This window comes from Candoia aspera, chromosome 2 (assembly GCF_035149785.1).
Source record: "Candoia aspera isolate rCanAsp1 chromosome 2, rCanAsp1.hap2, whole genome shotgun sequence".
In the NCBI taxonomy this organism is placed as follows: domain Eukaryota; kingdom Metazoa; phylum Chordata; class Lepidosauria; order Squamata; family Boidae; genus Candoia; species Candoia aspera.
This window is the reverse complement of record NC_086154.1, coordinates 88,167,651-88,311,829: the sequence shown is the minus strand read 5'-3', so window position 1 is coordinate 88,311,829 and position 144,179 is coordinate 88,167,651. Positions and strand designations below refer to the sequence as shown.

General features: G+C 40.9%; 2 protein-coding genes across 4 annotated transcripts in view; one reads left to right on the top strand and one right to left on the bottom strand.

The window, feature by feature from the left end:
- Window positions 1–25,881, bottom strand: part of ABLIM3 (actin binding LIM protein family member 3) — a 159,803-nt gene extending 133,922 nt beyond the window's left edge. For 2 of the 3 annotated variants that reach the window (XM_063292410.1, XM_063292407.1), the window contains exon 1: window positions 25,149–25,881. In XM_063292410.1, the coding sequence (XP_063148480.1) occupies window positions 25,149–25,161 (13 nt within the window). In that variant the 5' untranslated portion in view covers window positions 25,162–25,881. The remainder of the gene's footprint in view (window positions 1–25,148) is intronic. The other variant, XM_063292408.1, reaches the window with a different exon arrangement.
- A 42,607-nt stretch (window positions 25,882–68,488) lies between these two features.
- On the top strand, window positions 68,489–109,924 carry SH3TC2 (SH3 domain and tetratricopeptide repeats 2). The gene is made up of 18 exons (XM_063292406.1): window positions 68,489–68,611; window positions 71,946–72,065; window positions 75,327–75,431; window positions 76,664–76,791; window positions 78,290–78,395; window positions 79,110–79,253; window positions 80,051–80,246; window positions 80,872–80,945; window positions 82,921–83,116; window positions 90,975–91,111; window positions 91,850–91,891; window positions 91,992–93,704; window positions 93,804–93,984; window positions 98,966–99,116; window positions 100,040–100,162; window positions 101,467–101,617; window positions 102,729–102,925; window positions 106,925–109,924. Exons 1-18 carry the CDS (start codon window positions 68,557–68,559, stop codon window positions 107,114–107,116), a joined length of 4,011 nt encoding a protein of 1,336 aa, XP_063148476.1. The 5' UTR covers window positions 68,489–68,556; the 3' UTR covers window positions 107,117–109,924.
- Window positions 109,925–144,179: the final 34,255 nt, after the last annotated feature.

The following is a 144,179-nucleotide window of genomic DNA, read 5'->3' as shown; positions in this document are numbered from 1 at the left end:
CTCTCATCCCACCCTTCCCCATCAACATATGCTGAAGGAACAGCAAATCCTGGCCATAGCTTCATAAAGCAAACATTGTGGTTGCCAAGCAGAACCAATCACCATGGCAACCCTATTGCTGCTGAGGTGAACAAAGCTATTAGAAATAAGAGAGAGATGGAAGAAGTACAGTCAGCTGCTGCTACACCTATAAACATTCCATGCCAAGGCTAAACATCAACAGAAGGTAAATGATGTTATTACCTAGAGACACAATCTTAATAAAATGCTGATCTTCAAAGCCTTCTTTGAATCTAAAACCATGACCTTGTTTTTCTGATCAATGGAGGAGAAGGTGAGATCCGAAATAGAGATAATAATTGTTCTATCAAATATGGACTACTGGACAAAGCCAAATTTTTATCTGAAAAGTAGAGAAGTAAAAGAATTCAGTCATGCCAATGGAGCAGACTTGATGCTAATTGAATATGAATACCTGCATCAAATGACTTCCAACTAGCATTAAGCTTCTCCCACAAAAGTCTCAGAGGAAAAAAGTGGTTCCCTACTTAAAGTTGTGTACAAATAGTAGTAATTAAAAAAAAAGCTTAGTTTGTTTTAAAGTCTAGACCCAGAAATGTATGTGTCAAAGAATGAAAACACCATGATTTGCATTTTTAAGAGTTCTGGGCAATTTATAATAGATACCTAAATTAAAAGGCTCATGAACAGCTTTTGTGTGTTGCAGTGATAAAAGTTATGAAACTTTTACGGATTTCAAAAAGCTGATTCAGAATACGTCTCTGTGCTGCTCTAACAGTCAGTGACATGTACAGGATTTTTACAGATTCACACATCATCAGTCAGAAGGTCCCAAAAATGCTAATTTCAAAGATTCAGAATTAAAACATTGTGTTGGAGATAAATGAATTTTTGACTGTATCGTAAACTCACATTAGTGGAAGTTTATTTTTTTTTAAATGTTACCATGGTCAAAACAAATTCAAACTCTTGGGAGTTTAATGTCAGACATTATGCCTCATTATAAATCTGGGCTCACTGAGGAGGAAAGGCCATATAAAAATAAAACAAATCACAATATTTATTAGGCACTCAAAAAAGGGTTCAGCAATCACAGTGGGTGAGGTGATGCATGGTAATTGCTGGGTGAATAAATAAATAAGGCTGAGATTCTTAACAATGTTTATATGGGCGCACAGTTGGTCTTACTTCCAAGTAAATGAGTAAATATAAGATGTGGCAGATAAAATTTAAATGAAGCAAAGCAAAATGAAGCACAAATACAAGTGCAGAGCAGCCCCCTGTAGATTCAGACATGGCGTCCATCATCCCCTAATATTCTGCCACTGAATTTTGCTGAGCACTGAATACCCAACTGTCTTTTTGCTAACACTTGGATGCAGCAGCATCCTTGCATTCCTAGTTCCCACCACCTCTTGGCCTTTGTCAGCCCCTCTAGGTAGACCAGACCAGAATAGCAATTCCATAGGAAGACTAGAACTAATTTTATTGATATTGGCTATAAGAACAGTATCTTGCAAGTCTGATTGTCTGGTAACTCTTCCCCCTTCTTATACACCAGTGAATCAGGTGTCTGCCTGAGCCGTTTCTGAATATTATCTCCTTTTTCAGGGCTTAAACAACATTTTACCCCCCTTTTCCTAGGTAATGATTCTTGCATATTTCCATCACGGCCACCTTCCTTACTCTCTGTTGTTGTTGTTTATTCGTTTAGTCGCTTCCGACTCTTCGTGACTTCATGGACCAGCCCACGCCAGAGCTTCCTGTCGGTCGTCAACACCCCCAGCTCCCCCAGGGACGAGTCCGTCACCTCTAGAATATCATCCATCCATCTTGCCCTTGGTCGGCCCCTCTTCCTTTTGCCTTCCACTCTCCCTAGCATCAGCATCTTCTCCAGGGTGTCCTGTCTTCTCATTATGTGGCCAAAGTATTTCAGTTTTGCCTTTAATATCATTCCCTCAAGTGAGCAGTCTGGCTTGATTTCCTGGAGGATGGACTGGTTGGATCTTCTTGCAGTCCAAGGCACTCTCAGAATTTTCCTCCAACACCACAGTTCAAAAGCATCGATCTTCCTTCGCTCAGCCTTCCTTATGGTCCAGCTCTCGCAGCCATATGTTACTACAGGGAACACCATTGCTTTAACTATGCGGGCCTTTGTTGTCAGTGTGATGTCTCTGCTCTTAACTATTTTATCAAGATTTGTCATTGCTCTTCTTCCAAGGATTAAGCGTCTTCTGATTTCCTGACTGCAGTCAGCATCTGCAGTAATCTTTGCACCTAGGAATACAAAGTCTGTCACTGCTTCTACATTTTCTCCCTCTATTTGCCAGTTATCAATCAAGCTGGTTGCCATAATCTTGGTTTTTTTGAGGTTTAGCTGCAAACCAGCTTTTGCACTTTCTTCTTTCACCTTCATCATAAGGCTCCTCAATTCCTCTTCACTTTCAGCCATCAAAGTGGCATCATCTGCATATCTGAGATTGTTAATGTTTCTTCCAGAGATTTTAACTCCAGCCTTGGATTCCTCAAGGCCAGCTTGTTGCATGATGTGTTCTGCATACAAGTTGAATAGGTAGGGTGAGAGTATACAGCCCTGCCGTACTCCTTTCCCAATCTTAAACCAGTCTGTTGTTCCGTGGTCTGTTCTTACTGTTGCTACTTGGTCGTTATACAGATTCTTCAGGAGGCATACAAGATGACTTGGTATCCCCATACCACTAAGAACTTGCCACAATTTGTTATGGTCCACACAGTCAAAGGCTTTAGAATAGTCAATAAAACAGAAATAGATGTTTTTCTGAAACTCCCTGGCTTTTTCCATTATCCAGCGGATATTGGCAATTTGGTCTCTAGTTCCTCTGCCTTTTCTAAACCCAGCTTGTACGTCTGGCAATTCTCGCTCCATGAACTGCTGAAGTCTACCTTGCAGGATCTTGAGCATTACCTTACTGGCATGTGAAATGAGTGCCACTGTTCGATAGTTTGAACATTCTTTAGTGTTTCCCTTTTTTGGTATGGGGATATAAGTTGATTTTTTCCAGTCTGATGGCCATTCTTGTGTTTTCCAAATTTGCTGGCATATAGCATGCATTACCTTGACAGCATCATCTTGCAAGATTTTGAACAGTTCAGCTGGGATGCTGTCGTCTCCTGTTGCCTTGTTATTAGCAATGCTTCTTAAGGCCCACTCAACCTCACTCTTCAGGATGTCTGGCTCTAGCTTACCGACCACACTGTCAAAGCTATCTCCGATATTGTTATCCTTCCTATACAGGTTTTCTGTATATTCTTGCCACCTTTTCTTGATCTCTTCTTCTTCTGTTAGGTCCTTGCCACCTTTGTTTTTGATCATACCCATTTTTGCCTGGAATTTACCTCCGATGTTTCTAATTTTCTGGAAGAGGTCTCTTGTCCTTCCTATTCTATTGTCTTCTTCCACTTCCGCGCATTGCTTGTTTAAAAATAATTCCTTATCTCTTCTGGCTAACCTCTGGAATTTTGCATTTAATTGGGCATATCTCCCCCTATCACTGTTGCCTTTTGCTTTCCTTCTTTCTTGGGCTACTTCTAGTGTCTCAGCAGACAGCCATTTTGCCTTCTTGGTTTTCTCTTTCTGTGGGATGTATTTTGTTGCCGCCTCCTGAACAATGCTGCCAACTTCTGTCCAGAGTTCTTCCAGGACCCTATCTACTAAGTCCAGTCCCTTAAATCTATTCTTCACCTCCACTGCGTATTCATTAGGAACACTAGTGAGCTCATATCTAGCTGATCTGTGGGTCTTCCCTAATCTCTTTAGTCTGATCCTAAATTGTGCAAGAAGAAGTTCGTGATCTGAACTACAGTCAGCTCCAGGCCTTGTTTTTACCGACTGTATAGATGTCCGCCACCTTTGGCTGCAAAGGATGTAATCAATCTGATTTCGGTGTTGTCCATCTGGGGAAGTCCATGTATAAATCCTTACTCTCTACAGACTTTCTTTTGGCTATTCCACCTTCTCTGTTCCTCAGTCCCTGGCCACTACTTACTTTTAAAGATCTTTCCTTATGTGTCCCTGCCCCTTTTTTTAATCTGCCCCCCTTTTGCAGTGTGACCCTGTCTTCTTGTAAGTATAGCCCCAGAATATTGTTGAAAGGTTTCTTCATACTTTTCCTTGACAAAGGTATATCTCTCAACTAACTTTATGCAAAGGCATTTTTACAAGCAAGATCCTTCAGCTGTTCAGATCAGAGTTAAGGGGATTTTAAAAATGTGGTTCAGGAAGAGAATTCTGACACTGTGAGCCTGCAGGCCATCTGATTTCTTAAACCAAGGAGTCAATTTTTCAGTTTCCAAAGACATCTTTGAACTACGACCTTATCTGGAGCATTGACACCGAGCTACAGCTGATACTTGTTCCATAGTCCAAAGTTCAAGACCCATAGCAAACATCAACCCCAGTCCTGAAATCAAACAAACAGATTGGAGAATGCATCCCACATGCATTTTGCCATAAATTACTGAAACAGCACCATTTTCTATTTCTTTCTCCACAGGCAACCTCTCCAGTTGTCCTCAAGTCTACACATGGAGTTTGAGATAAAAGGTCAATTCTAGTTAGGATTGAGAGCAGCTGAAGCTGTCAGTCGAAATGGAAAATAATACCCCATTTGGATTGTTTATTCTAATGACATATCCAAGCCCAAAGGAGATATTCCCTTCCCATTGATTTGCCCTTGTGATAACTAAACGCCAAGCATGTGAACAGTACTTGCATTCAGAAGCATCAGTCTGAGTAGCCCCGCTTCTGGGCAAGGTGCTTGCCTTGGACTGAAAAATGGGAGCGAGAGCAGGAGGCAGAAAGATTGGTTGCCTGGGAGAAGGCCCAAGAGAGCTCTCAGATAGCAGAGAATAAGTCCTAGGAAAACTCCGGAGGAAAGTTATTGCTCAATAATTGCTGCTGAGTGAAATATCTGAGCCATTCTAATGAACAAAAATGAGAACATCACAAACGGAAAACTAGGAAGTAGTGATCATTTCACATTAACGGCCTTAGAACTGCCAGTGTGAAAGGGTTAGGCTGCCTTGCTAATGATGCGGAGGGTGTGCTTTTCTTTTCTTTTTTCAGAGCAGATAATGCTCTACATTTCATAACTAAATTCACAAAGTATGGGCTACTGCAGCATGCAGGAAAAGACCTTATGAGTTCCTCTTTTCTAACCTCTTGCACTGAAATAGGATAGCTGGCTCTTTTTAGAGTGCAGCTTTTTCTTGACATGCAAAAAAGTTGATCTTGCTGCCTTAGAAAGCATTAAAATAACATCATTGTACTTTCTGTAATTGGCTTAACGTGCATCTGAATGAGCATGATAGTGTCATCTGCATGATTGATTGGTAGTTCGAGGTAGAACCATTTGTGACTTCTCAGGTTATGTATGAACAAGGAATGATATATGGGCATGATACATGATACCTTCAGGCTTGAACTCAGCTCTTTGTAATGTAACTTCCATGAGTGGTTTTAGTTATGTATAAAGCAAACCTAGCAGTCCTGTGACATAGCATGTGCATGTGTTTGTGCATTCACATACTCCCCTAACTGCACAAAGCACTCAGCACAACTGCCTTTATAACAAAACACTAAGTCTCAACAAGCCTGTTAGGCTCTCTTCAAACCAAATTTAAAAAGAAAGAACCTTTAAGGTATGCTATTGTTGTGACATTAACGAGTCCATCAAGTGGCAGAGCTTGCTGGGAAAAGAGACTACTACAGGTTTTAAGCAGGCTTTAAGGAGAGGCATAATTGGCTGTCCTCCTCTCTATACATCCTTTTGCTCCTCTATTTCTTCATCCAGACATCCCCAAGTGCCAGACTTCGAAAGACAGAAATCTGTCAGTGTGCAAGGCACAGCAGGTGGGCACTTGGTGCACCCTGTGTCTTTAATCACAGTTAAGGATGGACGCTCTGTCACTTGCAGCCCCTTCATGGGTAAAGGCAACTTTAGGGTCAGATTCTCCTGTCACTCAGGAACTAGTTGACTCTTCCTCCCACATTGGCTGGCTTTTTGGAGGGAGGTGACATGTGAGTTCCCCCCTCTATTTGCCCAATGTATCTCTTCTTTCCTTATCCACTGCTTTCACAATATAGACATACATAAATCCATCTGTGCATAGTAAGCACAGGAGATCCTCTTACCACTCTCTACAATATAACTGGCACTAAGCACAGCTTAGAGAATGCCGGCTTAAGAGCAGGGCCATTCTCCAATCACAAATCCATTCATGCCGTTAAAGTAATCACTTTTGAGGTCAGGGCTGGCCCTTGCCAAGCCACCATTGAAAGCAAACTATCAGGGAGTGTTCTTTTCCAAATGAAGTGACATTCCATATCCAATGGCTTCTAAAACCAAATCTTCTACCTCCTACTCATTAGCAGCAATTAGCATGTGGTCAGTAAAAAGTTGGGCACAAGCTGACATTTTCCAAGCAAATGCTCCTTTGCAATAAAATGTGGAGACATGTGTTTCTTTTAACTTCTTAGAAAGGTAAAATAGCATTCCAGTATATACATTTCAAACCTTCAATCCTTCACAGGTGAACAAATCCTTGTGTAAACAGGTGCATTATCCTAGTGAGATTTGGGGAAAGGCGTAGCTTAACAAATACATTAAACTGCAAATATACTTCCTATGTATTCACTTGCATCCCATCCTAGGAAGTGAGCCTTACGAAATGCAGTAGAATTGTCTTCCAGGAAATGTGCATAATAATGTTATCAGCTGGGATGGGAGAAATAAAGTCTCCTTCAAACTGAGTTTGACTCCAGGTAATTCCACTAACACAACCTTCTAGTTTTCTGGTAATGGTACAAAAGTAGTTTGCCACTGTTGTCTTCTGGGATATTTTTGTTCAATTTCCCAGTCTAGCCTAGAGCCCAGGGTTCTTACATCCAAGTACTAACCAGGCCTGACTTTTCAATTCAAAGTGCTGATTTTGACCTAGAAAGCCCAATATGGTTTGGTACCTGCATTCTTGTAGGACTGTCTTCTATTACAGTTGACCCAGCCAACATGGGAGAAGTTGCTTGGTTGTATCCCACTTCCATGAAGAGAGGAGGGCGAAGACGAGGCACAACTTTTCAGTAGCGCCACATGTGTGTTCAACACTGAGCACTTTCACAAAGCATTTGTAGATTGGTGCCAGCTGAACGTAGGCATGTCTCACTGAGGTGTGTTTATTATGGTTTGATTGCATTTAATTGTTATGGTGTTTTTCTTATTATGGGTGTTTTATGTATGCTTTATTGAATGCTTACCATGGATATTTTATCTGCATATCACTGCTAACAGCTGGGAGTTGTAGAGGTTTCAGTGGTATACAAATTGAATAAATGGATTTTTTGAGATGGGCCAAGGCCAGCTTGCGGAAATTCTTAAACTATTTCATGGAGTTACATTCAGTGGTTACTGGTCATGATAGCTATAAATTATCTCCAGCATCAGAGACAGCTGCTGTAATGGTGCTCTTGTAACCATGTCTTGCTTTTGGCTTCCTGCTGGCATTTGGTTTACCTCCAGAGGAACAGTATGCTGGCCTAGACAGTTCCTCTTAAACTGACCTCCCTTCCTACAGCAGCTAATTTCATTCTGCTTCTGTATTGGTTGTGGAGAGTGAGGTGCTGGGTATATAATGAGGAAAGTTATTCTGTGCAAACAGTACAAACTCTTCCCCTTGTGAATTGTGGTGCATTATCTGTTATGAGTTCCTCAGGACATCCCCATCTGGCCTTAATTGTTTTAAAGCAACCTGCAGCAGTAAATCTTGTCAGATCAGCCATGATTGCAATATCTAGATACTTAGAAAAATAATTTATGTCTATTATGTTCTTATGACTTCTGTGCTGACAGTATCTCCTTCAATTCTTTTCCAGGGTCTGTCTGGCTTTGATGTATCCGTCAGTAGTTCTTTTTCATTCAGAAGGTGTAGTCTCATGGTGAAAATCACAGCCTGCTACAAGTGAATCACACATGGCCACTAAACAAATAGCCTTACGCTGCTATTGGGCAACTTCCTATGTTTATGGCATCTGGCAGTCTTAGTAGGACATTCTACTCTTTGGGCATGTTTCTTTCTACAGTAAGCCCTTTAGCTATGTTAATACAGATGGCTTTGATTGTGGAGCAAAACTTGTCTGACCAGACTTCCTTGCTCTTTCCCCTCTATAGGTTTGTGTGAATAGCTGGGGCCTTTCAACAGCCCCCTGCAAAGCTACTAAGGTTCTTTGCTCCTGGAGTTAGATCAGCACAAAGTTTCCCTGTACTATCTCTTCTAAGATTAAAACCATTTTCTATGAGTAATATTGGGATAATCCCACTCTCAGATGCCCACAATGCATCTATCCATGATAGTCTTGTTTCTGCTACCTTCAAGCTTATAGTCACCTGCTTTCTCATGCATTACCTTCTTCTTAGAAGATTCCTCAGGGTTTTGTGCCTTTGGTGAAAGCCAGCCCTTCCATGGATCAGGTTTCTCTCAGGCGCAAAATATTCATCAAACTTTCCCAAGAAAACTAGATAGTTATCTGTACATGCAGTAGCGGCAAAGGTGGAAGGTTTTTAAAAAATGTGTTCTACTTGTGGCTTCATGACATAAGTGGGATGTATATGGTGGTGTGTTGCTCAGTGTTTAAGAACCGACTCTGCTGGTTCCACTGCTACTGCCCCACTGCTGGTCACAGAACAGCTGATTGATGCGCTTGGTATCAAGACTCACCTTTGCTGTCAACTGGCTCACAAAATCCCAGAAATTTTAACAATTGGCTCTCGTGATTCAGGTTCCATGAATCGGGAGCTGGGCAATTATAATACAACCACATGTCGTCACTTTTAATACTAGGCATTAATCTTTTGCACAAGACTTCCATCTAGCCTCTGCTGCAAGCCATCAGTGATGGCCAAAATAGGGCTAATCACAGCAAAGGGTCATTTCTGAGTGGTCCTCTTATTCCAGATAAGCATTTTTGCAGATAACCCTTACTATGTTTCCCAGTTCTCTGACACTGAAACCCCAGGTGTTAGATTCCTGGAGTCTCAGTGCCTTAGATGAGTTTGCCTCATCCACTGAGGAGGTCTTCTAGGAGGTCTTCTTCAAGGGGGATTGGACTAGATGATCTCAAGATCCCTTCCAATTGTTATATTCTGTGCTATTATGATAACTTACGTAGAACTTAAAAAATAATATTAATACAAATAAAGAATCCTTCCTCTTCATCCAGCATTTCTTGTGTAAAAAAAACCTTCATTTTGCTTCTGTGTACATAGATTATTGTTGTTGTTATTGTTATTTTTATGGGTAAGGAAGATCTTCTATTTCAATAAGTCTTTTTCTTCAACAGCAAGTCTTCTCCTCCTGTCAATTTAATCTGTTAATTTACCTGCTAAGAAGTGTGGGATCAGGACAGTTTGATGGAGAGGGAGTGTTTCATGCTTTTCAAAAAGTTCTGAACATTCATATTTTATACCAAAGAGGCAATAGAGCCATAAGGGCACACAAACATATACACCATAACTGCTGTACACAAAATTGTAATATAATGTAAGATTCACAGCACTTTTTTTCCCCAGTTATTCAATTCTTCAATTCACTTTCCAGACATGGGGTTGGCATCCCATGGTCTGAAATAGATTTCTTCACTGCAATCTGTGTTCTGGAATGCATTATTAATAGTTTCCATATAATCCCCGAGCTGAGGTTGTTTACATTTCCAACTTCCACTTCTGTAATTCTTTTTAAGTCTATTCATAGAACATCTTCAACCCAATCTATCCAAACTGCTGCAGAAATTCTTAAATATAATTAGACTTAGATGGAACCATTGATTTTAATAAAGTTTTGTGTTTGTTGTCAGGAGGAAAAGCTTTAATCTGGAAAGCATTCAAAGGATATCACTTTTCTAGCCAGCCAAGATATCTAGCTCTCATTCTTTTCATGAAAAAGAACAGCCAACTCATTGGCACTTTTTCAGAGAAGCACTTTGAGATCTACCAATAGCAGCTATGAAACTGAATATTCCAAACCCATGGGAAATTATCAAAAGCTGGCATAACTAGGTCTAAGGCAATTAATTGCATCCAGAAATATACTATGTATTTTTCTTAAAAGAAATATATGCCAACATAAAGCAAGTGGCAGAGTTCTTTTTATCCCAGGGAATTGATTACTTTTCTTCTCAAGACTGCAATTGGGAAAAAAGTGCATTTTGTTTCAAATCTTCTTCAAAATGATGAATGAAAAAGTAAATGAAACCCTTGCTAGCAAGGTGGTTTAGCAGACATTTTGTATTGCTTATTTCAGATTAAATATAACTGAAAGTTCATAGGACATCAAAGAGCAGTGGGCAAGACAATTCATCAGAACATGCCAGAACTTGATACAAGTGTAAGACGCTGAAAACCCTACTCTGCCAGGTAGAGGGGGAGATACACCACTTCCTTTGGGTTACTACTAGGCTGTTTCTCTACCCAGCCCTTTTTAAAAATGCTTCAGAACATATTTATTGGTCCATGTTTAGGCCAGTAGGAGACTCCATTAAGAACTCATGAGACCAGTATTATAAAAGCAGACAACTTATGTTTTTATAATTTGATTTTTTATTATAGTAGCCATATATATAGAATAGTGGTAGGAAGGAAATAATTCAATGGATGTTGTTTTTAAGGGGGAGAGAAGTTGATTTAGAAATATGTGTGTGTGTGTGTGTGTGTACACTTTTTTATATAAAGGGAAGGAGCAATTGTATTAGTGATTTGTATATATGTCAATGGAAGGATTTATAGAAATAATGTGATCTTGGTTTGATAAAGAGTAAGGGTTTGACTATGGAAATTGCTGTATATTCTTGCTGTTGAAAGTTGGAAGTCACCTTTGTATGTAATTTTTTAAAAAAAAATTATTGTGTTTCACACTTTTTTTTAGTTTTTTTCTTTTTGTAGTTTTCTTTTTCTGTAGCTTTTATCTTTGTTTTAAACTTAATAAAATTCTCATCTAGAAAAAAAAAGAACTCATGAGACCAGTGAATTCCATGTATGGATATCAAAATTCTGCTTTTCCTATGTGCTCTGCATTGGTCAGAGACACCACAAATTCCCACTGGGTGAGGGTAGTAGTCTGCATCTTAAACTATGATGCTGATCCCTTTAGACTATAAAAGAGTTACTTTCATGTGCACATAAGAGCATAGCAATATGAAGAGACAGTTCCAAATGTGAAGGATCTCCTGGCCTGTTAGGTTGGTGCATCTCAGACCCAGGTTTTTAATAGATCCTGTTCAGCTCCAGGCAGCACAATAAGACAGCACCAAGATACTTGGGTAATCAATCACATGTTTGGCTGGAACGTAAATGTTTCCATTACTCCATTGGCTCAGTTTTCTTTTCTTACCTTATTAGGAACCACCCCTTCCCTCCCGCTGCTGTTGCTGCTAGGCTATTTTTAAAATGCCATTGAACATAATAGACATTTTGGACTGGTAGCATCTTCTAGGATGATTTATCTATAGCCCAGCACAAGCAGACGTCATCCTATACTTCATCACATTGACAGGCAACATTCCAGGGCTTATACAAAGACATGGCTCCTTCTTCCAGGACAAGCAGTCAGTCTTAGGAGCCTCTCCACTAACTTTTAATCACCCCATCAAAAAAGCTTTGCTAAGAACTATACTTTGGGCATTCTTAGTTGGTGAATGATTCCTCCTCAAGGAATCTACAGCCGCTGCAGATACTTTCAGTTCTTTCTTGTTCAGAACTATGATTACCCCCCTTCGATATACTTCTTTGGAACTTTGATGAAGTGCATGAACCCCTCCAAAACACTGAAACTGTGACAACAGCAGAAATTAATTGGCTGTAATATTTGCTGATGGTAGGCTACGTAAACAAAAATCACTGAACTTTTTCCAAACAGAACAATCCATTTTGTAAGAGCTGTAGTGGGTTGAAATGGGAGGAGATAAAATGTGCACTCAGCAAAGCTTTCTTTACTATAGTCGTCCAATAAGGCAACTTTCAGGGTCCCCCAAACCATGACATCTACTTCAGAGATATTGATTTCCCAACACTTCCTTATTTCTGATAACAAAGCTGCAAATATCTGAAGTTTTAGGATCTAGCTCTTTTTAAAAATACAAGAAAAAATGATGGTTACCTCTTCTATAAGGGATTTGGTCTTTAAACTGGTTAAGATATAGGAACAGTTTGGCATGCTGAGCTCTCCATTAGCAATCCATCTGGCTCCCTTGGACATTTACATGTGCATACTGTATGCTAACCTAGCAGCAGGATGCCAGCTGTTGCTGAACGATATTACAGACTCTGCATATCCTGATAGGCACCCTACTGTATGCTAATTTGGGGACAGTCAAGGCTTGTTTTGGTTCTCGTTGCTTCCCAGGCCCAGGATGACTGAAAGCAAGGGATATCAGTTAAAAGATGGACCCATTTCAGAGCAGATCCCTAATAACAAGGACCTTTCAATAAGCCATCTAGCTGTGGGTTTTTCAGTCTGTGGGTTTCTCCAGCAAGGATTCCATCAAGCCCAGCAAGCAGTCTGTCAGCTAGACAATTAGTCATGCTTACTGACAGCACTAATGGTGTGACATTGCTGCTCAAAAAAGACTGCACTGGTGCACTGTCTTATCCACACAAGCGCGGCCAACTGAAAGTATCACCTCACTGCACTACCTCTCCTCATTCTGAAATAGGAAGTATCCACCAACATTGCACACAACGTGGATATTTATGGGACCAAAGAGGCTCAGTACACCTCCAAGCTTACCTTGTTCTGCCTTAGTTGTCATCCTATATGGCAAGATTGCTAGAGAGCCAAGGGAACACTCCACTCCTCCAATGCACACAGCATGTTTACATGGAACATCCCATGGAAGGGTTATTTATTAACAGTTATATTTTGCCAAGGAAGGCGGTGTTATTTCACCCACTAACAGTCACTCATCCATCCGTCATGCCCTTCTGTGTTCTTTCTATTAATGGCTGTCTGCTTCCACCTTTCCTATGTCACCACCAGAAAGAAGTGTTGTGTGGTGATGATGGCTTACTGGACTATTCACATAAAACAGTACCTGAACTAAGAAATTAAATGTAGGCTGTTTTTGACAACTCATTTTAAAACCACCTTTTCTGACCACTTTGTTCTAAGCCATTACAGCTGAACAAGGAATTCAGAACCTATTTCCATGCAGGATATATTCCCTTTCAGGATCAGCAACATTATGTAAAGTAGAGAAAAGGAAAAAGAAAGAGCAAACCAAAAAAATTAAAGACATGAGATACAAAAGAGAAAATGAATCAGAACTACAGTAAAGGTAGTTTACACTAATACTTTCCGCTGTATGTCCACTTAACATTCATTCTGTTGGGAAATTAATATATCTTATAATGCATTTTTGAACTGGAATCATACTTTCTCTCCCTGCAGCCATTCTACTTTTATTCTCATTTCTTTCCTTTTCCTCCCTGTCTACTTCTTCCCCAGATCAACTTTTCACATTACCAAAAATTGCTCCGTTTCACATTCTGAACAGCTCATCATTCTTGTATCCTTCACTACTGTAGTTTTCTCAACCAGACTGGTTCTTGTGAACTTACAAATATGACAAGGAGGTGGGGGTGGAATATTAATACACTGGAAGTCATCACATCCAGTATATTTAATTAATGAATTAGATTTAAGTTACATTCTTGTCCTGATCTGACTCACTTGTTGGCTTGTGGTTTCTGCCCACAACTCAAAGGCCAAGTATGGTCCTTGCCTCCCAGAATTGTGCAGCTCTATTTATCAAACATTATGATCAGGGCTAGCAACCAATGCCCAGTCCTTCCACCCACCCCTCCATCCTTCATCTTAAAGTCCTGGCAATACTGACAACAGCTGGGATGTCAGGACATTCCATCAGAGCTGCTTGACATGTTCAGACAAGTGCCTCTGAGAAAGGAGGCTCCACTGCTGCAAAGTATACAAGATATTTAAGGGGAAAAAGTGATATTAAAAATGCATTATTCAAGATATCCCCTACTCCCAATAATAAAAATAGAGCCTGCAAATCATTTAGAAATGTTAGCTACTGTAAGGGAACGGATGCCAGTGCATAGGCTGCCAAATATTTAACAGTATCAGTTGCTAAATAACAGATGTCAGATATCAAAATCTATGGACTGTTCATTGTCTAATTTCAAATACTGTTAAGTATCACATATCATGATGATTACACATACCACTGTCTAATATTCAACTCTGGCAACTTTTCATGAAAAACTGTTCTGGGGTATTTTGAGAAAGATGCATGAGAGTCAATTTAAATTAGCTATAGATGTGATGGGTGTCTTTTATTAGAAATTTAGAGAAGAACAATTCTGAGATGGACCCTTTCCAAAACATGATACCAGCCACTCAGAACCTAAACATGTACTATATCTAGTTTATATCCTTCACTATGGTTTGTCCTACATATGTTGAGCTGATTTATATAAACAGATGAGCTAATAAAATCATTCCTAGACTTTCCACTTTAACTTGCATAGGGAATAGATATTTGAATGCTTCCACAAGTGGAAAAATGTTCATACCATCTGGAGAATCCTCCTGCAAGAATCAGACTGCTCATTGTGCTAATTTTGCAGCTGACCATAGACTTTTATTTTAGGAAAAATGCTTGAGGGCCCAATCCTGATCTAGACCAACCCAAAAATAAAACATAAAGTCATCTGCATGTCATGTGGTTAATATAATGTGTAATTTGACTCCAAGATATCTCATTTTTTAATGTTCAGGGAGCTTGTCTTACGGACAAAAAATTAAAAAAACTAATCCTCCCCATCTAAAGTCTTTACAATCCAGAAACAGTTTTAGTTGCCAAACGAGGCTGAATTTAAACAATTAATGGGGTGATTTTTAAAGTGCAGAATCAAGATCAAAACCTATAGTAAGAAGAATGATGACAAGCCTAAAGTATTACTTCAAGTAATTCAAGATTCAACATAATTTCATTTAATTTTCTGAAATGTTACATACAAAAAGCCTTAAGGGTTGGATCCATTGAGATTAGCTAGTATTAGGTCTCATTGAAATCAGTGTAATAAATTCTTAAATAAATATATTTAAAATAAATGTAGCTAACCTCAAACTGTAAATTTTGGTTTGCACATCATACTAAGCTAGGGCTTGAATAATCACCATTTACTGAAAACACCGTTGTCTGGGTTTATGCAATACCGAGCATCAAATCATGGATTACAAAGCATAGGGTCTGAGTACACAGTCAAACAAAATCAAACAAGCCACATTGTACTTCATGAACTCAGATTAAAAAACTACTAGATGAAGGATACAGACCTCAGCCCAGGCTACCTAGGTTTGGGCCTTCCAATTCTTATATATACACCAGAACCCATAAACACAGAATAATATCCTATGGAATCTGCCTGCTGGTAGAATTGATATCACTCCTGGGAATGGATTCTGCTGCTACCTCCGCACACCCTTGAACCTGCCCCCATTTAGGAGATTTAGGAGTGTGGAGCTGCAGGAAGAGGAGAGGAGGATGACTAGCTGCTATATGACTAAAAGTCTCCTTTCATCGATGTTGAAAGCAGGCCATAGTTCATCTTTCTCCAATCTGATACCTTTGGCATCTGTTGGGCTACAATCGTCATCATTCCCAGATGACACACCTGTTGATCATGAAGCAACAGGAGCTGAAGACCAAGGCTTCTTGAGTGTGTCAATCACCTAAATGGTCCCTTAGCGCAGACCCAACTTTTTCTGTAAAATATATTGCTTATGTTACAATGTGTGTTGGTACATTGGTTCCTGTTTTATTCATCTTCTTATGACTGACTTACGAACATCGCTTTGTCTCCCAGGATGCTTTTGTGAAAGAAGGCAGTGTGGGTGAATGAAAGCAACTTATCAGGTGTCCCAAGCACTTTATTAAGCCTCTGTTCTGATAGGGCTTCAAACAGCAGCAACTACCCAATCTGCTTTCTCCCTGTATTTTAGAAATGAATGGAATGCATTAGGCTGCTTCCTCAATGGCAATCACCCCAGAAGGCATTAATCCCACCTTGCTAACATCATAAATATGGTTATTCAGCCAAATTGTATAGCTGCTTTCATTAGAATAGTTGTTATCATTTTTATTTCAGCACACCAAGTATGGAAATCAATTCACTTTCTCTGTTTAATATTCACCAGTCTGGCAGAGTAGAATTAAAACAGTCCAGGTTTTGTCGGTCTCAAGGAAGCAGTGCCCCTTGAGCAAGAAGGTCCAAAGAGGAAATGCTTGATTTGATAAATGGATCAGCCTAGGCGGAAAGAACCACTCCGTTGGCAGAAAAATAATAATAAATTATGATGTTCTGTAATACAGAACTTTTGATCCATCAAGCGAAATACATTGTAGCAGCCACCACAGGGGGCCTAATTAACTTGTCATGTTTTTTGCTGCCTGCCTGGGCTGAAGAAACAGGAATATGTCACGTAACTGACAGACCTGTGTTAGGCTCAGTCCATCAAATGCTGCATAGCTTCAATAAAATATACACAAGAAACGTTATGGTTTGTATCCTGAATTGAGCTTCCACAAATACAAGGGTTCTTTGCATTCATGGAAGAGAATCTGGACCAGAAGAGGCAGCTGTGCTAGAATGGGTGGAGAGGCTATTTCCTCTTTCTCCCTGCAGTCCAGCCACGACTTCCACTGCTGTAACGGAGAGCTGTGGAGCACATCCTCAAGGGGGACGCTTGCCTGAAGGATGTCTGCGTACATGGAACAGTAACTGATAAAAAATTGCACACAGCCTCTCCAACTCATAGGATGTAGTAATCCAAGACTGGATTTAGTTCGGATAGAATATCTTACACTTTGGTATAGGTGTCAAAATCATTCCAACTGATTAAAAAAAACCTGTTTGTAAAATGCCTCAATAGCCTGTACTGTACATTCAGTGACCATCCTATTGTATTGGTGAGATGGGATGGGGTCTTGGATTCCTCAGCAAATTCAGTTCATGAGATAATTTCTGATCCCACTGTATACTGTAACAAGTTGGACAATTTACTGACATGGTTTTGTAGCTTTTATCTGTAAATCAGAGCCACTGGTTTATAGATAAAAGACAATTCTCAGTTGTGCTTTTGGGCTCCATTAGTCAAGTAGAAATAGCAGTACTGGTTCTTCACACAACAGGACCTTTAGCATTACGTTACTGGATTCTATATAGTGATCTATCATGAATCCCTGCAACTGCAGCAAAATCCTGGTAAATCCTGGTTTGATAAATGATCATAAGGAACAATGATCAGGATTTTCACCAAGAGAAATGCAGCAGCACGCATACATACAGGAGCAAAACAATGTCATGGGATTATTTAATTAAAGGGAGAATGAATGGAGTTTGCTAGTAAACAATGTGTAACCATATGTCCTGGAAGATTAGCACGTAATAATACTTAATAGACATAGCTGCTAACCTGATTTAGGTGACAAAAATAGTCATTCAGTGCTCTGATTCCTGCAAATTTCCAGCGTACAGTTTCCAACCAATGCCTCACCCTAGGAGCCTCTTCCTCTTCTTAACTGTTTTTGCAAAGTATGTATGTGTGGGGGGGGGGGATGTACACACACACACACACACACACACACACAGTGAGTATCAGAGGGATTTCTTTCCCTGAGAAAAATGCATAACACCAGAGACTGTGAAATAGATGGTATACTATCTAATACATGCACCTATGCTTATGCACCTGCTTTTTTCAACAACTGTGCTTGGAATTCTGGGAGCTGTAGTCCTAATACAATTGGTAGATAATCCGCTGGGAAGGAATGTTTGGGGAAGAATTGGCATCTCTTTTCAGAGATGTTTCTCACAATTCTTGCAGTGAAAAAACACAAAAAACCCCTATGACAAATCAATCCTATCACTTAGTCATGTGAGCTGCCATTATTATTGTTGGTCACACAGTCAGCCAGATGTTTAGACTGGATTTGGCATTTTTTGTCCACCTACTGAGTCCTTCCCAAGGACCTGGGATAGGCAGATGTTGTGATTTGATGGTGTTAAAGGTATCATCGCAGGATGTAAGCTCTTCCAAGTAAAGATGCCTTTTGCAATTGACTGGTGGTGATTTTGTCAAAGCTGATGGTGTTCAAGTGGTGTGCCAGATGTTTTGGGATTATTATTATTATATTTTTGACCTGCCTCTTTTATATATATTGCAAGGTGGTGAACATATATTGTATAGCCCCAGTTCTCCAGCAACTATCAGGAATTATTTGCCCATAGCACTCCATCAGGGAAATAGTTCCACCTATCCCAAGTGCAGCACAGATAATTTGATATCTAAAAGAAGCTATTTTCCATGGCAACTTCATGAAATTGTTCATTAGCTGCACTGGTCACTTTCTGCCTTGATTTAAGAGTGGTGGGCAATGAAATGAATGTTTTTCAGAAGGTAGGTCCCTGCTCTTTTACTATTTAGTCTCTCTAAGTAAAGTCAGCAGAAAACTAAGAAGTTGGTTGCAACAGTAATAGTAGTAGTACAATAGTAGCAGCCTTGTAGATGGCTCAGTGTTTTGGTTAAAGGTCAGAAAGCTTTCACTCCTTTCAGGTCAGAATGGATCAAAGGGATAGACATTAGGATTGGTTTAATCTCCGGTGGACAGCTTTATATACTTTATGCTCTTTTTTCAGTCAAAAGCCAATTGCATAATGGTATTTTGTTTTTTACCTGCCATTCTGAAGACAGCAATCAGTCAAAAACATAGGGGCTTTTGCGCTGTAGTTATGCAAGGTAGGAAGGCATTTGAGAAGTGATTCAAAGACAATTTATAGAGGTGTAGCTTACTGTCAAAACAAAAAACGATCGGTACTGTCTACAGATTATAGAAGTCTGTCGAGAACTTGTGATCTAGGACCATTTTATGATTTTGTCTAGAAAAATTCTGTATTACAGAATGTTATTATTAATCATCATAATGCTGTGCCAGTAATGCTAGGAGTCTGTCTGTCTGTCTGTCTGTCTGTCTATCTGTCTATCTGTCTATCTATCTATCTATCTATCTATGGATTCATTTAACAATGTTTCTGTATCAGCCCAGTCAACCAACTCTGAGCAGTGTACAATATCATTAGTACAATGAAACATCTTCTATAATCTTTCCTAACTGAAGTGTAACTAAACAGTCACCCAACTGACTACTTCAGATGGAAGTTCTAAGTCCTATGCTTATTTACAGCAAGACCCTGAGAATTCAGTGGTTTTCACATCTTGCACAGTTAAGATCACTCAGTGCCTCTTCTGTCATTTCTTAGCAATGTAATCCTATTTACATAAAAATAAGAGAAGCTGTGCTGGAGCACATCAAAAACGTATTTCGATTAACTCTTCACAACAGCTGGCTAAGTGCTTCCAAGAAACCAGATCATGCATGAATGCAATAGCCCTCTTCTCTCATTTCTCCTAGCAAGTTCATTCAGAGTGCCTCAGAACTTGGAGGCAGTCTGTGTATAGCCTTTATGACCAGAAGCTATTGACAGATGTATCATCAATGTATTTGTCTAATCCAGAGTTTCCCAACCTCAGCAACTTTAAGACATGGGCTTCAGCTCCCAGAATTCCCCAGCCAGCATTTTGGAATTGAAGTCCACACACCTTAAAGTTGCTGAAGCCGAAAAACATTAGTCTAATCCCCTTTTCAAAGCTATCAAAGACAGTAGTGATCTTCACATCACGTCACAGCAAACACTGTCCATTAATTAGGCATTACATCAAAAGGTTCTTTTCCTTTCCTGATCCGAATCTCCTGCCACTAACTTTCACTGGATTTTTGATTCATGCCTCACTTCACCACACATATTGCCTTTCCTCCAGAGTAAGAGTTCAAGTTTTGGGTTTGTGTTTTTTTAATTTCTCTTTGTAACAAAATCAAATACGTTTTAGTATACCTGCACAGCCATACATCAATTCACTCAGAAGTATATTTCATGTGCATTTGGAGGGTGGGACTGTAAAAAAGAAATGGAGCCTTTGAAATGTGAACCGACTACAGGTACAGCCTGTGGGTACAGTAAAGGTACAGCCAAGGAAAGTCTGAGTTAACTGGAATTTTGAGAAGGTATTTGTGGGCATGATCCCTAAATGGGGCGGAGGGGCCAGCTTGTTCGCCATGGCACATAGAACTATGGCACATGGAACTAGTTTTTCAACATGTCATGACCTCCATATGTAATGGAAAGAAGGCTGTATTCTTGTTTCTTTGATTGCATCGCTCCAATATATTGTATGTTATCTTCTCATGGAAGACCATGGGAATAACAGATGTACTGATGATAAAAGAAATATAAATCAACATGGATGTGCTGGATGTCTATGTCTCTAAACTAGGCAAGAGCAGTATGTTCTGTTCTGAGCTCCCAAGTGAATCTGGTTTGCCAGGCACAAAGAAGCCATCATATAGTATCCAGGCCTGCTGATGAGTTGCAGGAACTCAGAAGAGACTGCCTAATGGAATCTGTGCCCTACAGTGATCCGTTGCATCCAAGGAGCCCACCGCATTGAGCACTCATCATATGGTGGCAATTTCAGCCAACGTTCAATCAGTAGCTATTTTGCACCAAGAAGGTCTTTAGGGACAACTGAATACAACAGGAGATGTTTAGGGCGAAAGAGTCATTCTCTCACTTCCTTGTTATGGACAGAATCCTGACATCATTTTAGTACATGGCTTAGAAATAAGCAGCTTAGTACGATCTGTTGTATGAGGAAGATATTCTGCTGCTGTACACTGCCATAATTCTATGTAAATCTATAGGGTCTGGTGCTAATTTACATTAGTTGAAATTCCTTTGTTGGTCTATTTGAGAATGTGAGAATAAGGCATTATGCCGTATCATATGCAAGCAATTTAGTTTGCAAAGTTGATTTGTGATCATTTATTTATCCTCACAACAAACCTATATGCAATTTAAGCTGTATTTAAAGGCAGGAAACTGAGGTTAAAATTTGGAAGGACCTCAAGCCAACTGTCCCAAGGTCGAGCCCTGCCTTGGTTAAACTGCTTTTTAAAGTTTTAACCATCTGGGTTTCTTATTTTTACCATAAAGATGTTTGCCTCTTACATCTCTCTTGAAAGTCTCTGGTTTTTTTCATAGGAAAGACACCATTCGAGTGCCAATGTCTGGGTTGTGAATGCTTGGCATTGCTGTGAGGTGACTGAGGAGTATCTTCTCACTGAGCCTAGAATACATGGGATGTTTTTGGACATCGAAACTCATTGGGAGACTCAGTTTAGTGGCAACGTCACAGCAAGAACAGTGGTTCAAAGGAGCAATCAGATCAATAGCAGCGCATATATCTTAGTGTTTGGGTGGAAGACACCTGACAACACTGTTCACCCTTGTTCTAAGAAGAAAAAAAGTTGCCTCTAGAGTAAGCTTCTCCTGGGCTGTAATTCGACCCAAACTCTGTACCGTGATGGGATACTGAATCCCTTTGCAAAACACTTTGTGCTCTTTTAGTATGTTACAATGGATTATTTCTTATAATTCACAAAAATCTGGAAAGCAAGAACTGCCATTTTCAAATTAACCCAAAAGTTGGATCTCACAGATTTACTACATTAAAAAGTAACAACAAATGCATTTCTATTAATGTGAGATGACTGTTTTCATCCCATGGAACCATGTATTATAACCCTAGTGCAGGGCCAATCGTTATCTTGGGTGGCAAGAACATCTATTGCAATAATATTTGGCGGATGCAGCCTCCAGGAAGGCCCACATGAATGAAGTCAGCCAACAGTGGAAGGGATTTACATACTGTTCTTACTGCAGTAGAAACTAAAAATGTTTCAGGCAAGTTTGCTATGCTGCGAATAGGACAGAGCCTGTTGTAGAGGACAAACAGAGGTGAGTTGGTCACAGTAGCGAGATTTCCTAGTATGAAATTAATATCTTCTGATGAGACCTTTTGGAATTGTCTTAGCTAGTAATAAAATAATAAAGAATTGTAAGATGATGGATTAAAATATTTAGTTAGCACTTTGCTCTAGGGCACAGAGTGATGTGCAACGCTATCCTAAGCATGTTTACATGGAATCAGGTTCCTCAGAGTAAATAGGACCTACTTTCTTGTATGTGTTCTCAAATAGTGCCACTAAACACTTGCCCTAATGATTAGATATCAGCCTCTAAGGTATATTAAAGGGCATGATTCATGGTCAGGCAATAATTCAAAATGAACCCTGATCTAAGTCTGTTTATATAAGTTCCACCATAGCCTTATACTGCATGATAGGGCGACCCTCTCTAACCCAATGTCCTTCAGATATGGTCAACTCCAATACTTCTAAATGGTATCATGGCTGGAGAAAGTTACTCTAGGGAGATTAAGCACTAGAGAATTCCAGGATGATCTTTGATAGTTGAGGATAATAGGAATTGGCAGATTTCTTTATCTCAACATCATCTCTTTCATTATTCCCATATAAGTGAATGGCTGTCATTCATTCCAACAAGTTTAATTAAAGCACAGCATTTTTAGTTTCTACTGCAGTAAGAACAGTATGTAAATCCCTTCCACTGTTGGCTGACTTCATTCATGTGGGCCTTCCTGGAGGCTGCATCCACCAAATATTATTGCAATAGATGTTCTTGCCACCCAAGATAACGATTGGCCCTGCACTAGGGTTATAATACATGGTTCCATGGGATGAAAACAGTCATCTCACACTAATAGAAATGCATTTGTTGTTACTTTTTAATGTAGTAAATCTGTGAGATCCAACTTTTGGGTTAATTTGAAAATGGCAGTTCTTGCTTTCCAGATTTTTGTGAATTATAAGAAATAATCCATTGTAACATACTAAAAGAGCACAAAGTGTTTTGCAAAGGGATTCAGTATCCCATCATGGTACAGAGGGAAAGACAAAGGCACACAAATGTGGTGTGACAGTTTGGGTAGGCTGATCATAGCTGAGCCCACTTTAGCTCAGCCAGGCACAGGTCAATTTAAGAATAGGCCCAGGCTAAGCAAGAACATCTTGATGTAGGTATAACACCATACTGCCTTTTTCATATTCCTAATATAGTAACTAAGATGGTAAACATGTGTTATACTTGTAAAATGGCTTCTTCCCATTCAGCATTCTATAGATCAGTGTTTCTCAACCTTAGCAACTTTAAGATGTGTGGACTTCAACTCCCAGAATTCCACAGCCAGTCATGCTGGCTATGGAATTCTGGGAGTTGAAGTCCACACATCTTAAAGTTGCCAAGGTTGAGAAACACTGCTATAGATGGATAGTGGTAATTACACTCCCATTGTCCATAGCCAGTATAACGGGGGGCACAGCCCAGACATAGGAAGCTACGAGTTGGAGAATGGTGCTATGAAAATGGGCTTTGAACAGAGTGCATAGAGTGTATACAATTGCAAAGCTTGAGGGAGAGGGACGTTCCTGGAACAATAGCGGATTTATGAAACTTTAATCCCACAAACAGTCATTACCAGCAGAAAGAGACCACCATCACCCAGTTGTTACTTGTGTCTGATAGGACCACGCCCCCACCTTCTGTTCAGCCTTATTTTTCTGCCACCCAGGCAGAAAACACCCTGGTCTTGAGTAAGACACCTGGTTGGGTGGTGCAGGTGAGCTCCAGGCTTTTGTTATTAGGCAGCTACTGAATGGAGAAGAATATATTAGTAGGGCCTATTATCTATGCCTACTAGCAGAGCAGAGCATCCTTTCCAGCCCATAATTCCAATGTGACTCATGTGGAAAACCCAGGACCATTTATTTCTTGAGGACATAGCATATGAAATCTAAAATCACTCATTCTTTGGGTTGAAATGTCTCTCTCTGCTGACTCTCTTGGAGCAGCACCAGCACCACCTGTTTGTTTCAAGAAATCTAGGACGAACCCAGTACAGCAAAAAGAAAGAGGGAGGAACCTGAAGGAGGGCACTGAAATGAATTGGCCAGTGCCCTTGTGGTGGGAATCCCCTACCAAATATTTGATAACTGCAATTTCAAGTCAAATTGCAAGGACACTAATACAAAGGATTTTCTTCTGAATATGTAAACCTACATTATTGTTAAGACCGTTGGTTCATCTAGATGAGACATTCATTCTCCAGGATTCTAAGCAAGAGTTTTTGACTCAGTCCTGCAACCTTCCTACTTACTCCCTGCCCCCAGATCCTGGAAAATCTGAAATCTCAGTATCCAAAAGCTGCTAAAATTCCTCCTGAAGTTGTCACAGGAGGAAGGCTTGGATTGGCTTTATGTGCCCTACAGATGAGTGAAAATACTATCAAACAGCAAGAGAAACAAAACAGCAAGAGTAACAACACCAACATTAGCAGCAGACATTTCTGACTGATTTGTCCTTTATTTGCCAAATTCAGTGGTATAGAAACTCCTATCTGCAAGCCGGTCTGACACAGCTCTATTTCTTAGCCTCTTTCTATGCCTTTCCAGATTCAGATGTGGTGCTTTTCTTAATGCCTTTGCTATTTCTTTTATTCTAATCAATAGGCACTATTGTCCACTACAGACAGATCGTCATAGTCTGGCATAAGAGTGGGAAACGTTTGGGAACATATCAGTTCATCTACACATCATCATGGTTTCATCCCCAGCCCTGCCACCCTTGGTCTGAACTCTGTCCGGAGATGCTACTGAAAAGATTACGCCTATCTCTACCTAGACACACAGGTGGGGGCAGAGCCTGAAGACAAGAGTGAGTGTATTATTTTAACCTAGAGTAGTTAGGCAGGCATCTGTGGATGTGACCGCCCACAGCTGGGAGATGACAGCACACAGACCCCCCAATTTAAACTCAGCTATCAAAATTCCAGCTGTGGGGGGGAACTAGGGCTGAGGCTCAGCAGGTGTATTCACCCCACACAATATGTCCACCTTTCTCATCCCAGAACACAAACGGGAAAAAACATTCTCAAGCCCATAAACCTGGCCCACCCGGCTGTGACATCCCTCGTCCCCGCAAGGCGGAGTGCAAAAGGAGCCGCTACTCCTTCCTCCCGCAAAATCAAGGGAGAGCCGTACTTACTGCTGGTGCTCATGGTGATCCGGCGCCGTTCTTCTCATTCAACAAAGGGAGGGAAACGCTCCGTTAAATTCTTTCCGATTCCTTTCGTGGCCCCTTCCCTCTCTTTTCTTTTGGAGCAGAACCCCTCTTTTTCTCCCCCTTCCTGTTTTCGACCGGGTTCTTTTTAAAGATAAAGGGGGGAAAAACGGGCTTCCCTAGAGAAAGAAATGCGTATTTCCCATCAATTGCAGTCTAAGTGATGCGCAGGTATTTCTCCTTGACCCGACGCTATTTTCTCTCTGGGCTTCTGTCTTTATGCTCCGTATTGGGCAGCCAGAGAATAAGGTCAGGGGTGGGGTTATAACAGGAGCGAGAGGGAATCGGAGGATAGGCGGCGGTAGCCGCCCTGGGAATCAGGCAGGGCAAGGTGCCTTCCGGGCTCCCACCCCCGCCGATTCCCGGCTCGTAGCCTTCCTCAGATCTTCTTCAGCTGGGCTTGGCTTCCCACTCCCGGCTGCTACGTCGTCTTCAGAGCCTGGAGCTGTCATGCAGTGCAGAGCGATGCCCGCTCAAGCTCTCCTAGAGCTGAAGAGGGTGTGAATCGGGGGAAGAACCGGGAGGGGAGCCGAGTCGATGCGCGCAGCCTGCTGATCGAACCAACAAGCCAGTTCTCCCCTCTTGTATCTCCGGGTGCTCCCCCTCCCTCCTCTGGACGCTTTACTTGGAGCTCAAGATCCTAAATCTATTCGCTCAGCGCTCACCTCGCTTGTTTCAGCCAAGTTTGTCAATAGCCGCCTTCTTCAGGTGCAGCGGGAGGAGTTTTCGTGGGGATGCGGCGGGGCTGGCTGCAAATTGGGATGGAAAGGGAGGACAGGGAGGGAGGCGGGAAAACAGCTCCATTGGGCAGGGTTTGCTTCGCGGCTGGTGAAAATGAGAGGTTGCCTTCCGCCACCTCCTGGTGGCGAGGTGACTACGCTCGGAACATACGTCACATTCAGTTTGCAAGAGACAGAAAGAAGAAATAAGGTATCTATCTATGTTGTACAGTATTAGGGTTAGGGAAAGCCCAACTACAGTACAGTCCTGTGGAAATATTTCATACTGGTTGCAGATATCAGTCTGTGGACTGTCTCAGTTACTTGGTGTCAGCCTGTAAAATGAGATAAATAGAGCCAGGGACATGGTGATTATTTTTCATTCAGTGAGGGGAATAAGCAAATTTGGCTGAAGGGCTAATAGGCACAAGTTCAAAGGCCTACTCTGGGACTGAATCAGAATTAAATAGCAACAGTGTATTTAAAGAGCATTTGGTGTTTTAAATGCCTCATAATAGATCATTCTGAGATGGGAAGGAAATTTTTTCTTTCCCTAAATAATTGTAAATCACATATAAGTAAACCATAAGTATGTTACAAAGTCCTCAACATAATTGGTTCTTTTATTATGTTTCACACTTTGCATTATGAAAGGAATTGACTCAAATCTTTAAAACCTCATGCGAAATTTGAGCTAGAAGACAACTCACTGGAGTCCAGAATATTGTCAAACTGTAGTTACTATTGCTGCAAATCTACACTCATTCCAAGCCCCTTTTTATCCCAAACATACTTATCTTGATCTTATCCTGACTGTAATCAGGATTCAGTTGGTTGTCAGGAACTACCATGTGAGGCTTTTAAAAAAAATTAATTTTATTGAACATTTTATATCCCACCTCAAGGTGGCAAACATACCTACTACTCCTTCCTTCTCCTATTTTCCCCACAACAGCAACCCTGTGAGGTGAGTTGGGCTGAGAGAGAGGGACTGGCCCAAGGTCACCCAGCCAGCTTTCATGCCTAAGGTGGGACTAGAACTCTCATACCACGCCTGATTGGCTCTTGGGCTGAGAGAGAGGGACTGGCCCAAGGTCACCCAGCCAGCTTTCATGCCTAAGGCGGGACTAGAACTCTCATACCACGCCTGATTGGCTCTTGGGCTGAGAGAGAGGGACTGGCCCAAGGTCACCCAGTCCTCTTTCATGCCTCAGGCGGGACTAGAACTCTCAGTCTCCTGGTTTCTAGCCTGTTGCCTTAACCACTAGACCAAACTGGCTCTACTGTATATACAAACTGTATATACTGTATATACAAACTACTATATGTATATGTACGTATGGATACATACAAAAAAAGAACAAGAAAGAATAAAAGAGTTGAATGCAAGTGAAAAACAAGAGGTTTACAAATATAATAGAAATTAAAAGTTTTTCAATATTTATTATTTATTATTAGATTTTTCATCCCGCCTTTATTATTTTTATAAATAACTCATAATTCATGATTGATTGTAAGTAACTGAGTATATTTTGTCATTTTAAACAGCTGAAAATCACTATTAAACTCTAAACAGAATATACAGATCAGGAAGAGTAGTCAGCGCAGGATGATAAAATGAAATTGTAAACTATGATCAATTCTGTCTGTACTACTAGAAATCTAGTCAAATTTAAGAAGCCCTGTAAAACTGAAATATTAAGATTTTATGTAAAGAGAACCCCACCTTTGGGATGTGATACAAATCCATGTGTAAAATTGTAATCTAGAAATCTGTGCCAGTATGTGGAAGACTATTGTTCGATCAGCTGAACTTGTTCCCAGGTAGGAGGAATAGATGGTCCCACTGGGAAGAGCACTCCCCAAACAGTGTGGCCTCAGTGCCCAGCTTAATACCACTGTGCTATCGCTTCAACTCAGACTGTCAAGAAGGCTGTCAAATATGAGACAGTAGTGTCACTGTCAAGTTCCAGGAAATTTGAAATACGTAAAAGAGAGTGGAATTCAAAATCGATGAAAGAGGTGCCTTTGTGCTGCCTGGCATCCTGCATACTTGACATATACACGCTGTTCTTCCTCCAGGTATGTCTGGGGCCTCTTATCTGTTTGGACTGAGGAAGCAGTTACAGTTGATTACAGGGTAGGACAGGTAGAGAAGTCTGTGAATCACGTCTTGATTACACTACGAGTGAGAATGAATGGGAAGCAAGGATAGGAGCTGGTGTGCTGAAAATTAAGCCAGCCGGGAAGGGATGGAAGGGAACTTTTGGCATGTGATTTCCGTTTTCCCCTTGAGGTTCCATCAGTTCTAATGCAGCAGCTGAATTCTGGAACTGTTTCTACTCTAGGTTGCTGGAGGGGCAGAAGAGAAGCAATCTTGATTCCTGTTCTGTATGCAGAAAGGAATGCATGTGTTTACATTCTATATAACAAAATCATTATTAGAACATGGTGGGCTCCAAATCCACATATGGCCACCAAACCTTTCTTAGGGTAGCCCCCGCAGTCTTTTCTAACAGTGATTGCTTAAAATTGCTGTTGTGGTTTTCTGACGTTTTCCGGTAAGTACAGGGAAACTATAGTGTAAAACCTAAAATAGGCTTAATTCAATTAGAAAAGAAAAAAACTCCATTCTTCTCACCCCTGGAAAAACCTATGGCCTCTTCTTTATGTATAACATAGTAGCCCTGTTAAGCGTAATCCATAGTCATGAAAAGGTAGCCTACTACTGTCTTAGAGAGAGTTTCACTTTCACTACAGCTGATGCTAAACATATTTCCGATGTGTTTTAAATGAATGATAGATACCTTAAGTTCAAGTATGCATTCTTTCAAATCTTAACTTCATATAACTTATCTGGAGCAATGTGAATTAAACTACAAGTGACAGTTGAAACCTACTGCATGGTAGCACTCTGAGTTTGCTGCAAGACGTGTTCTTGTGCATTCATCCTGCCTCTTTCTTCTACCTTTACTCCTCCTTTGTGGGAGGGTGATCCTCTCATTCCACTATTACACTATTTTAGCCTTGGGCTAAACAGGTAGGATGTAGGTATCAAACCTGGGCTGAAGATTTCCAAATGGCAATAGATAGAAACAAACAGTTGGAATTTTCTGTATTTCTCTGATGTCATCAAGTGGTCATCATAATTTTGGCAGGTCATATGTGGTAGACCTCTAGTAAGGGCCATAGAAATAATATATTTAATGCTAGTGCATAATTTTTCATTCCTATATCCAGTTTTTTAGGGAGACAACAGCAGAATGGAAAAGACAAGAGATCAGGCACTGGAAGTGAGGAAGCATGCCTGGAAGGGCTAATAAATACCCTTCTGATCCCACCCTTTACTATTCATCTGACCTTGCCTCTGATGTAATAGGTGGCAAAGCATAACAGATTTAATACATCTTGAGTCTGTTGGTGGATGCTGGCAACTTAGAGGGAAATGCTAAGCACATTTTAAGACTGTCTCACTCGTGGAATGGGGATGAGTTGAAGGTAATGTTGAGGGGACATACTGTAGCAAATTATAGAAGTTGCAGGGCATGTCTGTGCCATGGTTAGGTGCCAGTGGGGAAAGGCACTTTATGGGGGTATAAAGACCCTTATAGTGTTTAAGCATGATCACTTGTGTTTGAAAAGAAAAACATATATTTAAAAATGCAAGAAGCCTCCTGTGATAGTTTTCCAAAGGAAACCAACCAAAATAACTGCTGTATCTCTGAAGGTTCTCCTTGCTTAGAGAAACATGGTAAGCATAACCATTTTTATCATGGTGAGGTGTGAATCAGATATGATTCAGAGGAAGAAGGATCTTGAGGTAGAAGACCTGGTTCTGCCGCCTCGCTTGAGGTGAAGAGGGGAATAGATCTACATGGGGATGGTTGCTATAGACCACTCCTCCAAAACTTGACTGTTTTAGATCCTTCACCACTTGGATTCTTTATTTTTACCTCTATTTATATTATTTATTACTGTATTTTATTCTGTGTATTTATGGTTATGGTTTTTAATTGATTGTTGTGAACCGCCCAGAGTCCCCTGATGGGAGGAGATGGGCGGGGATAAATTAGACAAATAAATAAATAAATAAATAAATAAATAAATAAATTCCCTACATAGTAACAATGAAAAACATCAACAATGTTGGAAATTATGGTATTAAGAAAGGAACTGAAAATAAAATGGCCACCCTCACAATCTCTTTATATTAAACAAGTACTGCTGTTTTTTGGAATCCAGTGGAATTGGAATCCAGTGGAATTGGAATCCAGTGGAATTTCCGGCTGCTTCATCTTGAAAACAATGTCATAACAGAGAAAAAAAAGTTGCCAAATTGAACAGGGGCTTGGAGTGCCTTCTCTATCAGAGAAAACAGATGTATTTGCAGCTTTTAAGATTATAAAAATGAGGACTGAGAGGAAACATGAGGTTATAGAATTATAAATTATAGAGAGAGAAAGGATAGAGATTTCTGTACTGCTAAAAAATTGGCAGTGGGTTAAGACTGAAGGGAGGTTTGCTTCTTACATTACTAAACTATCCTCTTAGCTATCTTCTGAATCACTGGCCACCAGATAGAATAATGGCCAATAGTTAGATGGCTTTTTAAAGAGAGAAGGCATTCAGAGAGGGTTCATGATTTGTTTATTGTTAAAATTGGGTGTACAACTTTGGGATCAAGGCTAAACTTGGCTTTTAAGAAGAAGGGAATGCTGGGAAGGAGGCTTGCATTCCAGAAAGGCAGGGAGGGACAGTTAATCACCCCATCCAAATTTGATTTAATTTACCTTAGATTAATAGTTAATATTACTCCATATGTATTTAATAATTTCCCCATTTATCATATTGAATGTCAAAACAGTTTTGTGGTTGGGTTCTAGTGGTACCACTGAAGGCTTGTCAGAGCTGCATCTCGCCCTGGGGCATCGTGAGCTAAATGAACCTCTTTGTTCAAATATGGCAAAACTGTGAATCGATTTACAGAAAGAAAGCCAAACAATGGATGATACCAAGGGTGCTGAAGTCTAGGCTTTCTGGAGAAGTTGGATCAGTGTCATTGCTTTATGGCTGGCATTGGAGATGCTTCTGCTTAGTTTGTGGACAATTAGGCTAGTGACTAAAACAAGACAGGATTTCTGGAGGCACAGTTGCCTCTGGAAACAGGATACTGCTATAGATGTATCCTCAGTCTCTTTCATCCAGGCTTTTCTGAAATTTTTATGTGAGCAATTGTTTTATAACTAATAGACTGATGTTAAGAAAATCAATCTGAAGATAAAGAGTAAATCTACTGTTTGTATCAGGAAGTGATCAAGACATTATGCAGCTATTATCCACTATATATTTTGCTAGTGGATTATTACTGCAGACCGATCTAGATGAAGGATTCAGGGGTTGCAGATTAGGAACTGCAACCCCTGAAAATAACTACTGTGAAAATAACTACCATTATTATTTTTTCTTTGTTAGATTAGGTTAGATTTTTCTGTGAAACTGTGCACAAGGAGATGGCAAGGTGGCCACAGATGCATCATGGCTCTCATTCAATTCAAAACTCTGCTAATAAAATATCATTTTAGCCTTCTCCAAGCTGATGCTTGCCAGCTTGTTAGGGCTACAGTATTCATAATCCTCAGCATCCCTAGAACTTTAGATTTGGAAGGGATCATAGAGGCCTATGATTATATCCCTGTTAAAGTGTGGTTTGGATGGCACTGCAGTAAGGAGAGTATGTAACTGGCTGGCTAACTGCATTCAGAGTCAGCATTAATGGTTCTATATCAAGTTGGAAGGCAATAATATATGGGATCTGGGAGGAATATGTTATGGGGCTAGTATTATTATTTTTTTTTTAAAGAGCTTTATTATTTTTCAAAGTATAGTTAAAATACAAAATAGAAGCATAGAAAAGTTAGAATACAGAACTAAAGAAAAAAGAAAAAACTATAAAAGTGTAAATAGATAGAAAACAGAAACAGAGATTTCTGACTTTCTCCAATACAGATATAAATAAATTTACAAATGTAATCTCTTACCATTAATTAAACCTTAGTAACATTATTTCTATCAAACCAAACCATTTAATCACTAAAACCCACAATCAAAACTTCATTTTTTTCTAACACAAGCAAGTAATCTAAAAGTGGTTGTCAAGAAGAGATAAATCCAGAAACAGTATTTTCTTTTATTAATGCTGTTAATTTAGCCATTTGTGCCAAATGTGCCAATAATTGGCACAAATTATTTAACATTTTATTAATGACCTAGATATAGGGATTGATGGGCTACTTATCAAATTTGCAGATGACATAAAATTGGGAAGTCTGGGCAACACCCCGAATGACAGAATGAGATTACAATCTAATTTGAACAGGTTGGAAAAGTAGCTGAGAGGAACAAGATGTCTTTCAACAGGGAGAAACATCTGGGAGGAAATATAAGGTGCACGTATAAGCAGGAGTCATGGCTTTGAAACACCACATCAGAGAAGGACTTGAGTGTAATCACTGATAACAAGCTGAACATGAGCCAGCAATGTGAGGCAGGTGCTAAAAGGACTAATGCAATTGTGGGCTGCATTAGGAGTATCAAAGATGTGTGAAATGGTTATTCCCCTCTACTCTGCACTGGTGAGACTACACTTGGAGTACTCTACTGTATACAATTCTGGGTACCACATTTCCACAAGGATATTGAAAGGTTAGAACAGGTTCAGAACAGAGTGACAAAGATGATACAGGGAACTGAGGCTATCCCTTATAAAGACAAGCTGAAAAGGGAAGACATGATATTATGACTTACGAAGTACATAAAAGTACATAGGAAAGATGGTTAGGAACTGTTTTTCCATTGCCCAAAACTAGACATAATGGGTATAAAGTGCACGTACCTTGTAAATATGAGAAACTTCCTGACACAAATCAGAAGGAGTCTGATTCATAAAGCTGTGGTTCATGAAAACTTATCCCTTTTAATAAAATGTGCTAGTCCGAAAAAGTGCTACCAGACTCCTCCTGATTATTGGTTACCACATACTAACACAGCTTTCCTTCTAACTGTTCCTGACAGAAAGATCTGAACAACAGTGGAACAGTCTACCTACAGAGGTTGCTGGTTCTCCATCTCTTGAGGCTTTTAAAAAGAGGCTGGCTCTTTTCATCCATTGCCAAAGGATAGATGGCAAACCCCTCCATGCCAGGGGCCTTGTTTTTCTTATCTCACCCTGTAAAGCAGTGTTTCAAACTTGGCAACTTTAAGATGCATGGACTTCAACTCCCAGAATTGCCCAGCCAGCTGGGAGTTGAAGTCCACAACTTAAAGTTGCCAAGTTTGAAAAACATTGTTTCATGTACATTGTGCTGCATGCAGACAGACACACATACTATACATTTTGCTGCAGTAGGAATGAATGATGAGATTTGGACCTGAAACATCTGGCTAGAATACATCAAGCTTTGCACATTATACTGTATCATATGTATATCACAAGGCAAACTCAGAGAGTTAGAGTATGGTTTTTAAGGGAGAAATAGTTGATGCAAAGACAGCAATTAAAAACAATTTCTGTGTTTACAATGTTATGTTGCATACAATGGGACAGAAATTAAAACTATGTAGCTTCTCAATATTGTTCTTACTGATTTTCATTTTTTTCATTTTTTTTTCATTTTTCCCCCTTTTCCCCCACCCTCTCTTTTTTTCCCCCTTTTCCATTTCCTTTACATGATTACATGCTTTTATTTTTGGAACAATTAAAATAGTGGTGATATCAGTATTAATATAATGTTTAGAGTTTTATAGAGACTTCTAGTTATTTCTTAAGATGACATAATAAACTTAGTTCTATATATTTAATTAATAAATGAAATAATGGATTTTATGATAATTGTAAGCTCTTTGTTTATTTACTAATGTTTTATTCTTTATCCACCATCTCTCTTTCTATCTACTTTTTTTCCCCAATGGAGTTATTTATTCTGATCTTTTAAATGTTTTAATATATAAGTTAAAATAAAATAGTGGAACAACAGGAAAAGAAAGAAAAAACAAATGTTTTCAGTCCATCAATATTGAGATGATCATCAAACAATAATTTATTCATATAGCCTTTCAATAGAATTTTGTCGCCATGCAAATACTTTATACAGCAACTTAAGCTAGACTGCCAGTGAAAACTGTGTTCCTCTGGAAACCCTATATTCTACACATGAGCTCTGCTTTAAGAGAAATTATGATAGTTTTGCTTAGCTAATTATAAGTATGCATTTACTGAATCTATAAAAGATTCTCAGAGCAATGCTGTGTTCAAAAGAATGTAGTCTTATAACAGGAAGAGCAGGGAACTGCAGGCATCTTGTCAACAAAGTGAACAATGGAAAGAGGACTGAAAGATAGATGCTAAAAACAGCTTCAGCATCCTGGAACAAATAATCTGCATGATTAAAAGAAGAAAGTGAGGACACCAGGGAATTGCAATGCTTAAAGAGAGCTGAAACCTAATCTGAAACATGCTTATCCAAATCTAAGTGAGTTCCATGGAATATCCTATCCCATGGAATAGGAATTCCCTACTGAATTCAACAAGACCTACTTCTGCATAATTCTGCAAGAGGCTGCAGTGTTAGGCAAAAAAGAATCTTAGCTACAGCTATAGGTAAGCTTAGGATACAAATACCAAGGTCAAAGATCCACTGATCAAACTTATGACTGTTTCATAACAGTCTATGAAAGTTATCAAATTTATAAGGAAGATTCATGTCTAACAAGAACTAATTATCTTAACTAGTTATCAATGAATAGCTTATACTGAGTGCAAAGTTCGGATTCTTTCTGCTCTTAACTTTACCTTCAAAAACAGTTAATATATACTGCAGTCAATAAGTAATTGTTATGGGGCACATAAAAATAATAATCTTTATATATACTTGGTATATATACAGATGTATACCTAGTAACAATATAATGGAGATTTCAATATCAAGTAATTTAGCTTAAGACTGAAACCTTTATTATATAACAAATATATTGATGTATGTTGCAGTGTGTTCTTCTTTCATCTCTTCCTTTCCAAGGTCATATTTAACTTTGAAAAAAACAAATAATCATAATGCTCGTAAACTGTAATTAATATTGATAGAATACAGGTAATCCTTGATTAACAACCTCAATTGGGACCAGAATCTCGGTTGTTGAATGAATTGGTCATTAAGTGAGATGCCCACATGACTACTTTGCTCAATGACTGCAACCCCAGCATGCCCAGTTGCAGTCATTAAGCGATCTCCCCAGTCATTAAGTGGACAGAGTAAAAGAGCTGCCTGCCGAAAGGTTTCCCCTCCCCTCCATGCACAGAGGGGAAATCCTTGGTGGGAGTGCAGGAACAAAGCAGAAATCTTCAGGATTTGAGCTTCTTTCCTGTGGCTCCACAAAGGGTTTCCCCTTCTCTCTGTCCACTTGCAACCTTCCCTGCTGGCTTCCCCACTGACTTTCTGGAGAAGCTGGCAGAGAAGATTGCAAATGGCGATCACATGAATGCGAGCACTTGGCAACCAGTTGTAAATGTGAGCCAGTGGCCGAGCACCTGAAATGCGGTCATGTAACTGCGGAGGAGGTGGCACAACATTTCACGGTGGCCAGAAATGCTTTCCAAGGCTGTTGTAACTTTGAACAGTTGTTAAGTGACTGTAATGATTGCCTACTCTAATAGACTCAGACTCACAAGCAGGAACTCAATGATATCTGTTTTATTAAAGAATAACACGCATCAGCCAAATGACATGCGAAGCGTTATGATGTACCAGCAACATTGGAACGGTGAACATGACATACCGCCCCCCAAAAAATATTAAGGAGCAGCTTTCATAGGATAAGCTAGATGAAAGCGTCTAACTAAAACAGGAGATTGAACATCACGGGCAGACATCCACTCAGGGTGGGGAAAGTGTTTCCACCGAATGAGGTACTGCAGGGGGCCATGAAGTCTGCGAGAATCAAGGACCCCCTTCACCTCAAAATGTTGCTGTCCGTCAATCATGATCGGAGCAGGAGGTGGGGGTTGCGAATGCCAATGATCGGAGTGGTTGACAGGCTTGAGCAAGCTGCAATGAAAAACAGGATGTAAACGCTTTAGATTGTGTGGCAAATCGAGTTTAAACGTGACAGGGTTCACAACTCCCACAATGGGAAAAGGACCAACAAACTTAGGAGCCAACTTCTTTGAGGGCTGAGGGGATTTAATGAACTTTGTGGAAAGGTAGACCTTATCACCAACTTTAAAAGCAGGTTGAAATGGAGGAGGAACATGAGCGCTTGGTGAAGCAGGTGCTTAGCAAACTGAGAAAGGCTGAGCTTTATGCTAAACTTTCTAAGTGTAAATTTCATCACTTAGATCATCGCTTATCAGCATGCAGTTTATAGGCAGATTGGGCATTAGCCAATGCCTGTTGAATTACCGGCCACGAATCAGCCAGGTGAGCAGCCCAATCAGAAGCGGAGGAGGGCTGTGTGGAGGGCTGAGGCAAGTCAGGAATGGGAACAAAGTCCCGGTCAAACACAGTACGGAAAGAGGTGTGCCCCGTGCTCTGATGGACAGCGTTATTATAAGCCACCTCAGCAAAAGGCAGCAGATCAACCCAATTGTCCTGCTGATAGTTGACAAATGCCCTCCAAAATTGCTCCAGGGTCGAATTAAGAGCCTCCATAGATCCGTCAGTCTCCGGATGCAACGCAGTGGACAACGCCTGCTTGGTGCCCACCAGCTTCAAAAATGCCCTCCAAAATTGGGAAGTAAACTGTGTTCCGTGGTCCGTGATCAAGTGGGAGGGGCTCCAGTGAATCCGGTAGATGTGGACTAGGAAAAGGCGGGCCAATTGCTGTGCAGATGGAATGGAAGCACATGGAATAAAATGGGCTTGCTTAGAAAAGTAGTCCTTCACCACCTAAATCACAGTCTTTCTCTGACTAGGAGGCAAATCCACAATGAAATCCATGGAAACCTCCTCCCAAGGACGGGAGGGGCTGGCCACCAGCTGAAGTAGCCTGTGCGGTTTGCCCCCCTTCCGTTTAGACATGGCACAGACAGGACAAGAAGCAACATAAGTTTTTACATCACATCTCAATGTGGGCCACCAGAATTGGCGGCGCACGAGGTATAAGGTTTTGACAAACCCAAAATGACCAGCCACTTTATCATCATGAGACCTAATCAAAATTTCCCTTCACAAACTGTCAGGGACATAGAGGCGGTTCTGCTTCCAAGCTAAGCCTCTGTCAAATGTAACATTGTCTCTATTCGCTTGCAACCAAGTATCAGATTTCACCTCTAGCAGAAACTGTTGTTGCAATTGCAAGGGAATTGGCGTCCTTCCCCCAGCCAGTGAAACTGAAGCTGGGGGCAGCTGTGCACGAGTCTGACTGCGTGTGACAGCTTGCAACCCCAATTGCGGTGCTGTCCACACCGTACCCACAACGTCAGGTGCCTGGCCTGAATCCTGGGGCAGGCGGGAAAGCGCATCAGCCAGGAAGTTTTTCTTGCCCGGAATGAACTTCAACTTAAAATGAAAGCGACTGAAAAATTGAGCCCAGCGGATCTGCTTAGGACTGAGCTTACGGGGCGTGCTGAGCGCTTCCAAATTTTTATGGTCAGTCCAAACCTCAAAAGGACATTTAGCCCCCTCTAAGAGGTGGCGCCAAGCCTCCAAAGCAGCCTTGACTGCAAAAGCTTCTTTCTCCCAAACATGCCATTGCCTTCAGGTCTCGGAAAATTTCCGGGACAGATACGCACAGGGCTTCAGGCGGCTAGCAGCATCCGCTTGTAGCAAGAGCGCTCCAATTGAGAAACCGGAAGCATCCACTTGAACCACAAAGGGTCTAGTGGGATCAGGGTGTTGCAAAATGGGTTCAGCAGTGAACAGGCTTTTGAGTTTGTCGAAAGCCAACTGGCATTCAGGTGTCCAATTGAGCAATGCCCCTGGGTTCTTCACCTTGCGTGTGTCCCCCAACCCCTTCGTACGTAACAAATCAGTCAGAGGCAATGCAATTTCTGTGAACCCTTGGATGAATTGGCGGTAATAGTTGGAAAAGCCAAGAAAACTTTGGAGCTGCCTGCGGGTACGCGGGCGCTCCCACCCCAAAATAGCTTGAATCTTCACAGGATCCATTTCAATGCCCTTGTCAGAGATCCTGTACCCCAGGTAGTCAAGCTGAGTCTGATGAAATTCACACTTAGAAAGTTTAGCATAAAGCTCAGCCTTTCTCAGTTTGCTAAGCACCTGTTTCACCAAGCGCTTATGTTCCTCCTCCGTTTCAGTATAAATTAAAACATCATCCAAATAGACCAGTACACCCTTGAACAAATGTTCATGTAACACTTCATTGATCAATTGCATGAACACCCCTGGTGCCCCCGCCAACCCAAAAGGCAAAACCTTGTACTGAAAAGAACCCAGAGGACAATTGAAAGCAGTCTTCCACTCAGCCCCCTCCCGTATGTGGATATGGAAATAGGCTTCCCTCAAATCCAGCTTAGAGAAGATTTTCCCCTTAGCCAGATGTGCTAACATGTATTTTATTATTGGCAGAGGATATTTGTTTACTATCGAGACCGCATTTAATCCGCAGTAATCTGTACAAAGTCTCAATGTCCCATCCTTCTTTGCTCAAAACAAGATGGGGGCGCCCACTGGCGAATTTGCTGGTTCAATAAAACCCCTGGCCAAGTTTTTGTCCACAAACTCCCGCAATGCCGCCAGTTCCTTTTGCGTCATGGCATAGATTTTTGGTTTGGGCAGTTGCGCGTCGGGGACCAACTCTATCACACAGTCAGTTTTTCGATGAGGTGGAAGTTGGTCCGCTTCCTTCTCACTAAACACATCCGCAACGCTTTGGTATTGCTCCGGCAAACCCTCCAGTGGGGTGACAGCGAAATGCGGGGTTGCTGCCGCCGCCCTCCCCACTGCAGCCTGCGGAGCGTCGTCCTCCCCAGGGGCTTGATAGAAACCATCCCCAAAAGTCAAAGTCCTGTGCACCCAATTTATATATGGGTTTTGTTGGACCAACCAAGGAATCCCCAGAATGACTAAGGGACCCCCACAGGCGCCACTACAAACGGAAGCCCCTCACGGTGGCTGCCCATTTGCAATGCCACCATGCCCATGGAATGGGTGACTGGCTTCCCCCCCGCCGTAGAACCATCCAGTTGGGTAAAAATCATGGGACGTTTTAGTGGAAAGCTGGTTAACTCCAAAGCAGCCACCACATCAGGGTGCATCAAGCAACGCGAACACCCAGAATCGATCAATGCCCAAACTTCAACGGTTCTTGTGTGGGAGCCTAGCTTCACTTTCACTGTCAGTGTGGGATAGTTGCCACTCACCGAAATATGGTTGTGCCCCTCCTCCACCACCTGCCCAGAGGCGCTCTTTAAAGCAGGTGGCTGGCGTTTCCCGCCGGCTGGAGTAGATCGGGCTCCCCCTCGTCCCCGAAGTAAGGAATCTCCTCCACTTCAGTTTCAGCCATGGCTGCCTTCATTTTCCTGGGTAAAGAGGGAGATTTCCCTGACGACTTTCCTGGACGATCATCGGTCTTTCCCTTCGGGCACGCTGCCGCTCGGTGACCTTCCTTCCCACATCAGAGGCATTGTCCTTTCGCATAGCGGCGCTCTCTCTCCTCTTCCCAGGCACGTTGACTGGTCTTTCCAGTGGGTGCAGCAGTGCGGGAACCCTTGCTGAGCCCAGCATATCTCATCACCTTCCGGTGAGCAAAAGTCTCATGGGCATGCTCAGCCTTCCCTGCCAGCTGTATCCATTCATACAGGGTATCTGGGTCATCCCTGCCAAGCGACCACCTCAGGACCTCCGTATTCAGACCATCCTTAAAAAGTTCTATAAATGTGGATTGGGACCAATCCTCAACCTTCCCAGCCAGAGCCTTAAATTCCAGAGCATAATCTGCCACCGATCGTGGCCCCTGGCACAGCTCCCTCAATGCCTGTTTTGCCCTTTCTTTAGCTAACGGGTCTTCAAAGTGTAGTTTCAATGCCCACAGGAATTCTTTGAACTCCTCCAGCTCAGGGGCATCCGATTGACATAACTGCACATACCAATCGGCAGCTCACCCCTTGAGCTTAGTGGCAATGGCATTAATCTTGGCTCTTTCTGAGCGGAAACACTGTTCCCATTCGTCCATATAACTCCTTGCATTGGTAAGGAAGAACGATAGCTTAGTTGGATCTCCATCAAATTTAACAGTAAAGTCCTTAACCCCCACTCTGGGCGGTCCCTTCACCACAGCTGGTCAGTCGGGCTTCCTCTTAGCTCCCAGGGAGCTCCGCTCACGAGGAGGGGACCTGGAAATTCTCACCCTCGGCGCTCTTACTTTCTCTCTGTGCCGGGTCCTACTCCTTTCCTCCGGGGAAGGTGGGGGCAAAGAAGGAGTCGAATACCTATTACTGGACTCCTCTCTCCTCCTCTCCCGGGGACCCCAGTCCATGGACATTTTACGGAACATACATTCTAGTGATTCCAATTTGGCCTCCACCAGTTTTATACGATCAGGGGCTTGGGAATCCTCCTTTCCCTCCTGCCTCACCACGGTTGGGGACATCGGGTATCGCTGCTTCCAAGACATTTTGGACGTCCCTGGTAGGGATCCCTGTGTTTCATCCCAGGTGAGCAGCTCGCCTGGTGACTCACCGGTTGGTTCAGGGGCTGTTTTACCTCCAACCTCCTCTTCTCCTAGGCTGGAGCTCGACCTCTCTCGAACTTCTGAGGGCTCTCGAGGAGGGACTCTCTCCGTTCTAATCACTGTGGAGTCGGGTTCCCCCTCGCTCGATTCCTCGCTTTCCGTGGTTTGGGGATTTGGTTTGCTCATCGCTAGTGCTTCTCCCTCACAAAATAAATCTGGAAAGGGGCTAACGGAAAAAAATTTTGGATTCTCAGCTTTATGTAATGATTGCCTACTCTAATAGACTCAGACTCACAAGCAGGAACTTAATGATATCTGTTTTATTAAAGAATAGTATGCAAATACAGAGAAAGCTGAGAATGAGTAAAAGTGCGCCAAATACAAACTAAAAACCCTCGGCTCAAACGTAATCTCTCCCCTCACCCTGCCGTTGCAAACTCCCCCCCCCCCCCCAAGGTGCTGGTAACCGTTTCTGCTGATGTCCTGGGAAAGGAACCTTGAACACATGAGATAACCCAAACACATTCCAATCCAGCTGCTAACATATAACAATCCCACGAGATGGAATCCTCCTCCCCTCTCAGACGAAACACGCATCAGCCAAATGACATGCGAAACGTTATGATGTACCAGCAACATTGGAACGGTGAACATGACAGTGACTGGTTGTTAAGTGGGGACTACCTTATATACTTTTTTTTCTTCTTTACTTCCAAAACTCTAAGGTATCTAAATAACAGAATATCAAGAATTTAATTAAACTATATAAATATCATTTTACTGAACTAACATAATGTATCAAGATTTAGAATAACAGAATAAAAAAAATCTTTGGCAGAAATGTGGGACATCTATTTAACAAGCAAATAATTTTTACCATCTCATACAATAGATGACTTTGCTTTAGATTTTTAATGGTATCAAACAACTATTTCTGGCATCTCAAGAGAGGACATATTTATGTGTCAGCCCTTCAAGATAGTCCAGAGAAGAAGCACAAACCACAAATACCAACACTACCTTTATTGTACAGTTACAGTAACGGAATCCTGCAAGTCTGAAAGCATTTCTCCCCTCCCTTTTACTTTTCCAGAGAACTGGGGAGGGTCCCTTCTGAGACACTTCCCATGTTCCTTTTCCTTCTGTGGGCTGTGATACCTTTTGCATGACAGTTGTCTAGGCCGTGACTCTTCCTCCTGCCTCCCAAGATCATTTCCTCATACTATTATAATATGCTAAGGAAACTTGGGCCCCCATTTCATACAACGTTGTGTGCTACATACAAGTTGTATGCTGTTGCTTAGTTTTGAATTCAGCTTGTCTTTTTAGTAGTGAAAATTTATGTGCTGAAACAGAAGAAAGTCTAGTTGCATACAGGGTATTCATATATATATCCTATACTCATGCACCTTTTTCTTATGCACATCATGCTCCTTTTCATTCCAACCTATGCATCCTGTTAGCCAATTCACTTGAAATGAATAGCACAAAGGATAGGTAAGTTTGGACAGTTTTTATATAGCCTTTTTACCAGGGCAGTGGGGTTTAAAGGACTCATATAATCCAAGTGATGATTGCTGTCTGGCATTTTCAGCTGAGTTGATAATTACAACGTGCTAAAACAGCAAATAAATACAATATTCATTAATATGATGATCATCAATCACACACATTGTTAAGACTTTGCTTGGCTATATGCAGTAAAATGGAAGAAATATCCCTGTGCATAAATATTTGGATGTGCTCTGAAAGGGAAAGTGGTGCTGCAGTAGACCCATGTTCATCCCTGAATTAAAAGCAGCATTTACAATTCTGAAGCTAGAATGTGAGGAAATATCAGTGTCAACACAGAAGTAGAAAAGGAATATAATTCATACAAGCTGTACTCACTCAGCCAATATGCCTGTGAAGTATAGGAAAACGTTGTGGATGCTTAGGAAGCTTCCATCTGACCTAAGTGAAAAGTGGCATATATGGGAAATGAAAGGTGAATGTAATTACCAAGGAGAGACACCACCAATTATTGATATGTAATATCCAAGACAGTCGGAAATGCTAATGCACAAAAGGAACTTCAGCTTGCAAGGGATGCCAAAAGTAATGAAAGGAAGAAAAAGGAAGTGATGGATCTGCTGTTTGGACAAAATGGTAAGATAATAATAGATGATGGAGAGGGCACAGCTCTTCAACAGATACTTTGCTTTGGTCTTTTCCCAAAAGGAGAGCTGTGTTCAAATGAATGTGAGCAGAAAAATTGGCACAAGAAGGGAATGGCCTTCCAGTTTAAGTAAAGTAAAAGTTAGGGAGCACCTGGTTATTTTGGATAAGTTTCAACCTCTAGAAACAAAAATCCTGAAGAAGCTCATGGATGTCATTGAGAGACCCATTGTGTGATCTCTGGGAAAACATGCAAGACAGGCATAGATCCTGAGGACTGGAAAAGGGCAAACTTTATTCCTATCTCCAAAAAAGTGGCAGGAGGAGGGAGGACCTGGGTAATGACAGACTAGTGAGTTTGATGTTAATAGTGGACAACATTCTGGAACAGATTATTAAGCAATCAGTTTTTGAACATTTATAGAACAATACATTGCTTGGCATTTGCCGAATACAGTGGGCATAGTGTAACTTGACTTCAGCAAAGCATGAAGTCTCACATCAGATCCTAGCAGAGAGAATGATAAAATAAGAGATGAGTTATGTGGATAAAGAGCTGGTTAAACAATCGTGAACAATCTATGAGGAGCCATTAGAGGTGTTTCATATGTTTAGCCTGGAGAAGAGAAAACCATGGAGAGACTTGATAGCACTGCTCAAGTACCTGAAAGATTGTCATGTAGAAGATGGGGCAGAACTGTTTAGAGCTGTTCCACATGACATGACAAGAAACAATTGGTTTAATTACAAGGAAATTGATTATGATGGAGCATCAAGATTTCTTAATGGTAAAACCTATTCAACAATGGAAGAGCCTTTCCTTGGAGGTCTGGAGGCTGGCTAGCCATCTGTTTGTTTGTTTGTTTATTTATTTGTCATATTTTTATTACTGCCCATCTCCCCCACTCGGGGGACCCTGGGCGGTTCACAATAAAACAGTATAAAATACAATAAATCAGAATAATATCAATAAATATACATATAAAATATAATAAAATCCAAGTGATGGCAGATCTAATTCCACCCAAAGGGGACCGGAACTGGTCCTGGCAGGACTAGGGAACCAATCCAGCCCCAACAGTGGCTCTTCCTCTCCCCACTCCAGGCATGGTGACAAAACCAGGTCTTCAGCCATTTCCTGAAGTCCAGAAGAGAGGAGGCTAGCCTCACTTCCGGGGGAAGGATGTTCCAAAGGGCGGGGGCTGCTGCAGAGAAGGCCTGCCTCCTGGACCCTGCCAGATGGAATTCTCTTGCAGACAGGGTCCGTAGCATGCCCTCTCTGCATGACTGGGTGGGATGGGTTGATGTAACAGGGATGAGACGGTCCCTTAGGTAACCTGGACCTATGCCATGTAGGGCTTTAAAGGTGATAACCAACACCTTGAATTGGACCCAGAAGCAAACTGTCACCCAATGCAGCTTGCGGAGCAAGGCAGTAATGTGTGCTGATCTTGGGGCACCAAAAACTGCTCACACGGCTGCATTTTGGACCAGCTGTAGCTTCCGGATACTCTTCAAGGGTAGCCCCATGTAAAACGCATTACAGTAGTCTATATGGGAGATGACCAGGGCGTGAGTGACCATTCGAAGGGCTTCTTGCTCCAGGAAGGGGCATAACTGGCGCACAACACGAAGTTGCGCAAAGGCCCTCCTGGCCACAACTGCCACCTGCTCTTCAAGCAGGAGTCGTGAGTCCAAGAGGACCCCCAAGTTACACACTGGGTCTGTCTGGGGCAGTGCAACCCCATTCAGAACCAAAGATGGCAAATTCCTAGGAGCCGAGGGGCCATTAACCCACAGCCACTCCATCTTACCAGGGTTCAGCTAAAGCCTGTTGTTCCCCATCCAGACCCCAACAGCCCCCAGGCACCTGGAAAAGGCAGTCACAGCATCACTTACTTCCCCTGGGATGGAGATGTATAGTTGAGTATCATCAGCATATTGATGATACCTCATCCCATGGAGATGGATGATCTCACCTAGCGGTTTCATGTAGATGTTAAAAAGGAGAGGGGAGAGTACTGATCCCTGTGGCACCCTACAAAGGAGGAGCCATGGGACCGATCTCTCCTCCCCTATTAACACTGACTGGGACCAGCCCTGGAGGAAGGAGGTGAACCAGCACAACACTACGCCACCCACCCCCAACTCCCTGAGCCGCCCCAAAAGGATACCATGGTCGATGGTATCAAAAGCCACTGAGAGGTCAAGGAAAGCAAGGATGGATGCATTGCCTCCATCCCGCTCCCACCAGAGATCATTCATAAATGCGACCAATGCTGTTTCTGTCCCATATCCAGGCCTGAAACCTGACTGAAAGGGGTCTAGATAATCTGCTTCCTCCAGGATCCTCTGGAGCTGCAGTGCCACCACCTTCTCAACCACCTTCCCCATAAAAGGGAGGTGGGAGACTGGATGAAAATTATCCAGCACAGTAGGATCCAGTGATGGTTTCTTGAGGAGGGGGCGCACCAGCACCTCCTTAAAGGCTGTCAGAAATACCCCCTCCCGCAAGGATGTATTTACCATCAACTGGACCCAACAATACCTCACCTCCTGAGCTGTCTTCACCAGCCAGGAGGGGCATGGATCTAATTGACAGGTGGTGGCATTTACAGTCTGGAGGATCTTGTCCATTTCTTCAGGTCCAACAGGATCAAACTGTTCCCAGATAACTAGGTAAGTATGTTCCCTAGGCATCTCCCCAGACCCTGTTTCACACTTGGAGTCCAACTGAGAGCGAATCCGAGCGATTTTATCCTGCAGATGCTCTGAAAACTCCTCAGCATGGCCCTGTAGATGATTTTCCGGGACCCCTTTCCCTAACAGGGATCATGTGATCCTAAACAGGGCGCTGGGCAGCATTCTGCAGATGCAATAAGAGCGGAGAAATACTGATGTTTCGCCGCTCTTACCGCCACAAGGTAGGCCTTAATTGCGGCTCTAGCTTGTGTCCGGTAAGGTTTGGTCTTCATCTTTTTCCAGCGGTGCTCTAGATGTCTCTTAAGCCTCTTCAAAACCCTCAACTCCTCCGTAAACCAAGGGGAGTGTCGAGTTGAATGAGGCAAGACAGGCCGCACAGGCGCGATCCTATCCAGGGCCCCGGATGCCTCCCTATTCCAGGCTGCAGCCAGGGACTCCACCAGACTGTGCAGCAGGTCCTCAGGTATAGCCCCCAGCTCCCTCTGAAACTGCATTGGGTCCATCAGTCGCCAGGGGCGGACTGTTGGGGATGCTTTTATAGTGGATGATTGTTCATGTCCCTTACATTCTACAATTCTAATATTCCATGAATATGCTTCACCTGGTTTCTGAATTAACCTATTTTCTGGGTTCATAGAATGCATTAATGAACCAAATGGGCCTGACTTCACCCAACAAACTAGCCATAAAAACCAAGCCAAGATTTAGAATAACCAAGTTTATCATAATGTATGTACATGCATACATTATTTATTTGTTCCAGTTAAACATGCTGTGTGAGCACCAGCCAGAATGCAACACAAAGGCTGGATTTCCACGTTACAGGCTTCTTAAATCTATGTTTGCTCATCAAACCAAAAATGGCTTGGTTCACACAAAGCACTAGGCCATAAACCATGGTTTATAATTCACAGTGGCTAAGTTTACATAACACACTAAACCAAGCCATGTTATAGATTAACTTGATGTGCAAACCCAGGCTACAGGAGAAGGTTTGGGATGACTAATATGGCAAAACTCATGTCTCCATGAACACGCATTAAGCCCAACACACATTGTGAAAGAGAAGATGTGCATTATGTTCCATCTAAAGGGTAGGCAGAGTTTTTTTATGTTGAAGTCTATATGCCCTTAGGGTAATCTATAAGGCACTTACACCGTAAAACGGGCTGAATCCATCAGCAGATGGGCCAGAGCTAACAGCAGATGAGAACACATTCTCTCTTTGCTGCCTTCTTCTTTTCTCTTTGCAAAAACTTTCTTTTCCTCTTCTTCTTTCTCTTTTCAACACCCTCTTTTCTCTCTCCTAAGCAGCAGGCTGTGGGGAAGAAAGAAATAGCTTTTCTCTAGAGGGCTGACCAGATCTCTTATGGAAAGTTTTTGAAGTTAGGCTTATGGTTGACTAAGGCTGGTTCACTGCCATAGATTCTGTGAAGTATAAAAGCCAGTGTACTTTATACATGTGAGTACATTGGTAAAGAAAGCCACCTCAAGGACAAAACGTAGGCTGTCGCTGTAAATGGAGTTGTGAAGGTAAGCTGACCGTCACACACAACGCTTTCTTTGAAAAACACTCCGTGACACTCTATTTCTTCTGGATGCTACTCACAATATATGGGGCAGCTATTACCATTTTCCCCTCCATAATAAGTTTCTTTGTGAAAAGGAAAGAAAATGACAAAATAACAGCTGATAAATGCAAATTGGTTATGACTGAACCTTTTGTAAAAAGTTGTGAATAATGTAAAGCATCTGCACAATAGAAGTCTCATATGAAAGCATCCCTGGTTTATCCCTACAGAAGACAGGAAATGTTGGTTTTTCTTTGGCAGGAACCTGTTTCTAAAGACAATGCAATGAAATGCCAAATCCTGTTGGTGAGGCATCCAAATCTGACAAGGCAGGAAGCCGTGAGAATGATTAAATCATACTTCTGGATTGAATCTGCACTGTGAAACCATCTTCTTTTTGGAAGACTCCTTAACTCTTGGCTGAGTTATTTGCAGAGACTCTGTCAAAGAACACATAGACACGTTGTCATATCCCAGTTTTGACAAACTTTGATTTTTCTCTCTCTCTATTATTGTTGGACTGAGTTTATCACAAGTTCCATTTTCCCCTTATATTTCTCACATTGCTTGCTGGAAACTGAGAATTAAAGTGGTTCCTGCTAGATTTGAGATAAATTTCATTCAAGATACTAGAGGATTATTTCCCTAACTTTTACTTTATAATACAGAGTTAATAATACTGGTTTACTCTGGGTTATGGGAATTAAAAATGTATTCTAGTACTCTTACATATTTTTGTTTCATAATGACTGAAAAACATGTACAACTTGGTCATATGATTTTAGAGGGTTCCAGAGCTTACCCCAAACAAAAAGCTGTAGGGTGTTGTGCAGCTCACTAACCTCTTGGTTTATTGCTTATCAGGATAGGTGAATCCAACCAACTCTTTTTCAAAAACATCATGCTTTTTCATGCAATGTGTGAACATAGCTGGTATAGGATTACACTGCACAAGCACTATTAGATTCAAGATACTCAACCTTTGCAAGTTAGGTCTGAGTTTCTAAAATAGGGGTTGGACACTCTTGATAGCTCTAGATTTAATAACTGGGGGTCGGGGAGTGAAAATTATCTCAAGCAGATATAACCATGTCACAAGAATGGGGGTCCAGAGATCTGGATTTTATTTACATTTTGGGGAACAGTTGGGAGTTATTTTTTTTTTAATTATGCCTTTTTTAAAACTTGTGTTAGTTTCCCTGAAATAATCTGTGGGCAGTGGGCATACCTATTTTCTATTTGAAATGACAGATTTAAAACTAGTGGGTAAGATTTTTTTAAAAGACTCTAGGCAGAGATGGGGATAGAGAACAAATGAGAAATAGCAGCAGCCTAGCTTGTGAAATCAAATAGATGGGGAGCAATAGCACCTTTTCTTTTCTTGCAGAAGTAGGAGTTTAATTTTACACAACCAACTAATATGTTCATCTACTCTGTGGAACTCTTTTATCAGCCTAAGGAAGAGGATGTTTCTTTTTCTTGCTTTCCTCAATTTCTAACTGGCGGGTGGCTGGATCTCTTAAAGTTTATTCTGTTTTTAGACAGCCCTTGTTCTGTTAAATATTGAGGTCAGAAAGTCTCCCATGTAGACTTGTCTTTATTATATTTCTTTGTGTTCTGACACAGGGATTTTGTTTGCCCCAAGGTTGTTTGTAGGGACTAAAAAGATTGGCATAGGTAACTGCTGCCATCTACTGACTATAGACACATTGGATTTTTTTCAACCATTTTTCCTTGTAAATATTCAATGTTTTTGTGCTAGCTACGAAGAAGGAAGGCAAAAAGAAATAATAAAAGATTAGCAGAAACTTTTCTTAGGTAAAGGATAACGTTAGCCCTTCCCTTCATTTTGAATGTCATATTTGTAATAGTGTTGTCACCTATTTTGCACAATTTTTGAATGTCAGATTCTCTTTGAAAGCTGGATTTATATCCATGGATTTGATTATTCACATGATCACTCCTGCTTGTATGGGCACTGATTTTCCTGTAAAATGGAAAAATAACAATTTTGAATGAAGTGTTGGCCGTACAAGTTAAGATTACCATAGAAGTGAACTGTTTTTATTATTTGTTTCAGCTGCCACATGGAATGAGTAGATATCCTGTGCCACTGAAGTTCCCTGAATTTAGGTCTTCAAACTCAGTGATTTACTCAGTGCCCTTCTTACTCTGAAATCTGGCCTCACTGTGTGACAGGCTTGTACTGCAGATGAGGGGTACCAAATGGGGCTCTAGACCTTTGGCCCAGGTTGACCTGTGCCTTGAAATAACAAGATTTGAGACACAGGCAGATATTATATTGGAAATAAAATTGCCAGGGATTAAAACAGCAACTCTACTGTAGCTTTTTAATCTGAGCATTTCAAGATGAAAACTTTCTCCCCACCCCCATCACTTATTGCATATTTTTAAATCACAATCTTTGCTGCTGTTTGCTCCAAAGGAAATGACATACTGAAGGCAAGGCTGCCATGAACTTCCTGCCACTCAGAAAAGAAGAAACAAAAGCAAATAATAATTGCTTTATTAGCTCTTTTTCCACAACAGTTTACCAACTTTGCCCATATTTTCAATTTATAAACCTTTTAAAATCATCATTATAATATCATCAAACTATGCCTCAGAATAGTCAGCAAATTCCCCAGATATTATTTGAAATGCCTTGTTAGTCCTTTGCAAATATTGAGAAATGGAATTGAAAGCTCTCCTTTGCTGTTTATTAGCTGTGCAAATAAGAAAACTACAAGTTGCAAAGGTCTTTAGGTTGCGCTCCTCCAAGTTTCCCAGAGCTGCCCCCACTCCCAAGTTGCATGTCTTGCCTGCTGTGCAACAATCGGTCTTTTGATTGCTTGCCAATAGATCTCAGAATGGTGACTGTGATGAAGGATTATTACGTTATTTTAATGAGGTTTGTTAGTACTTTCTGCTTTATCAGAATTCCTGTTGAGGTTTCTGAAGGGAGGAGTTGCCTGCATCTAGATTAAAAGTTGTAAACCGATTCTGTTTTCTGCATTCATAGATTTTTACAACCTGTTTATGTCGTCATTCTTTTAGTGCTGAGCAGAATTAGTTTTTTCTTCTAGTCTGTAGGCACGAGGACACAATATACTGAGTACGGTCCTCAGCATTTTAGGCTATTTTTTTTCCAGTGTATTTTGCTCGTTGGTGTACCAGATGTGAGAGTTATCTTTTGAACTTGGAAACAATGGAGAGCTCTTACTCCATTGTAAAACTCAACTAGTTGTATGGACTGATAAGCCTACTACTGGGAATACCTAGATGCAGGGCACCAGCTCAAGTAAGTAAAAGTAGAGAAAATGTAAGAATATATCCTTTCAAACATTAATGTGCATTCAATATTATTCCCTTTATTCTTTATGTTGTTATCTTATTATTATTCCTGTTATTCTTACTTTATGATGAGGAGAATGTTAAAGCTGCCTACTGTGTCTTAGATGTTTCCAAGACTAATTGAAATAGACAAGAATGTTATATGGATATTTAAGAGAATGGAAGATTTTCAGATATTAAAATATTTTAGTAAAATTGTATTACATGTAGATCTCAGAAAAATTAGGTGTTAGCTTTGGTTTTAAGCAACATGTTTCTCATATTACAAAAACTTAAGACATAAATGTTTGTTGATTTTATTCAATCATATATTTTTTTTCATTTTCCACTTTGATTTTTACAGATGTTAGATGGGACTAACATCTAAGTGAACATGCTGCATGAGTAAATGGGTTTTGTCCAGACAGTTTATTTTACCCTCTGTTGCAATCTGTGTTGTAACTCATCCGTAACTGTAAACCTAAAGTGTGCATTTTTTTCAAGTGAAGGACCCACTTCAGCTTTGAACTGCATAGGATAAAAAATTAATCTATTTCATTCAATTCATATGTAAATATAATTAGTTGTTGTTAACAGCAGAACTGTACAACCTGAAGCCTGAGACTACAAAAACACTGGATATCGCTTCTGTAGCAGAGTGTCACAAAAAGAAGCCTGCCACTTCTCTTCTTGGATCTTTACCCTCCCATGCTTTCTACCCGAGTTCCAGAGTGTAACCATCTCCCATATAGAAGAGTTACACTGCGTACCTGTTCTTAAGTGGGCAGATGTTCCCCACACTTGGAATGTGGGTGATCTCTCTTCCCCAGAACAAAGCATTTAAATAAATGGCTCCAGTTTCCCCTTTTAATAGTACAAATACAAAACTTGAGTAACAAGGACTAATGAAATTTAATAAATACAAGAAAGTGAATACTTGTGGAATAAGATGGCTGTAGTTTGGTGTAGTGGTTAAGGCATCAGGCTAGAAACCATGAAACTGTGAGTTCTAGTCCTGTCTTAGGCATGAAGCCAGCTGGATGACCTTGGGCCAGTCACTCTCTCTCAGCCCCAGGAAGGAGGCAATGGCAAACCACTTCTGAAAATGCTGCCAAGAAAACTGCAGAGACCAGTCTAGATAGTCAACACTGACTCAAAGGCACACACACACACAAAAGCATAGCTGAACAAAGTTAAAGAAGATCTAGATTTTCATAGAAGATTTATTAATCATTAATCATTAAATTAAGGAATAGGGGCAGAAAATATGAGCACAGGTTTAACTACGCCACTGAACAAAAGCAATAATGGGAAAAAAATCTTTCCTATGCTTCTCCCTATATTTTTTCTGCCAATTTCACTCTTCTGAGTTTCAGTCTGGTCAAGAAATCTCTTCCTCTCATCCATGCCACTCTCAGACCTGACTAGGAAAAAAGAAACTTCCAGCTGCACCTTCTAGCATGAAACTCACCCAGGGCTGTAAGTAGAGCTCCTTGGGGTTCAAGGCAAATCTTTCAGATGCTTTTCTCCTGTGGTAAGAATGCTCAGGCATCCAGACCACCTACCTCCATTGCTCAAAGTTCCTTAATTGTTACATTTCATTTTCTTGAATTCTTGTTCCATTGTCCAAATACTGGCTGCCCTATTCCAGTTTAGGATTGCCAAGTCTTGTTGCAAAACTTCTCAGTTCTCCAAATGCTAACTACACCCTTCACCCTGGTACTTAGGACTGACATAGTAGTTCAGCAGTGGAATGTGTGCTTTGCATGCAGAAGTTTCCAGGTTCAACCTCTGACATCTCCAGGTAGGAATGCAAAAAATTCTGCCTGAAACAGCCTTTGTTGAGGGAACAGTGGTTTCGACATGAGATAAATTTTATGTTCCATCAGGTAGCATTGGAGCTACAAAGAAAGTAGCACCATACCATTCTAGGTAAATGTAAATAGAGCAAACAACATACAGTAATATTTAAAATTAGAAACATTCTAGCATCATAGAACATAATGCTCCTGCATTTCCACCTCTATCAAAGTGACAATGAATAGCTCTTGGTGCTCAATTGTCAGGGTAGCCTTACTCCCAATAAGACACAGACTCACTTAGAGGGTCTAAGGATTTCCGGTTTATTGAAAGCAGAATGCGTACGGAGAAAAAAGACGGGAATGCGGGCGTGGTAGCGGGGTAGCCCGTTTATACCCTGGTGGCGGACCTTGTCCTCCTCCACCCCCCATTGTCCCACAAGCCGGGTCCGGATGGGCGATCTGAATTGGTATGGGTCTGACGATGGGCGATTCGGGTAATCTCCGATGGTTTCCTTTGTCCTTTTGCCTTCGTCCGGTGCAGGTGCGTCCCCCGGGGTAATGTGTGGGAGTTCCCCCGTCTGTTAATGGTTTCTAGGTCCGGGCCGAGGTGTGCTTCTATTGTCCTGGTGATTGTTTTAGGAGTTTGTGTGCTTAAGGGATGATGTGTGTGTTTAAAGGGTAATGGTTATCCCTTCCTCTTTCCTGATGGGCATGTTCCCCGTTGTGATGCACTTATGCCTTGCAACGGGGAACATGACATCAATGTCTTTTAGAGATTCACCTCTTACAGAATGGATTTGAGGTAGTGGCATCCAGTCTCCCAAAGATCACTACCAGTTATCTGAGGCTTCCAGTCTCCCTGGCATTGTCACCTGGATTACAGCCAAGTCCTATTTTAAGGAAGGCCTGTAACATCCTGCTATGCAGGTTGATGCCTGCACTCTACCTGCATCCAAAGGCCATTGATTATCCTGCATTATTTATGGACTTCAGGGTACTTAGCACTATTGAAGATGCAAGATAGGGGATATTTCTAGCAAGGCTTAATAGCAAAACAAAATAGGCCAAGAGTGAAAATAGCAACTACAAGGTAAAGAGCAAATGAAGGTGAATCAGACTGACCACCACTTGGTAGCTGCCATTTGCGCAATGAGAAATCAACCTGTCAGAAAGCAGTTCCCTGTCTGCAAGATGCCCTTTCCTTTACAGAGCTAGAAGGAGGATTTCTAATCTGGAGAAGTGCCATATTGACCTGTTGTGCCATCCATGGAATGAAGACCAGGTGGGAGAAAGTAGAACTGAAAGAACTGAAATCCACCCAATTGCTAGATGGAGGGGAATGGGCATTCGGGCTCCCACTGAAGGCAAGGCTGAATGGGGTTTTCTTTCCTTTGTACTTGCAAGGCTGGTGTGGGCTGGTACCCTCTGAAGAAGGCAAAGGAATGTGCATTTGGGGGCAAATGTTTTTGAGTTTCCAAAGAAGAGAGGCCTGCAGCATTGGAGCTACCTATTCTACAGTTGGATTCTGAGAATAAGAATCTGGGATTTGAGATGCATGACCACATCTGCATGGTGATAATGGGTGGTACCAGGACATCATTCAGTACTGGAACTGAACATGCTGAAGCCACAGGAAGATATAACTTTCCAGCCTTGTCTGAAAAATTAAACTAAAACCAGACCACCATTTCAAGTTTTAGGGAGAATTCAGGAAAATTTAAGGTAAGAGTCCAAAACATTTTGAAAGCAGGTGCTATGATTACTTTGTAATCCTGCCAAACAACAAGAGGAATAACAGTGAATAAGATGGGGTTGGTGCATGTATAAAGGAAGTGGTGACCTTTTGAAGCGTTGCTCAGGTGACGAGAGAGAGCAGGAAAAAAAAGGGAAGTGTTTGGAACCGTTGTGGCTAACGAAGCTCCCATCACTGCGTTTGGTAGTGATGTCTCCAATTCATAGAGCTAAGTGAAGTGTCTCCTTGCATCTTTTTATCTTTGCAGTATCTCAATACAGTACGGGACTTTTGCCTTGTGTGACCTGGAATTTCAGTATCTATGCTTCAGGAAAGAATCCCTGTGAGTGTGAGTGTGTGTGTGTGTACAGGATGCTACTAATGTTACTTTAAGGACAAGCGCATGATTTTTTTTCCCATTAAACTGGTTATTTTAAGCAAAAACGTGTTCAAGTCAAACTCAATTATTGGTGCTCTATATGGACATCTATATGTAGTTTTTTCAGCATGTTTCAGAACACACCATTGCCTTCATTCAGGATTTTTTTTTTTGCTATCTCAGTATAGCCTACAGTCCTGATATTTCTGAGATTTATTTATTTATTTATTTATTTGATATCCCCCCCTTTATTATTTTTATAAATAACTCAAGGCGGCAAACATACCAGATACTCCTTCCTCCTCCTATTTTCCCCACAACAGCAACCCTGTGAGGTGGGTTGGGCTGAGAGATTGAGACTGGCCCAAGGTCACCCAGCCAGCTTTCATGCCTAAGGCGGGACTAGAACTCTCATACCACGCCTGATTGGCTCTTGGGCTGAGAGATTGGGACTGGCCCAAGGTCACCCAGCCAGCTTTCATGCCTAAGGCGGGACTAGAACTCTCATACCATGCCTGATTGGCTCTTGGGCTGAGAGATTGGGACTGGCCCAAGGTCACCCAGCCAGCTTTCATGCCTAAGGCGGGACTAGAACTCTCATACCACGCCTGATTGGCTCTTGGGCTGAGAGATTGGGACTGGCCCAAGGTCACCCAGCCGGCTTTCATGCCTAAGGCGGGACTAGAACTCTCATACCATGCCTGATTGGCTCTTGGGCTGAGAGATTGGGACTGGCCCAAGGTCACCCAGCCAGCTTTCAGGCCTAAGGTGGGACTAGAACTCCCAGTCTCCTGGTTTCTAGCCCTTGCCTTAACCACTAGACCAAAGTGGCTCTCTTATCCTAGATCTTAATGATCCAAGGTCTTAACCCATTCCCTGCTGCCAGCTTTAGTGCAAACTGTATGGAAAGTCCCACAGAGATCTTTATTTCTGAATTTCCCCCTAGTGGTGGGGAGAAATTAAACATGGTCAGTCAATCCCACTTTGGGAAGACCATGCAGCACAGTCCTCCTAACCCTGTTTGCTGAGAAGTAATTTCAACTAAATCTAAGTTACTTTCTAGTAAGGGGGCTCCCCAATGAATGGCTTTTAGCACCACCATCCAGAAGGCACAATCACTGCAATGACTCAATCTTTCTTTTGCTTAATTTTTTTTTCAATTGAAAAAAGATAAATTCAAGTAACAGGGAATATGCAGGAAGATTACAAATAAAAGATGACATCACCTTGAACATCATAATATCCCATGAATGAGGCAGGACAATTTCAGAAGATAAACCTGGCCTGGAGGCATTCTGCCCCATTAATACAGAAGGAACAATAATAATTCTATTGGTACTGCCATGAGCTGAAGGGTCCTGGGCAAAAGGTCCTTCAAAGAGTCAAAGTGGTCCTTCCTAATGCTCCTCCTACCCCCATTTCTCTCCCTCTCATTATTTTTCTCTCTGCCAACACTCTTTTTCTCTGCTGACCCCAACCCCTTCTCTGGCAGAATCACTATCTTCACTATCACTATCTTTCTCTCTCTTATTCCTTTATTTTTCCTATGAGTCTTTGGAGAAAGAAGAAAAAATAGGAGAGGAGAAAAACTGCTTGCTTATGCAGGATTGTACTTATGGGCCCTTCATGCTGCAGAGCACCAGTAGTCTGAACCTTTGCTGCACCTCTTTTGCTCTTTTTCACCAGGAGATTTGAAAAGATTTAGGCCTGCATGTTTGTTTGTTTGTTTGTTTGTGTATTTAATATTGTTTAATAATTTTACTGAACTTTAAAAAAAGCAGAATCAATCCTACTATTAAGGACTAATTGGGTGGATGGGGGGAGGCAAATATTTATTTATTTATTATTTATTTCCCACCAGAGACAAATACAATTGTCTAATTTTGTATGCATGCTCCTGCAAGGAATGATAGGATTAGGTGTGCTTGCACTCAAACCCAGCCTTGCAAGCACACACAATTCTGTACACACACACACAGAGACAATATTTTAATAGTCAATGAAGCAAACCGTGTGCAAGTTTCAAACAAGTTGAGATATGGATTCACACAATGTATTTAAGTCTTTAAAGTGTCCCAGCAATCTTTGTCTAGTTCAGCAAGATGCCGTCTCCTCAAAACACAGAACTTTCTTGTGTCCTGGCTTCCTAAGGAAATCCCTTTCCCCTTTAAACAATCAAGGAACAATTTTCCTACTTCCTCTCCCTCCCCCGCTCACTTTTCTGAGCAGCCAAATACCCAGTTGCTGACGATTATGGGGCAGATACGATGATTTGCTGCCACATTCTTTACATTCCTCTTCTAAGTGTATCTGCCAAAGGTCAGAATGGTAGGTGAGCCATAGACTGACACCTAGGCTTGCTCCAGTCCTACTGGCATTATAGTGCACAGATGCTCTGGGAAGCAGGAGACACTTTGGGTCGCCCACATTGCTTGGAATCAGCATGTTTCTAATGGGACTGTTTCATTTATAAAGTAAGTGTTGTTTGTAACTGGTGCATATCTAGAGGGCATTTGGATGTTTTGTAATTGTGATGATGAGATTCACAGTATAGGTAAAGCATACTTTAGGGTAAAAGAAGAAGGGACCAATTCAGGGAGAATAACAGTGTTTGGGATGGCTTTGTCTGATCTCAGAAGCTAAGCTGGGTCAAATCCGTTTAATACTTGGGCGGGAGATCTCCAGGAAATTCCATGCCCGAAAGTTGAAAAACAAATGTCCCTGAAGAAGGCAACAGCAAACCAGTCACTAATTCAGCTTATTCTGCCTCAAGAGTAAGAAAGAAGACAACAGAAAGAAGTGGTGGAACTTTACAATAATCCCAGCAGGTTTTGTAAACCGGTAAATATTATTTTAAAATGTGTAATGTGTTTCGATGAGGCCTTTATCTAAGGGTAATTTATGATACAGCATTGATGTCACAACAATACAAGCAAGTGGATACATATAATTTCAAATATGCCTGTGTGTACAGAGAACTACTCTGTGATCTGTAACACTCCTTTAAGCCCCCTCTCTCACACGAACAAACACGTGTACCGCCTTCCTTTACTTTCCAAATCAATGCCAGCTCTGCAATCTCAGTTGATGTTTAACTAGCCGCGAAACTTCTGGCTTTCAAGGGCAGAGAGGAACACTGGAAATGGCCGGCTGGCTTGCGCAGGTGGCTGGACCAGAAGAGCTAGTTTTAGCAAACCAATCGAGCACTCTCTCGATCCAGCCGCTGGCAGTCTGGCTGTAACAAGCTAGTGACCTGCTTCACCGACGGCCTCCGGCAAGCTCCCATTGTGTCCCACCGCAGGGAGCAGAACGCGCGGAAGGAGGGACGCAAGCCGCGCTGACTGCACACCTCCTGTTGGAGCGAGAGTGCCCGCCGGAGCTGTTTACGGTTTGGCTCCCGGGCAACTCTGACCTCACCGTTCAAAGGCACTGCTGGGAGCTCCCTCACGGCTGACTGATAAGCCTCGGAGAAGACATTCCTTTTGCTTTTGCGAGCGAAGGAGGGAGGGAGGGAGGAGAAGCGGAGGCGCACCCGCCTCCTTGCCGCCGCTGCTGCTTTTGCGCGGGGAAGCTCGTCCGGATCTCTGAAGTTTGAGCCCCCTCTTCCCGGCGTCCCCTTTGAACCGCACGACTGAGGCACTGTGGGAGGGAAAGAGGAGACAGTGGGTCGGACCCCGAAGTGAATGTCTCCCGGTGAAACGCCAGGTCAGTAACGCTGGTTGCGCCCTGCTGTTTTGCGAAAAGAGTGAGTGAGTCCCTTCCTGACCACAGGGCTGTTACGGTCCCGGTCGCCCTCCGGTGCAGCTTAATCTTGTCACCGTAGCGGCAGCGGGGCCAAATATTCCAGGCTCGGTCCTCCTTACGCGCCGGCCCTCAACCAGCCCGGATAGAGCTCCCAACCCGGCCACGAGTACCAAGCCTGGGCGGCAGACACCCGGACGACCCTAAATGTCAGCAAAAAGGTACAAGAATCCAGAACTCTGTGTTGCCCTGTAGTGGCCGTCTGGATTTTTGCAGCCCAGATATGGTAGTCCAGTTCTGAGGCTCTGCAGTTGGGCTGGTCTAGAAGAGGTAGGGATAGAAGTCCACCAGAGGGAGGATGTTAGGTTCAAGAAGTCTGCTGAGAGCACCCCAGTACTATTTCCACTGAATCCCAGGACTTGAGAAAGAAAGATTGTTACGAATATCTCCTGTTGGAAGGTTTCTGAGAATCATCTCCCCCAAAGGCATAGTTTTACAGCTTTGTAGTCATCTTATCTTCCAACTGAAATGATGGAAGACATAGTGAAAAAAGATGTTGGGCAGCAGCATCTGGATGCTTCCTAGAATTCTGTGAATGAGGCAGGACAATTGCACAATAAACATTTTATCTGGAAGCACTTTGATGCAGGCAGTTGGGGTGTTGCATTTTTTTTAAGGTTGCTTTGGGCAGCTACTTCCAAGCTCCATGGATTTTCCTTGGGAAATGCTCCCTTGCACAGGGAAGAACCCCTACAACTCCACATAAAACACTATTTCTTTTTGCCTGAACTCATTGCATAACCAATTATTAGAAACAAACGAAAACTCAACTTCTCAAAACAGCCTCCTTACAACTGAATCCTACCTCTTCTTCCAGGAAATAAAGTGTGCCTTTTCCCTTTCAAACAACCATTTGAAGCAGGCAGGTGAGACTGAGAGGGATTACTAACTTATGTTTAAGACCACCCACCCTGAGTTTTGTAGCTAAGTCAATCAGAGTCTCTCCAGCCTTGTTTAGCACTTCAGATTATTCTGCACATTGGCCTCAGTAACAAAACAGAAAAATCAGAACCAGCCTGCAGCTGTTAATTACCAAAAGGCATGTCAACGGAGAGCCTTTGCAAGGCAGTGTAGAGGAGACATCTCAGTAAAATCTGTACAGCCCAATTCTATGCATTTCTGTTCAAAAGTTACTCCAGGTAAGTTCATGGTTGTAGCCTTATTATTCCAATATGCTTTCAGTACTCTACATAGTAACTTTAGTCTTTTGTTCACATGATTAGTGGAATTAAAATATATTTACTTAGGTATAATCTATGATGTGTTGGACATGCAGTATGATTCATAGGAGGAGGAGGAGGAGGATAAAGTGTGTTCCTCATATTTTTAGTGGAAACCCAAGTGAGGAATAGTGGTTTTATCTATAACTGTGGTTGCAAGTAAGCATCAGGGAATAATGCTTTTTTTCTTTTTTACTGAATAAATTGCTCTTGAATAAACGGGTGATACTGTAGATGGATTTTAATAATTGAGATGTTATGTGGTGATCTTATATGTAAGCTACCTTCATAGGATTTGTATCTCCAGTGGCATGATTAAGGTGTTGCACTTGGATCAGTGAGGTTCAAATTTCCATCTGGTGGACCTCGCTGGTTGACTTTGGACCCATCACAAGTGTTAAGAGCTGGGAAAGTCATTGTTTATAACTTGCAGATCCCTTCTTCCAATGATTTCTCAATAAAAGATAATTATGATACATTGCCATCAACTGTTATGCCTGACTGGTATCAGCTTACTGTAATTATCTGTCACTGGAAAAATCAGAAGTTGTCTTCCAATGAGGTTTTAAATATTATCCCCCTTCCAGCATGTAACAACTTTTTTTAGGCCATGCATTCCCACTACATTTTCCTCCTTACGATTTCCAACATTGGCATTCCAGTCTCCAACCGCAAGCAGCATATCTTATTTGCAAGTTCTGCTAATTTCAGATCGAACTTGACCATAAAACTTGTTAACCTCCTCTTCTACATCAGTGGTTGAAACATAAACTTAGATAACCATTATACAGTATTAACAGGTTGTCCACGAAGTCTAATTGATATTATTCAGCCATTGATTGCATTGTACCCAAGTATTGTCTTTGCTGTATTCTTCCTGCCTATGAATGCATCACTATTCCTTCTTTGTTTTCTGTGTCCTGAGCAGTAAACCGTACAATTGTCTTAGTGAAAGGTAGTCCATTTCAATTCGCTGATGCCTAAGATGTCAATATGTAATTGATTCATTTCATGTTTCACTGTATTCAGCTTCCTATGTACCATGCTCCCACTGTAATTCTGTCTTTGCAGCTTTGGATTTTCTTTTCCTGCATGGCAGCATCAGCAACTAGACATCTGGAAAGCTTTAATCTAGCTTAGTACTCTAAATGATCCTCAGCATTTCTTCAATAGCGTGTAAGTGCCATCAGATTTGAAGGGCCCATCATCCAGCACTATATTGTGAATTGCTTTATCTTCTCTATCCATGTGGGTACAATGCAGGAGTGGTTTACCATTGCCTTTTCCCATGCAGTATGAGATGATGCCTTTGCTCTTGTCACTAAAGTAATAGTTCACCTCCAGCATCTTCCTCTATCACTGCTACCCAATATAGATGCCTGCTTGCTTTAGCTGGGCAGCTGGGATGATCTTCACACCTTGGACTGACCCTGCTGGGAATATATATATTCCCAACCCTGCTCTGATGAGGCAGTATAGCAGAGCTTGTGGGGGCAGGTCTTTTAAATCTTATTAAAGTTGGTTTTTCAGCAACCTTACTCAGCTATCCAAGACAAATTTAGCATGCCAGACTTAGGGGCTAATGAGACATTATAAGTATCCTGCAACTTCTCTTTTTCTATAATTATAGTAAGGAAAGAGTAGAAATGGGCCTAGATTTCCAATATTCATAGTACAACAAAGCACCTGAAGTCCAAAGATCAGGGAATGAAAATTAAAAAGGCATTAAATTGCTTTGCTTTTTAATGAATTTTTATGAAAGACAAAAGATAGAAGAAGTAGTGGAAGGGCTAAAGTTGGAAGGTGATATTTGTTGTAAAATGTTTCTGGACTTCTGACTTCCTGTAGAGAATCCAATGCATTCATCTTAACTCTGAAAATCTATTTTACATTACATAAAGAGCCAAATTCTAGTATCTTATAAGTGTAGAAAGAATAGTAAGAAAAAGGCATTTCCCATGAAAGCAAATAAAGCCCCACACACATCAATTGCCTCTCGTGTTTGGAGATAAAAGTAAGCATCCACTCTTACCTCTATTGGTTGATAAGTGAAATGCACAGTGACCTGATTTCCATGATATGCATAAGTAGCCTAATGTGGCCATGGATTATTGTACACCTTAATCACAGTTTGTTTGCAGGATCAGAGGCTTCCATCAAAATTATGGTGCCATCGTGATGCAAGGTCTATATATGCAGTATCCTGAGGCATGAACAAAATGAAAGGAACTTGCATCATGATGGTACAACACTGCTTTTGTCATACACCTCCCCATCCCCACCTGGCCTCCCATGGATACCTATGTATATCTTGATTAAGATATACATAGTCACCATATGTTTTTCAATTCCAGATAAGATGGTGGTAGTGGTGATGGTGATGGTGGTGGTGATGGTTCAAGGGCTAATTTCTTGTTCAGGGCTTTGCACATAAAAATTGGAGGAAAGAGGGACTACCACATGAATTCATGCCAACCATAACATCTCCATTGCCTCCATCTTTTTTTTCCCTCTACTCCCGGTGGGTGTCTGAAATAAGGATGCTAGGGCAGGCTGGGCAGGCTCAGTCATTTTCCTGACTCTTCTACAGTGGCTTTAATCATATTTGGGCTACATGTCAAATCAGCCCTAATCATTTGTGAATGTATGGAAAATTCCTGCTATCTTGACCTGTCTCTGGAAATAATCTGTAGCTAGTGGCATCTATGGGGGTGGCAAATGGGGTCCATCTGACAAAAGCAGAGTTATAGTGTTGTGGCACCCCTTTCCTGCATCCACTGCAGTGACATTCAGTTCTAAGGAAAGCAGGGAGTTCATGCAGAAGCTGCTATCTGTAGCTCTTCCAAAGACATTCCCCTCATCTCTTTGATCCCATCCATTACCTTTTTCTGTTTTCCTTCAACCTCCACTTCTGGATAAGCACCTTAGCCATGGTTAGTGCCAGACTTGGCTTAATGTCTACGGCAAATACATTTAGAGTAAAGATCTCTTAGTACTGCGGTTACTGTTCACTCTCCTTTGTCAAACAGCTTAACTGTGGTTTCGCCATTCCTGGGCAGGAAAACAAATGAGCAAATACTTTTATTTCAACTTTTGATGATGAATGGGTTCTCAGTTCATTGTCCCACTTAGGAGAGACTCTCTTCTGGGGCAAGGCTGCATCCCCCCCCCCCGCCATGAATATGATCCTCAACTCACAGTTCCTTTTTTTTTAATAATAATTTTATTAAGTTTCAAGCAAAGATAAAAGCTACAGAAAAACAAAAAACTACAAAGAAAAAAAGAAAACTAAAAAAGTGTAGAAACACAAGAAATTTTTTTTTCAAAGTTACAAAAAGAGTTGATTTTCGACTTCTAACAGCAAGGATATACAAAAACTTCTGTGGGAGTCAGGACAACTTCCATGATCAATCCCTTACTCTATTAAACAAAAATCACATTATTTCTATAAATCATTCCGTTGGCACATTGTAAACATCACTAAATACAGTTACTCCCTCCTCTTATATTAAAAAAAGAAAGAAAGAAAAAATTATATAAACCTCCTAATCAAATTCTACCCCCCAGATAACATTTATTGAATTATTTCCTTCTTACTACTATTCTATACATTTCTGTCTACTATAATAAAGATCTAACTAAAAAACAAAAATTGTCTGCCATTGTATTTGGTAATACAACAATTTTAATAATCTTAATCATATTAAACCCAAAACCATCCAAATAGACATTTTTTATTATATCTTAATAATCTTAATCCAAATTGTTAAAGACAAATGAAATCAGCCAAACCCTAAACGCAATCCAGATAAATATTCTTAAACCCATATGCCACTTCAAAATAAACCAGAGCATTTATATATCCCCACAATGTGCACAGAGCGTTTTTCTTAAAAAAACTCAAACAGCTCAACTGCCCCCCTCAAAAACACCGACTTCTCTGCAGGAGACCTCCCAATAACCCCTTCCTTCCCATGGCGTTCCACCAGAAGATCAGTTTCATTTGTGGCTTGCAACTCGATCTCTTACTTAAATTTCTCCAATTCGACTATCCGATCTTCATCCAGCATTTCAACAAAAATTCCGATTTCACTCTTAGAAGAGACATTTCTGTCACTGTTAAATTCCTCAGTTTCATCCATGACATTCCCAACTAGATGACACATTTTAGACCTCATATTTTATTGTGAACTGCCCAGAGTCCCCTGTATGAGGGAGATGGGCAGTGATAAAAATATGATTGATAGATAGATGATAGATAGATAGATGATAGATAGATAGATAGATAGATAGATAGATAGATAGATAGATAGATAGATAGATATTTTCCACAATGTCCTGAATGCCTTGCATAAAAACTTGGTAGGAAATCAGAAAGAATCTGTTTAAAATCTTGGTGGAAGTCAGCGAAAGTCTGTTTAAAATTCTTCATGCCTCTTGCAGTAGATTATGGTGACCCCTAGGAGCTTAACCAGCGAAAGTCGAAGATATGAAAGAATTCCGGAATGAGTTTACACAAGCGAAAATGAGATATGCAGACAGTTCCCCAGGGAAAGTAGAAGCAGAAAACTGTAAGTTCAAAACAGCCAATTCAACATGTAGGGAAATACTAATATCTTCAGATTTAGTACAAAAATATTAACAGGAGACATTTATTTACTCTCAATTCTCCTTAATATTTGGAGGGAAAACAAAGTCCAAAACATAAAAAAAAAATTTTTTTAATTTGTTGTTGTTTATTCGTTTAGTCGCTTCCGACTCTTCGTGACTTCATGGACCAGCCCACGCCAGAGCTTCCTGTCAGTCGTCAACACCCCCAGCTCCCCCAGGGACGAGTCCGTCACCTCTAGAATATCATCCATCCATCTTGCCCTTGGTCGGCCCCTCTTCCTTTTGCCTTCCACTCTCCCTAGCATCAGCATCTTCTCCAGGGTGTCCTGTCTTCTCATTATGTGGCCAAAGTATTTCAGTTTTGCCTTTAATATCATTCCCTCAAGTGAGCAGTCTGGCTTTATTTCCTGGAGGATGGACTGGTTTGATCTTCTTGCAGTCCAAGGCACTCTCAGAATTTTCCTCCAACACCACAGTTCAAAAGCATCGATCTTCCTTCGCTCAGCCTTCCTTATGGTCCAGCTCTTGCAGCCATATGTTACTACAGGGAACACCATTGCTTTAACTATGCGGGCCTTTGTTGTCAGTGTGATGTCTCTGCTCTTAACTATTTTATCGAGATTTGTCATTGCTCTTCTCCCAAGGATTAAGCGTCTTCTGATTTCCTGACTGCAGTCAGCATCTGCAGTAATCTTTGCACCTAGGAATACAAAGTCTTTCACTGCTTCTACATTTTCTCCCTCTATTTGCCAGTTATCAATCAAGCTGGTTGCCATAATCTTGGTTTTTTTGAGGTTTAGCTGCAAGCCAGCTTTTGCACTTTCTTCTTTCACCTTCATCATAAGGCTCCTCAGTTCCTCTTCACTTTCAGCCATCAAAGTGGTATCATCTGCATATCTGAGATTGTTAATGTTTCTTCCAGAGATTTTAACTCCAGCCTTGGATTCCTCAAGACCAGCTTGTCGCATGATGTGTTCTGCATACAAGTTGAATAGGTAGGGTGAGAGTATACAGCCCTGCCGTACTCCTTTCCCAATCTTAAACCAGTCCGTTGTTCCGTGGTCTGTTCTTACTGTTGCTACTTGGTCGTTATACAGATTCTTCAGGAGGCAGACAAGATGACTTGGTATCCCCATACCGCTAAGAACTTGCCACAATTTGTTATGGTCCACACAGTCAAAGGCTTTAGAATAGTCAATAAAACAGAAATAGATGTTTTTCTGAAACTCCCTGGCTTTTTCCATTATCCAGCGGATATTGGCAATTTGGTCTCTAGTTCCTCTGCCTTTTCTAAACCCAGCTTGTACATCTGGCAATTCTCGCTCCATGAACTGCTGAAGTCTACCTTGCAGGATCTTGAGCATTACCTTACTGGCATGTGAAATGAGTGCCACTGTTCGATAGTTTGAACATTCTTTAGTGTTTCCCTTTTTTGGTATGGGGATATAAGTTGATTTTTTCCAATCTGATGGCCATTCTTGTGTTTTCCAAATTTGCTGGCATATAGCATGCATTACCTTGACAGCATCATCTTGCAAGATTTTGAACAGTTCAGCTGGGATGCCGTCGTCTCCTGCTGCCTTGTTATTAGCAATGCTTCTTAAGGCCCACTCAACCTCACTCTTCAGGATGTCTGGCTCTAGCTCACTGACCACACCATCAAAGCTATCCCCGATATTGTTATCCTTCCTATACAGGTCTTCTGTATATTCTTGCCACCTTTTCTTGATCTCTTCTTCTTCTGTTAGGTCCTTGCCATCTTTGTTTTTGATCATACCCATTTTTGCCTGGAATTTACCTCCAATGTTTCTAATTTTCTGGAAGAGGTCTCTTGTCCTTCCTATTCTATTGTCTTCTTCCACTTCCACGCATTGCTTGTTTAAAAATAATTCCTTATCTCTTCTGGCTAACCTCTGGAATTTTGCATTTAATTGGGCATATCTCCCCCTATCGCTGTTGCCTTTTGCTTTCCTTCTTTCTTGGGCTACTTCTAGTGTCTCAGCAGACAGCCATTTTGCCTTCTTGGTTTTCTCTTTCTTTGGGATGTATTTTGTTGCCGCCTCCTGAACAATGCTGCCAACTTCTGTCCAGAGTTCTTCCGGGACCCTATCTACTAAGTCCAGTCCCTGAAATCTATTCTTCACCTCCACTGCATATTCCTGAGGAATATTCGTGAGCTCATATCTAGCTGATCTGTGGGTCTTCCCTAATCTCTTTAGTCTGATCCTAAATTGTGCAAGAAGAAGTTCATGGTCTGAACTACAGTCAGCTCCAGGCCTAGTTTTTACCGACTGTACAGATGTCCGCCACCTTTGGCTGCAAAGGATGTAATCAATCTGATTTCGGTGTTGTCCATCTGGTGAAGTCCATGTGTAAAGCCGTCTCTTAGGTTGTTGGAAGAGAGTGTTTGTTATGCAGAGTGAATTGTCTTGGCAAAATTCTATCAGCCTATGTCCTGCTTCGTTTTGTTCTCCCAGGCCATACTTACCTGTAATTCCAGGTGTCATTTGACTGCCCATCTTAGCATTCCAGTCTCCTGTGATGAAAATAACATCTCTTTTAGGCGTGTTGTCCAGTAGGTGCTGCAGATCCTCATAGAACTGCTCTACTTCAGCTTCTTCAGCATTTGTGGTTGGGGCGTATATTTGGATCACTGTGATGTTAGATGGCTTGCCCTGAATTCGAATTGAGATCATTCTGTCGTTTTTGGGGTTGTATCCAAGCACTGCTTTAGCCACTTTACTATTAATTATGAAGGCTACTCCATTTCTTCTGTGGTCCTCTTGTCCACAGTAGTAGATCTGGTGGTCATTTGATGTGAAGTGGCCCCTTCCAGTCCATTTCAGTTCACTGACGCCCAGAATGTCTATCTTTAATCTTGACATCTCACCAATAACTACATCCAATTTGCCCTGGCTCATAGATCTTACATTCCAGGTTCCAATGGTGTGTTGATCCTTAGAACATCGGATTCGCCGTTCACCACCAGCACCGTCGGCCGCTAACCGTCCTTTCGGCTTTGAGCTAGCTGCGTCATCACGACTGGGGCTAGTTGAGCTCATCCTCTGTTCCTCCCCAGTAGCATTTTGACCATCTTCCGACCTGGGGGTCTCATCTTCCGATGGTATACCGACATATCTCTGGTTGTACTGATCCATTTAGTTTTCACGGCAAGAATACTGGGGTGGGTTGCCATTACCTTCCCCAGGGATCGCATTTAGTCTGACCTCTCTGTCATGACCTTCCCGTCTTGGGTGGCCCTTCACGGTTTAGCTCATGGCATCATTGAGGTGCTCAAGCTCCAGCACCACGACAAGGTAACGATCCTTTGCGGAGTTGTTTTAATTAATCCCCAAAATAACGATAACTGGCTTCTCCTTGCTGTAGAAAGTCTCTCTTAGGGTGCACATACTTAAAAGAAATGTAAATTGGGTGATTTAGAAATGGGGTGGCCGGTCTAAGTGTCCCTTTACGCCTACAGCGCGGCTTGGAAAATGGTGATGTCCCAGCCCCCCCGGCTGCTCTTACCAGCCGAACTCCAATGCTGTTTGTGGTCTTCTGGCTGCAGGCAGCTGTCCGGAGGACAGATGAGGTAATTCCAGGTGTTTTCCTTTTTCCAAAAAAATACTCCTGGGCTTCAGGAAAAACCTGCCTGAGCCCAAAAAAACTGCCATGTTGTCAGTTCTGCTGACTGAGCCCGCAGGCACAGCTGTTCAGTCTGCCATGTCCCCACCGCAAGTCCCTCAGCTCACAGTTCCAGTCATGATCAGGATCATGGTTCTGATGGTTACAAAGAGCAATAGAGTACTTTATATAAACCCTCATTCATAATTTTAAGTGCAAGTCCCCCAATTTCAGACATATACGAAGTACCTGAAATAAACATTTTTCCACTTAGTATACCCATTCTCATTTAAACTAACATGCTGACCTTTGGAGGTATTCGATTATTAGTCCAGCTAGTGGTGTGAGGCATGGTGGCCTACATTAAGTCGCTCTGTTTTTAGAATATGAAGTGTGCTCCTGGTACAGAATAAAGAGAGGAGTATCTCTTTAATTATGAAAAAGCTAGGATATGGCATTGTGTCTTTTCATTAATTGTTTTCAGTTAAACAGCTGGAAGACATCGGATAATTATGAGTGACAGTGGTAGTGAATGATTCGCATAAACAGCAGTTCTCATTTGCATAATTTGCAAACCACGCCACTCAGAAGTAGGTTTCCAAACGGGAATCCAAACCAACTGTATATGAAGCTTTTCAGTTTTCCATCACCACCCACCAAAGCTCAGAATGCTGAGAATGTGTTGCCTGGCATTTGAGATACAATCAGAAAAGGCGTGTGTGTGTGTGTGTGCACGTGTGTGGTGCTGGGAGGAACAAACCACTGAAATGGATGAGTTATTCTGAGCATTCCCTGCCTACTGAGAGACTGGCCCAGCCGTAACTCCCACCTTCCAAGTGCAATGGCCATCAACAGATGCATTGTGCTCTGAGAGGCCGCTTTGCCAGAACTAACTGAGCGCTTTGAAAGAACTGACACAGAGGTCTGCGCTGGTCTTGTCCTGGGTCTGCTAGAGGGGAGACTGCTGGTCTGGGGGTTAGATGGGCTGGTGGACACATGGGCTGCTGCTTTGGTTTCCCTTCACAGAGGAAATTTTCAGTGTGGTCAACAGGTGAGCTGCCTACAACCCCACTCCTAGCAAAGCATTTTGACTCTCTGCCTCTCTGTTTGCTTCTAAGCCTTTTGTGACAGCTCTTCACGAGTAGCGGGCAATGCAACAGAAAAAATAAATCTAACCCACTCTCTTTTTCCCACTGTTTCCTGCCTGGTTTTCAGCAGTTCATGGGGTGAGGGGCCTGGAAACACCGCCATGAACAGGAAAGACCATTTGTGTAATTTATGGCTGTGGAGCCAGATGCTTATGGCTTCCCTCATGGAAAATACGTTGCATTTCTCACTGCTCTCTTTCCTGCTTCTATGCTTCAAAGGAGGTACTTGCTAATTATATATATTTAATACCTATATGACTAAGAACTCACAAGTGGAAGAAATCGGACTTCTTACATTGTATCAATGAGGTGCCCCAGAGCCAGTGTGTATGCAATTGTTTTTCTGTCTTTTCTGACTTTCTGGGCATGACTCTCTCTTTCGTAAATCTCTTACTATGCCTTCCTTTTTTATTCATGTTGAATATGCTTTTCTCTTGGTTTTCTGCATCTTCTCCCCCGCTTGTTTGTTTGTTTGTTTTTGGTATAAACTTTATTGTAAGTTTTAAAGAGAACATAAAAACTAACACAAACTATTACAGAATAAAGAAAACAAAGAAAAAGAGAGAGAAAAGAAAAAAAACAAAAGTGCAGAAAGAAAATATAAAAAGAAATAGAAAGAAAAAGCTTCCAACTTCCTTTGCAGCAAATATAAGTATGATTACAGAGTTATCTCTTACTCTATGATTACAAAAAAGCTCACTTTTTTCTATTATCTAATTTTTTTTCTAATCATCAAAACCACAAGTCATAAGTTCATTTTTTTCTGTTTTATGCAAAAAGCCTACAAGAGGTTTCTAGTTAGCCATAAATGTAGATAATTGTCTTTTTCCTAATCAAGGAAGTCAATTTAGCCATCTCTGCAAATTCCATCATCTTCACCAACTGTTCCTTCATTGTGGGTAGTGTCATACTTTTCCACTTTTGAGCATACAGTAATCTTGCTGCAGTAATCATGTATAAAAACAAACTTCCATGGCTTTTTTCTAGTTGTCTGTCTGTCCACTAATCCCAAAAGAAAAGTCTCTAGACTTTTGATTTTATTTTACAATCCCCTTGAGAAAATTCTAATACATCACAATAAGTTAACCATTTATGTTTACTTATCATTTCTCATCTATAAAATGCTTCTTGTGCTGAAAGCCACAAAGGTGTTTTCGGACACAACCCAGATTGACGTTTATTCCATACTGTAAGAATGGCCCTCCTGACGTAATGAGTATGTCATCCCAGTTTTGTAATATCCCTTTTAAATGAGACATTCCAAACCTCACCCAGAATGCAGTAGGCTGGGACTCATGCTATAGATTTATAAAATGGCAACTGATTTTCTATTTACATAGCTGCAGCACAATAATACTGCTGTTATTCTGCTGACAGAGAAAGTCCCAAATCCCTGTACATAATTTCTTTCCAACTTTCTGCAGGACTAGGTAGAATAAAATGTTACAACAGTTTGTACTGGGACTTTATCAGCAGAATAGCTGTGCAAAACCTGAACAAAATGGGACCAAATTTGGTGTGGGGAAGAAGCTGGAGAAAGGACAGGAGGGAGGGAAGAAAATGGTCCAGATCATTAGGGGCTGCGGAGAAAAAAAATGTCCCCAATGCATACCTATGGGAGAAGCAATCAAGTAGTGGCTCTGAATATTACTGACTCTTCCAGGCTAAGCCTCTTCCCTTCTCATTCCCAGTCATGTGACCCAGAGAACAGCTATTACAAGGGGTTGGAAAGAATCCCAGAAGCCCTATAGTGCAGGTTTTCCCTACCTTGTTTTTTCATAAAGCTGGCCTTTATGGCCTGAGAAAATCTTGAGCAGTGATTTTTATCCTAGCCATAATAGTAGCTGTGAATGTGAATAATCCATTAACAATTTATATTAAATCCATTAACAATTTATATTAAACAACAGTAAGATGCTGGCTTTGCTAGGCTTATCTAATAGTTTCTGCACTGGGAGGAATGTGGAACATGAAATAAGAGTTATTAATCTGTGATTTTAAATGACATCCAAACAGAAGTACAATTCTGTGAATTCTTTCTTTTATTTCACTCAAAGCAATGAGGAAGGGTTGGATTACATTATGGTTCCAATTGTGACAAGTTCACAAATGCACAGTCATCATTAATTAAGCTGCCTTTCAATTATGCGGACTAATTTGCAGCAGTTTGACTGCAACATCTGAATTTCTGGGAAATGTAGTAGAACTCTCTGACAAAGTTCCTTCCCATGCTTGTAGTGCCCCAGTTTTCAGAAGTGTGGTTGAAATTAAGCTATGGCGGGAGTCCTACTGTATGTGAGTCAGATTTTTCTATTACCTGAGCAATGCAGCCAGGAGCCATCGCACTATAGCTCCTGAACTGAAAAGGTCATTTGTCAGGGTCAGTAGTAGTGATTTGTACCTAGCCTCTTTTCAAACACTAAATGCAGAAATTCCATATTACTTTGAATGCTGCATTTTTTCCATAGATCATGGATAGTCTATTCTGTTATTTTCCAGATCTTTGGGGCTGCAATTTTTTTATATATGACGACCAGTATGACCAGGGATGAAGGATTAAGGGAACAGCAATGGACAGCGTCTAACTGACCTTGGTGATTTCATAAATTAAGCAGAGTTAATACTTAGATTGGGGATTACCCGGGTATTCCAGGGATACTGACTGGATCAAGAAGTTAGCCTGGAAGAAGGCAGTGGGATATTAGTTCCATAACTCTAGGGCGTAAACTGCTTGGCTACAATCAGTGTAAAGTAACCCAGCAAGAGAGAGATGAGAATCACCCATTAAGCTGATATCAGTGCAAAACAGCAGCATGCCTCATTTGCTCCCCAAATCTTTGTCAGTTTGTATTGATACCCAAAGGGTAAACTGACACTCAGGGTGCTCCACAATCCTGTTCCTATGGAAATCTCACAAGAAGCTATTCTTTTACAATAAGATGCCAAACATCAGCATAATTTATACAAATAGTGGAACTAGTTTCAGTTCATCTATTTAAACACTTACTTCCCCATTTCTAGACAGTTTGAACTAAAATAAATAAATAACCAACCATAGTTGACAGAGATGTATTTCCGTACTGTCAGCTGACCACAGTTGCAAAAGAGACAAATCAGAACCATTGTAACAAGGACCTGATTTCCTTGTTTTCTTCCTTTCTGGCCCAGCGAAAAACACAATTTAGAATTAGCAGTATCGGTTTATCCTTTATCTCATTTGCTCCATGCGTTTTCCAGGGGCAGAGTCAAAATCATCTTCATCTATCCAATCTACACTCCTGGCCAGTTGGTCAAGTCTGCAGCAGTGTCAAGCTGAATCCCCAGAAAGATGCTTCCAAGAGAAGAAAATGGCATCAGGTACGTTTTTTCAAAAGATAATCTTATTATCCCCTCTGAAACTGTGGGTATGGCTGGGTTACTGAGTGTCATGCAGGGGATTACTTTTGCATTATGCTAAAGCTGGGCCTGTTGATAGAGCTTGTCCTATAGAATGAACCTCAGGATCTATTTCAGAGATAATTGGGTCTCCAAAGAAAAGGCAATCTTTAGAAAAGTCAAGGCACACATTGGCATACACATTAGCCCTGAATCTGGCTAGTTTATCCACTTAAACTACTTCTATGGAAAGGAGGCAAGAGTCCTCAAGATCCTTAAATTTCTGCCTCACAGAAGAGGAAGAAGGGAGGAACAAATTGTTTCTGTCAGAAGCTACCAATTCAAGGTGCCACTGTATGACATGGAGGTTTCCAGGCCTTCAATTTCCCATCAGGGAGAAGGAGGGATAAATGCAACTGCCTCTGAAGGTGCTTGAAGTGCCTTGAAGAGATGGTTCCTGAAGGAGCAGGTCCTTTTTCACTGCTGTAGCAGTGGTAAAGGAAGAGCTGCCTGGTGGTCTATAATATGAACAGGGCATGTGTGTATGTATGTAAGAGAAAAGGATAGACCAGCAGACTTTGAACATTGAACCAGGCCATTGTTGCCATAAGCTCACGATATTCACCCAGGTGTCCCTAGCCCTGATGGGAAAGAAAGATTCCTCATCCTTGAGTTAAATTTCAGTGGCATGCTAGGGCCATTTCACACTATGTGAAAATGTTATTGCTGTGGCTATATTGTAAATATTTATGATCTAGGAGCTATCGTTTCTCAGGGTCCTTGATGCAGAGCGACTTCAATTAGTAAAATGCTGCATCCGTCATACAGGATGAGATTAGTGTGATAAATGCTAGTGTTATTTGGATGTAACTCTGGAAAAGATGGTTACCATATAAAATCTGGCTTGTCACTTTTTCTGAGAAAAAATTATCTCGTTTATAGCAAACAAAGGTGAAGGATACCCACCCACCCCAGCCATGGTGACATTGTCCCTGTTTCAGGATCTCTCTTTGGGCTATTTGAAGCGCTTGTTGGGAAATTAAAATGCACCCTATGTAGAGAAACTCGGGAAAAAAAAGCTAAATGCCGTGGGAGACCTCATTCTCTCTCTTTTTTTAAAAAAAAATAAAGCCTGCTTAATGAACCTCAAAGGAACCATTATCATAGTTCCTTTATATATTATATTATAGAATATTTTATATTTTGTTCTCTATATAATAGAAATTTCAGTAATAAATAAATAAATATTTTTTTTATTTGGAACTCCGATATAGTTTATAAACTGGTGTAAATCAAATCACGGTTTATGTTATAGATAGATTGGCACAGCTGACAATGAAGAGGGGAACATTTAAGTTAACCTGCCATTGTTTACAACCCATATATCGTGGCAGATTTGAAGCCTTTGTCAGTATTGATGTATTCCAGACTTTTAAATCTTGTTAGTCTGGTGGAACAGGTGGGAAGCTGCATTCTGATTTTTTTTTTAAAAAAAATGGGTCTTAGTCTTCATTAACATAATTACTGCCTAAATTTCCTCATTCTAGGAGCTTTATGGCCATGTTTGATGGATTTTTCATTTTTACAGCTATTACAGGATATCTCAGTTCCCCTCCTGAAAGTTAATCATTCATTTGTATGCAAAGTAGCTGCTTTTCTTCAAGAACAGCAGCATCTTGAGGTTCCTTCTCTCCAAGGTAGTTTCTGTAGATTCCAGTTGAGAGGCTCCAAAAAGACTAGTGTTAGTCTAGAGCAGCGTTTCTCAAGCTTGGCAAATTCAAGCTGTGCGGACTTCAATTCTCAGAATTCCCCAGCCAGCATGGAATTAGGGGAACATACCTAATACACTTTCCTCCTCCTTTTCCCCCACAACAACAATCCTGTGAGGTGGGCTGAGAGAGTGGGACTGGTCCAAGGTCACCCAGCCGGCTTTCATGCCTAAGGCAGAACTAGAACTCACAGACTCCTGGTTTCTAGCCTGGTGCCTAAACCACTAGACAGTGATACCTGTTATTATATAATAAAACAAGCTCTGGGATCTCTTGTTCAATGAGGGCGTCAGTAACATTTGAATCTACCCCTAAACTTTGATCAAGGCAGGTTATAAGGAACTGTCATAAAACATCAAAATAACTTCTGGTACTCCATATCTTTCCTAGATATTTTATTCAAAAATAGATTAATACATTTATTAGGGAATAAATGTCCTAGATATTTTATTCCAAGGGCTGGATAATATATAAGTCCTGTAATTACTCACCAGCACAGGCAAAGGGCAAAGGATACATAAATGTGTTTGGAGTTACATCCCTTCCATAAGCTGTTACCCACATTCTAGTTTTGTATAAATCTGGGAATCACCTCAAAATGTATATTGAAAAGTGCATTTCATCTGATTAAGTACTTCACAGCAATTATACAGTTGCTTTCAAGCCCTGTATTACCATAAATATTTTGATTTATTTAGTCTTTCAAGAGCAATATTACAGCATCCAGAGAAATAGGAAATTTACATCTAAGTTCTGATCTAGTTACCAAAGAGGTAGCCATAATAGTCTTTTGGAGCATAAACCCCAAATCCTGCGGCCCCTTGAAGTAGTGGCGAGAATAGACAAGATTGTTTTAAGCTCCAGGAGAGAAAGAAACAACATTCCTTAGAACATGATCATAAATAAAGTGGTATTGCACTATTGTTTTGTCTTTAAGTCCTTAAAACAATCCTGCCTATTCTCACCACTTCCATTCTCTCCCCCACCCCACTTTATGTACTTATAAAATTGCTCAAGTACTTATTCCATTCATCCGATGAACCGTATTTGAGAATCAATCTAGAGTTTTCAAAGTAGTAAGTGGAGAAAAGTTGGGAATCGATAAGGAGAGCAAAGTTAAAAGTGGCCATCTGGGTGGAGTGGGGTGAGGGTTAGAATGTCAATCCATTAGCTTCTCTGCCTTGGTAGAGGTCATACCAGTGCTACCCCAATGCTAAAGGATAGAATAGATTTACTCTGGAAATACAAGGTTCTATGTTCAGTCCCCAGCTTAGACTGTAAGTTGAAAAGATTTCTGTCTGAGTCACCAGGGAGCTGCTGTGACTTTGCTGTCATCCTTGGACTTGATTGTCCATTCCTCTGTCAGTATTTGGCAGCTCCTTTTATATTCCCGCATCCCCCTTCATTACAGCCTTACTTTACTTCCTCTAAAAAAGTTGACAGTAGTCCTTCTGCCTGCATGGTGACTTACCAGGTAACCCCAGAGAACTGGATCCAGGAAGTCATCCTGCACAGATAGGAGAGGGCACTCTGGAAACTGAGTCCGTGTCACTGGCTGTAGGGGAAGGGTTCCCAAATGGTAAGTTTTTGTCTAATTGTCTAATAAGCTATGAAAGTGGAAGGGGTGCCCAGTTATCAGGGCAAAAGGCATCAAGATTGATCAAATGATGTGCCAATTTCTTACATCAGCTGACACCTTGCCAGCAGCTAAATAATATTCAAAGTGTGTGTTTGTGTGTGTGTGTGTGTGTGTAGAATCTATTTAGGTTTAATTACAAGTATATGGTTTATAAATGAAGAGAACTAGCTCCCACTCTTAAATATTCTCAGATAACCACTGATTTCCTTGGAATAATGTCTGATGAATTCAGCTACAAAGAAAAGTTAGGTGCTACAACCATTCCCCATGATGGAAAAGTTTCTGAATAAAGGAAAAAGGTTGTATGTATGTATGTATGTGGGGGAGAATGGGGTGCTCTAACATAAATCTTGAGGGTGAAACAACTGATTTCAGAATTGCGTTAATCCTTTTTGATTGGTTGCAGTAACAGTAAATGGATGGCGGGAAATAAAAAGCAAGGCTGAGCGGCCTCAGTGGGAGTTACAGTGGTGCCTTTGTAAGTTCGTTTCGGGAGAGATAGCAAAGGAGACTTTGCTATATTAGACAGAACTCGGCAAGCATCTTATTCCATAAGTTCCTCTTAGACTCACCAGGCACATCAAAAAAATACCAGCTTTTGCCTGTGAGACAGCTTATGCGACATTTTCTGTTTCAAGTCCTTGTATGTGAGTCTTCTCTGAGAATGGAAGACCAAAGTCAGCAGATGTAATCCAGACATTCTTCGCATCACTTCCCAGAACCATCATGAAACCCAGTTGTTATTCCACTGCTGTTGTTCTAAATGCACCTCAGCTTCTGGCTGCAGATGTTTACTGTTTGAGACATGAAGCAGCTTTCCAACTGTAAACATGCCACTTAGTGCAGGGATAACCAATTTGTCATCTTCCACATGTCTTAGACTATAACTTTCATAACGTTCAGGAACTGTCTTTTATCTTGGATGCCAACCAAGCTTTTTTTCTGAAAGAATCTCTAGAGGAGAATAGCTTGCCTGCCTCTGTTCTCCTGCACCATTTAAACCAGTGTGAGGGAGATTTCTCTTATGCAGGTATCGCCATATTTTTTAATAGACTTTCTGGTGATGACCATTCTAGAGGCCTTGTCCGTTCAGAATCATGGAAGTAAGAAAGATTTAACTATAGCATTTTCTCTCATTTAATTTCCTGTCTTTCTCTTTCTTTTTCTTGAAGCAATTTCTCTCTCATTTTCTGTCAAGAGTCGCTCAGCACAGGATCTCAATCTGCAGCTACAAGAGGCAGCAAGAAAGAAATTATGGGCCCTGGAAAATGACGATAAAGATGTTTGTGCTGTCTTCAAGGTAAAGTAGTTGTTGCTATTGTTTTCAAAGGAACCTGTATTTCTGTAACATTTTGAAATACGGTAACTTGAATCGGACCACTGGTCATCTTGCCAGTAATGGAGCAACAGTTCCTCAGGATCTTAAGTAGAATCCTTTGCAGACTTACTGCCTGGAATACCTTTAACTGGAAATACTGAAGTTTGAACTACATACAACTACATACTACATAGCTCTTGGACAGCTGTATGGTGTCTGCTCATATTGCTTAGCATGGCTGCATAACCTAGCCAGAGACTGGAATATTGCCATCTCCATTTATTATTTATGGTTAAGTGGCACTGTGATTGCAATAAAACATGGAAATCAAAACTATCAACAAGCCTGTGACCTATAAAATCAAATGCTATGTGTAATCATACACACACACACACACATCATTTTCCTCCCTACCTCAAAATCATTTGAACAGTGCTATGTGGTGGGTAGGCTAAAACTGCGTTGGACCCAAAGTTTTGAAGTGTACTTCATATCTGTGCAAATTTTAACCTAGGGGTATTAGCCCAACTTAAATGCCACAAGAAGTTTCAGGATGGCTTTATTAACATCCTAAATAGATCTAGCCCACTCATTCCTACAGTGCTGATCTCTAGTTGTAGCAAAATGGCAAAATCCCTTGGAAGAGGCCCAGGGTTTGCAGATACAGAAAAAAACTAAAGGAAATGTAAGCTGTTTGGGCAAAAACAAACCAAGTGAGCATACTCAATGGACTGACTGCAAAATGCTGTGTTTTGGGAACAGGAATGATGGAAAAATAAGAGAATGGAAAGTCATCTTTTGGAAGAAGATACAACTGGCTAGCACATTAATCAGAGCATGCTTCACGCTGTACCTTATTTCAGACACCACATTTAAGAATGAATCCTTAATTCTTATTTAATAAAGAACTTTATTAATTTTCAGAATATAATTAAAATACAAAATATAGAATATAGAACAGATAGAATACAGAGCTAAAGAAAAAAGAAAAAAACTATAAAAGCGCAGAACAGGGAGAGAACAGAGGCTGAAAGTGACTTCCAACCTTCTCCAATACAGATATGAATACATTTACAAGTATAATCTCTTACCATTAGTTAAACCTTAGTAACATTATTCTATCAAATCAAACCATTTAATCATTAAAACCCAGAATCAAAACTTCATTTTTTTCTGACAACAAGCAAGTAGTCTAAAAGTGGTTGCCAAGTAGAAACAAATCCAGAAACAGTATTTTCTCTTATCAGTGCTATTAACTTGGCCATTTGGGCCAGCTCCATCAGTTTAATAATCCAGTCCTCCTCTGTAGGTAGAATGAATCCTTAATTCTTGATTGGATTTCGTTGTCCCTGTTGTAGCTCACACCTTTTCTAAGTTCCAAGTTCCAAATGCCATGCCTATAATTTGTAAAAAAGTATAATAAAGGCATATGCTAACCTATTATGACCCTTCCCATTTTCCGCCTGTTGTCTTTTTGCAGGAGCTGTCAGCCAGGCTGGTATGCATCCAGGCACAAGAGGATCGCTTTCTGCTTTCCTTCAGAACTGTGGAAGAAATCTGGAAGTTTTCAACTTACTTGGCACTTGGTAAATCACATCACACTGAGGGACGACTGGCATTCCATCAGAAGGGCAGATGTGGGATCATAAAATATATTGGCCATAGCGTTAAAGCAGAACTACAGTGCAAAAGATGGAGCACTTCTAACTTTCTTTGCAAGGACCAGTTTAACATGCTACTCTTCCCTAAAGGCCAACAGCTGGGGAAGCAAGGCAAGAGTGAGTGCATTGCAGTGGTGTTATAGTGCATTGTATACAGTGAGATATGCAAAAATAAGAAACCTGGAAGCAGGGATTCCCTGCCTTTTTTAAAGATTATTTCTATTCATAGGAAACTTGGGGAGGTGGAAGTGCCATGAATTGTGAAGAGTTAAAAGGCAGGACTAGGATCAGACTGAAAATGGCCACCAGCTAACAACTGAAGCTGAGAATATAATGGATCTGTTGATTGGTTAATGAATTGACTAGTCATATGTTTTTAAATAATGCTATATTGCTTTGAACTGAATGACTGCATTATATTTATTTGGATTTCATAGTTAAGTACATCTATATCTTTTTGCTGAGAGGTGATCTGAAAAACAAAATTGTCATCAACTTAAACCCTAAGACCATGCAATGTGACTCTATAGAATGGCTGACAATTTGGGTCAGATGTTGGCCTCAAACAAGCACTGCTGTTTTGGCATTTGGGGAAAGCACACTACATGTTTTCATTCTTCCTCTGGTATGGTGAAATAGGATATGTGGGTTGCTGCCTGGAGCACCTTCTTTTCCCTCCTGAGTACTGGCTGAACTGTGCTCAAGTAGACAATACTGAGATCACCGTCACTGTTGATGAAGATTGCGTGGCCACCATGTATCTGGGTCTTCTGCTCCAGGAAGGTAAGAACTCTAAGTCAGAATCCAAAAAAACTGATTCTGTGATGCTGCACCTCTGTAAAGTAGGTCTCCGATAGGAGGAGGAAGAAGGCTATGGGAAAAAGATACGCAAGAAAACAATGAATTTTAGAATGAGTTTATACATGCTCCAAAACCTCTAAAACTTATTCTGGCAACAGGTAGTACCTGCACATTTGCTTCCACTATTAGGGGACTTCCCCAACAGCAGAGAACTGTCTACCACCAATCCTGAGCTATGACTAGGCAAAGCGTGGGGGAATTAAGTGTATATAAATGACTTCCTTCAGCCAAACAAGGTGTTTCTGATCCTTCCCTGCTGCAGATATCTTCTGTATGTAATTTTTGTGTGTCTTTTCTTTTTTTTCCTTTCTTTTTTTGCATGTAAAAAAGCATTTTAAACTAGTGGAAAAAAACGGAATCTGTCCCCATAATAGACTGCAGTGGGGAAAGGGAACCTGAACCATTAAGTAGTTGCGTTTAAAGTGACATTGAACCAAATGAAATATTTTTGCAGAGAAGAAAGCCTCTGTGATCTTTTTGAAGGGAATCCTGTGGCAGCAGGTAGTTTCACAATTGCAGCACCATGACAGGAAAAAAAATCTGTTTCTGTTAGACTGCCAGCCTAATCCTGGTGTTACATGGAAATTGAAATTACCTGGAATAGAACTTCTAGAGAAGATCTGAAAGTGTGCAATGTTCTTATGAAAGTAGATACTGCCCCACTGTGTGCATGACAAGAGTCATGATGTTTCTTTCTCTTCTCCTCTTTCTGTCCAAAGGCAACTTTTTTGCCAGAGCAACTCTCACTGTCCTTGCAGAGGAAGAAGAGGAGGATTTGAAGCTCCTCAAGAATGAGTTAGTCCATGTGAAAGACATTGGGCATGAAACCAAGTGGGAAGGGACATCACTGTTGACTGATCAGAGGGGCCTGATCCATGTCACAACTATAGAGCCATTGCCCCATCCCTTTTGCCAGTAAGTAGGTTGTCTTTTTAAAACAGAGAGGTTTCCCTTTTCTGCTTTTTTTAATCATGTCTGTCAAAAAGTATGTACAAACTATGTTGGAAGGTCAGATCACTATTCTTTCCGTAGAACGTTGCCTTATGGCTAGACAGTCTTCTCTCGATTTGCATTGACTTCTCTGACTGGCAAAAGCTCTGTGACAATTATTCCTCTCATCTGCTACCTGATCCTTTTTTTAAGCATAGGAGCTGGGGATATAACTGTTGCCTGCAAAGCATTTGCTCGAGTACTGAGCTGGTGTTCAAGTTCAGCTGTCTCCATCTCCAATAGCACAAGTCAGATACAGTCATGAGTGGGCCTGAAAACTGCAGCTATACTTTATCTCCAGAATCTTGATTTGTGTTATCCATGTGTACTACTCTTTTAATTTTTTTTTTTTTAGAAAGGCATCTAGGCTATTGCCATCACCATATCTTTGTGGCATGGATTCCATGAGTGAATTATAAAAGACATGCCATGCAAAGAAGTAAATCTGACAGCACAGAGCAGATCTAACACCTAATTGTCTCCTACCTTGGACAACCACCACATATTTCCCTGAAAGAAGCAGCTTGTTCACAGCTCTTTGCATTTGCAGGTGGTTTTTGAAGAACTATCCAATCAGTTGTGGCATATCCCAAGAAATCAGTGGGCCTGATTCTCTGCAGATTGGTGAGTATAATAAAATTCAAGATCAGTTTGCTTAAAAATCATTAACTGATCACCTCCCTTTTTATTCCACTTGCTATCTGTAAGCCACATTCATATGACTTCCAAGCAGCCTGGAATGGTACCATTTGTTCTCATTGATATATTATTATTATTATTAATATTATTATTACTGATTTTTAAAAAAAGAAAAATACAAATTTTGAAAGAAAAAGGGTAGGAAAGTAAAGAAAAGTAATAAGTGAAAAAAGTGCAGAGAAAGAAATAGAGAAGAAAAAGGAAAGGAAAAGTTATAAAGAAGCGCCTTCTGATCTTAACAGCAGTTACAGGTACATTTATATTTTACCCTCTCTCTCTAAAGTTACAACATAATTTCCTTCTTTCCATAGTCTACCCTTTCTAATAATTAAACCCATAAATCACAAGTTCATTTTTTTCTTTTTTCAGCAAAAAGTCCATAAGGGGTTTCCAGTCACTAATCAGTGTAGTTATTGTCCTTTCTCTAATCAAACAAATCCATTTTGCCATCTCTGCTAATTCTGTCTTCACCAGCCATTCCTCCATTGTGGCTACTTCAGAGACTTTCCATTTTTGTGTATATAATAATCCCGCAGCAGTTACCATATATAAAAACAATCTTCCATAATTCTTTTCTAATTGTCTATCCATTAGTCCCAACAAGAAAAGTTCTGGATTCAGTTGCATAATCATCTTTAAAATTCTTTGTACCACCATGTGTATTTGAACCCAAAATTTTCTGGCTTCCATCTGTCCTCATTGTAAGCAGTGTTGCTGTTGAATAGAATGGAAGGCTGCCTGTAACCCAGCAGGAGGGAGAAAAATATATGAGAGGGATTGTCAGTTTTCACCAAGATGATCTTTGATGGAAAAGGGATTTCAGTATGGGAGGTGGGGGGAATTGTACATTTGTAAAGAAAGGGTTGGTTGCAGAGTGTGTTTGATGGGGGAGCTGAGGAAGCCTGTCTGTGTATGTGTGCATGTTTGGCCCCTACCCCTAACCTATGCAGGCCAGCCTGAGAATGGTAGTTGCCCATCTCTGACAGATTTGGTTCATAAAGAGGCAGAAAAATTACTGCCAAGTATGGCATTGGTCTTATTTAAACTAACAAATGGAACCTTTGGGAAACATTTTCTCTTCTACTTAGTTATCTTAAGAACATACTAGTTTAGAGTCTAAAAATATTGAGAAAGATCCCCTCCAGTTCCAATGCTCTGATTTTCTGAAGAGGTTTGGGTTTACTTGGGTTTTCAGAAAGACCATTCCTGTTGCTTCTATTATTATATGACTTGCTGGAAAAGTAGGGAATTTTGTGAACACTCTGCCAATGTTTAATGAGCTGTATCTCCCCCCACCCCGGGAGTTTCCAGCAATCAGTGAAAAAGTGTTTACTTTTCAGGAAGTGTTGCCTTGAACAGTCTTCATTTGCCTTCCTGATTGGCCACAAGCGTCTGTGTGACCAAACTAGACTGACTTGCTCTCAGTGTAAATTAACTTGCCTCCAGTGGCATCCAGAAAAAGTCACTGATTAGCTATATGAGGCCAAGAAGTCTTCCCCAAGAATGTATTATAAGATGGGAACTGTATTTTAAAGGAGCAAGGAAGAACCAAAGAAGGCAATAGATTAGGGGCAAATGTAGCGAAACTGCCTGACATAGGGCAAATATTTTCCCCAATGGCTATTCCCCCTCCCCCCCAAGAAACCTGAAACAAATGTCTTCAAGGCTTCTGATATATCTGTAGAATAAATAGCTGCTTGGTGTTTAAAAGAACCAGCTGGGGTTGCAGATGAAGCCTAAGCTCCTGAAAAAAAAATGTCATGGAACACAAAGAGTTCTTGTTATCAGGCTTCATTTGCATGCACACCCTCCACTGCCTCTGGCCATGGTGCTTCTGTGTGAGAATGATCCCATTGGTCAGCCTTCTGACCTGATGCAACTTTTTCCTTCTATTTTTTAGGCCAGGGGAGGTGCACAGCCACTGAAGATAACAGAGGGAAAGGATGGGATGAGTTGAGTTATTGCAAAGGAGATGTCCTAGAGGTGATCGGCTTTATCATTCCAGGTCTTCAGTGGTTCATAGGGAAATCCACAACTAGTGGGACAATTGGCTTTGTCCAAACCAAATCTGTGCAGCTTGAGAGTTATGAATCAATGTAAGTATGGTGTGTGTGTGTGTGTGTGTAAAATAAATACAAAATATAGGTAGAAACCAAGGCATAACTCATGGTCATCAAATGATCTAGTTGAATCACTGCATGATCCAAACTTTTACGTATAAGATGAGAAAGTCATGCATAGGAGCCCCAGTAAATAAATAAATATTGCTTAGGATTGTTCAAACCACATGAGAAGAATTACAATCTAGAAGCTTTTGCCCTATCCTCAATTCTTTCTTGATTGTTGTAGCTGAAGCAGTCAGAGGAACACTGAGTTCTTCTGTTTCTCCACGGATTATAAGTTTTCCCTGCTCCCAAAGCTGAGTGGCACCAAGCAATCAGGATTTCAGATTTAAGTTTTGTGGGCTTTTTTGTTATTGTTGTTTCTGCAGCTATAGCCATTCCCAACAACCTCATCAAGCTCTCCTTTAGAATACTCAACATTTTCTTAAAACATGTTTCCCCCCCCCCCAGATGTTCGTATATCAGCTATAAATAAGCCTATCAGAAGTTGTGGTAAATATTACCATGATATAATAAGAAAAAACCTTCTGGTAAACATTAGCACAATACTAGAAGAGGCTCAGTTTCAGATACAGGGATGACACATTGTGTTTAATTTACCATTCTGTGTTGAAGAAGTCCCAGGTGGCAGGGTTCATATCTTGAGATATTATCGAAACAGTGTTTTACAGACCACTATGGCTAAGTTAACACATGCTAAGCCAAAACTAACAATGTGTAAATCCAAGCAGAATCTTTGTTTTAGGATGCCTCAAGTAATAGACAAAAATACGACATATGCAAGAATTGTATCATGTAATTGCAACAGCCTCTGTGTGTAAGTTACACAAGCTCTTGAGCCTGGACGATTCACCAGGAAAAACTGACGGAGTAACGTTGCTGTACATCAATTAATATAGCTTAAGAGGGGAAACAAACACTTAGCTAATCATTAATGCTTCCTATGATGAAGTCCATTCAATTAATTTTGGATAATTTATCTGTGCCCAAAGGTTTATAACTTTTTAATAGCTTTGGAATATCTTTTTCACAACACTAGTACTGATTTCTGTTGGCAGAGCTTGCCATGGTGCTCTGACAGAGGTAATTAGCTATAGGCCAGGCAAAAGATACATCAAGGAGTAATTTGGATACTTGGATGCAAGATGTAGAATATGGAAATAATTTTATTGACACTGAAAAAGATCTGTGGGGAGGCGGGTTTTCCTGATAGGTATGCCGAAAAAAGCAAAACGAGCTGGCAAACCTATCTTAGAGAACTATCATACAATAATACAATATTTTTACAAAAGTGAGTGCTGTTATATTCAGTGGGGCCTATTGCCAGGAATGTTGCCTAAGCATATATGACAAGTCCCTTTTAAAAACATTTTTGTTAATAGTTATGTAAAATTCTAAGTAGAATTTAATTAGACAACAATGGGACACAGACAGGAACTGACGAGAAAAAGAGTAATGCAAGCAATTTATTATAAAGGTAATGACACTCTCTCCGCAAAGGATCGTTACCTTGTCGTGGTGCTGGAGCTTGAGCACCTCAATGATGCCATGAGCTAAACCGTGAAGGGCCACCCAAGACGGGAAGGTCATGACAGAGAGGTCAGACTAAATGCGATCCCTGGGGAAGGTAATGGCAACCCACCCCAGTATTCTTGCCGTGAAAACTAAATGGATCAGTACAACCAGAGATATGTCGGTATACCATCGGAAGATGAGACCCCCAGGTTGGAAGATGGTCAAAATGCTACTGGGGAGGAACAGAGGATGAGCTCAACTAGCCCCAGTCGTGATGACGCAGCTAGCTCAAAGCCGAAAGGACGGTTAGCGGCCGACGGTGCTGGTGGTGAACGGCGAATCCGATGTTCTAAGGATCAACACACCATTGGAACCTGGAATGTAAGATCTATGAGCCAGGGCAAATTGGATGTAGTTATTGGTGAGATGTCAAGATTAAAGATAGACATTCTGGGCGTCAGTGAACTGAAATGGACTGGAATGGGCCACTTCACATCAAATGACCACCAGATCTACTACTGTGGACAAGAGGACCACAGAAGAAATGGAGTAGCCTTCATAATTAATAGTAAAGTGGCTAAAGCAGTGCTTGGATACAACCCCAAAAACGACAGAATGATCTCAATTCGAATTCAGGGCAAGCCATCTAACATCACAGTGATCCAAATATACGCCCCAACCACAAATGCTGAAGAAGCTGAAGTAGAGCAGTTCTATGAGGATCTGCAGCACCTACTGGACAACACGCCTAAAAGAGATGTTATTTTCATCACAGGAGACTGGAATGCTAAGGTGGGCAGTCAAATGACACCTGGAATTACAGGTAAGTATGGCCTGGGAGAACAAAACGAAGCAGGACATAGGCTGATAGAATTTTGCCAAGACAATTCACTCTGCATAACAAACACTCTCTTCCAACAACCTAAGAGACGGCTTTACACATGGACTTCACCAGATGGACAACACCGAAATCAGATTGATTACATCCTTTGCAGCCAAAGGTGGCGGACATCTGTACAGTCGGTAAAAACTAGGCCTGGAGCTGACTGTAGTTCAGACCATGAACTACTTCTTGCACAATTTAGGATCAGACTAAAGAGATTAGGGAAGACCCACAGATCAGCTAGATATGACCTCACGAATATTCCTCAGGAATATGCAGTGGAGGTGAAGAATAGATTTAAGGGACTGGACTTAGTAGATAGGGTCCCGGAAGAACTCTGGACAGAAGTTGGCAGCATTGTTCAGGAGGCGGCAACAAAATACATCCCAAAGAAAGAGAAAACCAAGAAGGTAAAATGGCTGTCTGCTGAGACACTAGAAGTAGCCCAAGAAAGAAGGAAAGCAAAAGGCAACAGCGATAGGGGGAGATATGCCCAATTAAATGCAAAATTCCAGAGGTTAGCCAGAAGAGATAAGGAATTATTTTTAAACAAGCAATGCGCGGAAGTGGAAGAAGACAATAGAATAGGAAGGACAAGAGACCTCTTCCAGAAAATTAGAAACATTGGAGGTAAATTCCAGGCAAAAATGGGTATGATCAAAAACAAAGATGGCAAGGACCTAACAGAAGAAGAAGAGATCAAGAAAAGGTGGCAAGAATATACAGAAGACCTGTATAGGAAGGATAAGAATATCGGGGATAGCTTTGACGGTGTGGTCAGTGAGCTAGAGCCAGACATCCTGAAGAGTGAGGTTGAGTGGGCCTTAAGAAGCATTGCTAATAACAAGGCAGCAGGAGAAGACGGCATCCCAGCTGAACTGTTCAAAATCTTGCAAGATGATGCTGTCAAGGTAATGCATGCTATATGCCAGCAAATTTGGAAAACACAAGAATGGCCATCAGATTGGAAAAAATCAACTTATATCCCCATACCAAAAAAGGGAAACACTAAAGAATGTTCAAACTATCGAACAGTGGCACTCATTTCACATGCCAGTAAGGTAATGCTCAAGATCCTGCAAGGTAGACTTCAGCAGTTCATGGAGCGAGAATTGCCAGATGTACAGGCTGGGTTTAGAAAAGGCAGAGGAACTAGAGACCAAATTGCCAATATCCGCTGGATAATGGAAAAAGCCAGGGAGTTTCAGAAAAACATCTATTTCTGTTTTATTGACTATTCTAAAGCCTTTGACTGTGTGGACCATAACAAATTGTGGCAAGTTCTTAGTGGTATGGGGATACCAAGTCATCTTGTCTGCCTCCTGAAGAATCTGTATAACAACCAAGTAGCAACAGTAAGAACAGACCACGGAACAACGGACTGGTTTAAGATTGGGAAAGGAGTACGGCAGGGCTGTATACTCTCACCCTACCTATTCAACTTGTATGCAGAACACATCATGCGACAAGCTGGTCTTGAGGAATCCAAGGCTGGAGTTAAAATTGCTGGAAGAAACATTAACAATCTCAGATATGCAGATGATACCACTTTGATGGCTGAAAGTGAAGAGGAACTGAGGAGCCTTATGATGAAGGTGAAAGAAGAAAGTGCAAAAGCTGGCTTGCAGCTAAACCTCAAAAAAACCAAGATTATGGCAACCAGCTTGATTGATAACTGGCAAATAGAGGGAGAAAATGTAGAAGCAGTGAAAGACTTTGTATTCCTAGGTGCAAAGATTACTGCAGATGCTGACTGCAGTCAGGAAATCAGAAGACGCTTAATCCTTGGGAGAAGAGCAATGACAAATCTCGATAAAATAGTTAAGAGCAGAGACATCACACTGACAACAAAGGCCCGCATAGTTAAAGCAATGGTGTTCCCTGTAGTAACATATGGCTGCGAGAGCTGGACCATAAGGAAGGCTGAGCGAAGGAAGATCGATGCTTTTGAACTGTGGTGTTGGAGGAAAATTCTGAGAGTGCCTTGGACTGCAAGAAGATCAAACCAGTCCATCCTCCAGGAAATAAAGCCAGACTGCTCACTTGAGGGAATGATATTAAAGGCAAAACTGAAATACTTTGGCCACATAATGAGAAGACAGGACACCCTGGAGAAGATGCTGATGCTAGGGAGAGTGGAAGGCAAAAGGAAGAGGGGCCGACCAAGGGCAAGATGGATGGATGATATTCTAGAGGTGACGGACTCGTCCCTGGGGGAGCTGGGGATGTTGACGACCGACAGGAAGCTCTGGCGTGGGCTGGTCCATGAAGTCACGAAGAGTCGGAAGCGACTAAACGAATAAACAACAACAACAAAAATGACACTCTAAAACTGAGCTCAACTCCTAACGGCTTCATGAACACCTCCATGCACTTTATTTAGCACAATACAGAAATAGTTTGCATTGCCTTCTTTAAGACTTTTTGTTTGTTTGCTTATTTGTTTACTCCCCAGTCTAGATTACAGCCCTGGTATTTCTTGGTTGAGCCAATTTGGTGTAGTGGTTAAGACACCAGGCTAGCAACTGGGAGACCATGGGTACTAGTCTCGCCTTAGGCAAAAAACTAGGTGGGTGACCTTGGGCCAGTCACTTTCTCTCAGCCCTAGGAAGCGGGCAATGGCAAACCACTTCTGAAAAATCTTGCCAAGAAAACTGCAGGGATTATACCAGTCAGTTACCAGGAGTCAACAATGACTTGAAGGCACAAAAATAAATAATAAAATAAATCAAAATCAAATCAAATCAAATCTTGGTTGTCTCTAATTCAAGTACTAACTTAGTCTGCCATACTTGACTTTCCAAGATCAGCTTAAGTTGGCCATGTGCCAATTAAATAGTCATTCTTCACCCTTTTCCATAAAATGTCAAGTATAGTTCTTGGTGCAGTCAATGGAAAACAAACAGAAGGGGGAGAGATGGGATGCTTTTATCTAAAGTAAGGTAAGGACCCATAAACAATTCAGAATGCAAACCAATAATCATGCTGAGCTAAAGGACACTCTTCCTCAGTTATCCTGCATCGATGTGTAAGCTAATTTAGATAAATGCATTTATATTTAGTTCTGGGATTTGGCTCAGTTTTACCTGAGCTGGTAAGATATGTCTTTCTTGTGACAGTTGTAAAGTCCTTGGAACATCACCCCTAGGGAGGACACACCAACAGTCTTAAGAGAGATATCTATGAGTCGAATTCAACCACAGAAGCCCTCTTTGTTATGGTGTAAACTTCAGTGCTGTTGCTTGTTCATTGCTAGTACATTGTGATTACTAGACTTAGGAAAGTGCATGGCAGGAGTTTCCCATTGGGGGTGCTGAGAAGCACACTGGGGGTGGGGGGAGGAAAAAGTGTCTCTGCTTCCACTTTTGCCCTAGCTTATGCAAAACATCAGGATATTGTGAGAGGCTGTTCATCTGCAGTGAATTCTTTCCTCTCTTCTCCCCCTAGGACTTTGGGACTGCTTTTAAAACAGATCAGATTATAGGAAAAATAGACTTTCTCATCCACTGCCTGGATAGATTTGCAATAGACCAGAGTCACACTTCGTGCTAAGACAGGGTTTCTTTAACTACAATTTATTGAATAGATATTATGGTTTTATTTCCTATTACTTCCACTGGAGTTAGGTGGCCAATAAATTTAAATAACGAAAGAATAATAACACTTATGTGAGGTATCAGTGCTGGAAAAAATGGAGAATGTATTTCTACCAAGTGCAAATTAATGTTTCTATTAATGTCTTGTGGTCTTTATGCCCCCTCTGTAAAAACATTGTAGACATGTGTGAAATCGTAGTGGCCACAAGGTGTCGCTATTGTCTTCCACAAGACCTTAACTTTGCTAATACCCTGAAAGGAGTCTTCCTTTGAATTATACTTTTTCCCCTGTTTTTATGGATTGTAAATGCCCAAACATACATATCTTCCAATGAGATTTACTTCCAGATAAGTGACCATTGGATTGCAGGCAAAATGGCTGAAACCAAAAGCTTACATTTTACATAAAATATATAGGTATCGGCAGTTAAGCCTATTAACAATATTTGAAGAATGCTATGTATCTGCTTCATTTAATAGCAAGGGAAGCTTGACATTTGTATATAAAACTAAACATGACAAGTTTTCTTTATAAAATATTAAAACTGGGGAGATAATTTTGGATTTGATGAATCCCATTGGACCTTTTTGTGGCTTTAAATTTATTTCAGCAACTTATCCGGAATGGAAATAGTTCATAGGTCTGATAAAACTGGACTATTTGGTACCAATCTTTTCAGACTGTGTTGGTGCAGCAACTTCTGTAATAATACATGAAGTCAGAATGATCTGTGTCATAACACGATTGTGCAAAGGATACTACTCAGAACTTGGGTCACATCATCTGATGCAAGTACATAAACTGTGCCATTGTCACCACCCCCAAATACTTGTGTGTTGGTGGGATTGTATGCAAATTGGCACCTACAATATCAGTGGTGGCAGTCCCCAATTACTCGTCCTTATGGTTGAAAGTTTTTGAAAAAAATGGAAAACTCACGAACCATTATTCCATAAAGGATCCTTCCATGGGTTTATTGTTTGTATTCCTCCTGGTATATACATTAATGTAATAAAAGAAACCAATCCAATTCCTGTTGCTACTGCAGAAGTCTGGAAAACTAAAAGATATTTTTCATAGGATCAGTGGTTTTTAAAAGTATGAGAAAATCTCCGAAAAAAAATGACACAACAAAGATCTTTGAGAAATGCTACAATAGAGGATAAACGTACTCAGATCTAGTCATCACTGAACAACTGTGTTAGCATTGTTTTTCCTAATCATTACCTTCATCTGTATAAAGATACGTTGAACATAGATATAGTACTTGTCTCTCTTCCTGTATATTCCCAATATATTTTTCCTTTAGTTGCTTTTATTAAAACTTCTTTGCTATCATTGCTACCAGAGAAAGGTTTTTGAATGACTTAATGTGTGTGTATTTGAATCCATCCTATGCTTACTGTTAAGTGACACCTCCTTGCAATAGGAAGAAAAAGAATGAACTTTGGTCTGCAGGATAGGACATACCTGAGATGTTTTCAAGGGCCTTTTTAAAAACATCAGTCAGGATGTTAATGAAGTACCTTGCTTATTACACATTTTCCCCATTCAGTGTACCCATTTATCCGTCCACTACTTTTTTTCAGCAATAACCCTATGGGGTTGGTTTCATTAAGCAATATTAAATGGCACAAGGTCATTACTTAGGTTCAGGGATGAGTGGGGATTTGTGCTTGGATTTTCTTAGTCTAACGCTAGACTGCATGATCTGGATTTTTCTTTCTTTCGTTTCTGCATTTTACAGCAGGAAATATCATAGGTAAGTGGGCTCTTGCAACATTACAGATGTTCAGCACTGACTGGCAGTTCTGTGCCTTTTTATCTCCAACACAGGAGAAAGAGCCCAGTGTTTTTTAGTGAAGAAGAAATTTCTGCCTTCCTCCAGGCTCCAAGTAATGGCAATGAGGTATATTACAGTAATCTTCTTAATGAATGGGCACAGACAGACATCACCTCTGTATATAGACTTGGTATGTCTCCATATCTCCTGATATTGCCTCTTTCTAATGTCTATTCCTTGATGTTCCCAAGTTTTCTACTTCTTCCCGTCTTTCATGCCATTCATCTTCTGATAGAATATCACTTTTGAAAAATACTCAGGAGATAGTTTGAGATCGTGCTGATGATCTGTATGTGCTTTATTTGCTAGTAGCACACGCTAGCAGGAGGAAGAGGTGTGATAAGGATGATACAGTATAACCAAGGCCATCAGCCTGGTTTACATATCACACTAAGTCCTACTTCCCCAGTATGATCCTAGTAGATGCCCAAGTACCTGATAACACCTCCTTGCTGCTCCTCAGGCTTTTTGCCCCATACCCCACTCAATTTTTTTAATCACCTGTTAATCTGTATTAACATTTATACTCTGCTGCATCAAAGGCCAGTTAAACAATGTGAATGAACAGAATCTCTATTGTTTTTAATGACATTTTCAATGTAGAAAATGAACAAATTGATCTAATTCAGAATTTACAATGCACTCTCCCTTCATTGTAGCACAGTCATGTGGCTTTGTATCCCTTATGCTCATCTTGTTCTTTCCTTGGAGCATATCTCCCAAGCTTAGATTGGACTTCATTTTTTATTTTGTATCTTTTGGATAAAGAAACTTAAGGTTTTTGTTATAGTGCCAGGTTTGAAGTTTGACCTTTGAACTTGTATTGGATTCATTTTGTATATTTCTCTTCTTTTTCTTGATTATACAGATGGCTTTGAACCTATTGCAATGTACCCACAAACACCATCAGGTAAGTATGGATGAAAGGGAAAGTGGGGTGTTTTTTTTTTTTCCTGAGATGTGTCACCACGAAGGGAAGCATCTCTTTGTGGTTTTTTCATCTTTTTCAGATGCTGTTGTATATGGACATAAGGATGGCTGGATATTTGAAGGTTGGGGGAAGCAATCTTATAATAGTTTATCTACTCATACCAATTCTGAACAGTCCACTCCAGTGGGTGAATCTTCACCTTCCACCCTTGAACACTTACTTCAGCCAGAACTAGATGACCTTGATGACCCCAAGTTCTTTATTGATCTAAATGCTGGGCACATGGAAGACTCTGATGTGTTTGATCCTATATTGACCTTCCTCAATCAAGATAGCTATGTGGCTCATTTCCAAAGTCTGTATGACCTCTCTTTTTCCTTCCTCAGTTCCACCTTCTATGGTTTCACTAATGAGGAGGAGCTAGTCATATATCTGGAAACATCCAGGAACTGGGCCAAGAGGGGCCACCTTGCTTGGGCTCACATTCGGATATGCTATCTTTTGGGCCGCCTCTGTGTCAGGAAGGCCAAGTTCTCCCAAGCACGAGTCTATTTTGAGGAAGCCATGAATACTATGGACAAGGGGTTTGAAGATCTACCTCTACTTACATCATTGCATGCAAACCTTGCTGCCATTTATCTAAAGCAAAAGATGAAGCAGAAGTTCTTATCTGTGATTGGGAAAGGGATGACACTTCTGGTCTGCTTGTCTGGACACTGCTTCAGTTCTGAGACTGAACTAGAGGTTGTGATGTACATCCTGAGAGAAGCCATTGCTGTAGGCAACACTGCAATGGAAATTCGGTCCTGCTTCCTCCTTGTCAGGCTCTTCCTGCAGCTGGGCAAGTATGATGAGGTCCTTCCTTTTGCAGAACGCTTGCAGTTCCTGAATGCACATTTCACCAGCCAGGTTACCAGGGCAAATCCTTTAGATACAATGCCTGTTCTTGCCTACCTGTATGAAAAAAAGTACTTGCCCCATGTAGCTTTGGCATCTGCCAGGATGTTTTCCCCCAGCAATATAAAAGGTGGCCTGACACCCATTTGGAGTGCTGGATTCATCCTTGCAAACACCTCTAAACTCTTGAAAGTCCAAGAGAAAAGCAGCAACAGCATCTCAGCATTGGCTTGCTTCTATCTGCAATGTGGGTTGGCCTTCTCCCATGAAGCTGGGACTGTATCGACTGAAAAAGCCTTGTGTGCACTTTTATCCAAAATGTACCTGAAGCATGGCATGCTACAAAGGGCTGTGCATTATTCCAACCAGGCTGTTACCCTTGGTAAAATGATGGGTGAAGAAGAAGCATTTGAATCATCCCTTTCTTTGGGGTGGCTGTTTATTTTGAACAGTCAGCCAGAAAAGGCGTCAGAGATAATGCAGTACCTCCTATGTTCTCTGCGGCAGACAGACAGCGTCACACAGGATGGGGTGGTTCACAACCTTTTAGCCATTGCCCTTAAAAGAGAAGGGCAGGTGCAAAAGGCAGCAGAGAACTACTTATGGGCCTTGAATAAAGCCCGGGAAAATGGAAATCAGCGGAACCAAGCCATTGCCTTAGCCAACTTTGGTTGCCTGGTCACATCTTTGAGGGCTTACTACTTAGGAGAATACTACTTTCTCCAGGCCATTCAGTTGTATTTTGAACTCCATGATGGTGATGATACACAGATGGAACTGGTGCACATTTTGTTATGGTTGGCTCAGTCCAAGCTGGAGAGGTGTAAGGCAGAAGAAGGTATAGTCTTTTATGAGCTGGCCTTGGCCATTGCCTTGAAGACTCAAAATGTGATAAGTGAGTACTTATTCTTAGGGGAAGTTGTTCAAAGAAGTCAAGTGTGTAATTTACTTGACAAACTTTTAAAAAATCTGTATCTTGCCTGATGTCGTGTAGGTCAGCTTCATGTCACTGAGTCCCTCTGCCATTTCTATAGTAAAGTGCATCCTGATACCAGAGCCTGCATTCTATACCACGAGCATCAAGTTCTCCTAGCTCAGCAACTCCAGGACAGAGAAAAAGAAGGACACCTTCTTCAGGTTCTCAGCCAGCTCTACCAGAGTTTGCATACACCCAGGTGAGTCAGCACTTATGTTCACTGTTAAACAATGATGACTAGGACTAGAGATGTTACAATATTTTGAACAGTATTTTGGTTTCATTGGATTTTGTTATTAAGCAATTTCCTTTTATCATTTTTAAGTGAAAGATGATAATATCTATAGCATGAAATCTGAAAATATTGTTGTCTTTAAGCCCAAATGGCATGAGTTCCACTTATAATGCATTGAACATTAGATCATAAGGCAAATCATGTGCTCTTTTCAAAAAGATTCATTAGTTTTTAATGTGTTCTTTGCCATTGTTTTTAATGTCAGATGCTTTGAACATTTAGGAAAGATGTAAGAAATATCTTAATACAATAAATAATACTAATTTGATATTATTAGTTTATATGTATCATTTAGGAAGAAAGACACATTCTCCTGTGTTTAGCTGTCTTATTCTCTGGGAAAATCAGAACAGATTAACATTTCTGGCACTTCAAAGAGGAGCATGTTTTGCCTTGGTAGGCCAGAAGTCACTTCATCAACTGTACAACATGTTCATTTGCCAGATAAATACAGATGAGAGAGAGAGAGAGAGAGATCTTGAATACAGGGAAAGAGGCAAAAAGAAAATATGTACACAGACTTCCCTGCTTTAAAAAAAAGGGATAGATACAATTCTGCACTCAGATGCGGAATGTCAATATATTTACTGTATATTCAGCTCAGACCTCATTTGTTAATAGGTGTAGTATATTTATATGCCTTATTACAAATAACTCAAAGAAAGACACTAGACCTGTTGGAGTTTGTGCAGTGTGTGCAGAGTGCTGGAAAACATTTGGCACGAGAGATCAGAAAGAAGACACCAGGCATTTCAGCCAAAAAAAGTTGTATTCAAAGAAAAACTGAGAACATAAACAGTTCCTCCTCTAGATCCCTAGAGGGGCTCAAAAGCTTCTTAAATACAAAAGAGCATATTTACAAATACATGCACACACGCAAGTGTGCTGAGCAGAAGGGTTGAAGAGAAGCTGCAAACAGGAGAAGCAAGGGGCTGGTTCTGGCAGAGCTGGCTTATTTAAATGCAAGTCAAGCAAGGAAGAAGAGGATGGTTTCAGTTTCCCATATAAGGTCATTGGACACTTCTTGTTGACCAAATAAGGCCTGACCTTTTGACTCTGCCAAACACTTAAGAAAATGATTTGTTACCATGGATACCTGGTGTCTCTGTGACTTGCTTCTTGTAGCACAAAAATGAGATACCAACAAGACCCACATACAATAACTGGATCCAAAGAGACATGTGTGCACGCATAGGAAAGAACTATATATACCACCAGAAATTTCAAGCTGGGTCTGCCATAGTGGTTCACTTGCTTCAAAGACAAGTTGCTCCCTTTTCTTTTTTTTCTTTTAATAAATAATTTGTTTAAAACATTTAAATAACAGAATAAATAGCTACATAAAAGGAAACAAAAAGGTAGAAAAAGGTATGGTGGATGGAAGAAATATCAGCAAATAAACAAGGATTTATAATTATCATAAAATTTAAAAGTCATTAATTGATTATTTCATTAATTGGTTAATTCATTAAATGTATAGAACTAGGATCATTATATCATCTTAACAAAAAACTTTAAATCTCTATAAAATTCTAAACCTGAATATTGATATCACCGCTATTTGTCATCGTTCCAGAAATAGACGCACATAATCATATAAAAGAAAGAAAAGGAAAAAAGGGGGGGGGATTGAAAAAAAAATAAAAAAGGAGAAAAATCAGTAAATATAATATTAAGTTCTAAACTCCCTTCCATTGTGCCTGACTGGTGATTGCATCAAAATATTTTGTCAGCCCCTCAAGATAGACCAGACTAGGAAACCAAAGTTATGTACGCTAATACTACTTTTATTACACGTCTATAGTGACAGAATCTTGCAAGACTGAATGTGCTTTCCCCCTCCTTCCCTTTATCTTCATGAGAACTAGGGAGGGTCTTGTTTGAAAAGCTTTCTTCTGTTCCTTACAGTTATTCCTTCTTCCCATTACATACTTGTAAACATTGAAGTTGCTTTGGTTACCTGCTCCAAAGACACGTTGCTCCCTTTCTCAAGATCAGTAAGTTTCTTTAGAACTAGGCAGTGCTGAAGTGAGTACAAAAGGGGGGAGAGAATGTTAGGAGACTTACATTTGCAGGAAGTCAGGTGGCATGCTTTTAAGCATATCCTGTTCTGAACTGCTTGGAGATAGGATAAGAGGTGAGTAATCTTAAGAAAGTCACTAGAAGAAAAGATTACACTGAGGTAACATAGCTGTTATTGGCTTGCGATGCAAACCGCAAATGGGTTTCAGAGATGGAGGTGCCCCAAGGGTCTAAAGATGCATGTACCATCTTGATCCCTGAAGATTGATCCACCTGCAATGCTGCCTGGTAGCTGCGCTGTAATCTGCAGCCTAACCTTTGAGGAAAGGCATCTAAAAGCAGAACGAATAGCCGAGTGTCAGGGCCAGCCTCGTACCGAATAAGACACGGACTCACTTAATAGGGATTAAGGATTTCCGGTTTATTGAAACGGTACTGACAGAGAGAAAAACGGGAATGGGGGTGTGGTGGCATGGGGTCCTGTTTATACCCTCTTGCCTGACCCCGGGCTCCTCCACCCTCCATTGACCCCACTCCCCTTGATGGGGTTTGGGATGGTTGGTTGGGCGTTTTCCCGGCTGCCGTCTTTGTCCTCTTGCCACAGGTGCGCCCTCCAGGGCATCATGCGTGGGTTCTTCTGTGCCATTGATTCTTATCTGCATCACCTTGTGAGGTCCTCCCATTGAGTTGTAGATCCATTCCTGGGTGTGGGTGCTTTGGGTGATTAGTTTGAAGGTTGATTTAATCATCTCCTTCCTCTCTTTTCTGGTGATCATGATCCACGTTGTGAGGCTCTTTGTGCCTTGCAACGGGGTCATGACACCGAGCCCATATCCCTCAATGCAGGCAACAGTCGGAATTCTCTAGCTTTAAAGGCTCATGGGCCAGAAGAACAAATAAGCACCAAGAGATAAGTGGCATGTGGTCATGACCCCTTGGATGCATAGATGTGCTTTCCTACACAAGGGTTGGTATGAATGGAAGATAATAAATTAAAAGCGATGCTGCTTGAAATCTTTTGAGGAAGAGGGAAATGAATGCGCCAAATAAACTAAGGAGAATGGATTGTTTTCTGCCTGGATCCTCATCTTTCTTCAGGGTGTTGTGCTTAACTCCATTAGTAAGAACCCAAATACCTGATGGAAGCTGGCTGCTATATTAGCCTGCCCATGAACTCACCTGCTTGGGCTTTCTCTGGCTGTCCAAAATCTTGGAAACTGTCTCTTCATAACATGATCTTTTTGGCAGTATAATAAAAAGGCAAATAACCTTTTTTCTTATTATTCTTTAAATAGTTTGAATGTGTTTCTTGCAGCTTACCGTTACAGCTTTTATTGTTTAATGTTAAATATTTCTTTTGTGGGGTTTCTTTTTTTCATTTGATAATTTGTACATTGCCCTGAAACTAACAAAGAGGGGCAATACAGAAACGTTATAATATATAAATGCACACACATACACACACAAAGACAGCTGTGCAAATTCTGGTGCTTAAGCTGATTTTGGCATTTGGTGTAGGTGGCAAGTTAAGCTGAAGAAGACACCCTGGAGGAGGTTCCAAAAATGTATACTATTTTTAAAGGCATCATTTAATGTTGGGCTTGCAAACTGTTACTGCAGTGCCTGCAACAGTAGCTGGAATGCTCCAGAACCTGGATATTAGCCTTCATGTGCAAGGCCAGGGTTTATTCAGAGGCCAGGAATGTAAAAAGCAACTACCTGTTCTTAGAGCCCCATTGTTCAATATGAAAGGGTGCATTGGAGAAGTAAGGATGCATAATGGAATGGGCTTCATAATAACAGCTATAATAACAGCTTAGATTTATCTATGGTTACCTTTCAGTTAATTCTCTTTACGTCCTCTTGCTACAGATCCTGTCCTCTTCCTTCATGTTTGCTTCCCATAGACGATATGCCTTCTTTTTTCTGGGTACCATTCAACAACTAGCATTAAAGTTGGATGGTAGTAGAAATAATAGAAATAAGAACCAGTATTAGGAGTACACATGTACTGTAGGCATGCCCTCTGGTAACAGGCTGTGCTATGCCTCTTCCTGTTTAAGGAACTATCACACCCCAGAGAGAATATCAGTACTATTCATATCACATTGGGGGAACTTATTAGCAGCTTGGAATGTAGTGATTCTTCTTTTCTCATGGGATATAGGGAGTCTGTCCACCTTTTGATCTGCAGTGAATTTTTAAGAAGCTCAAAGCCAGCTAATGGTGATACTGTTGAAATGGTGACCTGCCTGCCTGCCTGCCTGCCTGCCTGCCTGCCTGCCTGCCTGCCTGCCTGCCTGCCTTTTTTGCTTACTCCATTTCCCCAAAAGAGCTAAAGTAGGTATACTGTAGGGTCAGGGAAAGAAAAACAATAATTAAAATGTTTCAGCTGAAGTTTGAACCAATGATGTTCTAGGCACAGATATCCCATATGAGGGCAATGAATCCCAGGGTTGGTGTGTTGATAGATATACATTTCATATGTGTCATGTGAAGTGAACAGAGCATGCATCAGCCTGAGACTCATTCCATAGTGAGTCTCCAGTATGGCAGGTAGGTGCAATATATACCACATAGTGTGACACAGTTTCATCATAAAACATCAGTGGCAGTCCCAGTTGTCCTTGCATCAGAAGTGGTATCTTTGGAACAAGGGCTTGTTTAAAGGTCCACCTGCTTTAAAAGAATTTCTCCATTGGATTTAAAACCAGGAGAAAGAATTCAGCCTGCGTGAAGGTCACAGCACAGTCTCTTGGTAAGGGATGTTTTATACAGTGGGTCAAAATGGGGTGGTTTGTGTTGACCATGCGTGAGTTTCCCTAGTTTCTTTGTAATAATGAAATACATGTGAATCCAACAGATCTTTGAAACAGGCATTGGACTGTACCAAACAGAGCCTCAGAATATTTATTGACCTGGAGGAAACTGTTAAAACAGCCCAGGCCTGGCTACAGGCTGGTAGGCTCTACTACCAAATGCAAGAGACTGAACTTGTGGAAATGTATTTACAGGTACCTAAAAATGTTATTTTATATGTTTGTATCCTGCTGGCATGGGACTTGGCCCTTTTTCGTAGCTGTAGCTTTTTACCTAACCACTTTGTAAAAGATGGTTGCAAAACTGTGATTTCAATCATTGAAAAACATAAATCTCTTGACTGCTGGGGGAAAAATAATTGCCTTGACATCTTTAAAAAGTATGAATTTTCATCTGTGTCTGGCACACGAGGATGCTGAGTCAGTGTCTAGCAATACAAGCAGCACTAACCATGGCAGTAAATATCCCTCTAGCTAATAGACTGGATCTTGGCTGAACAGAAGACCTTCTGCATTGCATATGTGCAGGTTTTATGCTCAAAGCTTTACACAAAAAATGCAATTACATATTGCACGCTGATAAATGATCATCCTAATATTTTATCCTGAAAATCTATGACTTGTGTTCATTGATTTAATATTGTGAATTATTCTTAATTGTGGTATTAGAAACTGTTCTACTTGTGGGTGTAGAATTCAGATTTATAAGATTTATACATTTGCTTTTGTAGTGTGGTGGGTTAAGAGATTTGAGTGCTAAAAAGTAAGAGGGGGTTGAACAGAAGGGCATTACAGTGATACACATCAAACTACAAAAAAAGGAGAACTGAATGTTATGAAGTAAAATAAGGGGGTATAAAATCCTGAGCAATGGGGATCTCATCCTATGGAGATATTTTTGAATTTTTTGCATACCTATTTCCCACTTTTCCCTTCAGAATTATAAGGTCTCTGTAAATTGAAGTAAAAAATTGTCATGAAGTTCTTCTGTATTTTGTTATGTATAACAGCCTCAAAATATATGCAGCTAAACTGAAGTGTCTTGAGCAAACATGCCTTCACCCTTTTTCCAGGATGCCATTGCCTCAGCTGTTAACCTCACTGGTTCCTCTTTTCAGGCATCCATAGAGACAGCCCTGAAACCCAAAGAGCTGCACCTGGCCATGGGATTGTACGAAGAAGCAGGAGATGTCTTCTTCAATGGGACCAAGAACAGACATCAGGCAGTGGAATATTACAGGGTACCAACTACAAGATTTATTTGTATCAACATCTCTAGAGGTTGCCAGTACTGGGTGTTTCTAACATTGATGGAAAGAAACCGTGCAGAAATAGAAAGTGGAAAAAGAGGTGTGTGTCAGACAGAGATCATGGGGAAAATCTGCCAACCCATTCCAGTGTTTCCTTCAACATGCCACTGTTGCTGGCTGCAACTAAGCATACTGGAATCTGGGGCTATAGTTAGGCATGGAAGTGAAGGTCAGAGGACCACTGATGTTGTGACTGCCAATTGTGGAAGCAAGGTGGTGATGAGGAATTTTCTTGCTGTTGCTCTCTGCGTATCATCCGTTTATGTTATTCATGCGTTCATGATAGAGCACATGATTTGACTGCAAAAGGTCACTGGTTCAATCCCTGATACCTTCAGGTAATAATACTGGAAAAACACCTTCTTAGAAAGCTGGAGAGCTACTGCTGCTGATGGCTAGGGTCAAAAATGCAGTCCAGTGCAGCTGTGACATTCGACAGCTTAATGGTGGTCCTTGCAAGAAGTGTCTCTCCCATGCTGTGCTGACAGATGCATTCTAAAAACCTTATTTAATTGTCTTTAACTATGAAGTAGCAAGGAGATGTTTCTTTTTCTTGTGTGTTTTTTCCCTCTCTTAATAACAAAAACCTTACCATCTCTTTTTAAGTGTTTGAAACACTAACAAAGTTTTTTTTTTAAAAAGAAGAAAGAAAGAAAAGAGAAAATGTCTAGCCCTTTCATCTTTAAAAGTAAGAAATGAACATTTTAAAAAAATTACCCACTCCCTGACAGATATCAAATCTATAATGGGCTGATTGATCCAATGAGTAGCCTTTTCTTTCATATTAAACAGTGTGTGCAAACTGTATTGAATTTATAGTGACAGAAGGTTTTAATTTAGCTGAATTAAATAGACCCAAATCAGTTTCTAGGCAAAAGCCACATGGGCAGACATCCAGTTGCAGAAAACAAGCAAACAAAAAGCAGAATGATACCAGGTTCATCTAAAGTTCAAGAGAGGGTAAAATAAGAGTCCACCAAAGTTACATTTATTCTTATTACCTATTATAAAATGATAGACCTAAAAACTATGAGGTGTGTTCATTTCAGTTATAAGAAAAAGATGCCATGGAAAACGACGATCAAAGAGACTGAATGCATGGTCATGTCTTCTTTGCTTTGCATGACCTCTCTGAGAGGCTATTTTATAGCAAGGACACATTGTTGGCTGCAGGGGGAGGATGGATGGTAGGAAGTTATGAAACCACATGACAAATTGTTTGATGTTTTTGCCAGGGAGGAGCTATACCTTTGGCCAGGAAACTGAGAGACACACAAACGGAGTTGAGAGTGTTCAACAAGCTAGCTGAACTGCAAATTGGGCTCCGCAATTATGAAAATGCTTTGGAATTTGCTACCTTAGCAGTGAGACTCAGCGTGGATGTAGGTAGGAAGGAATCAGGGTTTATAACACAGGAATATCTAAGCCATGTTCTGAAAGTTGTCAATGATCTGTGAGTACAAAAATAAGCACCACACATCTCTTAGAAGCTGCTGTTACACAAGTCAATTTAAAATACTCAAGTTGGCATCAGTAAATGTTTAAAAGGCACAAAATCCCATCACAAAGGTAAGTAGACATTTATTATACTTGACTTAATTTAGAATCAAAGAAATGTTCTTCACCGATTTTGTGAATTCACAGCTACCAGGGAAAAATTGCCAAATAAATTTAACCTTCCTCAGATAAAGCCTTCCGATGTACCAGCCAGAGACGACTCAGTGACAATTGTACAAGACTTTGGTTGTTTGTAGAATACAATATTGTTAACATTGATGTTGCAGCCAATAGCCTAGAAATTCTTAGCTGAAAGCAACTGGAATCCTATCATTTTGGTGAGTGTCATGTTCACAGGACAAGGATAATTGAAATAATCCTATGTGTTCCTATCCAGTGGATTATTTCAGTCATCCTTGTCACTTTCTCAGTCTTCATTTTGTTGAGTAACTGCTCACCATGGGACAATGTGTATTCTTTCTCAGAATAGAACATTTCTGTATGAGTTTTTGAAGGTGGCATGTCCAGTTTCATCTCAGTGAAATTTAATAGTCTATATCATATTTCAGGCAAGGAATCTGTCATTCAACTTTCATTTCTGCTATGAATGGTTGTGTCTATAGACACAATGTATGCACATTTTTCAAGATTGCAGCTCATGGAGTGTTTAATGCCTACGACATGAAATTGACATTTCTTCCCAATCAGATTAAATTTATTGAATTTACAGTTATCACTGTAAAACTTTTCAACATGCAGGATTGGCACTGCACATTAACTTCTGGGAGAAGAAAAAAGTGGTGGCAAGGGTGGTGCAATCTTCACAAATCATAGGACCTGGGCAGAAAACAATTGTAATGGTGCTGCTCTAGGATTGGAGTACATGATCTTTTGGGGCTGTCGGAGGAAGGGGCGAGTTACAAATGCTGCAGCCTTCACAATCACCAGATGGTCATTCATGCCATTTTAATAGATTAAAATGACACTTTTCTTGTTCCAGGAGATCATCTGCAAGAATTGGTTGCCTTTCATCGGCTGGCAACTGTATATTATTTTCTGCAAATGTATGAAATGGCTGAAGACTGCTACCTGAGGACACTGTCTCTGCGTTCACCAGAATTGCAAGGGGTTCAAGAAGCTATATATTATTCCAAGGTTTACTGCCGACTGGGAGATCTCACTCTGCATAAATTAAAGGTGAAAGACAGCATCTGTGATTGCATTTTAGTAAAGATGCTCTGATTAGATTTACCTTGCACTCAAAAATGAAGGTATTCAGCATTTTGTGAAAATATTGAATGTCCTCTTGCATTTTTTGCTCCAGTGTCAACGTTCCATCTTCTGGACCTCCAAGTCACTTGGTTTAGTTAATACTCTTTCCGTTTACAAAAGGAATGTACTATCTATAATCAGGCTGATGGCTAGATTTTGGCCTTTGAATGACAAATCAGAGGGATTTGCTCCAAAACTAGGACAAAAGCTAAATTTTATATTATTTCAGTTAAGTCGAGCTACTATGATCCCTTCTCATATATTTAATAATCCCCTCATTTTCTTTCAAACTAAAATAACCATTTGGCTACATTTTGTTTTTTTGTTTTTCTTATAAGAATTTTATCAAGTTTCAAACAAAGATAGAAGCTACAGAAAACCAAAAAAACTACAAAGGAAAAAAAGAAAAAAAAACCTAAAGTGTAGAAACACAAGAGAAAAATATTTCAAAATTACAAAAAGAGGTGACTTCTGACTTTTAACAGCAAGAATATACAACAATTTTCCATAATCAATCCTTTGCTCTATATTAAACCAAAATCACCTTATTTCTATAAGTCATGCCATTGGCACATTATAAAAATCACTAAATACAGTTGCTCCCTCCCTTTGTATTTATAAGGGAAAAAAAATTAAAATCCCTTCTCACCCGTATGGGTGGTATATGTCTTCCTCAACCTCAGGTCCTCTACCAGAGGCCTGGGAGTTTGAAGGTTCTGCACAGTATCTTAGCTGTTCCAAGCACTGCATTCTTCTGGACAGAGAGCTCTGATGTTGTTCCTGGGATCTGTTGGAGCCACTCTCCCAGCTTGGGGGTCACAGCCCCAAGTGCCCCTACTACCACTGGGACCACTTTGGCCTTCACTTTCCACATCCTCTCTAGTTCCTCCTTCAGGCCCTGGTCTGAAGCTTCTCACACGCCTTCTTCCTGATGTTGCTGTCACTTGGCACCACTACATCTATCACCACCACTGTCTTCTGGTCCTTGTCTACTACCATGATGTCTAGTTGATTGGCCAGTACCTGCCTGTCTGTCTGGATCTGGAAGTCCCACAGGATCTTAGTCCTGTCATTCTCCACAACCTTCTGTGGAATCTCCCATCTGGACTTGGGAGGGTCTAGCCCATACACTGTGCAGATGTTCCTGTACACAATGCCAGCTACTTGGTTGTGCTGTTCAGTGTATGCTGTTCCTGCCTGCATCTTACACCCTGCTACTATATACTGGACTGTCTCTGAGGCCTCTCTACACAGTCTGCACCTCAGGTCCTGCCTAGTGTGGTAAACCCCTGCTTCTATGGATCTGGTGCTTAGCGCCTGTTCTTGTGCTGCTATGATCAGTGCCTCAGTGCTGTCTTTTTGTCCATCCCTTTCCAACCACTGGTAGGATTTCCCAGTGTCAGCCACCTCAGCTATCTGTCGATGGTACATCCCATACAGGGTCTTGTCTTGCCATGGCACTTCTTCTGCTTAATCTTCCTTCCATGTCTGCTGCTGCCTCGGGCAATCTCTCAACAGCTCATCTTTTGGTGCCATCTTAATGATGTACTCCTGGATGCTCTGGGTCTCATCCAGGACAGTGGCTTGGATGCTCACCAAACCCTGCCCTCCCTCTTTCTGTCAGGTGTACAATCTCTGGGTGTTGGACTTGGGGTGGAAGCCTCCGTACATTGTGAGGAGCTTCCAGGTCTTCATATCAGCAGCCTCCAGCCGCTTTAAATACACACACACACAGACACCTCCTAATCAATTCCACCCCCAAAGATAACATTTATTTAATTATTTCCTTCCTACTACTTTTCTATACGTTCCTGTCTACTATAATAAAGATCAAACTAAAAAACATATAAATTGTCTGCCATTGTATTTGATAATACAACAATTTTAATAATCTTGATCATATTAAACCCAAAACCATCCAAATAGATATTTTTTATTATACCTTAATAATCTTAATCCAAATCGGTAAAGATAAATGAAATCAGCCAAACCCTAAAAGCAATTCAGATAAATATTCTTAAACCCTTATCCCACTTCAAAATATACCAGAGCATTTACATACCCCCACAATGGGCACAGAGCTTTTTTCTTAAAAAAAATTGAACAGCCCAATTCCCCCCCTCAAAATCTTTGACTTCTCTTCAGGAGACCTCCCATACATAATAACCCCTTCCTTCCCATGGCGTTCCACCAGAAGATCAATTTCACTTGTGGCTTGCAACTTGATCTCTCCCTTTAATTTCTTCAAGTTGACTATCTGATTTTCATCCAGCATTTCAACAGAAATTCCAATCTCACTCTTAGAAGAGACATTTCTGTCACTGTTAAATTCCTCAGTTTCATCCATGACATCCCGAACCAGATGACACATTTTAGACCTCATATTTTTCACAATGTCCTGAATGCCTTGCATAAAAACTTGGTAGGAATCAGAAAGAATTTGTTTAAAATCTTGGTGGAAGTCAGAGAAAGTCTGTTTAAAATCCTCCATGTCTCAAGCTGTAGATTATGGCGCCCCCTAGGAGCTTAACTACTGAAAGGCAAAGGTATGAAAGAATTCCAGAATGTGTTTACATAAGTGAAAGTGAGATATGCAGACAGTTCCCCAGGGAAAGTAGAAGCAGAAAACTGAAAGTTCAAAACAGCCAATTCAACGTGTAGGAAAATGCTAATATCTTCAAATTTAGTACAAGAATAATAACGGGGACAATTATTTACTCTCAATCCTCCTTAATATTTAGATGGAAAACAAAGTCCAAAACTTAAAAAGAATTTTTAAAAAAATTGATCCCCAAAATAACAATAAGCAGCAAGAGAAAGCCTCTCTTAGGGTACGCATACTTAAAAGAAATGTAAATTGGGTGACTTAGAAATGGGGTGGCCAGTCTTAGTGTCCCTTTGAGGCTACAGTGCAGCTTGGAAATGGTGACATCCCAGCCCCCTGGCTGCTCTTACCAGTCGAACGCGAACACTGTTTGTGATTTTCTGGCTGCAAGCAGCCATCTGGAGGACAGAGGGGGTGATTCCAGGTGTTTTCCTTTTTCTGGAAAAACACTTCTGGGCTTCAGGAAAAACCTGCCTGAGCCTGAAAAAACTGCCACATTGTCAGTTCTGCCCACTGAGCCCACAGGTACAGCTGTTCAGTCTGTCGTGTCCCCACCAGAAGTCCCATTTGGTTGCGTTTTGTAGTACAGCAACCAGATCTAGAATACAAATATCCAAGGAATCACTAGATGTCAGCAAAATCCTAGACTTTTCTGAACCTCTTTCCTGCCATCTAATGGTTGTCTGAGGTTTTTCTGTCCAAATTTGATAAGCTGTTCTTTGGAAGGGGCTCTGGAAGCTTCATAGACAGCTTGGAAGAACTACACATGGCTTGGGGTGCAGGCTGTGCAACTGTGGTTTACGACATGCCATCCTGTTGCTTCTACTTTGGACACCCTCCTTATTTTGTCCTGCAGTCGCCACTCCCTTTTTAAATACCCTGGCTTTGGATCTATCTTCTGATTTTCAGAAGTTCCACCATGTCCATTGGAAACTTCATATATATTAATTGTACTTCCCAGCAATCAAATCCTCACTCATTTCCTCTGGGTAAGTGGTAAACTGGGAATGCTGCTTGCCACATTCTGCCTCATTATAGCCCAATCTGAAAAACATTGCTTGAGGCACAGGGTTATGCTAGTTTCAAGCTTTCTCTGTTTTTAAAGATTTTTTTTAATGGGGGGAGTCTTTTAGAATCATAACATCATAGAGTTGGAAAAGCCCATTTAAGGTACTAATCTGTACTCATTAATGGCTGAAAGGTTCTTCTAAATTTCTTAGGCAACAGACCCCTTTTCCTTTGATCTCTGCCTTGCTTTCAGCTCTGACTAGAAGTAAATTCCAATGCTTTGCTTTTTATCTCTTTCCTTTTTTTCTCAGGATGAGCAAGATGCAGCCAGTTATTTCTTCTTGGCATTGGCTGCTGCCACTGAGTCTGATGACTACAGTTGGCAAGGCAAGATCCAGTCCAAGTTGGCTCAAATATTTAGTGCTTCCCAAAGAAATAAGAGCCCAAGAGGGTGGACAACGTATCGGGCCCGGTGGTTAAGTGAAGGAAGACATGATGTATGATACGTCTCCTTATAGAGCACACAGCTCTGAAGGAATGGCATTCATCATCTTGCCCCTCTGCCAAGAAAAGAAGAGAATCATTGTTTGGTGCTTCCAGTTCCTTGTGTTTCTGAATGAATAGAAATCCCGTGGACTGTTGTAAACGGATATACGCTTGCCATCCACGAATGTGTCCTGAATGAAAAATCAAGCTCATTTTTGTATCTTATCAGAGGCAGCAACATATAAAGAAGACTTTGTTTACATACATGGGCCTTATTTAAGAGATAAGAGGGTGTAAAAGAGTCAGTTAAAGCAAGATAATGAATGCACAAAGTAGGAGCTGAAAGGGTATGGGAGTGCAGGTTGTCTGCACTAAGAAGTAAGTGGGGATGATCCTTGGAGAGAACACCAGGAGAATGTTCAGCTTGCATCCATTCATCCTCAGTGCCAAAAGGCAAAGTCCCTTTCAAGACAGAGATCAACAGAAACCTCTGACAGATGGAATAAAAGAGGAAGTGAGACAGAAAATGCTGTTGTAGCAAATGTGATTCTTTGCTCCTGTGTATTTCATCAGTTATCTGTGCTTAGACCAGCTAGGGGGCAGAATCCACCCAACCGTGGCTCCTCTCAAAAAGCTAAGCAGGGCCAGATCCATACTTGGTGGGAAGCCAAAATCCCAGGGCTGTAAGCTAGACTATGAAGTAAAAAAAAAGCATCAGAACAAATTGCTTCTATATTATTGCCAAGAAAATAATGCAAGAGATGCACAAAGTCACCAAGTGCCAAATACAACTCAAATACTTATCGGTATTTATATTTATTTTGGTTTCTCACTTACAGTATATCTGTCTCACACTGCAAATAAACTAAATTAAAGTATCCTTTGGAAAAGATGGAACCCAGAATACCATATCCTAAATATGGTTAATTGAGCCCTTCAGAAGGCCCTCCATCCTTTTAATGGGTTGCATTACCAGCTCTCCATTGATCCTGAGGAAGGGAGGAAATGGCTCCTGTGTTCCAGAGAAGGAGCGGCATGACATGAAGCCTCTCAGGAAAGCAGTGATACCTCCATACTCAGCCAGATGTACTAGGCCTCCATACTGCTGGTGGGCGACTACAAAACTGTTCAGTATTTTCAGATTCTTTTCAGTCAGGTATCCTCAGGAAGAGCATGCTTATGACACCACCCTGGCTCTATTTGCTTTGACTCAGGCACTTGCTCTCTGCCCAGCCTACCTCACAGGGTTGTAAAGGATTGTTAACAGACTACAAATGAGATGATCTCTATGCATGCTTGATCTCTTTAAAAGAAAGTCAGAAAATAAAGACACATTTTTTTTGCTCATAAACTATTGACTGTCCTCACAACCAAGAATCAAACATTTGTTTTCAAGCTGTTTTTCAGAATAGAAATGTGCTTTTCAAAACATAGGCAAAAAGAAAGGAAGTAAAATTCTTAGGATGCCTAATGTGCTGGCTTTGAGATGCTAAAGTTTTATAGAACATCTTGTAGCCCCACCAAGTATGTTCAGTTCTAGGTGTTCTTGGTTCCAAATGAAAAGTCAAAGCCAGTTGTCCAGGGCTTCTGGGTGTGGAAATATTTTGATATTTTGCCCAGGGTTAAAAATGGGAAGCTGAATTGAGATAGCCCATTTTTGATGTTGTGTGGTTGGACTGTGTTTCCTTTTAAGCCAGGGTACAAATCATTTGGGGGCCAAAGAGTATATCTGTCTTCTGAATAGCATGCCTGAAAAAAGATCCATAAAAGGAGTGTGGCCAGGATTCCATCTTATTTAATTCAGTTTAAAATTAAATGAATTAACTGTAGATACAGTAATAGAATAACTCCCCAATCCCTGAATTTTTTTCTTTGAAAATTATGATGAGGTGGGAAATTTGGAGCAATTCGGATGCTCAACGGCTTTGGGAAGCAACAGGCTGTGTCCCTCTGCCTTAGATCATTTTCTTCCATGAAGCATTCTTGAAATGGCTTGCCTTGTGGCATTCCTTTAAGATTTTGCTCTTGAAATGAAATGCAGAGCAGACACAACTTCACCTTTTTGTTTTTTTCAAGATATTCTAGAGGAGCTTGTGCATTCATTTCCACGCTGGGATGAATAGGATGTCTCAGCATTTTAGAGCAGACCTGACTCCCCATGCAACAGATAATGAGTGCCAGATCCTGTTTTGAATATTAAGGAAGAAACACAAACCAGTTGCAAGCTTTTTATCTCTCTGTCTACTGGTGAGACCCCTGGGGGACTTCCACTGGCCTGCTTTATGTCTGAATGTTGAACTTTGCAAAGAGGTATGAGTCAAAGTAGTGAAGGACATGTCACAAAGAAACTGGAGAAGTATTCATAAAACAAACAAGGATTGTTTATGAAAATCTTGGTTTTGCCAGCAGCCATCCTGAAGCAGGATAATAATTCTAAATTCTTCCATTATCTACAAAGCATTGCTACAGCCATTCGCAATGACCTCAGAGCAAATGTTGTAGCACCTAAATAACTAAGTATGAGAGGGTCATGGCTCAAAGTTAGACAACGTGTTAGTTATGCAGATGGCTCCAGGCACAGTCTTTATTACCTTGCATGAAAAATGCCTCCAGTTGCAAATCTGAGGATTGTCTGAGAGACCCACCAAGCCACTTCCAGACCTAATGCTAAGCCACAAGAGCTAATGGTCTGATTCTGTGTGACAGCTTCTTCCTATGTTTATATATGATCACTGGTTAAACAGCTTTCAGTGTTTGCTTTTTGCTTGTACCATAGGTCATCTCACCATTAGAGGGCAATAAAGACAACATTTTGAGTTCCTTCAGCCCTTTCAGTCTTTATTAAGAACAAGAGTGTCTTAAGAAATTGATAAGGGTTTCTAAGCAGTCTGAACTTTTAAGACATACCTGTGGCTGGACATGTTGAGTAACATTCTCCAGTTGACATTTTTCTTTACATTTCTCTAAATCCTGTACAAATCAAATTTCCTAATGTATTCCTAATGTTATGCACACAAGCTGAGATTTGTTTTCCTACTCTCATCTGAAAAAAACAAAAAAACAAAAATCCACTGAAATAAAAAGAACCTGCTTCTAAAGAAGCAAAAGAATTAGGCTTTATTGTTTAAGGGAAAATTTTAAAATAATCCATGTTAGATTGGCAAATTTAAGTGATGTGATGGTATAGTATGACTTAAGCTGGAATATGTTATTTGAATAACACTTGTTCTTTGAAAAAATACTGAACCAGTTCAAAAGACTTCATGCCAGCATGCAAAATCTCTTGAGTTTTCTCATTCACACGTGCACATTCCTTTCTCTTCTCCCTTGTATAGAAATGGATTTATTCATTCATTGTATTTCTACCTGCTTTGACTTGTCTGGACAATGGCTGGAATGGTAGTTGGAAATAAAAGGAGAAAAGGCATTTTGCTTTTCTGCTCTGGGCTGCTTCCTGCCTACATCAGAAAGACGAGTTAAGATGGTGCCTGCAGTTCTCCATTGTAATGCCAAGCAGGTCTGCCAAGCCCCCAAAGCCCAAATCTTTATTTGGACATACAAGTATATGGTTGTTCATTTTACTTCCTTGCTTTTCTGCTCTGGGCTGCTTCCTAACCCTGAGTGGGTTAATGTAAACAATCTGTGGGAAAACCTAAGGGGCACTTGAATGTGTGTCAGGAGCTTTGTTTGGCTTCTCTTCTTGGTTTTAATTGCTCTTCTTTTAAAGAAAAGATCTACTCTTGAGACCTTTTCTTGAACATTTCAATTTGGCAGCAACAGAAGTATTTTCCTAAGTGGCTGTGTCTGCAACTGCCAATATCTGGAATGAGGGCAACATTGATCCAAACAAGAGCTTTTTCCAGAGAGCTGGTGGAATATAGTGGTTGGACTCAAAGTAGGGAGATCCAGTTTCAAGTCACCGCTTGACCACAGATCTCACTGGGTGTCTTTCAGCCAATCACTCTGTCTCAGTGAGCCCTGTGTATGCCATGTTGAGCTCCAAAAGAAAGAAAAAGTATATAAATAAAATGAAGCATTCCTCGATTTCAACGTAGAAGCCCATTTTGGTAGGTTATTAGAGATTTTACTGAGAGATTTTTCCTGAAGTTAGAGATTTTACTGAGATTCACTGCTTTCCTGACTAACGCCTTTGTGCTAATAGAAACAGAAAGAGTGGTGGTTAGAAACAGCAATCCTTTCAGTGTTCATTGGCAAGTGTACTCCATGCTAAGATACAGCAAATCCAATCCTAAGCAAGTTTGCTTCAGAATTGACCCCACTGAAATCTATTGGGATAGATTTCTAATAAGCATGCTGTAGCAAGTTAGGACAGTAGTTTTTGCTCTGTTTAAATACACTTTTGGCAGCTGGAAACTCTCACACCTCTAGTAAAGTAAATGCACACCAGCTAAGAATGTGACTCAAGAATGTTAACCTTGTATGTCCCCTTTAATTCACTGCACAGCCTGGGAAAAATCAATAAGGGGATGACTCTCCCATTTTCAAAGTGTCCCACATGGCACAATTTCCTTTCCCTCCTTGACAGTTCTTAGTTGTCTTCCTAGTAGGAACTGAGACCTGGGTGCCCAGAGATGGTCTTTATATGCAAGAGCTACCCCAGTGATTTGAAAATGCTGGTGGAGAAGCTGTTCGTTCAGAAGACATCTATATCAGCTTTGGGTAGTATGTGGTGACTTTTCCAGTTGTCAGTTGTGCACTGTCACCATCATCTCTTTCCCTATTAAATTTTAAAAAGCACTGTCTTGTATTGAGTAGGAATTTATCCCTTTCTTAGTATAGTATTTAGCATTATGATTTCTCTTATGAATGATGTGATGAAAAAAGGCTGCTGAAATTTCTGGTATACACCAAGGTGCTGGGTCTATACAACTGAAGTCTGGAAAAGGAAGATAGTTGAAGACTGGAAAATCTGGATGATTTCGGGAGCTGAAAGAAGGCAAATAGAATGAACATAACACTGTCATGTGAAGAATAAAAGAGTTTTGCCATCTGCTGCAGATTTGTCCTTTGGAAATACCATAGTGGTATTGTAAGTGTCAGCCTTTTTTCCTCTTATAATTACAGTTGCTTAGGAGTATAAAAAACTATAAAAATGCAGAATTAAAGTAAACCCACTAAGGATAGAACTACCATCAAAAGTTAAAGAGGGAAGTAGATGCTGTGGTCATGATAATTTGCTAAGGTTCATTGGGTAAAAGATGCTGTACAAATGAATGCACTTGTATATTATGCTGGAGAGGCCCAACATTTGGGGTAGGCTAATGGGCACATTTGAATTTCAGGAACATAATTCAATGTTGTGGAATGTATATGTGACCACTCATAAAACACCCATGTCCCCAAAAGGCAAAATCTGGCAACATCACTCCTGCCATCCTTTCAAGCTGCCAATATGTTCTCATCCACTTCTTTTTACCTTGTCTTCCCCCACCCCCAGCAGAAAGGCACAGTTTCAAAGGCTCCTAGGCTGTAGCTACCATTTTTGAAGATTTGCTTCAACATTCCTGGAAACAAATATAAAGCTTTGTAAATGATATTGCCTGATCTCATAAAGCTAAGCAGGGCCCGACCTAATTAGTACTTGTATGGGAGACCACCAAGAAATGTTATGACTGAAAATAGACTGGGAAGTAAAAAAAACACCCCACCAAAAAACCAAAAAAATCAACATTATCCCAAACCAATAGGTAAAAAAACCACTTTTTAATGTTCCCAAGATAGCTGCATAGACGTGGCCATATTGCCATTATGATAGCTTGACTTGAAGGAGGCTGGGTCATATTTGCAAAGTAGCTTCAGGGGACTACACAGGAAGGGGATCCAAAAAGTAAAGATGATGGGTAATTTTTACAAACATCTTCGATTGCATAGTCCTATCTTCTTATCTTTGTTCAAGTAAGTGTAAAAAAAAAAAAGCAAGAAGGGGATGGAAGTCAGGGTGAAGATGACCAGAAGGACAGGTGAAAAATCTGGTGTCACTTGGGCAAACTGCCAGATGACCTATTACTTCACAGCATTCCTTGCTTTGGGGAAATACTGTTATCATCACAGTATTCCAGAAACACATTCCATATCCTGCTTCTATAAGCGTTAGACATCACATGCTTCTAAAATGATAGTCCTAGAAGTTGTTCTACCCACATTAAAACTAGATGCAGTGGAGAATTAGATATCTGAGTTAATAAAATCAGCAGCTGCATATTAAATTCTGTCCAAGGTGCAAGAAGATAAACAGATAACGAACGGGGGGGGGGGTCCACAGGGGTTGGTCAAAAACTCAGGCATGATGGCAACCATGATGGGCCTATTTTTTAGGTGCATTGCACATGTGAAGCAGATAAAAAATAGGTAAAGCTTTGATCTCACCCACATGGCTGCCATTTTTACTTTTTTTTAACCATCCCCTGTAGTGACCCCTGCAAATGAATATAGAAAAAGTGCTCAGTTGTGCCTAACATGGAAAGAACTGTGTACAGTATTTTCCCCAAACCCAGTCCTTATAGCTCAGGGAATATATAGTAGATGAGTTAGAATACTGAAACTTCTTTCCTCACTTCCTCAACAGTGATTTAGTCTGATCAATTGGAAAAGAGACCAATGAATTTACAACTGATAAAGCATGAGTAGGCAACTTTTTAAAGAATGGCACCAGATTGCATTTTTAAAAACGTTCGTTGGATTTCTACAGGGTAAAAGTTTGAACCACTCTGAGGACTAAATGTGGCTCAAAGGCTTGCTCGTCCATCCCAGTCTTAATAATTTCATTTATTCCTCACACATATATAGCCACCCATGCCACAGAACATGACTCTTGGCAGTGTACAATAAAAACAAACTGGAAAACAAACATTAAAACACCCCATAATTAAAAAAAACAATTATTTAAAAAGACTAGAAGAGAGCATCTCTGGTGTTAAAGACAATGTAGCCATCTCAACAAATTACCACTTCCCTGAGAACCCCAAGCCTGTTGGCATAGCCACATTTTGAGGGACTTCTGGAAAGCTACCAAGGATGGGGCCAGTCTACCTTGAGGGGAATGATGTGTCCATGTGTCCAGGGTGGGTGCTGCAGCAGAAAAGGCCTGCCTCCTGTCCAATTACAACCTGGGGATCTGGATAATAGCTTTTCATAGTGCTCCATATCTTATGAAGGGGGCATCTACTTCTAAATATTTTTACAAGGAATCTTTCCCAACCTAATTACTTAGATATCTACATTGCAGGAAAGTGAAGAGCTGCAATTAATATAGCCAGTTCAGGGAGAACCTGAATAGGTTGAAAAGACCAAGGAGAAAAAAATGTACAAGGAGAAAGCCAGAATGTTTAAGGATTCTGAAATTAGAAAAAAATGGCTGAAGGGCTTATTAGCATGTCAGAAGAATAATGGATTCGCTAATGTGGCCAGAAGTAAACAGGGTTAGAAGCAATAATTCTACAGGACATGCCAGATTTGTACTGAGTCTGATAGTACTTAAATATGTAGAAAGCAAGAAGGAATGAATCCATGTCATTCACATGGTAGATCTTTTCAATTAGAACTTGTCAATCGGGTGTTTCCAAATTAAAAGGTTGCCACAGAGGGAAAAAAAAGAATCCCCCAAGGGCTTTATTAGAGTGACAGGGCAGAATTTAGAAAGACCCTCAAGGAGTGCTGATTTGTGGCTGCAAGAGCATGCCTAATTTTGGCTAGGCCCCTCTTTTCCCAGCTGCTATCCAGAAGTCATCTTCTACAACATTCTGGATAGTCCTCCATGTTTTCTTCCATGTTTCAGAAGTACTTCTGAAGTCCACAAATGGCTGCAGAAGAAAGAGCATACTGGAAAGCCACAGTTACACCAGCAGAACTCTTCTCATGCATCTGCATTTCATCCATAGTTAATATTTGGGAGAATTTTTTTCAGCAACAGAACTGGCTCATCTCAAAAAAGTCTGGCATATCCTTCAAAAGATCCCTAGTGGTGTATGGACTGCTTGAAGGAGAAGACTTTCTGACTCAAGGCAGGGTTTGGCCTAGAGGACCACTTAGTTTTTCTCCCAGTGATATTGCTGGCTTGAATTCATCCTACCCTGCTCTTTTATGTTCCCTGGAGTTCCCTGGGGATCCTGCTTGTGACAAAGCAGGAAGCAAGGGCTGGAAACTTGGCAACAAGATTCTACTTCTACAGAAGTGATAGGAAGCAGCCTAAGTGCCAACAATTCTTGCAACACTGCTTAATAATGTTAAACAGAGGGTGGAGGAGAATGCAAGTTCTAAACATGAAGCTTGTCATGAGACAATCCAGGTATGAAAATAAAAACACTGAAATTAGTGTCCAAACTCTAGAAGCAAAACAGGAAGCTTTGGCCAAAACTCCATCTCCAGAGAGCTCTCCCTTCCTTTTAGTTCAGCAAGAGATCTACAAGATCATCAGAGTGACGCCAAAGGAGATGTGTCAGTCTGCCCATTGGCATCATTACTGACCTTTCTGGAAACAAATCTTTATGTTATTCTGGTGCATGGTTCAGTCTGGGTTGAACAAGTGGTGCAGATCGGAAAGTTGCAGCTTTTGTAGATCATTGCATTACTCCAAACTGACAACCACATCAGAGAGAGGGAGGAACAATTTGAATGTTGGGACAAACTTGAAATGTGAAAGCATCTTCTTCTATAACATGCTATCTGTGGATAGCTGGTCAAGCTGTGCCATCTCTATACTTAGATGTGGGTTTGTTTGTTTTTACGAAGTGAAAGATGCAACAGAGAACAATGTTGTTTGAGAAAAATCTGAAGTAATTGTCCATATTCAATCATGGAGATGAACTGTATATTCTAAATTAATGCTGATAAGTATATGCAGCTAATTAAAAGCTATCCAGAGTTTTTGAAATATCACATTGTGATATTCAAGTCTAGTTTTATGTGCCTAAAACATTCAAAAGGCTTCTTGTAGGACTTCTGGTATCTCTCCCTTCAAAGTTCAAACTTACTCAAAGAACAGTAACGTGGATGGTAGATGCATCTCATGAAATTCAGCGGGAGCCACTCCCAGCCCAGAATGCATGGACTTACATTGGTTTCATTGCTCTACAATATATTCACCAGTTTTTCAGGGCTGGTTCAATCATGGTGGTTTCTCTGGCTATGAAAGTTCAAGTTCAGTGAGGGTATCAGTGCTGGATTCTTTTTCTGCAAGTTTCAAACAGCAGATACAACTGAACTCCATTGACATTACTCCTAAATGAATCTGTTGTAGCTCAATGTGAATGATAATCATGCCAGTCTCTTCTGTGAATGAACAAGTGTCCAAATGAAGGAAGCTTGTTTTACACAAAGGATGGACAACTCCTTTGGCAATTACCAAGGGTCAAGGGGGGTATGTCCACTGAAGAGGTGGCAAAGTAGAATAAGGGCCACATCCAATTCGTGGCCACTAGTTGTCTATTCCTGGTTTACACAATATAGTAAGGTGTCCATCGTGGCTATCAAGAGGTCTGGCTCTTAAATCCTTGCTAATTGGAAGCTGCTTGAATTGAATGGGCAGCATGACCTTTAACTTCTGTCATGCTTGATAATGTTTTCTACTTAATTCTAGAGAGACCAGTGCCAAGATTTACATTCCTTGGGAGTGGTGGGGGAGTCACTCTCATGCATCAGTTCCAATTTCTGGATCAGAAATGCCTTCACTCACATCCCAGACTACTCTTTTAAGATAAAGAACAACTTAGAGGTTTGTTAGAGGCAATGCCTGATTGCAAATTACTTAGTTAAAATTTGCAAAGACCTTCCCACAACTTACACCCTCTAGATGTATTTTGAATACAATTTTCAAGGCATTGGGGCAGCTGGTGTGTCTGTGCCTGTGTGTCTACTTAAGTGAGCATTACAACTAATTCAGTTTTTCCTGTTGTGAATCTGAGCCACTTCTGAACAGGGCTTTAATAGAACTCACTTTGGCCCCTTTCCCTAACCAGAAAAATTAAACAGTGTTGGCCTTACTGCATTCAGGATGATAAGTTTCCTTTAGAAAAGAGATCCTGTTCAAGTATACAGGCATAACAAAGGCAATGTTTTTTCCCCTCAGTTTAACACATAATCTAAAAATAGTTATTAACAAAACTTCCAACCCAAAGCAGGTCCAAAACAAAGGCATCTCAAGATCTTCAAGTTACACACACACACACACACACACACACACACAGAGATTCATTTTTAGAGGAATTTTGTCTCCCTTTCTGTCCCCTATAAGGGCATATTTTCCATTATAGCACATATGGTCATAGGATCATAGCATTGTACAAGAGGCCATTTAGGTCATCAAGTCCAATTCAATCCTCTGTTCAGGGCAGGAATCCAAATTAAATCATTTCCAACCGATGTCAACCAGCTTCTGTTTGAAAACATCACAAAAGGGAAGCCTAGGACCTTCCCTTAATAACCAGTTCCAAGTCAAACTATTCTTACTGTTGGGAGGTTTTCCCTAAAATTCAACTGGAATTTGTCCTCCCGCAAGTTAAAGCCAAAATCTAATGTCCTGCCTTTTGGGACAGAAGTGTTGTCCTTCTGAATGAGATACCCTTCAGGTACTTGAAATGCAGTTGATTCCCATCCTCATCCTGCCAGGAATGAACCTTGAGGGTGGGGGGGGTTCTGTGTTGAATTTCACTCTGTTGGTCCTTTAGCTAAACCATATTTTCATTTTGAGTAGGGGAAGCAAGACCCTCCTTCACTTTTCCCTTCACATCAGGTTGGGAGGCCTGGGCTCCTAAGAAAATACTAAGATTAACCACAGAACAAAAGTAAGTGGCCAGTGCCAGAAACTATGGTAAACATCATTTTCCCTTATCCCTCGGCCTATCATGCTGAGGTATTCTGCTGCATGGCCAAATAAAAGAAAGCCACTGTTTTGGGCTGACTTTTTGGTGCTCTGTTTTTTAAAGCATTTCTAGCATGACAGTTCTCTTGATGCAGTGTGGTGCGCACTAATTCTGTCTTTCAAATGCAAATGCCAGCTTGCCCCCATATTTATCTATTTCCAAAGTGAGGATGACCATGCAAAACAGAGCAGTGTGTTACCCCCCCTTAAAAACAAACATAAGAATGAAAGTTGATGTGGAGAATCTGGAAAGCATTCTACATTTTAGGGTCTGGCTCTGTCTTGATTCTTGTGCCAAGGAAAGATATAAAGAGGGGTACACGACTTGAGGCACCAAGACTGTATCCAGCCCTCAAAAGCCCTTTCAATTGTTGATGTCATTCTTAATGTGACAGAAGGTGAACAGTATTAAGTGCATGGGAAGGAAATATATTAATGGTATTTAATTAATTAACTGAAACTGAAACTTTAACTGAAACAAATTAAGTTTTTGTTCAGTCCTGCCTATTTATTTGTCCTGTTGTAAAACAGGGCACAACCTTGTCTCCTCCTCTAGTTTTAAATCTCAGATTCTGATTTCAAACCCAGCTTCCCCTTTTTTCCCCAAAATGTTTTTCCAATTCTGTACTTTATTACTCTATATCTGAAATAAGAGAGAGAGAGGGAGAAGCTTTGAGTCCATCTTCCCTTCTGGCAACTGCCTGGACAAGTCCCTGCAGTTTTCTTGGCAAGATTTTTCAGAAGTGGTTTGCTATTGCCTGTTTCCTAGAGCAGAAAGGTCACCCAGCTGGCTTTGTGCATAAGGCGGGACTAGAACTCACGGTCTCCCAGTTTTCTAGCCTGATGCCTTAACCACTATATTAAATTAGCATATATGCGTGTGTGTATGTTTGTGTGTGTGTGTGTGTGTCTTTGGGGGAGATGGGCGGTAACAAAATTTGAATATATATATATATATATATATATATCAATCACACACACACACACACACACCTGAATAATTTCTGTCACTAAAAGAAAGGCATCCTGATAAGAATTCTGTTTTCTGCCAAATGAAATACATCATATGGCCCTATTCTTTAGACTTGTGCCATTTGTCTATGGGATTAGTGCCTGATACAGCAAACTGACGCATGTTGAAGTAGCCAGCTTTTCTAAGAATCAAACCTCTGGGGTTGCCACCTGCTCATCTCAGCCATATCCAAAGCTTTCTTTGTCAGTCCTTCAAAAGCAGGCCTTCAGTCCAACCAAAATGCCTTTGGCTTGCCACAAAGTCAGTGAAAGTGGTGCAAGAGAGAGAGTGATTGCCATAGGAAGCTCTCATTAAGGAAGGGTGGGCAAGGGTGTCTCCAGATGGAAGCTGGGGAGGCCTCTGGCTTTCTTCTATTCCACAGCATGTACACCTTGCCATGTCATTGTCAGAAGGAGGGTAAGGGTAGGAACCAACTGATACACAGAGAAAGCTAAGGTGTTAATCAAAGTGGCATTTATTACTGTTTACAATGGATTTCAATCAACAGCTGGCAAAGTTTGTGTCCATATACAGTGTTCCACTCCTAAGTCAATGCACATGTGAATATCTAGATATGAGCTTAACTGAACCAAAATATCCAACATGTATTTATCAAGCCTTTTTCTAAAAGTTCCTAAAAGTGTGTCAGATGCACACAGCTTTCACCTCCTCCTTCCTCCCACAGTTGCTTATCTAATTGCAGCCTTGGGAATGCAAACTCCCTCCTTAGTGAACTTTGTTTTCCCTTCCAAAGAAGAAAAGCCTTGTATTACCCAAAAGGTGGGAGGAGGTGGGGAGAAGAGAACACACGCTCGTTTTCTAACCCCAACTCCCTTGCTGGCACCTGAACCCCCTTCCCCCTTTTCTTTTTGTTCTGCAACGTCCGGGGCTACCTTGTTTCATCGCTTCCCTTTCCAGCACTGATTTGGTTCCCTTTCAGTCAGCCTGTTCTGCCAGCTATTTTTCATTGATTCCTCATCAGTTGGCTACAGATGTCCCCTGATCTGCTCTGTAGCTGTGCATCTCTTGTTCCTGTGCTTGTTTAGATGCTGCTCTTACCATCAGTATCTCCTTTGACCCTGAAAGAAACTCCCCCCACCTCCTCACTGCCTACCTCCTCTGGCTCTTACACATGCCAAAAAACGTGTGAGCCAGATTGCAAATTGTTTAAGGATTTTTTTCTAACTGCTGACTTACTTTGAGTGTTGCACCTTGCTGCTGGACCACCAGGAAAAAAAACCCCTTTCATCTTGACATTTATAATGCTGAGTCTGAGGGGGAGAGGAAGGGGGGTTTATATCATGGCAGCTCATCTTGCCACAATCCTATTCCAATTTAATAACCTAGCAGTCATCTGATTCATGGCTACTTAAGCAGCTACTCTTGTAGCCCAAGAGACACTATCAGTTTCCCAACTGTCAATCATCAACTCACCTTTAATTACACTTTCTAGTTTCTGCTGTCATATTAGATTTCTTGAACAAAAACCAAATGCCACAGAAGATATGTTTAGCAGAGATAATTTGATTACCATATAACTTCTCTTTCAGTACTGAAGGAAAAATATGTTAGAAAAACCACTTAATCATAGTATTGTTAGACAATAACCTTGCTTTATACAAGTCATCAAAATATATTACGTATATATCTTGGTATGTGGTAAAACCAAGGGGTAAAAAAACCCAAGCATGCAGACCAAAGATGCTTGTAGGCAGAACCCATTTTCCATCTTCCATTCATTTTGGGTGGTAGTTTCCATCAGAGATCAAGTCCTAAATTGCCAAATTAGCAGCCTTCCATCAGGGTGTCTAATTTCCAAGTTCTAACCCCAGGGAATCCGGCTGAACACGTCTATAGTTCTCTTTCTTTCAGATGATAGGTGAAGTTCTTCCCAAATGGGTGAATTCCTACATCTTGCTCTTTTTATTCACGAGGATGTTCTCATTGCTGTTTCAGAACCAGGCTATATGCAGGCCATTAAACAGTATTTGTCATTTTTTTCTATCCATATCAGAATCAAAACTGGCATCTTGGAGTGGTTTGTAAAACTTCACAGGCAAAAACATTGGGAGAGATGTTAGTGCTGACAACTTCTAAATGATAAATACTGCTGTTACAGAACTAGCAGGAGACAAACTTTGGAATGTAGCTGTATCAGTTATTTATTACTCATCTATTTATTAAACAGATTTATAGGGCCATCTCACTCCAGAATTCTGGGTGGTGTATAGGAAAATAAGCCAATCAACAAAAGATTTTGGTTAATCCAGAGGAAAAACCCCACATTCTCCTAACATAATCATATCCTCAAGAAGCCCACCCACTCATCCTACTCCAAAGCCTGGGAAAAAGGCCAGATCTTAAGACTCCTCTAAAAGAGAGCAGGGTGGGGGCTATATTCCAGAGGGCAGCACCACGACAAAGAAGGCCCACTTCCTGGGTCCTGTCAGATAGCATTGTTTCATGGATGGGCCTCAGAGCAGGTCAAGCCTGTTAGATTGACAAGATAGTCAGAAATGATGCAGGACATATAGCCTCTCAGAAAAACAGAGCCTATGCCATGGAGGACTTTGTAGGTAGCAACCAGCACCTTGAATTGCACCAGAAGCTTATTGGTAATGAGTGCAGCTCACAGAGCAGGGGTATTACATGGGCATACCAAGAGTCTAAGAATCCAGGAGAAATTCCAAATTGCACACCAGTTCTGAATGGAGAAGTCCAACCCCATGCAGAATTAAAGATGGAAAGTCCCCAGATCTAGATAACTGGTTTCCTCCAGGGGCCTCTGAACCCACAGCCCTACCACCTTCTTAAAAATCTTTCCCCATAAGGGGAAGATTGGATGGAAATTGTCCAGCACTGTTGGATCCACTGAAGGGTACTTGAGGAGGGTCAAACCACTGCCTCATTTAAGGCTAATGGAACTATCCTCTCCTTCAAAGAAGCTACCTCTGCCTCATGGACTCAACCACATGTCAGCTCCCAGGCAACCTTCATTAATCAGGAAGGACATGGATCTAAACAACAGGTGGCTAGGTTAACAGTCCCACAGTCCTGTATGCTTCGTCAGGAATTACTGAATCAAACTCTTCCCAGTTAATCAAACAAGACACTGTCTTTGTCACCTTGATTGGATCTGCTGTAATGATTGCCTATTCCAATAAAAGGAGTCTCATCAGTAATTACTAGAGAAAACTAATTTATTGAATGAATAGTATGCAAAGTACGAAGAAAGCTGAGAATGAGCAAAAGCACGCCAAATACAAACTAAATACCCTCGCTTCAAACCCAATCCCGCCCCTCGCCCCACCATAGCAACCACCCCCTCCCAGGTGTTGGCAACCGTCACACATAGGCCTGGGAAAGTAACCTTGAAGACATGTCATAACCCAAACATACATTCCTGCAGAACAGCAAGGAGATTACAGCCTGGCACGGCTGAAATTCCCCTCCCCGCAAATGACAGACACGGAACAGGAGAGTGACATGTGAAACGTTACGATGTATTCAAACCATTGGAACGATGAAAATGACATATCGCCCCCCTTAAAGAAACTAAACTAAGCAGCAAGTTCATGCGGCTAGGCAGAATAAAGACAGGCGAAGTGATTTTACAGTGTGGGACACGCATCAGCACCTATACATAGGAAGACACGCATCAAAGAATCCACATGTGAAATGCTCCCATTCATCTCTACACAAGATCTAAGCATTGGCATGAAAATATTAGCGATGCAGATATTAGCATTGAACATTGCGATCATGACAAAACGCAAGGAACAGGTTACAGTGGTTAAACAGCATATAAATGCAAAAGGCTAAACAGCATGAGAATGCTAAAGCAAACCACAGAGCCCCGCCCCTCCACTCAGTCCGGAGGGACATGCTTCCAGCAAACAAAGCCCTGAAACCCACCCCTATCTCGCCCGAAATCCAGGATTTCTCGCTGATCGCCAGCCTCGCTCGGTGGGTCCACCTCCTCCGCCCTCAGTACGATGAATGCGTCGCCTTCTTCCTCGGGCCCCAAGGCGGGCTGTCTCACCTCGGCCTCTCCGCTGCATCCCGCCCGGCCGCCGCCGCTCTCCACGCAGCCCAGGCCCCTCGAGGCCGCACCCTTCTTGGCGCTGATGCAGGCAGGAACGATGGCTCTCTCCCGCCGCGCTTGCATCCCGTGGAGCAGCGCCATCTCCAGCCACAGGAAGTTCCTCATCCAGTCCCGCTGCGCCTCCGAGCGCTCGCACCGCAGCTCGGCTTCGGTCAGCAGGAACACCCACCACTCCAACGAAAATGCCGACATGCCGCCCTCCTTCGCCGGAACCATGCAGCCACGCCGCGTCCCAGCCCGGGCCATCAAGGATGCCAGCCACTCCGTGGACCACACCGGGGCACCGCTCTCCACCTCCAAACCCATCCCCGACTCCGGAACATCGCTACCGGCCACCGCGCTGAGGTCGCTCCCCCGCGACTCTGCCCGTTGCGGCCTGACCCGCCGATCAGCGAATTCCACCTCCGGAAACGTGGGGTATTGGGGTCTCCAGGTGGCATGAGCTAGCCCCGACCGAGCTTCCGCCACGCCATCCCCGCTGGAGCGCTGTTGGGCCCCGATTCCTCCATCCATTGTTAAAGTCATCGCTAGCTCTCCCCTTCACCAAAGGCTTGGATGGGGGCTAGCGGAAAATTTCATTATGATTCTCAGCTTTATGTAATGATTGCCTATTCCAATAAAAGGAGTCTCATCAGTAATTACTAGAGAAAACTAATTTATTGAATGAATAGTATGCAAAGTACGAAGAAAGCTGAGAATGAGGAAAAGCACGCCAAATACAAACTAAATACCCTCGCTTCAAACCCAATCCCACCCCTCGCCCCACCATAGCAACCACCCCCTCCCAGGTGTTGGCAACCGTCACACATCGGCCTGGGAAAGTAACCTTGAAGACATGTCATAACCCAAACATACATTCCTGCAGAACAGCAAGGAGATTACAGCCTGGCACGGCTGAAATTCCCCTCCCCGCAAATGACAGACACGGAACAGGAGAGTGACATGTGAAACGTTACGATGTATTCAAACCATTGGAACGATGAACATGACATCTGCTCAGTCAGAGTCCAATTTAGAGTGAGTCCAAAGATCTTTATTTGCTAGATGCCTAGAATATTTTCACAGTGACCCAGTAGTTGGTCTTATGGCCTATCCCTCCCTAGCAGCAAATGGGGCACCTTAAAAAGGGTCACTGAACAGCTATCTGCAGATGTGATAAGTTCAGCAAAATAACTACATTTGCCATCCTTATTGCCATGATGTAATCCCTAACATGGGCTCTTATGTATGCTTGAGCAGATTCAATTTTTGGTTTGCTCCATCAGCAGTCTAGGCCTCCCTGCTGTCATTTCATCTCCCACAGCTCTTCAGAAAACTAAGAAGCTTGGTTTGTCAAGGACTGTCAAACAAAGAAAGGCTGCATACGAGCAATCCAATCCAAGGCCCCTGGCCATTCCAAGCCAAGACTAGGATCTTGGTCAGACTGGGGTAGATCAATCTAATATATTCTGCCTTTCTGAAAGGAGAGGGGGCCAGCACTGGCAAACCAATGCAAAACTAGATCTACTGTTCAACCCACAATATCTGTTGGGCCTTGGATGACTTGGACCAGGTCCATGGTTATAATGGTGGCCATGAACTCCTGAACTGCACCAGGCTCCACATATTTGGTGGAGGGCAGGGGGAGAGTTGGACTGAAATCCCTAAGGGCTACAAACCTTGGAGATTCCACTGCCAATCCAGTCATGGAATCAAGTTCAGACATGGATGTTGCTGCACAGCAGGGAGGTGTGATGGCATGCGGAGGCCAGTACTGTAGCAATGAAACCAACTGCTCCCCAGAGCTCAGCTTTAGCCAGAAGGTCTCATTGCAGTTACCTGTGGAGCAGAGCCTCTGACAGCCAGAAGCTTCCTGGATGACAATTCTCACCCTTTCCACCATGGGCTTCAGACAGTGTTTATTAGAGAACATTGGGTATAGCAACTGTACATGCAGCTTTCTTGCTTCATTGAAATATGTCAGGAAGGAGAATATTGTGACTTTGGGACATGGGCATGGACAAGGTTTAGACTAATCTAGACATTCAGGACCTGATCTAAATGTAATCTTTGGACACCCATTGTCTTTTTTGACTCTTTAGAGTGATTACTACCTTTGCCCTAGGAAGAATTTCCAAGCCATACTACATCCCATACACTCACAAGCTGACCTGAGTTAAGGAGCATAGAACATTTTTAGAAGTAATTGAAATTTATTTTTTAAATCTATTTTTGTATATCATAGTTTCCATTTCTTACAGTTCCACATTTTGCTTTTAGTGTTAGTAAAAACTATTAGAGGGCATAGGCTCCGTAAACACATGTGGAAATGAAGAAATGAAATAAATTTAGGTCTCCTGCTGTTTTCCACAAAATGTTTACAAAAAGCTTTCACATTAACATATATGAATTCATTATTAATTTTCAAAGGTTTCCCTGCCTCCTTCCAATACGCTGATGCTGGAAGACAAATGCCATGCAAGAAGGCTAACCCTGAGCTGATGGGCTGTGATAGGACAAAGGCAGCTTAAAAGCAACGTTGGATTTGCAGTTTGTGGCTCAGGTTATAGAACCATCACCTTGTTTTGTTCATTTTATTTAAAGCATGTTTATATCACTCTACTCCCTTTTCCAATTTTAGGGTGGTCTGCAATATAAAATACAATGACATGATTTACACCCTATTAATCTCAAGGCAAGCAATTGCGCCACTCTCCAGCAAAAGCAGACTCAGGACTGCAGCTGAAATTATCTTGCCATTTCATGTCATTTCTGGGATTAATCATAGCATAGTAATTAGCTACAGAGCCTCTGCTATATGGCAATAATAAGAACAAAGCACTTATGAATTTAAAACAGATAAATTAGGATGACTTTGGTTAATAAAGCAGTGCATATAAGGGCTTTGGAACCTACAGTTTAAATATTCTTTCCCTGTCATCACATCCCCACATAGCAAGGCATGGGGTTCTCTAGGGAATGTCAAACAATTTTCCCCAACCTGGTGCTCTTCACGTGCATTGGCCTGATGGATCAGAAATCACAGCCAGTATAAGCAATAAGAGCATCAGAGAACTTATGGGGCATCCAGAATCAGCCCAAGGATTCTGCAATTATTAACAGTTGTGACAGATTCTCCTTCCACTGTCCAACTCCCTGGATCCTAAAAATTCTTACTCTCCAATTGAGTAGAGACTCACAATTAGTGTATCCATCCAGGAGATACAAACATGTTAACCTGCCTTTTACTTCTCTGATTTCAAAGATTTTTGGGAGGTGGGGTAATAAGTGCAATAATAAAATTAGCCCCTCCAAACTAGTTTTAATTATATACAGATAACTGCATGCAGCTCTAAATGGGGTGTGGACATTAGAATGCTAAACACTGCTGGATCAATTGGACACAAGCCAGACCCTTGATGCAGATGGTGGATTGAGTCAACATTTTGCCTGCTGGCTTATGGAAGAGTCCATATAATTAGCATTTTATGATCCAGATCTATTTGTGACAGAGGAATGTGACTTAGCAAGTTTTCTTGTATGTCACATGAAAATATGTGCCAAAAATGCATGGCTATAAATTTGAGGATTTGAGCCATGCTCCTATTTTTCATTATTGCACACAAATACCTAATAAAATCTGCCTGGCTATGGATCAGTGCAGCAGCACAACAAGAAATAAGACAGGTTTACTTGGCTTGGTTAGGGAAAGTCATAACTTTTGAGACTACTGCTTTTTACAAGAGGTCAATTGTCCAGTGCACATAGTATTTTGACCAAACAATTCTACATTATAAATTACAATGGAGTGAAAACCTATGGATGTTTTGCAGGATGATGAGAGCATTGGCTGTGGGTATTTCATATTTATTAGAAGAAACAGCCTTTCATCCTTCCTTTTGACTTACATGGAGTCTTTATCCATGGCATTTCTTTAATGACTTGTGCCACATTGATGACAGTATTGCCTATAAGCTAAGTAGCAATGATTCTGCAAGCCTCCTGTGAGCCATTGCTTATTACAACCTGTGATGAAATATGCTTCTGGACCTAAAAATCTGATCATACATCGACCAGCTACACAGAGGAAATAGCCTTTTTAGGTAACAGAGAGACAATGTGTTGGATGAGGGAAAATGTGAATATGATCTTGAGATCACGTCCAGACTGTTCTCCCTCTCCCTCCTCCCTCCCTCCCTCCCTCCCTCTCCACTTATTTACTATGTTTATCACCCACCTTTCCTCCAAGTAGTTCAAAAAGCATATAGACCTTACTCCCTAAACTAGATTAAGATATAAAGACTAAACTTATTAGTGAATTTTGTATTTGAAGGAGGATTTGAAGTTGGGTTTTCCTGTCTGAATCCAGGTCTTTAGCTTTCCTCAGCCCTGGCAGCCTCCTGAAGCCTGGATTATAATTCCCAGCATTCTCAGCAATGGCCATCCTGGCCAGGAAATTATGGAAGCTGAATTCTAGTATCTGGGGAATTCTCAAGTGAGGAAGTTTGTTCTAATCACAACAGCACACTTATTCTCCCTTGTACTTGGATAAACGTATTGAAATGTTCATCACAATCACAAGCCAGCAAAGGAAACCCTGACACTTGCACTCACCTTAGATGGTCATCTCCAAAGGGTGATCCAAGATTTCTTTCCAGACCATAAAGTGCTGCTACCCAAAGGACGTCACATCATATTAGTCAGTGTCCAGAGTCTGCTGCCTAGAACAGAAACCCAAAGGCAATCATCCTCCATAAAAGGCTTACTTTACTCATGCAGCCCAGTTCAAATACACATTCCTGCCTTATCTATCTCCTCCTACTCTTGCATGGTAGGGCCAGACGTGACCGTGGTTGTGCAAAGCCATATCCCATGCTCCCTTTAAAATGGGAGGGCATAAACTTACTGGAGTTACAGATACTGGCTGAACTCATATGGGAAAGTAACAGTGGAAATATGGTATAATTCAATTATGGAGTACGCTGCAAGATGTAATAGCAGCCACCTGTCCGGACAGCTGTAAAAAAAAAGTTTGGATAACTTTATGGAGGACAAGACTCTCAGTGCCTACATGTTCTGGTGGCAACATGATTGATACCAATATTGATTCAGTATCAGATACAGTTGTTGGGGACCCAGAGGACAAGGATTTTATTTATTTATTCCTCACATTTCTTCACAGGATGCTATCGTATTTATGGATACCATCACATTTACACTCTGCTCCAAGGTCCTTTGGGAGAAAGAGCAATGAATTAAAAGAATTAAACTCTTGGCCTGCTTATGAGTTTACAGTGGGACTCTTGGTTGACCAGGAATGACACTGAATGCTGGACTAAACAACCTTTGGCTCTGATCCAACAGGGCTCTCTTTTATGTTCTGAGATTCTTCCAATAGTCAGTGGAGTTATTGGAATTTGCTGTTCTGTCCCCAGATTAGTTTCTAGAGCATTAAAATCATACCATGTTTATTCATCATGTTTAAATAAGAACATATTATGTATGTTATTATTACACGAAGACTTGTCCTTGATATTATTTAGCAAAAAAAATTTATCATCCATATGTAATTGAGAAAAAAAAATAGAAGAATTTTGCTGTGCAATCCATTGCTATTGTAGTTTAAATCGTTGTATAGCAACTCTGTATATATCTGTTTTTCATCTGGCGACTGTAGTTATGCCTACTTTAGAATTATATCAAAATGCAGGGCATTAGTGGAAAGGAAATAAACAACCTGCCCAGGCAGTCAAAATGCCATGCTACTGATGATTTCCGAGGGAGGCATGGTGAACTGAAGATGTCTGCAAGAAAGCAGAGATGGCACCTGCAGCAAAGACCAAAAAACCAGTGAGTAGACTGGCTTCTTGGAAACTCTCTGGACAAGGAGAGGATGGAAGATTGCCCACATGTGCTCTGGATGGTCGCTTCCTGTGATGAGACCATAGGACGGCAGTCTTCAGCAGGTTTGAGTGCCAGAAGCCAAAGGGATCAGTCATCTTGGGACCAAGGTACCTGAGGGACCGTCTCATCCCCATAACATAGACCCACCCCACCCGGTCAGGCAGGGAGGTCATGCTACGGACCCCATCAGCAAAGGAATTTCATCTAGCAGGGTCCAGGAGGCGAGCCTTTTCTGCAGTGGTGCCTGCCCTTTGGAATATCTTGCCCTCTGAGTTGAGACGGGTCTCCTCGCTCTCGGACTTCCGGAAGAAACTGAAGACCTGGTTCTGCCGCCTTGCTTGGGAGGGGGAGAGTGACAGCTCCACCTGGGGGTGGCTGGCACCATAGCACCCCTCAGTGATTGTGTTCCATCTCCACTTGGATTTTATATTAATTTTCTATTTATATTTTAATGGTATATTAGGTGGATATGTTTTTAGTGTTATTTTATTGTAAACCACCCAGAGTCCCCCATTGGGGGAGATGGGCGGTGGCATAAATTTAATTAAATAAAATAAATAAAAAATCTTGCTTGCAACCATGGCAGAGCCCTTTAAAGGACACTAAGTTTGCAAACCTCACTTTCGGAAATTGCCTGTTTAACCATTTTGAAGTTATTAGAGCTCTTCAGAAGGACAAGTTTGAAAAGTCACCTGATGAGTTTATCTTCAATTCTGAACAACAAAAATTAACTATAAGTTTAAGAATTTAAATAACTTAAAATAAACAGCAAAAAGCTGAATAAGATTTTGATCTAAGAAAGTTATAAATAGGGTCCAGAAATATTTGGAATATTGCAACTTTTACTATAAGGTTTTGGAATTAACTATTTTAAAAAAAGCTTCTCATGGGAACCAGAATAATTTTGAATACTGTAAGTTATAACAGAGATTAGAGACTTTATGATTTTAGAAATTAGACACTAGAGGGGACTCAAGATTCCAGGCAGAAAGAAAAAATGCTGGGATTTACAAAATGACTCAAAACACCATAACACTGGAAATATTAAAGGAGATCTTTGAAGAATGGGGCCAGAAATTAGTAGCACAATATCAACAGTGCTGGTAATGATGTCTGCTTCTTTGGATAGACTATGTCCAAAATATGTTAATGAAGGAATGACAGATGTGGAACAAATTTTGTCTGATGTAGAAATAGTAAAATTATAAATATTGAATTGAAAAAATTGGGATGACAAGACAGAGAAGCTACCCAAAGTGGAAATACAATGACAGGGCAAGAGAATGACCCAGAAAAGGACTTTTTACTGCAGGGGTCCCCAACCTCCGGGCTGTGGACTGGTAACAGTCCATGGCCTGTTAGGAACCAGGCTGCACAGCAGGAGATGAGTGGTGGGCAAGCGAGTGAATTTACAGCTTGAGTGTTTACAGCCACTCCCCATCGCTTGCATTACTGTCCAAGCTCCGCCTCCTGTCAGAGAAAGTAAGCCCATTGGCTGCTATCTCCAAACAGCATGAAGAAAAAAGAATAAAAGATCGGGAAAAAGAGGAAGCGCTTGAATCATCCCAAAACCATCCCCCCCCCCCCCCGGTCCATGGAAAAATTGTCTTCCACGAAACTGGTCCCTAGTGCCAAAAAGGTTGGGAACTGCTGTTTTCCTGAATATACAAAAGAAATTGGCTGAAGTTTTGAAAATTAAAGGGGAAATACAAATGACAAAACAAGAGAATGACCTGGAAAATGTTTTCTTATTGGATTTACAAAAGAAGTTTGTTAAAGCCTTGAAGAAATCTTTGCGATGAGAAAAAGAATTAAAGAGAAATCAAATTTTACGATAATATTTGATTGAATTAAAGACTGTTAGAAGTAAAAAGAAGGAATATAAAGTTGGTTTATTTGATCAAGGCTAACATAAGACATTTTTTGCAATATTCTGGCAACCCTTTATAGACCTTTTGATGACACCAGGATTGAAAAGTGGATGTTTGATGGATTTGCTTATAGATAAGGGAAGGGATATCGGATGAAGAGGTATCTGTAACCTTATAGGGGGTGAAGAATTACTAAATATGTCTGTACTTGTGATGAAGATTGGAAGACACTTTTTATATATTTATTTTTCTTTATCATAGTCTTTCTCTTTTATTTTTTATTTTTTCTTGCATTTTTTTCCTCTCTCTTTCTATTTTCCTCTTTTTCTAACTTTTGTTTGTATTAGTTTTTACTACTGTAATCAAAATCTTTAATAAAAATTATATATTAAAAAATCCATGCTACTGGCGATTTCATCCTGCATCAGGAAATATTTGAGTTTTTCCAGCGTCTTAGTACTGAAAGGAGGAGAGGAAAATGTAAGGCAGGGGAAAAGCTTATAGGGAAGATCACAGGAAAAACCACATGCCAGCTCCAGCATTCCCATGTTAGGGAACCACTGGAGAAGCTTCCAAAATGCCAATTTCTGGACAGGAAAGGGGCTTACAGATTACTTTGGAAAATATTTAATTGGCATCATCAAGACAATATGTACAAGCTTCGCTTTTGTGTCTACAGTGCATCCTGTGACTAAATGTTAGGAAGAGATTTTGCAGAATCGTTTTCTCCAAAGGAAGTCTTTTACAGTAGGGAAGAAAAGATTCATCAGCATGTCTTTAAGATGGGCTTTAAGCTTATTAGCTGTTTCCCTCAGCCACTATTCCTTAAAAGCATGCTGACTGTATTATTTTCTTCAGCATTTTAGTTAAAAGTAAGGCTAAAAAATTGTCTCAGGAGGGCAAGTTAAGTTTGCCATGGAGAAGATGAATAAACACATATTAAATACTTGTTAATTTTATCTTATCCTCCTGTTGGAATTGAGTCTGGTATATATAGTATTTTTAGCTATGTGTAACAGCCATAACTTAATCCTACAAATCAGAGGCAATGGGGTGTAGGGATTAAGATGTGGGGGCTAGGACTGAGAAGATCTTGCTTCAATTCTAGCCTTAGCTACAGAAACTTACTGGGTTATTTAGGGCCAGTCATTCTTTCTCAGCTCTAACTACCTCATAGAGTTGTTGTTATGGTTGCTGGAGAAAATGGGGGGGAAATGTTTCATCTGCCCTGCCTTGAATTCCTGGGAAATATAGAATATACCGTAAATCTGGCAAGAATATACAGAAGACCTGTATAGGAAGGATAACAATATCGGGGATAGCTTTGACGGTGTGGTCAGTGAGCTAGAGCCAGACATCCTGAAGAGTGAGGTTGACTGGGCTTTAAGAAGCATTGCTAATAACAAGGCAGCAGGAGACGACGGCATCCCAGCTGAACTGTTCAAAATCTTGCAAGATAATTGTCAAGGTAATGCATGCTATATGCCAGCAAATTTGGAAAACACAAGAATGGCCATCAGATTGGAAAAAATCAACTTATATCCCCATACCAAAAAAGGGAAACACTAAAGAATGTTCAAACTATCGAACAGTGGCACTCATTTCACATGCCAGTAAGGTAATGCTCAAGATCCTGCAAGGTAGACTTCAGCAACTCATGGAGCGAGAATTGCCAGATGTACAAGCTGGGTTTAGAAAAGGCAGAGGAACTAGGGACCAAATTGCCAATATCCGATGGATAATGGAAAAAGCCAGGGAGTTTCAGAAAAACAACTATTTCTGTTTTATTGACTGTTCTAAAGCCTTTGACTGTGTGGACCATAACAAATTGTGGCAAGTTCTTAGTGGTATGGGGATACCAAGTCATCTTGTATGCCTCCTGAAGAATCTGTATAACGACCAAGTAGCAACAGTAAGAACAGACCACGGAACAACGGACTGGTTTAAGATTGGGAAAGGAGTACGGCAGGGCTGTATCCTCTCACCCTACCTATTAAACTTGTACGCAGAACACATCATGCGACATGCTGGGCTTGAGGAATCCAAGGCTGGAGTTAAAATCGCTGGAAGAAACATTAACAATCTCAGATATGCAGATGATACCACTTTGATGGCTGAAAGTGAAGAGGAACTGAGGAGCCTTATGATGAAGGTGAAAGAAGAAAGTGCAAAAGCTGGCTTGCAGCTAAACCTCAAAAAAACCAAGATTATGGCAACCAGCTTGATTGATAACTGGCAAATAGAGGGAGAAAATGTAGAAGCAGTGAAAGACTTTGTATTTCTAGGTGTGAAGATTACTGCAGATGCTGACTGCAGTCAGGAAATCAGAAGACGCTTAATCCTTGGGAGAAGAGCAATGACAAATCTCAATAAAATAGTTAAGAGCAGAGACATCACACTGACAACAAAGGTCCGCATAGTTAAAGCAATGGTGTTCCCCGTAGTAACATATGGCTGCGAGAGCTGGACCGTAAGGAAGGCTGAGAGAAGGAAGATAGATGCTTTGGAACTGTGATGTTGGAGGAAAATTCTGAGAGTGCCTTGGACTGCAAGAAGATCAAACCAGTCCATCCTCCAGGAAATAAAGCCAGACTGCTCACTTGAGGGAATGATATTAAAGGCAAAACTGAAATACTTTGGCCACATAATGAGAAGACCGGACACCCTGGAGAAGATGCTGATGCTAGGGAGAGTGGAGGGCAAAAGGAAGAGGGGCCGACCAAGGGCAAGGTGGATGGATGATATTCTAGAGGTGACGGATTCGTCCCTGGGGGAGCTGGGGGTGTTGACGACCGACAGGAAGCTCTGGCGTGGGCTGGTCCATGAAGTCACGAAGAGTCGGAAGCGACTAAACGAATAAACAACAACAACCGTAAATCTAACAAACAAAGAAATAAACAAATGAGTTGAAGGACACATAGATTTTGATATCCACAACCATTCAGAAAATTTCCCTATGTGCAGAAGGATGGGGCAGCTGTCCATTCTAAAATAAGAGACTTCTTCATCTGAAAGCCTGGACTTTGTGAAGAGAGCAGGATTGTTATGACTAGCTTGGAAGAAATCAGTTGCACTTAGATTGATCCACAGGTCCATATTCATAGTCGCCATAGTTACTGGGTTGAGCCTTACTTCCATTACCTCTCCTCAGCAATGGCCTTGTCTAGGATGGCCTTGTCTAGAGCAATGGCCTTGTCTAGGATGATAGGAGTTTTAGTCCAATCCTGTTGCAGACACCAGATTAGGTGAGGCTAGACTACACAAAGAAAAGAGAAGAGACTGATGAGCTCAACACATCTGGTGAACAATGGTGTTTCAGACCATGGGTCCCAAATCAGGCCCAGGTACAGTTATAGTATATGGATCATTATGGATTATAATAGCAAAATAATAATAACAAATGCTTTTCAAATGTTTTGCTTGCTGCAATTTGATCTAGAATAGAGACTTATTTGAGTTTTAGCATTTTGTTCCTCCTCCAAGTCTATTATCCCCTCCTGCTGTGATGTTTCCTCTGAGGCAGCTTCTGCCCCTTATTTTATTATTCTCTTTAATATCACAGAGTCATTGCCTGTTCTCCAATAAGACTTTATTTCTGTCCATTTTGATATAGCCAAAAAAAAAAAAAAAATGCAGAGGGAGAGAAAGAGCACTTTGCTTGAAGAACAAAAAGCAGAGGACACGTGTCTTTATCAAAGTGAATGATTTTCTAATCACAGCCATTTACTAAAGTTGAGCTGATGGGAGACAGGAGAGCTTTTCCAGTATTTATTTTTAATAGCTGCAAAATTGGTCATTGATGTTGGGAGCATTTAGGAAAATAAAGGCAGCTGGAGAACAAAAGCAAGCCTCAAGTATATGTTCCACGGAGTGTTTCATTTTGATTTGCATTGAGTTGCCTGCAATCAGATAGAACTTTTTATTAAAAGCCATTTATTACAATGTTGATTTTTTTAATTGCCCTCAGTTCAGGCAATGGGCACTTAGAAGTTTTAAAGCAACCCTCTCCATCTCCTGTTTTTTAGCCATTCCATTATGCATCTGTGCATGCACATGCATGTCTGTATCTGTTGGTGCATTAGAACCAATATTTTAAAATCAGCACTGATACATCCCTCGTGAAAATAAGCCTTTATAAATTTTTTCTAATATTGCACAAGTCATCTGCCAGGCTTCAAGATAACCAGCCTTCTGAAACCTGGTACTCTGGGACAGCTATTTTAGGAGTGCTCCTTGTAAAGAAAGCAATAATAGAAGAATAGAAGAATTTTCCAGCTACTCTGAAGCCAACTATTGTATACTGCTGAATAAAATGGGTGATCGTATTGCTGCTATCTACAGCAGGAAATTGTCAGTGGGTTGCATGTCTCCAAAGCATTTCCTTTTACATAATTTTTCTTTCTCAGCATCCTGAATTTTACCAACAGACTTTGATTCTTCATACTGTAGGAACATTCTGTAATCACAGTCTGGAAAATTAGCAACACCTAAGAAATGGAACTAGTATGTCCTACTGTTCCCTGAGTCATCTGAATTGTAAGCCCAATGCAGGCCTGTAGATAGGCCAAAAGTCTGGAGGGGCTGGCTGAAGAATTGGAAGGTATGCTGGTTTGAGACAGCCAGAGCCATATCATTTAACAAAAATTTTAAAAATGAGGCAATGGGGGTCCTCTCCTAGGTCCCCTGGCTTCAGGCTTGCCATGATATGTTGAACAAGTCACATGAATTGAAGCAGATTTAATCAAACACTCCAGGATTCCATGCTGCTGAATGTTCCGTAAATGAAAAGTAATTTTTTAGATTTTTTTTTATCCCACCTTTATTATTTTTATAAATAGCTCAAGGCAGGGAACATATACCTAATACTCCTTCTTCTTCCTCCTATTTTCCCCACAACAACAACCCTGTGAGGTGAATTGGGCTGAGAGAGCGCGACTGGCCCAAGGTCACCCAGCCGGCTTTCAGACCTAAGGCAGGACTGGAACTCACAGTTTCCTGGTTTTTAGCCCTTGCCTTAACTATTAGACCATTCATCACTAGACCATTTTATCATATTTCATGTGATGGAAGCATTACAGGACTCCTCTTTTAGCTCTATGACTGAAACAAAGAGGACTGAATGGAGAACAGTAGATAGTAATGGCTGATTGCTTAAAAGATTTGATTCCTGGTAAGATGTTGCTTTTTATTCAGGCAAATTCAAGAAGGAGCAGGGATTGGTGAGATTCTATTGGTGCAGCTTTCCTCAGGCGTGTACCTTTCATTTATATTGGAGCACATGTCTCTGCCAGATTCAGGTGGTGGGACTTGTAATCCAGCACAGCTGAAAAGCTTTAGGTTGGGAAAGACACTCTTAACTTCTTGACAAGGTTCTTCTTGCCCCATGGCTGAAGGCAAGTGCTGAACTCTAGCAGTTGTCCTGTGACTGGCTAGTCCCACGAAGCCTGCATTTAACCCTCCGAAGAGCCATATTTTGGCTTAAAAAAAAACGGTTTAGCACAATCTTCTCCAATCTGATTGAACTACAATGCCCATCCACCCTACTAGGGATGGTTAATTGATGCTATAGTCCCAAGCTTCTGGAATGCTCTACTTTGAAGATGGCTGATCTAATATAAAGAGCTGCTTTTTCTTAGAAGTCAACTATTAAGCTGATCAAAACTATTTTTAAGGTGATCATTACTTTTTCCCTCACACAGAGAAGATTTAGGAGTGTGAAATGAACTTCTTTTCCAATGGCTACATCAATATTCATCCTTCTGTAAACAGAACCTGCCCCTGCTGCTGGAACCACTTCAGATTATTCATATCGATTCAGCAACTTCTAATGATTGAATGTAGTGTTCTTCAAAGCTAACTTTTAACAGGAAAACTTGATTGAACTTGTGTCATGAGTAAGGATGGCGAGCAGGGGGCTCCCATCCAGGCTGTAAAGCGCATGCGTAGCACTGAGGAATTAGGTAGCCATTCCAAGAGACACAGATCGGGCCCGCCTTAACCTTTGCGGTTTATATGTCTGGGTTTTTCCCACGCTTCTTCAGTTTGTTAGGATTTTCCTGTTATGTAGCAGCAATAAAACACTAGAGACCTGTTCCTTGTCTCAGCGTGGTTCCTGGCTGTTAGGACAACTTGTTGTTTTCTGCCTTAGGAACATTCTGTCAATTTGTAAATGAGGAATCACCTGATTATCTTATTAATAAAAATTCCATTTCTGAAGACTTTGCATCTTACTTGAATGGGGTAATATAATGTCTGTATAGTTCCAACTCCTTAGTAAAGGTAAAGGTTTCCCTTGACATTAAGTCCAGTCATGTCCGACTCTAGGGGGGTGGTGCTCATGTCTGTTTCAAAGCCAAAGAGCCGGTGTTTGTCCGTAGACAGTTCCGTGGTCATGTGGCCGGCATGACTACATGGAATGCCGTTACCTGCCCGCCGAAGCGGTACCTATTAATCTACTCACATTTGCATGTTTTCGAACTGCTAGGTTGGCAGGAGCTGGGACTAGCAACGGGAGCTCACCCCGTCACACAGATTTGAACCACCGACCTTCTGATCGGCAAGCTCAGCAGCTCAGCGGTTTAACCCACAGCGCCACCACGTCCCTATTCCAACTCCTTAGTCTCTAGAAAAATACTTTTTAAAGGAAAGTAAGGACCAAATGCTGTCTTAAACAGAGCTACCGGCATTCGCAGCCCTACATGGTTATGTCTCTTGTAACAGAAAGCACCACCTATGCTGTAGGACAGAGATGCAAAAATATATCCCAGATGGGGATATATTTGAGAGGGTATAGATGGCCTACCATCCTACCCTCTCAGAATGGGCCTTCTGAGGGAGTTATTTTTATATTTTTAAGAGTTTGGGGAGTTTAAGGGGCAAAATGGGTGGGTTCAGATTTTTAAGGAACCTATCCCGCCTTTCAAGCTCCAGAAATTCTCTCCCCAGGTGGGCCATGGCCCTGCTGATTTTTGAGGTATGGCTTGTGACATGTTGTGCAAAGATAGTGCAGCCCTTTCACCTATGGGTCTTGCACATTGCTGCCTATGGGGTAATCACAAAAGAGCTGAAGTTCCAAACTGGTGTCAGGTCTAAAATAAGGAGGCGTCATCCTTCTCCTGGGCCAGTGACAAAGAACATGCATGCAGCCACAACAGAGAAAGAGCCTGGCAGGAAATTAGATCTCAAAACTGCCACATATCATTTCTTTCAGGTAGAAATATTATTAAGCCCATACCTGCTGGCTTTAATACTGTGACTGAATAACCCAGTTTCGTTTCTCATAGGACATTACAAGGGCTCTAGGCTAAAGCAAAATGGCCATTGCTCTGCCTGATGGCAATATATGGTAAGAGGTGGTAATAACTTCAGCACTCTGGGAGCTTAGCTTGCAATGACAGAATACTGCAATCTCTGACCCCAGACTGTACATTTTTCAGAGTACATTCTCTTCACCGATTCTTATCTGAACGTTTCTCAAACTGCAAAAGCGCAGTGGTGTTTAGGGCGACCGGAGGAAGATGAATGCATCTCCTCTTCAGTCTGCACAGACTCTGCAGTGCGAATGCAAAAGTAACTCACAGTGTGCTGCCCTGAATTCAAACCGATTAGTTTTAAAACAATTGCGATTGTTGATTTTTAAAAAATGTAATGAAGGGTGCCCTGCACTACAGTTCTCCAGAAGGGTGATCTTCCACTCCAAGTTCCCCAGCCAGGGCAACCATTGCTAAGAAGGGTCCCAGTTAAAATTAACATAGCTGGGTGGCACTGACTGTGGGAAACAACCTTAGACCCTCCCAAGTATTCCGGATTTCCTAAGGATGTTATCTGACTCTCAGGTAATGCATTTTCAAACATTGGCCAAGTTCTCAGAAATGGCTAGCGTGTTGGCTAGTTCCTCACATCATGGTTGCAAGTTACTGTAAGTGATTATTTAATTATGGTGTATAAGGGTGGAGCATCACCCTTATACTCCACAAACAGCATTTTCATTTCATATGGTATTGCCTAAATACATTTTTTTAAAGTCATTTCATTCAGCAGCAGTTATCATCAATACAAATGTAGAGAAACCAAGCAACATGTGGAAACCAATTCTTGATCTGGTTAGGGAGCCAGCAAATATGCACAGGACTCAGTTATGCTATTTTCTGGCTTTTTCTGCCTGCAGGATGCAGTAAATTAGGTTAATAGGGACTTCTGACCTCTCACTGAATCCAGCCTAAACTACTTCAAAATCCTATTGTGCTCACCAAGCTTTCAAGTGAGCCTGAGTTAAAATCATAATATTTTGATTCTCTAGCATCTTTGTGATTTTAATTAAACCCTTTTCAAACCAAGCTTGGGAGTTCATGTATCAGATATGTATTTATTTGTCTGCTTGCTTACTTAGTACGCTGCCCATTCCCAAAGGCTCTGGGCGGCTAACAATCTCATCATAAAATAAAATGATATCTGCAAAGAAAAAAACTCAGAGAGAGAGAGAGAGAGAGAGAAATCAAAATATATAAACACCAAAAAAAGCAAAAGCCATGTACTCATGAACCCCACCTTCAGTCATAGCATATCCTCCTCCTCTGCCCAACTGATTGGACTTTTGGAAATCAGAAATAATGTTGGTGGCCCAAGGAAGAAGACCCTGGGAGGATTCTCCATATGGGACATCTTTTCTTTCTCCCTTTTTACTTTTAGATGGTGGATGGAGAGATGATCATACTATTTTGGAAGATATTTCTATGAAGAAGATATATGTGAATATATGTGTTACACTCTTTATAGTTGTACTATTATCTACATCTCTCTTCCCTAAACTGCTTCCAGGTATGCTGTTTTATATTTCTCATAGTTCCCACCCAGCTACTGACTATGAGCTTTATAGGCTCCAGGTGGGGGAAAACTGATGGATATTTTCATTTCTATTTTTGAAGTACAAGATGGATATAAGTTTAAAAATATCATACACATGCTTTCTAAAAATAAAATATACTGTATGTCTGTGCACATGAGTACTTTGAGGGAAATCAAAACTCCTTTGTCACTGAAAAACATGTTAGTCTATTCATTTGCAAACAGGAAATCCCAATCAAAAGGGAATTAATCACAATTAGACAATGTCTGGGCCCAGTTAAGATATTTAGCATGTCAGGTAATTATTTTGTGCTAACGCTCCTCTTGTTCATGCTCAGAAGCAGGTCAAAATGTATACATTCTCTAAGCAACTGTATTACAGCAGAAGATAAACAAAGTCTTTGTTAAAGATTCATGTGATGTATGGAATCAGTTAGAATGCTTTTTATCTTCTTCTGAAACTCTTTTATCTCAGAGTAATTTTTAAATGAAAGATTTAAGGAAAAAACAGGCTTATAATTCATCAGGACAAAGAAGCCTACTTCTCTCCTTTCAGCCATAGCTTCTGGAATAGCTGGAAGTTTTTAGTAATTTAAAAACCCAGTTTTCAGTTTGTAATACAACTAGTTTGTCTGTGTATATGCACACACATATACATATGTGCATGTATGTGTATATCTACAGAACTTTTGTATATATAATATAAATATTTCAAGAGTTTGCCCTAATGTATAGAATTCCATAGTTCTTCCAGGAAGTCTGACATCAGTGTTGAACAAAACAATAATCTGTATTTTTCAAATAGTAAAGAAGTGATTGTGGGATGGTAGTAAATGTGTTGTATATTCTTCTTATAGATTTTTTTCCCCCTACAAAGACTGTTAGAGAAAAAGTCTGGTATTTGAAGATGTCCTCTGCCTGCAATGCAGTAGAATCCAAGTCCAGTCTAATATAAAGTCTCATTCAAGGAAGTCTTGTTAGTTTCTTATCTCATCCAAATATTAATCATATCTGCTCCTGTTTAGCTTTCTGAGGTGAACCAAAGTTAGTTACAGACTGCTACCCAGCTGGGCAATTTTGATATAAGGAACTGTTACACACGCTCCCAGGTTTGGCTTGTGGTCACTCACTCACACACAGCCTGCTGAGGCATGCAAATCTTGTCAGCCCCCTTGGTTTCTACCTGGGTTTTCCAGATAGGCCCGGCTTGAGCAGACAGACACCCAGCCCTGGTCAACAACCAGGAAATATTTAGGGGCAAACACAAATCACTTCCATCTGAACATTGAGGCACAATAGGTTTTTTGTAATACACGGAGACCTGGTGAATTTAAAATAACAGCAAAACTTTACTGGTTACAATGTACATTTGCTGTTTCTCACATGCACACTGTAGAAGTTTAATGCTATCAGCTTTTTTCATACTTTTCTAACAAGAAAATTTGTCAACTGGGCCACTATTATTGGATGTTATAACATGCATTTATTCAAAATTTAGTTTTAGTGGTACTCATCATGAAAAGTGTCAAGGAGTTATATACATCAAGGAGGGGAGGTGTATATCTTTGTGTGATAATTTTGCACACTTACATAAGCAACACTTGGCTGATCTTGTCTGGTCTCAGAAACTAAGCATGGTTTGGCTAGGTGATACTTGGACAGGACACTTGAAGGGATTCCCAGGACTGTAGGCTAAACTGAGAAGTTGAAAAAAATATCCCAGAAGAAGGCAAAGGCAAACCATTTCCATATCCTGCAAGAAATTACACAGGTATGTCCATGTAGTCACCATGAGTCGAACTTGACTTGAGGAAGACTTTACCTACCTTCACATAGATAATGGGAGGATTAAAATAAGAACTGATGGAATGCGTGACACACTTCCTTAATGTGACTAAGGAAGAAGAGTAGGATCCAACTAGCTATCTAGTTGGATGACTGTTCTTAAACAGCAATCCTATATGTGTTAAAAAGTCATCTGCTTTTAAAGTTTAAAGAGAAAAGGCAATAGTGTTCTGCCATTATTGTATCCCTTCAAGATTTTAGAGTTCATTTTATGGCAGTCATTTATTTTCATCAATATAACATTAAGAAACTGGTGGGTGCTGGACAAAAAAACCAGAGGACCAAATTATATCAGTAACTGCCTTCCAATTTCAGAGGGCCCATCGGGTGTAAAATATTTTGTTCATAATTCATAATTCCCATTCATGTATGTTATAAATGTCATGGCTGTCTGTGAAAAAGCCAGAATAATTTGGTGGTGGTGGTGGTGCTGAGGTGTTGCATGGGTCTCTCCTAGCCAGGCTGTAAGATCCACCCTTAATTTACCTCGAACCAGTCATTTTTCTCCTATCCCAGTGGCATGGTCGCTAGCCATGGTCCTGAACCCAAGCCAAAAGTCTCAGCCAGGACCAGCCAGAGCTCTAGAACAGGAAGATCTCTACCAGCCATCTCTCTCTTCCTTTATACGTTCTGACCTCTGTCATCATCTAATTTGGACATCAATACCTCCTTATGAGCAGGACAGTAAAGGAGAGAGACGTGCATAAACAGGCAATGGAACTAATGGGAGAAATTCAGTTAAGCCAAAGCAAAAAGAATTAGCCTGCCCATCCCCTAGGGAAAAGATTTTCTGCTCATTTGCATGCCAAATGGATAGGATAAAACAAAGCAGGTGTGTTATTTGTTATGAAAGGCAACATCCCAGCAGCCAAGTATATGCTTCTCTAGATTATGTTGCAATTCATTTCATTTAGTGTCAAAAAATCTCGCCTTTTCCATTCTATTATGTTTCCCAAGGTTTCATAAGAACTAAACTTTCTTCTCAGAATGGTTGTCTGCAGAATTCAGGAGGAAGTTATTCTTCACTCACATTTAATTTCCATGGTAACAAAGTCATGGCACCAAGCCCAGAAGCAGAGAGGTGACAATATGCAAATAGAAGTCTCCCCCCCACACCCCCCCCCACAAGGGCTGCTGTTACACTTGTGGAGACAGAAAGAAAATAATGCATACCCAGAAGGAAGGGAAACTTGACTATAGGAAAATATATATAGAGATGGAAATGACATGGTTTTCCATTTGCTATAGCACCTTTGCCATAAAATGTCTGACCTCTCCATATACTCAGAGATTGCTTCTTCCTCATACACAAAAACACAAACACAACCTTTCTTGCACCCACAGTCTCATTGCAGTAAAATATAAATAGGATAAAATTGCATCAATTCATGCAGATTATGATGCCAAGGTACAGTATATTGAGCTTCTGAAAGAAAAAACACCCCAAAACCCTAATGACTCTTTATTTTGATAGCCTTATGCAGCACAGTAAGATGAATTAAGAGATTTTCCTCCCTTGCTCTAAAATCTCATATTCATATTTTAGAGACTATACCAGACCATACTCCAGTTTTATTTATGCTGTGCTAGATAAGCGTCCATTTGGTTTGATGAGCTGCACAGCAGTGTCTGTGGGGGAGAAAGGGAAGCACCATTTGCAAAAACGGCAGACAGGACATTACAATGCAAGCTCAACCACTTTTGAACATGCGCATGAGACACTGATGCACCTACAGGGAGGACAACACTCCACCCATCATCTTGCCAGTTTTGACAAACACTTCACAAATGCTGCTGGATCTGCATGTACTGTAGGGAGGAAGGAATCAGAAAGGAGGTATCTGTTCTTCTCCAGGAGAACCTGTTCCCTCACAGTGGTACCTACAACTTTGTTGACAAGGACATGGGGAAGAAAGGAGCATATGATGACTATTGGTTATACACATTGATTTTTCAGTAATGTTTATACCTGTCCACCATCAACAATTAAATTAAAAGGAAATCATGGAAACTGAAATCAGTGAGGTAGAAAAATTCTCCTGAATTTTTTTTCACACTAGTTCGCATTCACTTTGACAAAACAGAATTTTCATTAGAAATTATTTTAAAGAGAATTTCAGTTAATTCTTCTAGGTGGAATTTATTTATTCATCAAATTTATATGGCTGCCAATCTCACAAACAAGTGACTCTGGGTAGCATACAACAGAGCTAAAAACAATATGTACAAACAATTATTATTATTATTATTATTATTATTATTATCTTTAAAAATTATACAAGGCACAAAACTAAAAAATAAAAAATACTGGGCAAAGAGCAGGTGCTAATCACACTGGAGCCATCTCAATATTTCACCAGTCCGCTCTGGTCCCCAGGCCTGATGACACAACCAGATCTTGAGGGACTTCCTGAAAGTTAAAAGGGATGAAGCCAGCCTCACTGTGGATGAGTTTGAAATTATTCTAAATGTGGATATAAATGTGGCAAGTAATGAGAAGGATGCAGAGAAGGATGTATTGGACTTTCAAAGGAAACAGGAAGATGTTTCAATGTTTAAAGGAGATATACAACTATCAAACCAGAAAAGAGATACATTTTTTTTTTTTTTTACTGGATGTACAAAAGAGATCTGTTAAAGTTTT

Excerpts from the sequence above, each read along its gene's own strand:
- SH3TC2 (XM_063292406.1), top strand. The coding sequence starts at position 68,557 with ATGGGCTGCTGCTTTGGTTTCCCTTCACAGAGGAAATTTTCAGTGTGG. Across the intron at positions 100,163-101,466 it reads AGGCAGTGGAATATTACAGG|GGAGGAGCTATACCTTTGGC; the intron begins GTACCAACTACA and ends TGTTTTTGCCAG. Across the intron at positions 102,926-106,924 it reads TCACTCTGCATAAATTAAAG|GATGAGCAAGATGCAGCCAG; the intron begins GTGAAAGACAGC and ends TTTTTTTCTCAG.